Here is a 122,979-nt window from a genome sequence, read left to right on the forward strand (position 1 = left end):
TTATAATTTATGTTGATGTGCTACAAACATATGACTGATTTCTTTTGTTTGTTAATATATTTGCATATTAAAAAAATGGTTATAATTATATTGTATATTTAATGATATAATTTTTTTATTAACGTATCTCAGCCGTATCATATCTTAATTTTTGAAATTTTTTCGTATCATTGTATCGGTGCAGTATCGTGTATTCGTGTCGTATCTTGTATCCGGACTTCATATGGTAATTCTGTGTTCCCAAGTTCTATGATTCCACCACTCCCTCACTAACAATCACATTGTAAAGTGTGGGTTATATATATAACCGTACGTGGGAGGTGGAAATCACGTGTGTAGCTCATCCCTGTCCGTCTGTGTGTCTGTCTTTGAAGTGGGAAGTAAAACAAGGCCGCACAAAGCATAGTTCACTGTAACACAGCATCGAATTCATCGTACATATTTACAGTGATGATGTATTTGTTGACTGCGAAACCCTCACTCAGACCTCAATTCATACTATCTTCTTCTTCTTCTTCTTCAATTTCTACTTCTCGATTCTCTTTCCGAACTCGTTCACCTTCGTCAATTGCTTTTTCCAGAAATTCAAACCATAAAGGAACACTTTCTTTCAGAATTCAAGCATCCAAAAATGATGCGGGTGAATCCAAATCCCCTAACGGCACTCTGGTACTTTTTCTTTTTGAATGTTAGTTATATACTATTAATTATCATTTCTTTAATATATAAAAATCAATATGTTACTTGTGAACGTAATTCCCATGGAATAGGGCAAGTGTAGAATAGGGTATAGTACTCTAAAGAATGAATGAATTGTTTAAGTAAATAATTATATATTTTTGTCTATATATCTAACTGTGTAAGTGTTGCTGATTAGTGATTAATTATACGTTTTGAAATCACCAGTCAAAGAGCAGAAGAGAAATCTTACTGGAGTATGTCAAGACCGTGCAGCCGGAATTTATGGAATTGTTTGTAAAAAGAGCACCTCCACCGGTAACGTGTTGTCTTGTTATGAACCGACACTGTTAGTTGATCGATTGTCATGTACAATAGAAGTAGTTACTGTGTTTTCATGCAATACCATCTTAGTGAATGTGATTTCTTTCTGTTATTAATTAGGTTGTGGATGCTATGAGACAGACGGTGACAAATATGATTGGAACACTGCCCCCTCAATTTTTTTCTATAACAATTGCAACTGTAAGATTATCGGTTTTTTCCCTCTCTCTTCAACTAGTTTTTACCGTTGTTTTATGATTTAATGATAGGCAGTTTCTACATGCTGGTTATGATAGCTAATCTCTTGGTTGCTTTCATGAAATTATATTATTTCAGTTATTTCCCAACTTTCTCTGCGGTTAGTCTCAATTTTCGAGCCTTTTGTATGCTCTACCCCGTACGGTACTTGTTTAATTTTATCAACAAGCATTATTGATATTGTTGAGTGAGAGAAAACGATAAAACTGTACCAAAAAGGATGCGGGCATAGCGTGTCAGTTGCAAAAGTGCTCAGATTGGCCTGGGAACACTGGCGTTCAAACCGCCAAGAACCGACCATCGTGCCAGAAAGACCACCAAGAACTGATATAAGTTCATTCCTATTTACATGATATGATATGATATGCCCATATACAGCAATCCTAAATAATAAATACAAACATCATAATATAATTTTAACAGACTGTAATGACTTTTTTGCTTGTGGACGAGTGATAGTTTTAGCACTAGGTGGTCCAATTGCTAAAGCAACATTATGCCATCTAGCTGGGTTGATTCACAGTTCTTCCTTTTTGCTTTATACTTTCTCTCCATGCTTCTTATTTCAGTGTGAACCATTTTGTTTTTTTATTCAGGTAGCCGAGAACCTTGCACAGCTTATGTACAGTGTCATGATGACTGGATACATGTTTAGAAATGCACAATACCGTTTGGAACTGCAAGAAAGTTTGGAACAAGTTGCCCTTCCGGACGTGCAAGATAAAAAGGTACATCATTTCTCTTCCTTGTCTTTTTGGGATTATGTGGTTCAGACGTTATTGAAGTATTTGGATAACTCCTAGGGTGTGTAGCTAATTTCCTTTGTGTGTCGTGGAATAGCAGAAAATAAATAATATTTTTGTTGGGTATATTAGTTTCAGGCCTAAGAATGAAGAGTTTTATGTCTTGTGAATTTGGTATTAAAAAACCTCATTGCTGCTAAATGGCTGTGACATTTTCTTTTGGAGAATAACTTCATGATTCGTGACACCAAGTGAATGCTTTAGTCTGTACATTCTTTAATATATAATCTTACAATATTGTAGGATATTCCAGACTATGCACCTGGGACACAAAAGAATGTTTCAGGTGAAGTCATTAGGTGGAACAACATTTCTGGACCTGAGAGAATGGATGCTAAAAAGTACATTGAAATACTTGAAGCGGAGATCGAGGAGTTAAATCGTCAAGTTGGAAGACAGTCTAGCAATGCACAAAATGAACTGTTGGAATACCTGAAATCTCTTGAGCCTCGGAATTTGAAGGTTGATTTCTACTTTTCTTTGTTGTTGTAAACTACGTACCTGCCTTCATCCAGCTGATGTGGACTGTCTGCTAAACATAGACCTCTCTATGCTGATCTGTACTGTAGCTTTTTTTGTGATCAATTTTGAAAATACGGGCTAATGCAAAAGTTATTATCTAATGAGTATTTATTTTTTCAATCGTTAAACTTGAACCAAATATCTAGAATTACATCTCTGTTCAGCACCAGGTAGGTTTAATATGGTGTTACTTTACATCATCAAATTTGAATCATTAAACTTAATCAATTCAAATTTTCCTCCCATTCCCTGCGCTTAAAATTTAAGAACATTGTTTGTTGGAATATGTCAATTTTGTGCCATAGTAACCTTCCTTTTTTCATGTAGGATTTAACTAGTAGTGCTGGAGAGGATGTTGTGCTTGCGATGAATACATTTATAAAGCGCCTACTGGCTGTTGCAGATCCTACTCAAATGAAGGTTTGCCTCAATATCTCTAATTGCCTTCTGTTTTTCTCCCATGTCCCGTTCTTAAGGAGACTTCATTACGCCTTGTCCTTGCAGTCTGTCAAATTCGACTTTTTCAAATTTGCTCTGTTCACCATTATTATTTGGGTTAACATTGAATTTAATGTTGGAATTGTATTATTTTTAGGTTGTGTGTGTTTTATGTGTTTATCATGGAGGATAGAACTCTTATGTTACCTGATTGGAAAGTACATGAAAGGCTATTGAAAAACAATAGGTGAATGCTTTATTATGTTATTCCTCAGCCCAAGGCTGGTTTTTATAGTGAGGATACAATTAATTTTCTCCTTAAATTAAGGAGAAAATTGTTACAATGGAAAATAAAAGGAAACAATAGAATTCTCTAGAATTGCCTAGAAAACAATAAGATAGGAAACTAAATATTGGAATATTTTCCAATAGAGGCCCTTACTATCTCAATTGACGAGATGCCCTGTCTCGAATCCTTTCCTCATTTAATAAAAAAGCACTGTAATAGTCTAACTGACTATAGGGCTTACCTGCCACAACTAGATTTCTTCAAATTGATTTATGGGACTATGTGTGATTGTTTGATCGGGGTTCGCAGCCTTCTCTTTGCTTGCCATTACTGTCAGTAGTATCATTTGAGATGTTTGTCTGACTTCTTCCAATTCTGATTTTTTATAGACTAGTGTGACTGAGACTAGTGCATCCGAACTTGGAAAACTGCTTTATTGGTTGATGGTGGTTGGGTACAGCATTCGCAACATTGAAGTTCGTTATGACATGGAAAGAGTACTTGGAACTCCTGCAAAGCTGGCTGAATTGCCGCCAGGTGAAAATGTTTAAGCAGCCGATAAATTTGGTCATGAAGTACTGTTGTCCCCAAGTCGGAGCCAAGTGCCCTAATTAGATTTTGCACCTTTTTATTGATTGGATGAAGGCCTAGGAGTGACATAAAGGAGAAGGCTGCACTTTTAGAGTTCCGGACTAGTGGTCACCAAATAGTTAATGTGAGGGACCATTCCTTTTTCCGCTTGGTAAAATGGAACTTTTCTTTCAAGTTACCCTTTGATTTATATGCAACTTATTTGACAGCCTGAAACTATGGTGAATCATTTAAATACAGAAAAGGTGTTTGTTCATTTTATATTTGATTGTTTACACTTTTGGATTGAATAATCTGAAGGTGTAAAATGTTTACTTCAAAATTTTCAAAATATAACAAAATTATAAGTTGAATAACTAAGAACACATGTAAAGAGAAAAGTCTAATTCTCATTTTCAAGTTAGATCATGCAAATATTTTGTAGAAACTCCGCTTAAGCACGATTGTTGCTTGCAGGAATAGGACTAGCTTACATTTAAGCTCGCGGCCTTGACATAGTTTGATTCTTGGCTTTTCATCATATAATGTGTTTTCGCCAATTGAAGTCCATTGGTCATCACCTGTTATAATATTTTTGACTGAACATAACTAAAAAATTTGATCAATGCAAAACTTTATGAAGTTAAAAACAAAACAGGGACGGATTTTTGTATGTTAAGCATGAACATACAGAATTAATTGTTTCATTGCATGTGAATGAAAATGTATGCAGTACTAGTTTGCTACCCGAGGCTCAAGATAACAATCAACAAACTAGTAATTCATTTGATAACCAGAACCATGTTATGAAACATTTTACACCTTTTGGATTGGTCATTCCGAAGGTGTAAAAAATCTTGAAAACTGCGTTTTACACTCTTGTATTGACCAATCCAGGAGGGTGGAAAACGTAAAAAACTGAGTAAACATTTTATAAATCCGGAGATGTAAAAAAACGGAAAATTGTATTTTACACATTTGGATTGGCCAATCTGGAGGTGTAAAAATTGCTAATTTTTTTCTTTCTAATCTAATGTAAGATGTTAAGGCTTATTATTATAGTCCGGATTAGCCTATCCCAACAAAACCTATCCGGATTGTGTGATACGGAGACGGAGAGGAGTAAATTTGGTAAACTAATGGAGAATTTTTTAGAATGTTGAGGGAGGCGAAATTTTCCTTTTATTTGTTAGAACATTTATTTTATTTTTTTTCATTGTTGGGTTGGATTGGATTTATCTACATAGATTATAAAAATTTTTGATTTTGCAAAAGTTTTCTATCCAATATGCAACTCTAGCACCACTACACAGTGATTCATTTGTGGGATCCTCCTATTACAGTGAGAAGAATTTCGAACATACCCTCTTCCTCTTCTGCGCGGTTCAGTTCTTAAAGTTCCTTTCATAATTTTGTATACAGTGCAAAACATGGAGTGTTGATCAGGTTGAACATCTCATAACAATGTATCGATCAACAAAGGTCAAGCTTGGGAAGCTGTGGTAAGACTAATTGATGCATATTAAGCTCAAGTTGTCGCCGCCACTGAAATGATGAATCAACATAGGCAAGGTATAAACATATGGTTGGTAATAACCAAAACCATGAAAATCAGAATGGAGGATTTAGAGAGTTTAGAAAGAACCAGCCTCCATCCTTTAATAAGGCATCAATTAGAAGCTCTGCTTGAATTTATCCCTTGACAGCACTTACGAGACTATTTAAAAAACAGTTTTTGACGTGTCTAAACATTATTTTTAACTTATTTTCATGCATAGCGGAATATATTCCGATTTACAAGAGTTTCTTACAGCATTGAACTCCATCTCAGACATATAACCCGCACACAAAACTTTTCCTAAGGTGTATTCTAAAAGACCGTGCGTTTATGGCCATGCACGTATATCCCAATTTTAATGAACACTCTAGGCATTCTGCCCTGAATCCCATAGGAACAGCCTCATTTCCACATTCGTATGTGTCCAAAACAAAAACTTATTTTCGTAAGCTCTTTAAGATAACTCATGAAAACTTATATTAAAACACTTTTGACTTTATTTCATCTATTGTTGCAAAAAATAAAAATATGTTTGTACAACAATTTTATAACTTTGAAGACAACTCTCTCATACTTTGGCTATCTTCTTACTCTGATGTTTTGGTTTTCGTGTCAATAGATTCATTTCTTTGCATATATTTAGTTGTCCCGTAAGTTGTATCAAAATTGGTTGTTCAAAAAACATACCTCATTTAAAACATAAATAAGGCATCTATCTATCTTCAAGAAACTAGAATCCAACCCACTATTAATTTCACCTCCTTCCTGCTGCGTCTTTTGCCAACAGCGAGACTCTTGAGTCGTGTGGGCAACACAGCTTGAAACCAAAAAAAAAAAAAATACATATACACCCTGTAACATTTCATAGTTGAAGATTAAAAGTCCAAACCAATCAACAGCTACAATACAATTGAATGTCTGAACATGCATAAAGTAGCCTTAACTGAAATGAAGTTCATTCCACAATGATACTATATATGAATCATAATGTGAACCCCTAGTACACAGTATTCTGTGTGCAAAAACCAAAAAAAAAACACAAAATTTGATATCTGTTAATTTATCTTCTCTGACGTTCAGAAACCAGCAAGGAGTTCTGGCCTTCGTTTTCTTAAGTAAATAATCGGGCCACTAAACTGCATCCTCCATTCAAGGAAGTCAATCTGAACCAAAGCTTCATTCCCAATTGGCTTTCTATTGAATTCCTTGATCAATAATAGAATTCAACTGCCATCCCATCAAAAATCTAATAAAGGAAAATGACGGGTCGGCCACTTCGGGTATGCACGTTTAAATAAATTCAAACATACAGTATCACGCTGTTCAAGAACCCCGTTGAGAAGACACTTAATTGCTCCTGAACAATAAACAGAATACGATCAATAGGTATCCTACATTTATTTGAGAATGCTAATGACTACAAGCAAGCTGAAACATGAACCAAAAAACAATTGCAAAAAAACATACACGGGGAATTTACATTTAGTCAACAAAATAATAAACAACTAACTGATTGTCATTAGTTCAGTAAGATTAATTTTTATATTTATCAACCCGCGCAGCATGCTAAGGAAAATATTTTCCGGCCTTTACTTTTATCACTCGTCTCATCTATCCTTTTCATAAGTACCTTATCACTCGTTTCATCTATCCTTTTCATTAGTACCATTTTTATATTTATCAAACCCCAATGTGTAATAATTCTAATGAACTAGACAGTACTTACAGCAGAACTTTCACAGAAGAATATAATATATCTTCAAAAAGCTATGAAGCTAAGCATAAAAAAAAAAAAAAAAAAAAAAAATCATAAATGGGCACAATTGTGTTTCCAACAGTGAAGATTTCCCATGGCAAACAATCATTTCAATCAATATCGAATAATGGGGCAGATCTAATAATTGTAATTTATCAGATCTACTCGTCTTAACAAGAACATGAGGTAGGAGGTAAATTCAAATCAACGGCATAGCAAAATCCATTTGAAACAAAGATTTTACCAGGATAAGAAAATTACAATATAACATTAAAAAAATGAGTCATGATGAGATTCATGGAATGCAACAACAAACAAGCCCGTCATTAATGAAGCAATAAAATAATCAGTTTCTCCCTAAAATGAGTATCTGCCTGAAAGTTCATAGTAAGAAGATTGGCAATAAGGGTTTGCAACATAACATACCGTGTGTACCAACAGGTTCTTTAATTCGCCCACGAAGACCACGTTTGGTATAGAGCTCTACAGGCTGCAACCACCACCCACATTAAGAAACCATGTTAGGGTGATAATTGAGGATAATTTCCAGAGAACAAGTTCTTTCATTACTCTACAAATCATCAAAATTAAATCTAATGATTTCAGAAACTGGGCAACAATTGTTCCTTACCTTGAACCATTTAACATCCTCTGGATTATAGAACATGTGTCTCACAGAAGCTTTACGTTTTGATACTCTTTGGGGGTAGCTGCACCACAAAATGTTCAAAAACTATTAATTAGCATGACAGTAATTTTGTTGTGGATTGTCATGAATGTCACAAACAACTCTGAAATGAAAATAATTACATTTTGCCCCCAAATTCGATATGCAAAGACATCAACCAAAAAGACCATAGAACCAATAAGTAATACGCAAGCTTTTTGTTGACATTATAGGGTTTCAGAAAAGAATAAATGGGGAAACAGCTCGTGACTATAGTCTACAACTTATAAATATAGAAATTAATGCCAAGAGATAAACTGAGATACTCTTAAGAAAATATTGAGATATAAAGAAATATTATATAAAAGTTTTCAGTTGATGGATCTTGGCCTTGGCAAAAATAAATGAACATACCCTGTCAAAATAACACGCTTAAGGATTATCCTATCTGGATCAACGGTTTTCAGTGAACCAACAGCAGCCACTGCTGGTGTGGCATCCTCTCTAACTCTCTTTAGGACTATTGTAGGAAGAGGAGGAAATGAAATTGGTGCATAAATTGAAGCAACTGAAAAGCGTCCAGCATGGAGAAACCTCTCCATCTTGTTCTTGTCTGTGTTTATGAACTCACTAGAGAAAGTTGGTCTGCCAACAAATTGCCGAAACCCAACATGAAATATTAACTCTTCCTTGGATTTGATGGGTGCATCATATGTTTCATGCTTCTTCACGCTACAAAACACAAGTGATTTTGTTCATTACACATTTTTCAAATATTCAGAAAGAGCCACTTTTGATGAGAGGGCACTAAAAAGCACAAACAGCAAATATGGTAAAATGATATAGCATATATACACACCTGAAATGAAGGACAGATAGTTTTGACTCGTGTTTCAAAAGGCCACATGTTGTAATCGGGGTTGTCTTTGCAATTATACATAATTTTGATGCAACCGCACTGGGCACTTCCTTGATATGCAGCCTAGCATATGAGCCAACTGGAACACAGTCCTCTCTGTTCTCTTTTTCCAATTCTAAAGCTTTAGCAAGAACATGCTTTTGTAGTCTTTTAAAATTATCAAACTCATAAATTTTGGCATAATCTTGAGGTAGAGATTCCTGATATTATTACAAATGTCAGGTTATTATTTCTTGTTTAGTACCAATGTATTGCTGTAAAGAATCTCCAAAAGGCAAACATACTTTAGGATCCCATGAAGAAGTCCTGAAGGACTTGAGTCCCCTGTATTTTGCAAACCGCTTCCTAGCTGGAACATCCAATGGTGTATCCACTTCATCAGGATACTCTACACCAACAACAAACAAATGGCAGGCAACTAATCAATAAGAATATCATCATACCAGCAATACAACTTCAAATCATCCATAAAGGCTCAATTCTTGCTCATCTAAGGCAAAAGGTAGGAACCCGAAGGTGGAAATCCAAAAAAAGGTATCTATGTCAAATTCCCAACAAAGTGCCAAGGGCAGGACATGAAATATAAAGTAGCAACCAAAAAAGCAGACCATACTTTCATGCCTTTTTCGAAAAAGAGGCAAGTGTGGCATATATATAGTGATAAAACTGATAAGACAATAAAAGAAAAAAAATACCCTCATCTGCAGCATGTGCTTCTTTAAGTTCCTTAAGTTCATCTTGTATCTTCTCCCTAGTCATGTTATCTACTTCCTGTAATCCCAAAATAGTGATCATGCAATAAAGGTATGGACCATGATCCACTGACACCAAGGAAATCAAAATTAATCTGGCAAAAAGATAATCCAACATTGTTTACCAAGAGAGCTGACTGTCTTAAAAGTGATGGATAATATACTTTTTAAGTAAACAAAAATAACCACCATGTTTGAAAAATATTGGGCAATATAATAACTTTTTTTCATAATTTCTCTCTGTATGCGGCCAACAAAAGTTTATTAACCTCAAAATACATTAATCTGAAGATGCAATTTAAGTTTTAAACAGTAATTATTTATACAATGAACATTTGGTATTGTCTAAAGCACTTTTTCTATAAGAACTTTTTCAATGGTACAAGTTATAAAGTCTTGCACCAACGCCAATTAAATCCCAAACTCAAACACAAACATGCATTTAAAAGAAGAAATACCTTCCAATAATTTAGGAGAAAAGTAATCAGACACCCCGCAATGGGACGGGATTATTAAAACATGTGTCCTTAAAATATTTGAAATACTGTAAATGCAAAACTCGCAAAAATAATTGAATATCCATAATACCGGATTCGCGAGATTCGATTAAGGCTTTGTTTGCGAGTTTGGAGGGGAAGGGAAGGAAGAGTTTGGAAAAAAAAGGAAGGAGTAGGTGGAAGAAACAGAAGACATATGGGAGGAAGGGCTTAGGGGGGCTTATTTTTCTTCAAAATATAAAACCCTCCTCATTTGGGGGAACTAAAAAATTGTATTGGAGGAGGGTTTTTGGGGGTTTGGGGGGGTTTATATGAATTCTTCAAATTTAATATATGTTGTAATAATATTCTTAAATTCCCCTATATTTTTGTCCCCCCAAAGCCTTTCCTTCCCCTCCCCTCCAACCAAACAAAGCCTAAGTAGAACTTACCAATACTTACAGTGTTCAAATGCCAGGAACAAAATAAAGGACAAGAAACTGTCCAACGAGGACAAAGGTCTAAAGGATAACTATTTTAGAGTTGCAAAAGTATTAACAAGCTCACCATCATCACTGAATCATTGTCAGTTTCATCTTCAGAATCTCCAAGTCTTAGTGAAGCTCCATCGCCATCGTGATCTAAATACTCATTTCCCTCTTGACCTGGAAACCCATCTACTTCATCCAACACCATACCATCATCATCTTCATTGTCACAGTCCGACTCCTCGTCATCAGAGTCATCAACAATCCAAGCAGCCTGAAAATAAATACCAGATACCTATTATTTCCATACTAGATACTTCATGAGCAGAAATGTCAAAACATATATATACAAATAAGAGTATTGAAAACAATAAGGGTGACCAAAAAACAATCAGAAGTGAAACAAGAATACAAGCGCATACCTGATATTCTGAAGTGCCGGCAGGAAGCTTCCTCTTTCTTATCTTTTTTTGCTTTTGATCTTCATCAGCCTTTGCTATTTCAGCTTCCGTTGGCCATGTCTGGCAACAAGTAATAATATCATACCAGAACGTTAAACAAAAGAATCTTGCAAATAAATAAACACATGGTATTCAGATAATGCACCCACTAATTTGTTTAAACACTGGGCCAATTCTAGGCTTAAAATAGTGAAGCGAAGTCAGATAATAGGCAACATCTGATTGAATTACAAGCCAATCATCATAGCTTGTACTGCCATTCTATAATATAAAAAATAAAATTATAAAATACTCTAATGATCAATTAAAATGACGTCCATTAAGAAATTATGAGTACTGAACCTCGTAAATCAAATATAACATTTTACAAATGGCAATAGTAGAAATGAGAATTTATTCTACCTGCTCTCCAGCAAGAGGATCAGGTGTATTCTCGGCAACTAAAGATTCTTGATTGTCAGGATCTGGAACTAGAGTACGAATGACCTACAACATTAAAAGGTAGGAAAAATGAGGCAAAAGTAAATATGTAAGTATAAATAAATGGTTTGAGATTAAATGAGTATAAAAAGATCATAATGTCCAAGTGGTTTGAGATCATAATGTACAGTGTTGCATGAACAGGTCGACACGGTATATGAGTAAGAAAAAAATCATAATGTCCAAGTGTTGCATGAACAGAAGGTTTGGAATTTCAGTATATCAAAATTAAGAGGGACCTGAGTTGGTGTTTTCAGATTGACAAAAAACGGTATTTACCAATTTTTTGAACAAACGGTATTTACCAATTGAAATTGTTATTCAATATTAATTGCCATTATTTTACTTACCTTCTGAATATGTACATATTATACATTTTAACATACAGCTATATATTTACATAATATATGTGCAAAACCAGATTGAACCTCAATCTTAAAAGCCACTTCCTTTAAGAGTTCCTAACCAGTCTAGTTGAAAACTAGATAAAACTCTATACCTCCACATCATGCACTTCATCTGAATCCATCAAGTCCTGATTTTTTCTTGAATTCAAAGGAAATGGATCCTTAAGAACCTCAATTTTGCACAGTTGGAAATCTCCTGCACCTGATACATGAACCTGAACAAACAAAATGTGAGACAACAAACAACTAAATGGAACTAAAATGTATTCCATGATCTTGCGATTACCAGTTGATTCACGGAGAGGTTACGAGCACGAAGGTAACCGCTGAGAACGAGGGTGCATCTTTCAGAATTGCCATCATATACCGTGTCGACCTGTAATTTAGGGTGGTAAAACATGATAAGCATATGCAAAACTATATTTAAATTGATAGAATCAATAAACATCTGGATCAAAATAATGAATTCAAACCTTGTTAGCCATGAGGTAAGATCGTTGAGTTCTCCAATGAGGAGTTTTAAGCCTTTGCTCTTTAAAGAGGGACAGGAACTGTGATTGCAAAGATGAGAAAAGTGTAAGGCTTAGGCAAAAACTGGGCATACAATGGGTGATAAATTCAGCAGGTGGAATCGGAATTTTCCGTCATGAATGAATGAAATAATTACCTTGTGAAGATCGTCCTTTGTATCAGCTGGATAAAATTTACAGTCCTCGGGAAATTCAGAGGCAAGACTAGATGTACAGATCTTCTTTAGTTCATTTCTTTGTTTTAGCTCGGTTGGCAGATCCTGAAAGCATTACATGGAAGTCCGCATAAATGATTAAATGTCAATTCCTTCGTGAAATGATTGTAAGCTCGTGTAAATCCATAAGTTCCAAAAATAAGAATGACCATAACTTACACGAATAAAGACAGCAGTGCTTGGTAAACCAAGAGACCTAAATACAGAAAGGCATTGACTTCCAAATGAATCGGTGAAGTAAGAATCAGTATCTTCATACGAAGACCTTGCAGAGGCCACAAAAACCAGTAGATCAGCAACCTACAACACAAATAGTGTCGAACAGTAAGCACATACCCAAGTTTTCCACACCCTCAAACTAAAATCCTTGAAAAAAGCTAAAAGCAATAGATAATACCTTAGCCATTTCCATGCAGGATAGTAGGTCACCATGAGGTGCTTTTAGTACCTGTGGCGTATAACATTGTTGTAAAATCCCGTACATTAAAACATACATGGGAAATGACTATTCAAAAAACATAATTAAATACAAATTGAACATATGTTTGAAGTACAACCACTGCCTAATTTCTCAATAAACAAGTTCATGTCTATACTATGAATTCTAAATTCATAGCTTGAGATCATTACAATTATTATTAAGTATTATACATAAAATAAAAAAATCGTAGCAATTAACTCAATCGATGTTGTATATACAAACGACTCCACAAATTAACTAATTTTGAGAGAATAAGGCAGCAGTAAGATGTACCGTTACTCTGGTCCTGTATTCAGAAGAGGCAATTGTCCCTGACCGCACCGCAGAAGATTCTTTAGATAACAACGTCAAAAGATCATCTGCAAGTGGTTCTAAATCCACAGTAGCACAAAGGGCAAAAAGAACCTGGAAGGAACAAAAAAATAATAAGGATGTGAGGGTGCAGTAAAAGTGAATTCAAAATGAGTATGTGATGAATAAGGGCCTATTCGGATTGGCTTATATGAGTTTATCTACTAGCATAAACACTTGTGAACCTGTTTGAAAACTTGTAGAAACAGCTTAACACATGCACATAAGCTGTTTTAAGTTTATTTCCAACAGCTCTCTAGGATAGCTTATGAAATCAGCTTATAGCTTAAAAAAAATACTTAGTTCCGTATTATGTTGCAAAAAATTATATAGGAGTGCTTAATTAAGCTGTTTATCCAAACAGTGCATTCATATCGAAATGAGAGGATGAATTTACTCACAATCACGCGAGGAGGACATTTGGATCCAGTCAATTCTCTTTTTTCTTTCAAGACTGCAGCCTTTTTTTGCTCACGTATCTGTAAATTTACAAATCAATGATTCTGAAAGCAAATATAATGAAAAGAAACAACAGCAACATTGAAACAGATTAAAAAATACCATTTTATTTCTCTGAAGTCGAGCGGCACGAGCACCTTTGCCAATATTGCGGTCATTTTTTACGATTGCAAGTCTATCTAAACAATTCAATTCAATTCAATTCAAAAACTAAACATTAATTATAAATGTAAAAATTTATAAAAATTGAAAAAAGCATTTGATATGTTGAAAATACGAAGAACGAACCTTTAACAGAGGTTTTGTGAATGTTGCGAGAAGACTTAGAAGAGAAGCGTGACTTGTGAGCCTTATTGATTTGATGCTTCCCTCCTCCCATGGTGATGATTGATTGCACTCAGCAGCAGCAGCTTTCACTGCTATGTTATGTGAGTTGCAATCTGCAAAACCCTATTTTGGAGACCCAACTAAACTAAACTAAACCCTCCTTTTATTACATGCGAATCCTTTCTGGTTTATAACACTTTAAACCGGAGTCTCGACCTCTTAGGACCCGGTCCGAACCATTTTTCATGTGTGAAATCATGTTCCTCCGTTGGTTTATATCATTTAAACCGGGGTCTCAGCAACTTTATGACCCGGTCCAGGCCAACCTTTCCAATGTGTAACACTTATTTTTTATTTTTTTTTAGAGAATGTAAAAGTAAACCTAATTTACATTTAAAAAACATATTATTTGAAAAAAAATTCATAAGAAATTATGAGAATTATTACAACATTAATTGAATTTTTTTATTTTTTTTTACAAGAGAGGGTCGAAGCCCAAAAGAGAAAACTAAACAATTACACGAACATTTCTAGGCATACGAGCTCCTGAGATGTCATCAAAGAGGAGACTATTAAGCTCACTAGGAGGGGTCTCCAAAATAGTAAAATTCCATGAATCCGTGGTAAGGCTGAAGTTGGCAAGCCAATCAGCACTTCTGTTGCCTTCTCTCAAAGTGTGATGAACTTTGCTGGTATATTTGGAAATGGCGGAACAAGACTTTCTTCGAGGAAAATTTCCAGAGACCGGAGAATCCCACAAGTATCGTCCAAAAGTTTACTAGTGATATTGAAGATTGTACACTTAATCATTTTCAAATGGATCTTCGACACACTAAAACAATTTATATTGGCTGGAAATATCCTCAAGAGGGATGGGTCAAACTCAATTGTGATGGAGCTTGCAAAGAGAATGGAGATCGCTCGGGTTGTGGAGGCTTACTTTGGGATGCTAATGGTAGATGGATCAAAGGTTTTGTCCGCAAGATTGGCGCTTGTGATGCTCTTCATGCAGAGATGTGGGGAATGTACCTTGGTCTAGAGTTGGCTTGGAGGGACGGTATTTCTCAGCTTTGCGTTGAAAGTGATTCAAAGTTGCTTAAATTGCAAGATGAATGGGACAACCCCTGTGCTCATTCGGCGTATTCAAAATATTTTGAATCGTAATTGGCGGATTCAGGTTCATCACACATTAATTGAAAATTTTATTTAAGATCGCGTGTAATATATGTCAAGTACTTACAATGATCTTTTTTTTCTTCTTCTGGGGTTTGAACCTCAAACCTTTCATATATTATATATTGTTCATACTAATTGAGATAAATTCACGAGGACGGTACTTATAATGATCTAATAGCTACGATAAAGTGTTGATGACAAAATTTATTTACACTAACAGTCTATATATTAATTAAATTCTTAAAAAATAAAGATAACATCTGTCTTGGTAATATAAAACTTATATATATGTGTATGTGTGTCTATATATATATATATATATATATATATATATATATATATATATATATATATATATATATATGTATGTATGTATGTATATGTATATTGTATTTTTTCCAAAAATAAATACTGCTGGTTTAATTTATTCTATTTTAAAAGGTTATATTAGGTTAAAAAACTTATCATTTATTTATACGTTTGATAACTCGAGGGCACTCGTTAACATTTCTCTTATTTTAAAAGGTTGTATTAGGTAAAAAAAACTTATCCTTTATTTATACATTTGATAAATTTGTCAATTTTATAATTATTTAACTAAAATTCTATCATTTTAATTAAAAATTAAAGTAAATAATAATAATAATTATTATGAAACAACTTTAGCTCTGTGTTTAAAGTATTTTTAAGGTCCTCGTGAGCTTATCTCAGTTGGTATGGCCATCACATAATATATGCAAGGTCCGGGATTCAAAACCCGACCGCCACCAAAAAATAGTACTTTTTAAGATCAAAATAAACGATGCCAAACATAACCTATATACTTATGATTATCACTGGAGATGTCTCGAGATTTGGAGGATGTAAGGAAGAAGTTGGTTGATGCTCAGAGTCAGTCATAGTGTATGTACAATCTTAATTTCTAACAAAATCCAATTATGGGGATTTTTTTACCAAAAGGCAAGGTTGATGCATTTCATTCATAATCAAAGAGTACATATCATGTGATACACCATAGAAGATGCGGGGTCTAGTATGAGATAGAGATGCTCGAGTTATGTTGTGAGTTATCATATTTGTTTGCTTCCGAATATACGACACTACAAAATCGAAATTACTAAGTTCGTAACGAAGGACTTGAACTAATATATTGTTTTGTTTACTATAACGACTAACGTGTGACTTGTGTCAAGAAACGATTACCGTCTGACTTGCATCAAGAATGCTCGTAGATTGAAAAAAAAAAAACTAGTTAATAATTAATACTCCCTCCGGTCACATTTATAAGCAAAAAAGCACTTTTTAGATTCATTCAATTTTTAATGTATTTGGTCAATATATAGGTCAAATACATTATGTATTCAATGAACCTAAAAAATGCATTTTTGCTTATAAATGTGACTGGAGGGAGTAACATTTTTTGTAACAAAGTTTTTGCAAGACAGGTTCTATTATCAACAGATGTCGTGTTGTCCTCTTTTTATTTCTAAACTATAGAGTCCATTTTATCAATAGTCAAACCAATTTGGTTACTCATACTTTTGTTAAAACCTAGATTTTATCATATTTTAATCATATTGTTGATCTTATTTTGCTTAAAATCATAAATTCACGTTCATATTTTAATATGAAGAATACATCATCTAAGGTGAAAACACACCTCAAGAAAATCATTTAACAAATGTCCTCCATACAAAACATTTGACAATGCAAACCAAGAAAGTCCCACTTTATTTATTTTGTTTCAGTGGGTTTTTTTTTCATTTTTTATATCGAAGATACTTTTTTAGTAAAAGAAATTAACACCTCAATTATTATAATTTTATGCAAAAAAATAGTTATAATATCAATGTATATAAATTTGTACCAAAAAAAAAAATCAATGTATATAAATATATAAAGGAAATCAAATCCCCCCTCTTACCAAGTTTGGTGCGTGTGTGGTGGTGATAGTCTGATAGAGGCTTCATCCACTAGGAGCCAGTGATGGAGTGCTCCTTTTTTCTCCCTCCAGCTACTTGATTTCTTTTTCTTTATGATAACGTTTTTATGACATGATAACGTTAACACATTAACATGTTGGTTTTACCTCCACAACTAACTACTACTTCGTTACCGTTCAATTCAACCCGCGTTAAATATTTCCCTTTACACCGTCACCACCACCATACTATCTCTCAACAACCTCCACCCTCGGCCACCTCATCCTTCTCATCCGCCAGACCAATAATCATCGACGACGGCCCCAACGACATTCTCTCCCTCCAAAGCCGCCGTTACGACTTCACTCCCCTCCTCAACTTCCTATCCACCGATTCAACCACCACCACCACCACCACCTCCTCCACAAACTCCCTCTCTCCAACCGAATTCCAACTCGCCGAATCCTACCGCGCCGTACCAGCTCCACTCTGGCACGCGCTTCTCAAATCACTCTGCTCCTCTTCCTCCTCCATCAACCTAGCATACGCCGTCGTTTCATGGCTTCAGAAACACAACCTCTGTTTCTCCTACGAGCTTCTCTACTCAATTCTCATCCACGCGCTTGGACGTAACGAAAAGCTTTACGAAGCTTTTTTACTCTCTCAACGACAGGTTCTTACGCCGTTAACGTATAACGCTTTAATCGGTGCTTGTGCTCGTAACGGTGATTTAGAAAAAGCACTTAACCTAATGTCTAGAATGCGCCGTGACGGTTTTCAACCTGATTTCATTAATTATAGTTCAATTATCAAATCGTTAACTCGTTCTAATAGAATTGATTCTCCGATTCTTCAGAAGCTCTATGCAGAAATTGAATCCGATAAAATTGAAGCTGATGGTCATCTTTTGAATGATATCATACTCGGTTTTTCGAAAGCCGGTGATGCTACACGTGCAATGCATTTTCTTGCTGTTGCTCAGGGTAAAGGTTTGAGTCCTAAATCGGGGACGCTTGCTGCAGTTATATTGGCTTTGGGAAATTCGGGTAGAACAGTTGAGGCGGAGGCGTTGTTTGAAGAGATTAGGGAAAATGGTTTGGAACCAAGAACCAGGGCTTATAATGCATTGCTTAAAGGTTATGTGAAAACCGGTTCTCTTAAAGATGCTGAGTTTGTTGTTTCTGAAATGGAGAAATGTGGTGTTTTGCCTGATGAACATACTTATAGTTTGTTAGTTGATGCATATGCGCATGCTGGAAGATGGGAGAGTGCGAGGATTGTGTTGAAAGAAATGGAGGCTAGTAATCTGCAGCCGAATTCGTTTATTTATAGTCGAATATTGGCGAGTTATAGGGATAAAGGGGAGTGGCAGAAATCGTTTCAGGTTTTGAAGGAGATGAAGATGAGTGGAGTGCAACCAGATAGACATTTTTATAATGTGATGATTGATACTTTTGGGAAGTATAACTGTCTTGATCATGCGATGGCAACATTTGAACGAATGTTGTCTGAGGGGATTAGGCCGGATACGGTTACTTGGAATACCTTGATAGATTGTCATTGTAAGTCTGGGCGACATTCTAGGGCGGAAGAATTGTTTGAGGAAATGCAGCAGAGTGGCTATTCGCCTTGTGTTATGACTTATAACATTATGATTAATTCTATGGGGGCACAGGAAAGATGGGAACGAGTGAATGATTTGTTGAGTAAAATGCAGAGTCAAGGATTGTTGCCCAATGCAGTTACCTATACAACACTTGTTGATATATATGGAAAATCTGGAAGGTTTAATGATGCTATTGAGTGCCTTGAGGTCTTGAAATCTATGGGATTTAAGCCAACTTCAACCATGTATAATGCCCTAATCAATGCCTATGCACAAAGGGTATGTTATGTTCCATGTTATTATCTGAATTAGCATTAATGTATTATGCTTGAATTGAAAAACACGATTATGCATTAGCTACGGGACTAGGTAGAAAATGCACCATATTTGACGAGTGGATTGGTTAGTTGGTGATTTTGGTAATATTTTGCATTATTTTGGGCAGGGTCTGTCCGATCAAGCCGTAAATGCATTTAGGATGATGGCAGCTGAGGGTCTGACACCCAGTCTTTTAGCTCTCAATTCCTTAATCAATGCTTTTGGTGAAGATAGAAGAGATGCTGAAGCCTTTGCTGTATTGCAGTACATGAAAGAAAATGTACATTTTTTTATTGTTTTTTCCCTCTCTTTTCCCCCCCGCTTTTATGGCCAAAGGTCTTGATTTATATGTTATTTGTTCACGTACTACAGGGTGTCAAACCTGATGTAGTTACTTATACCACGCTCATGAAAGCTTTGATTCGTGTTGACAAGTTCCACAAGGTACTTAATATGCAGTCAATTTGTTGTACATGTTTTCACAATCCTTCAGTCTTGCATACTATCAAAGGAATTTGTCAGGTTTTTAGCTCAAACGTTCTTGGAATACCAACTATGTATGATCTTTTTCTGTAGTTGTTGTCTATTTTGGTTTGCAGTGCCTAAGCCATGGTGACTCGTAGTAAACTAAATAATTTAGGAAAAATAACTATAACTTGTAAATTGATTTAGGTCCATTACTTTTCCATATTTTGTTATGTTAAGCACTGCCCACATTCAACATCTCTAATATAAGATAGATGCTAGTGTGATTATTCACAGAAGAAAAACAATTTAAACTTGGGTAAAAGTTATCCTTTTTATTTGTTTCCTAGTGTCAATCAGCTTCATTGCAGTAACCGTGATTGTTTCAGGTTCCAGCAGTGTATGAAGAAATGGTTATGTCCGGATGCACTCCAGATAGAAAAGCTAGAGCAATGCTGCGTTCGGCTCTTAGATACGTGAAACAGACACTGAGATCATAAATTATCAAGCACATGAATAAAGCTCATACAGAGTTGAATCTGATAAAAAAAGAAGAGTAGAATTTAGTCAACTGGTATAAGTGGTTCTAATTCTAAAGGTTAGTGTGTACTTGCTACCTCCGCTTACAATTGCATGCCAGGCTTTGGCTTTTGAAAGAATAACATGTTCCCAGCAACTACATCCTGGTTTGCTTGTTGTGCCAAACTGTGAAATGGTCTTTTGTCTTCTTAATCTCCAAACATACACACTTGGAAAAGATAAAGATGTATTTGTCTGTCAAATTATAACCCTAGGAATAGATAAAGATATATTTCTATGTCAAAATATAAATTTGAAACTAGTTATCTGGGTGAAAACATGATAATGCCGTTGCTAATGTAATGATAATTGACCGTTTGATGATTTATTGGAACAATTCAAGAGCTTTGTATGTTTGTTTTAACATTTATCGCATTACTTATATGGAATATTTAAATTATGATTAACCTCAGCTAAAATAATGATACTATGATGACAGTTGTGGATTAGTATAGACGGTGCACATATGTATTTGTGGGGTTTGTCATCCTGGAAATGTATGCTCCAGCTGTTACAGAACACAAGTAATGAGGTTGTGGAAATCACATGGAACCCATCCCTCACCTCCCTACACAAAAATCATCCAGACACTCTTGGCTTCCCCTAATGTTGTACTATCTATCAATCTTGGGGATTAATGTATTATATCTATAATTTTCTTTTGACAATGTATTGTATTTTTATTGTAAGTAAAGTTTATACGTTATAATGCTTATGTTTCCTGTTCATAAGTGGAATACATTAGAAAAGGGGTGGCAGTTAATTTGTGCAAGTGTTTGAAAGAGTTTACGAATAGTTAACCGAAGTTGATTTTGGAGGTGTATAATTGATTTTGTACCCTTTAAATGCTCTCTAGTATAATTAATTTTATCTCCAAAACTGATTTTAATATGAAGTTAGGATTTATAGCTTCTGACTCTAAACATGATTTTTACACCTAAATTTATTGTTGAATTTACTTTTACATAAATATATTCAAACATACCTTTTCTCATTCAACTCACCTATAGCTAAAATCAATTTTACAAAATCAATAAGTTCATAACCACAGTTCTTATCCACTTAATATATTCATAATTCATCTCAATAAGTTTCATTTGATAGCTTAGATCAAAGCTATCATAATATACTTAAGCTTATAGAAAAAGTTATGTTATAGTGTATATAAAAACAATATAAAAAAATTGTGTCAAAAGAAATAAAAACAACATAAAATAGTTTATATATAAGCACTTAGTTGCAATTTTGTTTTGGACAAGCACTTGCTTGCAATTTAATTAAGTTGTTTATACAATGAACTTTGTACAATCTACTCAGATGAATATATGTATGATGTATCTATTTTATGAACGAAAAATGTTGTACAACTATTTTGGACAACTCTTTCTCTTTTACTCTCATTGTGTTCTTACCCTTTCTCTTCCTCTTTATCTCTTTGTTGTTTTTTATCACTACGAAGAGACAAGAAGATTGTCCCAAAAGTTGTCACAAACTGGTTTTACATACATCATTACTCTTTATGAACACAACAAAAGAAGACAACTCTTGTCTTCAGGTGAATGCATCATTTGTGCCACTGGCATAGCCACACCACACCCATAACATGAGGATAGGCCGCACAGTTTTTCTTTTAAAACACAACAACCGACCATTCCCCAAGTTGGGCACAATAAAGAATCAGAATATATAGCCTGTGAAGAAATGTGCGTTACAGAGTAATGCAGACAATAATTTAACTTACAACTTTTTCTCAAAATTGGATATACAATTACTGATATGACCTAATTTTAAAGGGACATAGCAGAAACAATTGGCCTACTCTTAGTTTTTGAAATTCTAGAACAGAACATGCACAATAGTAAAACTGAAGATAGTAAAAAGAGCCTATAATATGTTCTTATTTCTTGCATTCCAAGCTCAAGTACTTCCATCTTTTTTCCATATCTATTTCTCCTCTCCATCAAATACCCATCTAGATATTCATCTATTGATACTAACTTATCCAACTTAAAGACAGACGCTTTTGATTGGATCTCACCAAGCTGGTGTGGCGCCAATTTAAAAATTGTAAAGAAAGCTGCAGACCAGTCATTGAGAACCGTCTGAAAAAGATAATGTCAAATGTTAGGATCATCATTGTTCTACTGTCTCTAAATGTCCTCCCCCTCTCTTTAATTGAAAGTTAAAAAAAAAACAAATTTTTTTTATCAATAAATCAATTGAAAGAAATATATAATAGCTCTCAAATAAACTTGAAGTGATAATTGCTGAGAAGTTATCAAGTAACATACATCGTAGCTAGCAAGGTCAGTGGGATTAAACATTTTAAAACAGTCTCTTGATGAAGCTGTTCCATCACCATATATCTGTCGGTCAATACAAGACGTTAGGATACCATATCAAATTTGCTACTACAAAATAGGAAGGGGTCCAGCAGGTATACATACCTCAAAGGTGTAGGCCAAGGGAACCCTCACAACGTCATACATGAAATCAGTTGCTGTCCCGTGCGCAAAATACCTGGATAGGCATGTTCTTATTTGAGGAAGGATTGACATATAAACTACAGACAGCAATATGAAGGCATTTGTCTGCCTCAAGACTAGTAAATATGGAGAATAGAAACAGATCATGTATGCTGTACTTTTAAAATTTGCAATTTTTATTTTAACACTTTTGGCACCTAAAAAATAGTACAAGCAACTTGCAACTTCCAATTTTAAAAAGCAATAGCATATCCGAGCCCTTAAAATGTCAATTCACCAAACGTGTGCTATTCACACGCAGCTTGCAAACAAATAAGCTAAGGTCATCACAGGTTTACTGTGTTTTGAGAATGAGTATGTATCTCCCCTTCTTACATGCACTTTGATTAAGTTCCATACCTTGCGGTGGATTCAAAATAAATAAAATAAAAACGAAAAACTGCAATAGTCAGACCAACTGTTCATTTTTTTAGCACTAAAGATAGAAATAACAACAACAAAAAAAAACAAATATATAAACCCCAAATATTTGGCCTAGTAAGAAATATGTATCAGTCCTCTCATCAAATTCAAATAAAAATCAACTAACCCTACGGAACCACCTCCAGACCCAATTACGCAACGCCTTTGGCAATGAAGCTGCTTTACTTCTTCAAGCAACGACTTCATCCGTTGCAATGGCAATCCCTCAGGTGTTGTATTTTTGTGATCATATGGCATAAAAAGAGCCTGCAGAGGGATTGGAAATGAGACAGTAATATTTGTCATGCAAATTCATATGATGGTTCCAAAGCATCTTTACCAAATTACATGAATTATCAAATTAGATACAGAAGAATGAAAAAAAGAACAGTCAAATATAAAAATATATATAATCAATACACAAAGTGTCTCAACTAAGTACACGTGCACATAAAAGTAACATACTGTCAAATAATGTAAAAGCAGCAAGAATAACAACTAAAACAATAGAAGTAATACTACACAGTAAGAGCCATGAACAGAACAACAAATTTTGGGTAGTGGGGTCGAGAAAATATCAGTTAGTTCACATAAGAAAATAAAGCACGATAAAGGGGTTAACGACAAAACAAGGCTTAAATGACAATCTAACAATTAGGGTTATGTAACTCCGTATTGCCAAATGTCGACTCCATTCCTGGTATGAGTCAAGTACTGTAATGTGAATAATGTATGTGTATCCTAATATTTACACCTGATACTTCCTCTCTTCCCGAAAGAGATTATCAAAAATTTCTATCACATCTTTCTTTCAGCTGCATAACAGTGTGACAATCTTGGAGGAGTCTAAAGCATAACTTTGATTTCAAGAAAAAAGTTTGCTAAAGAAGGACAGTAAAAGAGTAATAGTAGCGTGGTTTGTTTGCTAAAGGGTTAAGTGTGAAGCTTGTGTTATCAGTGAGACATTAAAATTAAAAAATAAAAACACAGAATGTGTCCAAATGGATTCCAGTAGCCAATTTTTGAATGAGAGACTAGTTTTGCATCCCTATAAGCTACTTTACTATGTTGTCTTAAATAGGTTAGTTGTTGAGAAGAATTCATGGTTCAGAAAAATGCAGTTGTAATATGCAATGGGTCGGCAGAATTCATAAAGCCAGTTTTTGTGGTATTTTTCAACATAATATTGGGAAACGTGCTGTTTTTTAAGTTCAACAAAAACAAAGTAGAATTTAGGAGTAGGATAGCATCCTGTAAGGAAATATCATTGAAAAAGTTGAAACAGGTAAATAGATTCTGCGAGATTATCTATTAATTATCTCAGCAATTCAGTTAAAAATTCTAACGCCTGCTTGGGTTATATAATGTGCACATCTGTAATTATAACACAGAAATAGATAAGAAACATAAGGGGACAATCATTTGATTTTTCAAAAAAGGTGAAAAATTAACTAAGCTTACCTCCATTCCAGAGTGCACATTGACCCATATATGTGGTTCAAAAGATACCGCGAGTTTCCTCATTATTTGACTTTCAGGCTCGCTAAATGGGGCAACTCCTGGATTCTCCTCATATGGATCATAATCCTATTGTTTTGAGCAATAATAGTAATGAATAAATAGCTTAAGAAAATATTAAACAATTTGACATTTTGCTGGAAAAGAAAGAGATATCTGCATAGATTGACAGGCAGATAACAAGAAGAATGAGAAATGTAATCTAGCCATCTCAATTCTCAAACTATCTAAAAGGTGCAAGCAGACAACGGACGCAATAAAAGCACCATTAATTAATAAAGTTTACAGTATCAACAGAGAGATTGAAGACATGTAACAAACCTTTTCCTTTTTGCCCCAATCTACACTCCAATTCCGGTTGAGATCAACTCCTCTGCCTGCCACATAATATAAACTTCAGGCATTTCAAAATTAGTAACTATTGAACTAAATATCATACAGGAGAAATACGATACAGTACCATTTCTTCTCTCACAGAGATCTCCAGCCTCAACAAGTTTGCGGCCATTAAGGTTTTCCATTGGAACCACCTATATAAAATTAGACAACAACATTATGAAGATACCAATCTCTCATGTTAATTCTATCAATACACCACAAATGCACATAATTCTCATAAATATTTTTTCTTACATTTATTAAAAGTACTTTCTAAGTCTTAAACTTCAATATACACCCAAAATCAAATGTGGAACGATTGGGACACAGTTGTAATACTTCACATATATGATTATGGAACTTCAATTGCATCTTGATAGTCAAACAGAAAACTTCAATTACCACATACATGATTATCACGTACATAAAGCAGAAATTTCAATTACCTTTATTACAACCTTGTCAAGTATACTGTTTAAGGAAGCTTGATCCATGCCAGGCAGAAGTTTTTCTTCACTAAGAATAGACAAAATCCTTAAAGCAAGTTCTGAGGTAATCAGCTCCCTTCCATGCTGTCCAAAACTCTGGAAGACAAGGAATCATCTGTCAAAAAAACCAGAATAACCAATTTGAGAAAACTATCCACTACATACCAAATTACAGCTTCGTAAAAGATCACCATACTGTAACTACAACTTCTACCCTTCTGGAGATTGACATACAGTTATTGGCAACAATAAACAATTTGTGAAACAAAAGATTGTTAATAATAGCAATAGCAATAAATCTTACAAGAAGGATCCGAAGCTTTGGCTTCTCGGGGCTATCTCTCTTTCCCTTGCAATAAGTAACCACCGCAATCTCAGCACCGTAGCCTTTGTTTCCAGCTTTAACTGTCTCCATCTGTATTGAAACATCGAAAATAAGAACTACATATGTGTACTGAAATAGCAAGACACATAGAAAAGGCGACTCACACTGAGTTTATTCGGGTGACGATGTACCAAGGCCTTGATCTCATGCATCAGACTTCCACTGCAGAATTTCACAACAATAAACAAATAGAAAATGAAAACATTGAAGAAAGCGTGAGAATTAAGAAAATTAAGTAAGTTGCACAGACGCAATTAATTAACTTTGATTCCAACACAAGGCAAGGTTAACTAATAAACTATCGATTCATTGAACAAAATCGTAAGTAGTAACTGAAATTTAATGATAGCTGAAAACGTAATCTGAACTGCGAAGGCAAAGCAGAAAAATATGAGATATCGATTTACAGAATTAAATTACGAAATTGAAGAAAGAATTAAAAAAACCGAGGAATTGAATGAAATGAAGATTATTATAAATTAACTAAGGAGTGAAAAAGGAAGGTAGATGAGAGAGTGAAACCTGGAATGATAGAGATCGTAGTTGATTGGCGTAACAGTGAGATTGTTGTTAGATTCGGCGGCATGAACAAAGAGAAAGAGATCTTGTGAAGAAGAGAGTGAGAAGTAGAAGAAAAGAATCAAAGAAAGAGAAAGAAGATCAGCCATGGCAAGCCAAGATCCACTGTATCATTTCATATTCATTATTTATGCTAAATTTAAAAGTTGATTAATACTATGCTATGCTATTGTTTATTAATCTTCCCCGTCCGCATCGTCACTCAGATTATTTATTTTTTCATTGGCAAATTCGTCAACGCCGATTGCTTTTTTCCTTCCCACGTTCAACGGTGTCGATGGAACGCGGTTAATCAATCGTCCTTACTTTTTGTTTTGTTTTTTTTATCATTGTTTTTTACTCAAAAGCATAATTAATTTTTATAGTTTTTGTTTTTGAGGGGAATCATAATTATTTTTATTGTTGTTTTTTAATGACAAATATATTAATAATCTTTCCTTCAAAAAAAAATATATTAATAATTTTAGCGCCAAATGATTTGTCCGGTGAAGACGGATAAAAACAATGATAATGGTGCAGTGCTACGGTGTAGTGTGACGAAGTTTTCACGGTGGAACGAATGATGCTTGCAGCACGTTAGCACTCTAACGCTCAAGTCAGTGTAGAAAACGAGGTTGAATGTGGAAAAATGAGTCGTACCACCTTGAGGGTGACACGGAGTCACCCTAACATAGAGGAAGGAGGCGCTAACTGCTCCCGTGAAATGTGATGCCTCATTAGGGGCCTTGGAGGCCACGTGTACGGCGTATGATGCATGGTGGCGTGCTTCAGTGAGGTAGAGTGCACCAACACCAGTATGCTCACTCGGATGATGCGCCTTGATATGGAGGATTTCATGTCCACGTGTCATCATAGGATCGACATTCTGACATGTCCAAAAAAAAAAATTCAATGGTAACAAATTTTCTTATTAAAAAAAACCATAACAAATTTTCAAGTCACTCTTTAAAAAAATAAAAATTCAAGTCACAAATATATTTTGTTATGAATTTTTTTTAGGGGTAGTTGTGATTTATTAATAGTGCAAAACACGTTATATTATCATCAAAATCCAATTTTTATTTTATATAAATTTAATTTGTATGCATCGACAATGTAAAATATATATATTTTTTGTGGTGGTCGGAGTTTAAACGTCGGATTTTGCATATCTCATGCATTGTCCCCACCAATTAAATTAATTTAAAAAATATATCCACAAATATCTCTTTGATATAATTTGATTAAAAAAAATCTCATATGATTTGTTGGTACAAATTTATAAAAAAAAAAATGACATGCATAGAAATAATCTCACATTTTTGTCGGAAAAAAAAAAAGAAATAATCGCACATTATATTTGTGCGTGACATAATTTCAAGAGTAATGATATTTTGACATCCATTTGATGACAACTTTGTTGACAACCTTGTTTTTCTCACTTCTTATTAGTCAAAAACAAGAAAAAGGAAGAGAGAGGATAACAACATCATGTGAGTATAAGAGAGAAAGTTGTCCAAAAGTTGTCAAAAAGTGATTGTCAAAATATCATTTCTCTAATTTCAAATGGGCGAATCTACTAGCCGGAACAGATAAGAATGGAGACAAAAGGCCAATATGGTAGGGAAATCCGATTATAATAATGAGAAAAAACCACTTTTTGAAATCCACAACATCAGCCGTTGGATCCAAAATATGACCGTTATAGACGCTCTCTTCTATATTTGCCTTTGACTCAAACCCTCGCTACTCTTTGCCACAATCAAATAAAAACCCGCACCGCATTTTCAGTCACACATTGCAGCAATGTACTATTCATCATCAACCATGAAATCCCACCTCCGACCACCGCGACCGATCCCTAAGTCTCCGATGCGTCTTCGAACTCGAACCGTTCTTGACTCTCCCTCTCTTCAAACTCCACCAGGTTCTTATAATCTTATTTCTAATTAATTCTTCTACTTTAATTTCTCGATTTTATATTTTAATTTCTCCATTGACATTTTTTGTTTGTGGATTTGAAAATTGAAACAGGTTCTTTAACCAAGTCTCGGAAACTGGTTCAATCTCCTGAACTACGACCTGAATACCGCACAATTGCTTCTGAATTTAGGGCTTTATCAAGGATGGTTCGTGACGAATTTGGAAAACCAGATCCGGAAGAAATTAATGGTACCAATTCTTGTAACCCTAAATCTGGTGTTCTGTTTCAGAGAGGAAGATTCTATGATGAGTATTCTGCAAAAAGGAACGAGAGGTTGAAGAGAAAGAAAGGAGTCACGGTGGATGAAGTTAATACTACTAGTATTAAGCAAACTAAGGTGAATAATCATCATAATGTTCTTGGTGTTACTGTTGAATCTGGAAAAAAGAATACTGCAAGAAAACTTGGAAGTTTGAGAAAATCTGTTTCTGCTGCTTATTCTGCTGAGGTTAGTGAAACTCCAAGGTACATGCTTAGAAGCATGACTAAGGAGAATAAGAAACCTCCTCTAGCTGGTTCAAGATTTGATAAATCTGTTACTGTTGGTGAGAAGAAAGTTGGAGCATCGAGAAGAGTAGGAAAAATTTCGTACTATTAGGGTTTGATTTAATAATATTGAGAACTTGATTTAATATGATGTATGGGTTGAATCTTGTTCTCTGTTATGTATTCTGTTACTTTTTACCGAATGGAAATTGATACATTTTTCTTGTGTCCCATTTGATTTATTCATTATATATTGTTTGGGAATTATAGTTTTCAATTTTTTGATTGCGATTTGCTCGGTGTTAAGTTACTCAAAGTCCAATCAAGCATATTTGATCAATCACATGGACCAATTCATGCCTGCACGTTAAATACTAGGATTGAATATTGATGTTGTTATGTCAAATTGTAACCGAACACATATTGTGCTGGTTGCAAGGTAGACTTTGCCTATTTATCAGATGGAAGCTTGTGGGAAATGCAAGGATATGAAACAATTGAATGAATCTGGAGAATTGGCAAAACTCTTGAAAGGTTTTCCAACCTAAGATGCTTGGTTTTTGAGTGACAAACGGAAAACGTGGAGATGCAAGGTTTGTGCCTTGTAGTAATTGCAATGGTAACAGACTAACAGGAAATTGCTTGAGGAAGAACAAGGAAAATTCAAAAGGTGTCTCCATTGTACTAATGAAAATGGATTGATAAAATGCTCCAGTTTGCTATTCATGATTCAGTGATAAAAAATACTGATTTCATGATAAATTGGCTGCTACTATGAATGAATATGCCTATTTCAACCGGCTTCTTTGAATATTAGTCATTTCAGTTGGTATTACTTTTTTTTTTTTTATGTCATGCTTTAATATTATGATTCATCACCAAATTAACTAGTGTAGGTATGTTCAATTTGTTATGCTGCATAATTTTGATCATATCTATTTAGCAGTTTAGAATGAATCATTTAAGTAAATGGACCTGGAACCTGGATGATTTTAATGAAACAAAGACACATTTCATTATGTGAAGAGTTAAAAACTTATTCAAAAAGAGGCTCTTTTATATACATTATATATATCCCAACACTACTTTACAAGTTTTCTGTAAGTCTTGAATCCTAAGTATCAAACTCTGTAGAATGGTGTTGATGTCTCTTGATATCTCCTTGTCATGGTGCTCTCTAATTTATGTCTACGAAATCTTGCAGAGTATAGTCGATGCCTCTTCAATCAGCTCGGGTGTCCATTTCTTATTCTAGCTACCGAGTGTTGTAAGGCTCCTTAAGCAACCAATTGTAAGAGAAAGAGTTCAAGCCTACAACTCAATGCGTCCATTTTAGAATGTCCTAATACTACTTTACAACGTCAAATACATCTAGCACAAAAACACCCCCCCAAACAACAAATACTGCAGCCAACTAATTAACATATAACCATTTACAATGGCAAAATACATCTAGCAAAAAGCTTCCCTGTTGATCCAAAGCACCTTCATAAGAAGCATGACTCCTTGTATATCTCTTACAAATACAACTTGAGTGTTCCTTTAAATAAAGCTCCAAACCACCCAATAAAATATGAACCAAACTGGAGGTTATCCATTCTTTACACTTTGTTTTCTTTTTCACACGATCAACTCACATTCCAACAATACAAACCTGTCACACAGTTTCATATGATCCCACAGTACGATGAGTGTACATGAAATTTAATAGTAAAAGACCAGTTATCAAATAAAATGTGTGGAAAATGCACTCCAGCAAATAAAATCAGCTCCCACTTCAGCCAACTCCTTTGTTTACTTTTACCTGATGTTAAACATGAAAACTATTCTTATGTCATGTAAAAACTTAATTTCCTTTTTGTAAAATAATTAAGGGTATACCCACTTTTAACATCTGTTTCACTGGCAATGTTTTTTTAGGATAAAAAACCTCAGTATGTACACCTTAATCAAGAGTCCTCAATCTATTCATGCAAATTGAATGACTTGATCGAATTTTCAAAGACAGAGTATTTTTCTTTAACTTGAAGATTATCAACTAGTTGCCAATATGAAAAACATTACTCTTATAGTATTATTTAACATGAGAGTAGGAGACCGGTCTCAAATATATATAAAAAAAAAAGATAAAAAAAGTTAATGTACTTTAGCGAAGTTTTATATCAAATACATCAACTTTCTTTAATAAACTCTTACTTATATTTGAGACCATATATAAAAAAGAAACCTATATTGATTGATATCTATTACCCCCTGGAAAAAAAATGTGGATGCATCTACCCATTGGATCATTCGAGTTTTGATTCGTCATGTGAGGTACAAACCTCCCTTCGATGATCATATTAACTTAATATAGAACCCTTGCACTCAGACCTTCAATGTATTGATATCTATTTAACTAGATGACATATTTTAATCTATGTTCTTTATATCCATCAATCTTTGAAGGAATTTATAACAAAATATATAACTGATCCCAATTTCTTTTAAACATTTTATAAGTATAAAATTTTACCGTCAATTAACATTGACTAATTTTCTTTGAAGAGCCTGCTAGACACAAAAGATAGATTCTCTCCTCCCAAAAAAATGTGGGTTCTCCCCCTCCCAATTAAATTTTCTCAATATGCAAGAGTTAGGGATCAAGCCCTTGACCTCTTACTTAAGTGGCATAAATGACGAACCATTTAGACCAGTGCAATTACAATAAAGTGATCCAATTATATGACAATCGTGCGTTTGTTGAGAAGAGAACATATAAGTTTGATAAATTGATTTTTTGTTGATGTAATTCTCTAATAAAAGTAAAATTGTTTTGCAAGGACAACAGTCCGAAATAATTAAATATTTTTACAGCAAATACGATTAATAAAAAGTTTGTGAATATGATTACTTTTTTTTTTGAGGGGTGTGAATATGATTAATAAAAAATTTGGTGGATAGAAAGAGTGGGAAAAAATGTTGCATGCTTGCTGCTAGGGCTCTCACCTATCCTTTACATCCTCATACCGACCTATATTGGAATTGGACTTCAATGCCTGAGTCCAGGTCAGTCGCCGCTCCAGTTTACTACTCCAACAGTAGGGTGGTTTACAAATTCTCAAGACCATAAGGTCTTTTGCAACATGGGTGAATGGTAGTTTTGATTAGTTTGACCTCATTAGTTAATTTTGAATTTTTAAACTATTTGATGTTTTAATTATATTTGTGTATTAAGTCTTTTCTAAAAAATACGTTGTATGCTGAAAAAGAAATAACTATTTTGATTAGCCTTAGAAGAAAATAATTTTCCTCAACCATATTAATGAAAAATTATTCTTACAGTAGTGCTATATATATATCACGACAACCATTCTCGCGAATATATCACGGAGGACCATTTCATATTCTTTTGTTTGACTTTTCTTATTTATATATCGATTGATTTCCTCTAATGTTTATTTTTGTTTTGTACAAAACCCACACATGTATTGTCAACTTGGTCATAATGAGAGTTTTGATCCAAGCTAGAGCTTGATGATCATAAAATATAGTGACCCACTTCAATATTTTTTGGGTTGATGGACATAACGTCCAATTTTAGTTAACGAACCAGAATTGTTAGTTTATCTACACTTGTATGAATACTCCATCTGGGATGTATTGAATTTGAAGTTGCAATTCTTCTCGATAAGTGGTTGCTTGAATTTCAAGGGATGATAAACACCCTTGTCTTGTCCCCAAATACTCGGTATGCGGCTTATCTTATGTTCAAGGTGACTAACGTATTTGGAATTACAAACTTTTCCATGAAGTTATCTGTTGGTGTCAAAGGTGGTCGTAGCAGTACTAAATTTGCCACTTTAGATTCAGATGAACGACAGATTAGTTTGAGGAGCGATGGGTGGTTGGAGATTGAGATGGGGGAGTTCTTCTATTCATACCCACAAGATGAAGAGATCTATATGAGTTTTCGGGGGATAGATTATTCTGATTGTTTAAATTTCTTTCTTGAAGGAATAGAAGTTATGCCTAAGTAAGAGTGTAAGACAATCAAGCAATATTAGTTGAACTATGCAAGTGGTCTTGCATCTTAGATGAGATGAATATTGTCTAAAGATTTGAAGTCCCAAATTTTCAACATACTAGGTTACATTTATTCTTGTTCTACTGTGTTTTCGCAAAGTATTTGCAAAATTTATATTCATTATCGTGGTTTAGTATATACTCAGATAGTTTTATATTCATTAGTGCAACATTTGTTTATGTAACTAATTGATATGTTTAATAATGAATCATAAAGTTGTTAAACGTGTTTTTGATCATGTACTTAAATAATATTGAGAACTTGATATAATATGATGTATGCATTGAATCTTGTTCTCTGTTATGTATTCTGTTATTTTTTACCCGATGGAAATTGATACATTTTCTTGTGTCTGATTTGATTTATTCATCATTGTCTGGGAATTATATTTTTCACTGTTTTGACTGGGAATTGATCAGTGGTAAGTTACTCGAATTTCTACTTGATTTTGAGAATCAAAGTCGGGGTCGTTTATTAAACACCCGCTCTCATTAGAGCAATACATCAAGAAAACAGTTGGAACACTTGAATGTTAATGACACAACCATCTTCATTCTTTAAAAGGAGATGAAGTCTGATAGTTCTGTGGTAAAGCTGAAAATCCCTGAAACCATGCTAAGTGGTGGTAATTCTATTTGCCACACTTGCGAATGAACAAGAAAACCATGAATTGAAGTTGATTCAATTTACAGTGTGGTGTGTTTCGTTTAGAGTTGGTGCACATTTCAAAGCACCTCCAACATCAATCTAAACACACTATTTAGTGTTTGCTGTTATTTTTTTATTAGCGAGGGAATGTAATTTTTTGAGGTGATTTAAATGACTTCGATCAAAAATCTATTGTTTGGATGATAATTAAAAGATTTGTAAAAATTTTGTTATTGAGTAAAGAATTTTTTCCTTCGAAAATTGAGGAGGTTTAAAACAACACCTTGTTAGAAATCCATTGTCTTTGTTTCTTTTGGATTCTTCAGGATCGGCTACATTAGTTTAATTGTAGTGTTGTATACAACACGTGTCCGACATCAGGACACGGTTAATCTGAAGAGTGTTCGTGTTTCATAGTGTATGTGTTTGTTGTTTTGAAGCTTTTGAAATCAATCCCTTTATTTGTTCAATTTGTTATTACAGTGTTTCGTGTGTTTTGATATCAAGGTTTTTTTTTTTTTTTTTGGGGTACAAATATCAAGTTTTTAATTCCTTGTGAAATGCGTTGATTTCACTTTTGCTTACGAACAAAGGATATTATCAGTTTTTTGGAACTGCGATATCTAGTGTTAATAAATTGCAATGCGAACAAGTTCTTAAAGAGGTAGATGTGAGTAAATTTGAATTGACATCGACTTTATGGATTTTTTTGTTATGTATTACTTATCAAAGTAACGTATAAAGATTTGAACAACGAAACATTGAAATTTTGTTGCATTATATGCGCACAAGCAATGCGATCAAAACTACATTATGGAGCGTCAGACCCACGTGCTTTCCTCACTATCTCAGCGACTAAGTAATCTATTGAAACAATGCCAAAAGTGTAAATAAATTTATATTTACGGAGAAGAGGTCATTAATTTAAACAAAAACAAATAATTAGTGATCATTTTCATGGCACGTTGGTAAATTCAAACAAAGTAATAGCCTAAGAGTTTTATAAATCCAGACTCAAGCAGTTTGCAGTTTCAACTATCAACTCACTTCATAAATTATTTTCACCGTTACTCTCTTTTCAACAAACTCAGTTGAAAAGTTCTGATGTATACTTTTAGGGAAATGTTAACTTGTGCCCTTAGGGCACAAGTTTAAAAACTAAACATAGAAATTTTTTATTGGAAATTGTGCATTCAATATATTAAAAGTTTGAAATTTTGTCTTTTCAATACAAAAGTTAGTTTTTAATTCCATTTTTAGTTTCTTAACTTGTGCCCTTAGGGCAAGGGCACAAGTTAACATGACCCATACTTTTATGTTAAGTTGATGGATCTAAAATTCACTTCTCTAAAAATTAGTTGATGAATCTGAATTATTCAATCTTGGTTTGAAATAAAATCGATTGATTTTTTGATTTATAATGTTGTTCATGAAATAATTATCAATGCAATTATGTTTGAATTTAGAAACAAGAAAGAGAAAATGTATGTAAATGATCATTTTTTTTTGTGGTGGCCGAGGTTTGAACCTTGGACCTTGCATATATTATGCATTGTTCCTACCAGCTGAGTTAAGCTCACGAAGACGTAGCTGGTCATGTTTGATATCATAGATACTTTTTGAACATATCATTTTAATGTTAAATGACAACATAAACGCTTTTGGGCCCTTAAAAAAAGCATAAACGTTTTTTGAGGGAGCTAGAAGAACAAAAATACAATAATGTAAATATTTCATGATTTCTTTTATGGCGCCATTTACGGTAGGAGAGGTGAATAGGTCTCCTATTGTAGGGGATTGTATAAAAAGACACTTTTTTCTTTTTGTTGTAAAAATGACCTGTGTTTAAGTTAAATTCTATTTAAGATATTCATTTAACTGCAAGGGCAATGTTGGTATTTCATCTTAAATAAAAAATTATTTTTTTCATCTAGATCTGGTTTACTGCTTCGTTGCTCTCTTCCTTGAACTCCATTACAACCATTTTTGCTCCAATGTTTGGATTGAAGAACACCACACACTCCATTATTTTCTCTTCCTTGTCCAATCATAAAAAGTGAAGCGGCAGTCAAAGCAAGTGGTATTGCAACAGACAATATGGTTACACATATCTGGAAATATTTTTGCTTCAACTACTCTCGTGTTTGTGAGAGGAAATTGTGGCTAGGGGTGTTCAAAACCGAACCAACCCAATAAAAAAACCGCAAACCAAACCAATCTAAACCGAAACCGCAAAAAACTGCACTTGGTTCGGATGAATTCAGATGACTTTTGCACTAAACCGCACGGTTCAGTTTGGTTTGCGGTTTGCATCTAAGCAACCGAACCAAACCAAACCAAACTGCAAGAATAATGAATATTACTTAAAAATGTACTGGTCCAATTACATAGCTCAAGAATAATCTCTTTTGATTCGATTTTTCCATTGTTGCACCATCAGGTTCGATTCTAATTCCTTTCCATCTCTTTCAATTCATTTCCCGTGATGAATTTGTTTCCTTTACTTCTCAATAATTTGTTTCATGCTTATGTTTCTTCTTAACTTTACCTATTTTGATATAAGTTTTACCTAATATTTTATCATATAAACAGCAAAATAAGATGTCTTATGTTTATTTTGTAACAAGTTGGCAATATTAGAGTTAATGGAATATTTTTTTTATCTCGCGATAAACCGCACAAACCGAACCAATCCAAACCGCATTGGTTTGGTTTGGTTTGGATGACTTTTTAAAAATCAACCGAACCAAACCAAACCGCATGCTTTTTTATCTCGCAGTTTGGATGACTTTTATGCTCAAAACCGAACCAAACCGCACCACGAACACCCCTAATTGTGGCAAGTTAGAGAAGTTTTGTTATTCTTATCATATCCATTCTACCCTTGAGTTTTCACTTGGAGGGAATAAACATGGAACGTACGAGCTTTCTGTGAATTTTTCCAACAATGCCATAAACACCCTTTCTTAAATTTGAATCCAAAATCAATTGCATTTTTTAAAATCAATGTATATGTTAAAATAATATAATCTTAATGGGTCACTTATTGCAAATCTCAGCCATTCAAAAGCTTCAAAGTAAATCCAATGGTTGACATCCATTTTATAAAGCAAAAAGAAAACAGGTCTCTTACAGTAGGAGACCTATGAATATGAAGGTCATGTACCGTAGCCTTTGCCCTTTTTTATACTTAAATATTTTATGATTTAAAGAATAGTAATTTGTTTAAAAACAAAATTAAAGGACCAAAGTGTTAGTTAAAAAAAAAAAAAAAAAAAGATAACAGTGAGAATTGATAGCTCAGGGTTGAGTTTTGAAGGTAATATATAAAGTTGGGAAATACTACATAGACAGAGTCTTTTATATCTGCGACTGCGTTACTGCTATTTAGGGTTTTTGAGATCTCTGCCGCCGAGGAAGCCATGGGTCACTCCAACGTTTGGAACTCTCACCCCAAGACCTATGGTCCTGGTTCTCGCACATGGTATGATATCTATCTCTTCATTTTCTGCCTTTTTTTCTTTCATCCCTTGAAGAATGAATCTTCGATCCCTATTTCTGATTACTGTGTTTATGCATATGACCTAGTGTTTAGATGGGATTCGATTTCATTTTTAAAATTTCTGAGGATTTCCATAGATTACTGTGATTCATGATTTGGTTCTGAAAGAAATTTATGAATTAAAACCGTCTCCAATGCTAGGTCAAGATGCCTTAATTTGAAATTAAAATCGGATTCTTAAAGCTTAAACAATGCAATTTTTGTTGTAAATTTCAGTGTTATCTTATAACTATTGTCTTAAGATGAGTATGATCTAGTTATTGTGACATTTCAACAGTTCTTTCTTAGTTACATGTACATTGCTCGATTGTAAATGTTGTCTACTGTTGTTCCGTGTTTTGTAGCCGTGTGTGTGGCAATTCTCATGGATTGATCAGGAAGTACGGACTCATGTGCTGCAGGCAATGCTTCCACAGCAATGCCAAAGAAATTGGTTTCATTAAGGTGAATATTTTGATGTACTTTCCTATTTGTTGGTCTAGATTTCTAAATGTTTGCTTGTTTTTAGCATGAACTCTCATAACTTTGTCCCTTTTTTCTGTGTTGCAGTATCGCTGAATAGTTGAGTCCTTAGGAGCTGCAAAACGATGCCAGGATGATATTTTAGTTATTGAAGAACTTATTATTTTATTCAGTCAGTTAATCAAAACTTGAGTTGTTAGACTAAAAACATATTTACTTCCTATTTGGTTGTGGAGTTGTTGTTTTCTCTTTATCTATCACTAGAATTATAAATTGGATGTTGGCATCTTTTTGCATGGAGTTTTATGATGTGAATGGAAGTAATTTGCCTTTCATAAGCTTTAAACTTACTCGATTTGTAAAGATTAGAAAAATAGGGAGTTCTTCCAGGGATTGGATCGAGTAGAGATGATCTGAAACTATTTTCTTGGTTAATAAATAATCTGAAACATCGAATTTAACAACACAGTATATTGTGTAGCCCATTGTCAGCCAATGTGTGTTTGTGTGCTGCAAATTCTAGATTTTTAGAATTGCATCAGTGTGCTGCAAATTCTAGATATTTAGAATTGCATCAAAACCTGAATTCACAAGCAATTGTGCGGTATTCAGGTGGTCTTAGTTCTGAAGATTTAACTGGTTTTGAGATTGGTTAAAGAACCTGTTACAAATCTTTGGTTTTTAAAACATTTGTTCTGACATCCTTGATCTCAGCCTCCAACCCTTGCCTCTCCAGAAATTTCCTCTGAACTTTAACCAAAATTTCCACTTCTCTAGACAAAAGTGCATCTCTCTCTTCGCTACCTGCGGGTTTAGAGATTGATATTAAAGATCTCCTCTAGGCTCAATATTTTTTTATCTGAAACCGTCTGAGGTGAAAACATCGAGAAAAGTAGAAAGAGTTTCATACTTGCAGGGTTTAATTAATATCAAGAACTTGATATAATATAATGTTTGGGTTGAATTGTGTTCTCTGTTAAGTATTCAGTTACTTCAATTGGAAATTGATTACATTTCAGTTGTCCGATTTGATACACTGCTAATGGAAATTGATACATTTTCCTGTGTCCGATTTGATTTATTCATGATTGTTTGCGAAATATATTTTTCACTTTTCTTACTGGGATTTGCTCAGTATTATGTTACAAGTACTTGATCTTGAGAACTAAAGTTAGTGATGGATTATAAGTACCCGTTTTCCTTAGAACAATACCTCAATAAAACAGCTGCTGGAACACTTAAAATCTGATGCCATGACCATACTATATATGAAGTCTGATATTGTTGTGTGGTAAAGCAGAAATGCCAGAAAGCATCCCAAGTAGTAATAATTCTACGAAAATGTTTTCTGGACATTAATTTTTCACAAATCACATGAAAAGTTGTAGTTAACTCAGTTGAGTATATAGTTTTTTGAACAAGCAGTTGAGTATCTAATTAATGTAGATCACATTGAAAATTATAACATAACCACAATTTTGATTGTGAATTGATTATTTTACTCAATTGAATTAACCATTGTTTAACCAGATGTCTTGGGTGTATAAACATTTGGCTCAAGTAGTTAACGAACTTTACTTTCGGCGAATTCTTGGCCAGGCTATACTATACTTACTTCGGCCAAACTCTGGATTAACAAGGATCTCTTTTTCTTGGGAACTGGAGGGTAAACATCAAAAACAAAAAAATGGATGTCTAATTATCATTACTCATAATTCTATTCACCAAGTTTGTGAATTAATCGGAAAAACTCAAATTATTGAGAAGTTGATTCAATATAAGTGTTTTGTTCACCGCACATTTCAAAGCACCTTCAAACACCAGTCTAAACACACTAGTATATAGTGTTTGCCGTTTAAACTTCTTTTTCCTGCTTTGGTTGAAGTTTTCTATTTTTACTTGGCAATGGATTTATAACTTTAAATTATATGATTTGATGTTGTAATTACTGCAAATTAATTTTACTTTTATACACAAGAAACTATGTCTAATTAGTTGGCGAGAATAAAAAGAAGACAAATCTCATATCGAGGAGCTACTAAAGTATTTCTTTTTTATTGAAATCTTTTTTAGACGAAGTGCATGTTTGGTAACACGATGGTTTGGATAAAATCAGTCACACTCTGATGTTTTTGAAGCTCCCAATTGTAGCTTTTGCAAAACTTACGATGGATCACGTGATCATGCAAAACATGCAATTAATTGTATGGAACTCAAATTATCTTTGGTTTTTATCTTCGGAAAATAAAAAGGAGGAAACATAGTTAAAGATGCACGTTCCCATGATCCCCACTAGTATGGATTCTGAATATACATGAGTGGTAGTAAAATTTATTTTATTCATACATAACTTAGGGGCTGTTAGTGATCTTTATACATACATATAATATACATAATAATAAAATGACGATTTGATTGACCAAAGTTTGGGTTTGAATCCTCTTGAGTAGATAGAGAGGTCCATTTAGATAGAGATTTGACTCTCGTATTCAATGAGTCAATACAAGCCAATCTCTCCAATAGACCTCTCTATTTGTCGGAAAGGAGTCCATTCCCAACAGTTTATCCAAAATTTACTCTAGATTACTTTTTCAATGATATCCAAAAACCTGCTTATCTCATCCATTAGTAGGTTGACAAGTGAAAAGTGCCAAGATTCCCAACGAAAAAAGATTCTCCGTTGTCTGCATCTTCTTTGATTTTGTCTCCAAAAATTTGCTTTCAAAGAATTTCGGTAACAACTGCATCTTCTTTGTTCTCCGTAGAAACATCAGGAATATCTACAGCATCAGTATCTGCTGCAGCAAAGGACTCTTCTACACCCAAATTGGCACTGTTGCTTTCTTCTTGGCTTTCGTCCACTCTATAATATACCTTTGGAAATTTTCAAATTCAATTAGCAATTCACATTTTGCCATGAAGTGAAAATGAAATTTTTTAACTCCATAACTCAAACCCAACTTTGACATGACAAATCATCATATTTTTTCCAACTTTTCAGCAAAACTAATTCACATTGTTAGAAAAAGAAATGGTGAGCTAAACTATTGCCGTGCTCAAAAATAAACTTTTCTCACTTGATATTCTTTTGTTATTTAACCAATGTTCTAAAATTCTATGTTAGCAAAATTGTTTTAGTTTTTATATCTACATTTTAGCTTTTGTTAACGTATACAACTAACATACAAAAATTTAAATGAAAAGGGATCAGATCACATACCACACAGGTACGAGGTGGGGAGAGGACCTTGAAGGAATTGGGTCGATTATTGAAATTTGTTTCAGGAACTCCTGGTATGCCTTCTGGGGATGTGAAGTGGTCTGCATCATGTCCCACCTAGGAGTGGAAAATGGTCAACTTCATATACACGCAAAAATGACAAGGAACACATATAGTCAAGAACCATAGAATAATAGTAACTGAGTTGACGTCTACCACTTATAGGGTAAAATCAGGACAACTTATATGATTTAATTTGCATGTTGGTCCTCCAAAGTTACACATGTTGCCTCATTATTCGATCTCAAAATATTTCGATCGCCAAATTAATTCTTCAAAAATCTAAAGTCTAAACTGTGGTAATCAAATATAACTTTGAAGGACGGACTTGAGGGACTATCCTTATAATCTAATACCAGAAAGATTAGGGCTCCTTACTCTTCCATGTCCTCCAAATTCCTGAGCATCACTATCCAGTGCAACTCTGTATTTCCCAGGCAAGTCACACCCAATTTTATACCTGTATGTTCAATGTTTCATCAAAATCATGTGTGTTTAATAGTTACTATTACAGAAATGTATATAAAAATTTCACATAAAACCAAACACACAACCCGGCACAAATAAATTACCCGCACACAAATGATAGTTTAACACATTGCATACCCTTCGTATGTATTCTCTGGATGAAAATTGAACACAAACACCAGATCACCACGTTCAAAGACTATAACCTATAAAAGAAAAAACATAAGCATTTATAGCACAGAGTTATGCTTGAAATCAACTAGGAGTGGACAATGGCTTGTTCATTCATTTTTAAGAAAAGTCTTCCTCATACACCAGTGTATATATTCTAGGATGTAGTCTATTTTAATCTGTCTTGGTATAAGAAAATCTGAAAATCTCTGAATTGTCTAGTAGTAAAAAAATGTTACATTAGGAATGAGAATAGTACAATCATTTGGGGGCATATTTACCTTGTCTTCATTGTTAGTGCTGCTCACAATCTGTTTTGTTGATGCAAGGAATGAGAATTTATCATCAAGCAAGTTCATTGCTCTGTCAAATGCATTCATGAACTGCACAAGTTCCAAAAGCAGAAATACAACATTTATCTTAAAGACGAGCAATAAATTGCAAGAATGCACGAGAATACAAAGAAATCTGTAGACGGGGAAATAAGGAACTAAACAAAATAAGGCCACGGAGTAGAATTATGCACCACTCAGAAATAAGCAAAATGACAGTTGCCATTTCACACAGTATTCTATTATGAGGATAATGGAGATCATAAATAATTAAACTTGCGGAAAAGTCCCAACCAAGAAACGAAGCCACAAAAGAGATGTCAATATTCTGTAACGAACAAATATACATGCACGCACGCTACCTTGTATCTCAGGTGATCTGTATCCACAAGATTCCACTGACGCCTGCATTTCTCGTAACTCCATCCATTGCCTTCTCTTGGGAAATCAATCCACTCCGGATGGCCAAACTAAATAAAAATGACATTACGAATATGATTCAACAAATGACAACATGGTCAACAACTATAGCAATGAGAGTGAGATGCTTCAAAATATCCAGAGTATGTGCTTTGAAAGCAAATAATGTATAAACATTCTTCTAGCTAGAAGAAGCAACCCATAAACCCAAAGAGGAAACATTCAGTTGTCAGCAACTTGACATAACACAAAATATGTAAAATGAACCTTGACTACAAGGTGGTAGTTGTAAGTCTTCACACTTCAAGGGTATGCAGCCTACCTAGTTCCAACGCCTGTGAAATCATAAGATACTCTCTTTCAACCTCTCCTCCTATTTATCAGCAATATGCTGGAACTATAGCAGCTAACTATCTTATCAACTAAATACCTCCGCCACTAGTAGAGTAACAGTCACTAACAGACACCAAACTAACAAACACACAACACAATGTCGTGCAAGCACCACCTCTAGCAAATCCATTTTTCATCAGCAAGTTGCATTTTATTCATTAAGAAGATAAATATCAGGTGAATCATACAGTAACAGGGAGCAACGGTTTTTCGGGTACAAGAGTAAATCAGTATGCATACCTCATTGCCCATAAAATTAAGGTAGCCCTCTCCACCTAATGCCATGGTTAAGAAGTGTATCATCTGAAAAAGATTAAGATAGCAATGACTACAAGGCAATAAAAACTACATGTCTCATTAGCAGCTTCACAATTCAATTTATGATTTTGTACATGTATGTAGTCCAGAATATTTAATGGTGAGATAAAAACCTTGTGAAGAGCAATCCCTCGGTCAATAGTAGGAGAAGCATCAGTCAAACAAGACATGCTAGAATACATTTCTTCATCCATTAGTAAAAATGCAATAGTCTTGTCCCCAACAATGGACTGCCCAAGAGAAAAAATATAAGACGTTAGTGCAGGCAGTCAAAAACAATTCAAAAATAATTTCTTGATTGCATGTCACCTCTAGTTTCCATCATTTTTCTGTTCACAAATTTAACCAAAACTAAATTCTATATTATTTCCAACACAAAGGTATCACAAATACTCAACACATAATGACAAAGATCATACTTGGTCGTGGCTTTCAGCATAAGCGATACATTTCTCTGTGTATCTCCTATTTGTCAAATTCGACGAAATTTCCTTCATTGACCATTCATAGTCTTTCTTGTTCTTCACGTAGTCAATCCACTTATCAGGGATAGCCATGGCTAGTCGATAGTCAAAACCAATTCCCGCCTCAGAAACTGGTCGGCCGAGTCCAGGCATGCCAGAAACATCTTCAGCAATGATAGTTGCATCTGGCAAAATATTATGGACCAGACAGTTGGCCAGCATCAAATAGACAACAGCATCCACATCAGTTGCTTCACTAAAATATTCATTATAATCCCCTGTAAATGCCATGTTGATTCCATGATGATGATACAACATTGACGTTACTCCATCAAATCGAAATCCATCAAATTTGAACTCATCCAGCCACCACCTTAAATTAGATAAAAGGAAACGAAGAACTTCCCAGTTGGCATAGTTAAAAAGTCTACTATCCCATAATTTGTGGTAGCCTCTATCCCCAGTGTGAAAGTAAGATTCTTGTGAACTTTGGCCCACATCAAAGCCATTGAGTCCATCAGTAATATTATTACTAGCATGACTGTGGACAACATCCATCAAAACATGCAAACCTAGGCTATGGGCCTTATCTATCAGATATTTAAGATCTTCGGGGGTTCCAGATCTACTACTCACAGCAAAGAAGTTTGTTACATGATATCCAAATGATGCATAATAGGAATGCTCCATCACAGCCATCAGCTGGACTGTATTATAGTTATTTTCCCGAATACGTGGCAAAATATCATCTGCGAATTCCCTATAAGAGTTTATGCGAGGTTCAGAGCTACTCATTCCCACATGAGCTTCATATATCCGTGGAGCTTTGGGCTTCGGTGGACGGGGATATTTAAACTCATATCTGCAGAACAAACAAGAGGATGCACAAACATCTGAGATAATTTCATCCAAACTTGATCAAGACTGGAGTGAAAAGAACATTGATACCAAGTAGATTACAAAACGCACAATAATTTCGACATGGTTAACTTATTTGCAACTTCTACATATAACGAAGTTGATATTTTCCTAGAAAATTAAACCCAGAACAACAAGTTTCTTGTTTATGATCAGAGAGAAAAAGAAATAAAATATGACTGCATGTGGTGGATCTCACAATAAAACACATTTGAAATCATTGTTTGTTGATTCAACATTCCTAATTTGAATAAACAATTTTTTAAATAACTATATTTGATTGGATTTTGACATAATTCACTAGCAATCGAATTTAATTCATTTGATAAGAAATCATACTTCACGTCATAATTGCCTTTCATGTGTGACTCAAAGATGAAGGTTCATTTACAATTCAACTGAAATAGTCATGTATATTTTGATCCAAACTTTATAACTAAGTAATTCAATTAAATAATTTCTTTTGAAATGAATTCAATTTATTCCTAAAAACAAATAAATTTTCAAGACTTTCAGAAATTATTTGCGTAATTTAAAAGTCAGCTAATACTAATATGTGGCATACATTAGAGTCCCTTTTAGCATTGATATCTCAAATGCAATGATTTTTTTACTGAAGATGACACTTCATCAGATATTCTACATATGTAAATAATGGGACCTTTCTGAAAGTGGTGGATCCCAGTAGACACCGTCGTAGGGTGCGGCAAATCTGGTAGGATCGACAGTGGCATATTTAATCCAAGCGGGGATGCGATCAACCCAAAATCCATCACTATGTTTGAACCTAAACTTCACTCTTGAATTGTGAGGTATAACTGGGTTTCCATCAGCATCAGGGATCTTAATGCTCCATACGCCAAACTGGTTTTTTTCCATGTGATGGTTGGAACCATCCCATCCATTAAAATCCCCAATAATTTGTGCTTCTCTTCATTGAAAAGATTCAAAATCAGAAAGGAAAAGAAAAGATAGTTAAACTGTGACAAATAAGTTTGACTAACTTGTATTCTTTGAGATAACTTACTGAGCAGCAGGTGCCCACTCACGGTACACAACGCCATCTTCTTCTCTGTTAAATCCAAATTTCAAATAACCTAAGATGTTGGAAAGAAAATGATAAGGAAACATTATATTAAAGATGTAATTAAAATTAATCCAACAAACTAGTAAGGCGTTTTAATAGAAATCAATCCAATTGACAGACAAATGACTTTATTTTCAAGAGGCTGATGTGTCCAAACATAATCGATCAATTGTGCTTGCACAAATTTACATTACCCTAAGTTAACTGCATGCCAGATGATGTAATATGATTATCAAACACAGACACAGCCAAGTACTAGTTGAGGAATATTTCATCATTATCGGTTTATCATGGACATATAATTTGCAGTTATGACCAAAACCTTGGCAGCTGTATAATTTAGTATGCACAATTATATATAAGAAATGAAACAATGTGAATTGTCAACAATTATAATCACCTTTTGCAAATTCCTCAAGACCTCCTTCATAATCTTCAATGAGCTTTTTCTGATCTAAATACTTCTTCAGTCTAAATTTGAAGTGATCTTTGAATGGTTTAAGGGATGAATCAACATCCAAGATTCCTATGTTTTCAAAGTCTTCTTCAACCGATGCCATTGTTGACTTATCATCTGTCATAACGGCTACACCCTTGAAACCAGAACTGACCTAATTGTGGGAAAACAAATTGAAACCGCTTATTCATAGACAGCATGTTGCATATGTGATAATAGATATACAAACTATCATTTTTCTTTTAAACATGCAGCAAATCAGTCAGACTAGAGTGAAAATGTTTCATATTATTTTCATTAATTTCCTTCGATCATTAACCCTGAACATCCTTCTTAATACTCTTTCAGCGTCCCAATCCACACACTACGCTACCCATTTCTTAACAAATATACCTTCTTGTATGTTGATCGAAAATCAAACACCTTGCATCCATTTGGATTATGATAGCCAAGTGCCACATGTACAGGCTTTTGCTTGACAAGATGCTGCTTATTTGTTGAGGTCTGCCATAAAAGGAATCAAAGTAAGTAACTGTAGAGATCCAAATTACAAGCACAAATGTTTGAGTTTTACTTTAATCTCGAAATTTTGATTCTTTATAAGCATGCGATGCGATGGTGTTTGTGGTAAGTAAAATTAAGCTCAGTACCTTTTTTAATCTAAAAGAAATTAAAAATTACAACAAAGTAACAAAAAAGGGAAATATTACGTGGTGAGTGGTGGAGGCAATGTTGAAAGCGAAAGAGGAAATCATCTGAGCTTGGATGAAGGAAGGTTCAGGTTCAGGTTGAAGAACGGAATGGAATGGAGGGTTTAAGAAGCTATATTAATTTGATTTGATCATATTGTCGTATATTAATCATAATCAATGCTAGAGTACAAAGAAGGAACAGGGTAAAGTAAAGTGAACTAGTACTAGTAAAGGATATTCTTCCCCATGTGAAGAAGCAAGCAACGGCGCATGAATCTCCATCTGTTCCAATTGTACACCCCCACTTCTACTTCTCCTCGCAGCCGTTCCATTTTTTATTTTATTTTAAACTTGCAACGGCGCATGAATCTCCATCTGTTCCAATTGTACACCCCCACTTCTACTTCTTCTCACAGCCGTTCCATTTTTTATCTTATTTTAAACTTTTTTGTCTTAACTCTACGATCAGGAGAAGGGACTAGTGTATGACAATGATTAGTTAAAATTTGAAGTCGGTTTGAACTATAAAAATTGCTGTTAACACATATGACAGGGTTAAAAAAACATATGTAAAAGACAAAAATGCCCCTGCGGTAGTTAACTACCGAAGTAAGAAACCGGCTGCAGTTAACTCCCGAAATTCCTTCGGCATTTAACTGCCGACGGAAAAAGGAAAAAAGAAACAAAAGAAAAAACCTCGGCACTTAAGTGCCGAAGAACTCATCAATTGTTTTTAATAAATGAATCTCAGCAATATTAAGTGCCGAAGAAAGGGAAAAATGCAAGTACGTCATATTTACCTTGCCCGCAAATTGGTTCTAGATTTCTAACGAAGAACCAGCATCAGCGCCAAAGAAAGAGATAAACTTTCTAGTAAATCTTAATTACAAGCAGAATGGCATATCTCAAGCAACTAAAATTGTTGAGATTCGTTTTATTAAAAAAATTGACGAGTTCTTCGGCACTTAAGTGTCGAGGTTTTTTTTTTCTTTCTTTTTTGCTCGGGAGTTAACTGCCGAAGGAACTTCGGTAGTTAACTGCAGCCAGTTCCTTACTTCGGTAGTTAACTGCCACAGAGGAATTTTTGTCTTTTACGTGTGTTTTTCAGCCCTAACATATGTGTCAACAACAATTTTCTTGAACTATATATATATATATAGATAGACAAATCTAGTTAAATCCAGCCCCTTCACATCTAGCTATATCTGGATAAATCTAGTAAATCCAGCCCTTGCATTGTCAAGAGTAACTTTTTAAATGAGATTTATCTATAGATATAGTAAATCCAGCCCTTGTCGTTTGTTGACGAACCCAATCAAGTAAATCATTTTGCTCTCGCCATCATTCATTTGTTAAAAAAAAAATGAGGTGGTGTCTACTTCAATATTGCGAACCTTGGCAACACTGGTAGATACCGGTTTAGGTTTTTCTTCGATGTGAGTTTGAAAGGGAATTTTGACTTTCAACTTCACATTTACGATTGGTTTGACATCGCTGAAAACTTTGCCAAAAGCTTCAATTATGGCCGGTTTCAGCTCAATGTCATCATCCGCCACATTTTCAACCATCACTATGTCTATTGAATAATAAAATAGCAAGGAAAAATAATATAAATAACTTGTGCAAGTTAACTCACATTGGCCCCAGCGTGAGTTAACTCACGTTCTGACTACTTCCATAACTGACAAACATACCCCAAAAACCAGCAAAATCAAATGAGTTTAGATGATACATTATCTAATATTTGATGTTTGATGAGTGTAGAAACTTGTTTCCTGACGATTTGCAATGATTTGGAATGAAGATTTTGACAAAAAAAATCGCATTTTTGGGTTTTTGGAGTGGAGAGGGAAAGAAAATGGTGCTTGGAGTTTGGACTGATGAATTTTGTACCAAAATAGTACAAACCCACAACGTAAGTTAAGTCACGCTGGGTTTATAACCTGCGTGAGTTAACCCAGATAGCGTGACTTAACTCAGGCGGGGGTACTTTCGCCCATTCAGTTGGGTGGGAGTGTTTTTTAATGGTAAAAGAGCAATTTTCTTAATCGTAACTGTCCTTTTCAATGCTAGAGTACAAAGAAGGAAGCAAGCAACGGTGCACGAATCTCCATTTGTTCCAATTGTATTCTACTCTCACCTCATTTACTTCCATTGTAGTTCTCTTTCATGGTGAATGCTACAATATACCCGTGAAAGAGTGTTTAAGCTTTCTTTCTTTTGACATTTTTTCTCACGTTTTTCTCATTAAACAAACACAATTGGTTAATTATAACGAGAACTACAACGGAAAATTGAAGACATTAACTCACTTTTTAATGCTTTCTCTCAATTCTTTCTCGTAACCAAACACAATTGGTTAATGTAACGAGGACTACAACAGAAAATTGAAGACATTAACTCACTTTGATAAATAAAAAAAGACATTAGCTTAAAACACAGGAACATCCAACCACATGTTAGAATTAAAGTCAAAACGGAAGCTAAAGTGGCTAAAACCAAACCCATGACAGTCAAAAACTTCAGAAAAACATTTTTACAAGCAATCAAATCAATTGAGTCAAGACCGCCATAACCAATCAGATCCAACTAGATATATACACAAACAAACTGTATGCTAGACGCAAACCATTGTATCAACAGTCCTATTTGTATCAACAGTCCTATGAACGGGAAATATAGAAACAAATCAAGGAAAGAACACAGGAGTCTACGGTCCTGGGTAAAGTGCATTGGCAAAGGCCCATCCTCTAGCCACCATTGCATCTACGGTAGGGGCTCCTGGGCTCCAGATATTTCCTCTGAACTCTAGCCAAAATTTCCCATCCTCTAGCCACCATTGCATCTCTCTTCTCTGGCTGTGGGTTTAGAGATAGGTATTAAGAATCCATATATGCAGAAAGAAACTCAAATTGTGAAACTTGAATTAAAAATATTGCTAAACACCCCATATAAACTTCGTTAAGATTTCCAGGAAACTTGTCGTGTTATAATTGTCACATAGATCAAATAGGTAAAAACGCATGTTGCGCAGAGTATGATACACAGGGAGAACTAGAATGAGTTCCTGTATAAATGCAAGCTGAGGAGGCTTTCTCTTTAATCTTAGCCAGGATAGCGAGTAATGCCTCCCGTCCACCTGGTTTAGAAATCGATAATAAAGAATTAAAAATATGCACAAAGAAACTGAAATGGTGAAACTTGAATCAAAAGCAATGCTAAAGGCTCCATAAGCTTTGTCAACATTTGCAGATATACTTGCCTTGGTTTCTTGATGACGTAGGTTGTTGTTCGGAGTTGAGGATTTGAAACTCCAAAAGTCGGCCCAATAATAAGGAAGAGGCTTCCGGGGGGACCACGGCGAATCATAAGGTCAACTAGATTGAGTTTGAGTACGAATGCAACCAAAGAAGGCTCTTCCTTTGTGCTCTCTACTTTTTGTTTCTTAGAAAGTTCTATTTATTTTTTGTTTGATCAAATAAGAAATAAAAAATGAGCTTAATTTAATATGGCTGAAAGTTAAAAAAGAAAAAAAGACAAGGCACAACAACCAAATGCATACATCACTGAGCCACATACTAAAGACAGACAAAACGTCAAAAAGACTTGTTTGGCCAAGTGAGTTAGCTGTAACAGAAACTAGGAGTAGTCTTAATTGGTAAGCCAAAGTCAAAACTCCTGGACAGCCATTCCCGTTCTAAACAAAATCTGACACCGAAAAATTTTGTAAATATAGAATAACAGTTCAGCTGAATGAAATCACAAATCATGAAAAGTCAACATCGATATACTAAAATAATAATGAATGGAATGGGCTCAATATCCCAATTCTATACACAATCTCAACCAAGACATAACCAACTTATGTGCATCAACACTCAAGAGCTAGCATTTTCATAAAAACAAAGAAAAAAGAATTGTATATTCACATGGTTTGAAAATCTAAATCTAAATCACGATAGATGGATGGGGTGCATCCTAACTCAAATTAATTCAACCAACTGCAGAGAACGTGTTAATAGTTCAACATTACAACATTGAGCAAACTTACTTGGAGTTGAGTTACCTATTTGTGCTTGCGAGATGGCAGCGACTGGGGAGAAACTCGGTTGCTGGCGTTCCATTAAAACCCAACTAACAGAAAAGGACAGAAAATTAGTATCTATCCATCATCACAAACAACACACTCAATCTCTCAAAAGTCAAAATCTCTGACAGCCTTTTTTTTTTTTAGAAAAAAAATCTCTGACAGCTTAAAAACCCCATTTAAAAGTTATGAAACCCTAACCCCTAAAACGGCATAAACTAAAATTGGAGAAGATTCAAATATTTCCAGACATCAGAGAAGAGATTCAAAGGCAAGAGACATTATCAACTAGATTCAAATATTTACTCCCTCTGTTTCAAAATAAGTGTCTCTTTAGCCAATTGCACACAGATTAAGGAATGTAATAATGTAGTCAAATGTCATAGCAATTTTACCAAATTATCGTAATCAACTATTGGTTTGTTTTTCATTAAAGAAAAAATAATACTTTGGAAGTAGTGTAACATAATATTAATTGAAGGGTACAATTGAAAAAAAAGAAGTTATTATTGCATTGGAAACTGAAAGTGACATTCATTTTGAAACAATTTTTTTGGCTAAAACGACGCCCATTTTGAAACGGAGGGAGTATAAGACACCATCAGTTACAAATCTTAGAACAGTTTGCCGGTTGCCTATTAATGTTAGGGAATCAACAAAAATCTGTCAAATACACAGTTAACTAAAAATCCGCAAGTGGATAGTGGGATTGGACCCTTGGATTTGTCGGTCCTTGGCCTAGATACTGAGTTTAAAAAAAAAAAACAAAGAAAACTTAGAGGAAAGCTTGTGGAGTCCTCCAAACTAAAAAGAAATCTGCAAATTATTATCTGCTCAAGAGGAAAGCTTGTTACATATATAATCAATTTGAGGTCTCCGTGGAGGTTTGGTGAGGATATCAGCTAGCTAATCAATCGAACTTACCAGAGAGGTTTTAATGATGTCGAAAAATATCTTCTCTCGAATAAAGTGACAATCAACTTCTGTGTTTTGTCCTCTCATGTAAAACTGATTTTGACAAAAGATATAATGCTACTGATTATCACACTTAAGTTCTATAGGACCTAGTTCGCAAAATTTCAACTCTTCCAACAAGTGCTTCAACCATAAAAGTTCACAAGTGCTTGGCAAAATTTTTTATCGAAGCTTTTTAGAGTTGACAAAATGATTTTACTTATTATGTTTGACGGATGTTTAGGAATTTGTTTTGCATGTCAAATTTGTGATGGTTTCTTTCCTGGATATTGCTTCGATCCTAATCTTATGTGTATATTCTTTAATATTATCTTAAAAAAATTATTTAAAAAAAATTACAAAATTATCAACAAAAAAAATTACAAAGGGTGAAACACATCGACCAGGCAAGTAAGCTTAGAGCTCATGGCCATTCTAATGAACATCTTTTGGGGTTTTTAAATATTTGCAGTGTGTTAGTTAAATTTTGTAGAAATGGCATGATCCAATAGTTTTATTATTGTAATTACACTGTCGTTCTACCTTTCACTAAATCTATTAAGCATTTTTTTTATTCAGTCCTTTGTGTTCACTTGGTTATAGATAACACATAATGATATGGAAGAAAACGTTCATGAGTCAAAGGTATTATAAACTTGTACACTTAAACTGTAGAACTAAATGGATATGGAGCTAACAAAGTAGATGTGTTACTTGTACATTTTTAGTAAAATCAATTGGAAAAAAAATTAGTTGAAGTAGAACAATATCAAATTAATTCTAGGATAACATAATTGTGTAGAGCAAGTTTTTAATTAGTTAGTATATTTTAGTAAAATAATACTAATTTTTCTATTCAGACAATTAGTATCTTACTTTTTAATGTCAAAGCAAGCAAATAAATTTAATAATTTCTCAGTAAACCTATAAATAAGTTTAATAATTTCTTAGTAAACCTATTTTTGAATATGTTAAAGCTAAAATAGAATCTATATCAACTTCGTTGGGTATTTGTATTGGCAGCATTATTGCTAAAACAGATATCCTTGTTGTGTAAGTTGGAACCAATGTTCCAACATGTGGTTAGGCATCTCTGTAAGATGTTGGATACAATGTTCCAACATCCTGGCACGGTTCAGTGCACCTGGGTTCATGCCTATTTGTACGCGCGCTCTTTATTGTTTAAGGAAACAATATTTCCTTATCTTATTAACCAATCAACGCGCATATCTATACAAATCAGCGGTGGAATATTTCTAAAGTAGTATTTATATTTTAGGAAATATTTGTTATTGGTTGGAACGATCCTAAAGATGTTCCGACATTTTAGGACTTTCCATATTTGTTTCTGATTTCTGTTTTGCAGATTAGCTGAACCGATCTGCTTTGTTCTGAAGCCTAACTAAGTATTTGGCCCAAGCTGCTTCAGTATATATACAAGACTTCAAGACCTAATTGTTCATTCAAGCAGTCATACTAAAAAGTTTAGATTTTTAGGGTTTTGAGTCTACATGTGCTTTACTGTTTGTGATGCAAGTTTAGAACCTATATTGTGAGCCTTTCTTGTATCGTTTGTGATACTCGTTTAGGTCTGTTTGTGTGAGTTTGATACTCTTGTGTACTACACCGAAGTTGTGAAACAAGGTGTTAGTTGTTTGTGTTTGAAGGTAACTTCATCTTTGTGTTTGTGTTTAGGTTTGATAGGTCACAGGGGTTGTGACTGACCATTAGGATAGTGAGGTGGGATCTCAGATCTAGGAGTTCCTAGGTTGAAGTCTATACGGGTAGGTCCTAGGTTATAAAGTGTAAACGAGGAGTTTGCTGAGAGCTTTTGAATAAGGACTACACTAGTGGATTTCCTTCCTGGCTTGGTAGCCCCCAGAGTAGGTGTGTTTGTCACTGAACTGGGTCAACAAACTCAGCGTGTTCTTTACTTTCCTGTCATTTATTTTCTTGTTTTATTTCTGTTTATTTCGTGATGTTGGAACATTGAACGGAACATCGCAAACGTTAAAACATCTGACGGAATATATTAAAACAAGTACGCTAGAATTTCAAACTTTTTAGATTAGTCGATCTTTAGCTCGAGTTATAAAAAAAATCTATAGTAAAATATGAACACCCTTAAAGGACCTATTAATTAGAAATTTTTTGACTGCAATGTTTTATCTCTATTAAGTTCCTTCATATGCACGGGTCAAAAGTCGAGTTTTGGTTAGAGAAGAACATGTGTGGAAGAGAAACGGAAAGGGACATGATTGTGTCTAGAAATGTAAAGTTGTTTTCAACAAATCTAAACCATTAATTAAATCTAATGTTATTTTTCCAATTCAAGTGATTTTAGCAGTAAAAATTTAGGGTGCGTCTATTTTAACTTTTAAAAAAAATAGATTTTGTGTTAAAAGAATGTAGAGACTAATTTTTAGAGTTGTCTCCTACCCATAAAAATCCATTTTTTTCAAAAAATGAGTTCTAATTACATGTACATGTGCTACCTTCTTATTGTTGAAAAAAATAGATTTTAAGAAAAGTTAATCCTAATAACTTTTTATTTTAAGGTCAAAATAGATTTTTTTGATAAAATTATTTTTCTAAAATCCCTAGACAAACACTTCAAAATGAAAAAGGTGATTTTTTTTAAGAAAAAAAAAATTATTTTTGAAAAAAATCCAAAACAAACGCACCTTTAATTTCAAGTAGATTTAACTTAGGTTTTAATTTAACTTTTCTTAAATGATTCTTAACTTCGCTCACTGATTCTTAAATTTGATATTTTGACTTTCGAGAATGTATTGGATTATCTGAGCTTCCTCCATGGTTCAACTTCAACTGGAGAATCTCGGTTATTTTTTAAGCTTCATTTATGCTTTGTTTTCTGTTGATTAGTAGAAAGTGGTATGAAATGAGAATTGTGATGTTTAAGTTGAACCGAACTTGACTTCAAGATTTTTGATTTGTTTTGTTTATTTTCCTTTTTCAGTAATAGATGTTTAGGGAAATTGGAGGATTTGTTGTGTAATAAGAAACCAATAAATTGTTACTTTTATTGGAATATAGAATGGAACTGTGATTATAAAAAGTACCTTGAACTCTGTCAAATATTTAGTGATCCAATGAAGTCACAAAATCGTTGAGTAGTTGAAGATACATATTTGCAAGGTTTTAAATAACGGTCGCGGTCAAGGTCGCGGTCGCGTATAGGATTTCGCGATTTCGACCGTTACGGGTGTTGCGATATGGATTGCGGTTGTCGCAGTGTGAATTAATCACAACATTGCACAACTCTTAAAAAATGATAGTAACTTAAATAAATTAAACTAGAGAAAGAATTGGAGTTCTAAACTAGATAAGGAGATAACTTATGTAATTTATAATCAAATATGTATTAAAAATATAATTTTCATCTATCTCAATTGAAAAAAATATCTGGATTCTATGTCTATTGTCATGAACAATAATTTTTTGCAGTTGTAACGGTGTTTCGTTGCGGCTGTAACGGCGTTTCGTCGTGATTTTTGTTCACTCTATAGAAACGGTGAAAAACGGCAACGTCTGCTACCTATACCTTTTTGTCTCGGCCTTTTTCTCGATAACGGACCGTTTTTTAAAACCTTGCATATTTGCACTCTGCGCCATAAGTTGGAAACTTCAGCATTTAATTTAAATTCTTTTATCCTAGTTCATTTCCCATGTTACTGCATTTTTTTTATATTAGTTTGGTTACTCTAAGTAATTAGAAGATAAATAACAGTCTCTAACTAAATTGAGCTAAGTAATTTAGTCCTTTCGGTTGCAATTAACTGAACTGTTTGATGCCTTGGTTGCAATTAGTTTGGTCTCACAACTAAAGCATTGTAGTATTTAACAATCAAGTGTCCTTGCCACAACTAAAGAGTCTCACAACAAAATTTAGTCTTTAATCTATTGTGTATATGATAAGTGATCTGTTTCAGGTTTTCTTGATCCTAATTCTCTTTCTACGACAAGGGTGTGCTCTGTAACTTGTTTATATGTTTGTATTGTGTTTGTGTTGATTCATAGGTTGAATTTTTGTTATGATGAAAGTAAATAAGGGAAAAAAAGTCATAAGAATTGGAGAAAAGAAGAAAAAAAGGAATAAGCGACAACATGCTTATATCGAGACACATGATAAAGTGAACTACGATGGTATATAAATGTTTTAAGTTTCTGCACTCTTCATATTATAAGTTTGTTTGTATACTCAAACCATTTTTTTGTTCTTGATAGAGATGAAGAATTCTAGAGGTGATGTTCGCTATATACATTTGGTGGTGTAGCACCTTTAGTAATTTCCAATGATTCAGATTTTTCCGTTGTACCATTGCTAGTTACTTTTCGTCTGTTTGAAGTATGAACGCATAGTATGGTAGTTTTTCCATGGTTTATCTGTAAGCAATTCCATATATTTCAATAGAATATAACCATGATCATTAATTGTATGGATTCATAACGGTGTAGTCTTTTTCATTGTGTAATTGAACTGGCTTTTGTTCTTTTTCTATGTATCGAAGTAAAATGTTCAAGGCGTTCATATTCATATTCATAATATTAGTAGCAGTATAATACACAGAAATATGTATTTTTAATCTGAAAACTTTTTTTAGCTACTTTGACTGATTTTAATGCAACACTAACACTAACACTAAACTGGTTCTTTCGAAGCTTGTTGTAATTTTTCAATGGTTATCCTGTGTACTTATAATTTCCCTTCTTTGCAGTCACCGTCACCAAGTGGAAAGACTTGGTATAACTTAGGCTCTGTTGAAATTGAACTTCTTGTAAGTTGAAATTAAATTCTTGGTTTGTTCTTTCTTTTGTCATGTGGCTACATTTTCTTTTTGCCACTTTTACAAATAATTTGTTAATTGTTGCAATTGTATGTTTATCTTGAATATGAACTCAAACGTTGATGCTTTATGTCTTGTGCAGACCAATGGACCATTAATGATTATATGGTGCATTAATAGGCTCTGTGTTGGCCTTCAATATTGCTGACTTCTTAGGTAATTCACATTTTTATTAGTTATCACTTAGATATATCCTTCCTCAGTGAAACTGACATGACAATTTTTATTTTTAGGGAGAAGAGAGCTGATCGTAGCTGCATTGATGTATCTTGTTGGAGCCCTCATAACAGTGTTTGCTCCTAATTTTCATGTATTGGTGATTGGGAGATTGGTATTTGGCATTGGAATTAGACTAGTATGCACTATTTCTATGCAAATGGTACAACTAAGCTTGTACATTTTAATTTTTGATTTGTTTATGTAGCAAATAGTGTAACAATTGGATATGTAGGACTAGGATATCATCTTTTTATCACCTAACCATGGACCGAGTGTTTAGAAGAGTTGATTTCTTGACATAATATTAGTACTTCTATAACCAAGGGGTTAGATGTGGAGGGAGGGGGATCTTGGCTTAGTAGTTGATTCTATGTGTCAAGGTAGTCTGCCTCAACTTTTCAATTGTGTGGCATAGAGATGATGATAATTAGATATTCCTTCTTTTTAATTGTTAGATAATTAGATATGACATTGAGATGATGTTAATTAGATATTCCTTCTTTTTAGTAAACTCAATTGATGAACACTATTTTGTGAAAACTGTTCATATTTGACTTTTGATTATGAATTGATAAAAATTGCTTGCTGAAAGATTAATTATAGGCACAAAACACAAGAAATAGATTGAAAATATTGTTAATGAAATGATGCGCCAAAAGGAAACGAAAATTATGTGTTGGGATTGATTTTGACAGTGATTTGAGTTGAAAACGAGAATTTGGCTTTGAATTGGTGTTTAGGTTGAATTGTGGTTTCAAACAAGAAATGGAATGGAGAGTTTAGGGACGCCACACTTTTTAATCCTAGAAAATGATAAGTCTATGAAAATGAATATCACCACAAGAAAGGATTCTTGATATGATCAATACAAGGTCCAATCCAGAACCTAAAGAGCAATTACTCACTTTTTTTAACACGTTCTTTTATGTTGAAATTCTATCTCTCTCTTGTTCGTTTTTTTTTTTCAATTTTTTTGTTACAATTTTTTTTTTTTGCAAACTGAATATAAAATAAATATAAAAAGATAGATAACACCTGATTTGAACCAAAGCCCTGATACCAAATGATGAGTGTCACGAAGCCGTCGGAAGTAAATTATGAATAATATTGGTGGAAATGGTGAAAAGACAAAAATAATGAAGAAATGGAATGGAGACAGGGGCGCCACACTCTTTCTAATCCAAGAAAGATTGATAAGCCGGTGGATGTGAGGATCGCCACAAGAAAAGAATTTCTTGATAAGATCAAGGATGGTTCAATCCAGAACCACAAGAGACAATGCATCCTTGATCTTATCAAGAAATTCTTTTCTTGTGGCGATCCTCACATCCACCGACTTATCAATCTTTCTTGGATTAGAAAGAGTGTGGCGCCCCTGTCTCCATTCCATTTCTTCATTATTTTTGTCTTTTCACCATTTCCACCAATATTATTCATACTTTGCTTCCGACGGCTTCGTGACACTCATCATCAATGGACAAAGAATGGATGAAATTTCCAAGAGAAAGCCCAGAGTACGTGAAGGGCATAATCACCTATCTTGAACAGAGTATGTGAGTACCTTCATATCTACATTCATCAAATTCTATGAAACCTGGTCACTTCAGAGACTGAGATTCAAAAAGAGCAAAGCCATCATCTGGTTTTACTCCTCCTAATGTATCTGAACAACATAATAGTTTTAGCATATAACACAACAACTAAAACCTGGAAATGCAAATATTGATACTATCATCTTTTATTTTAGTTCATTGCATCTTGAATGATTTAGTTTTCTCAGCGTTTATCTTTGAGTGAACTGAAATTATAACTGTGCATGGAAAGGTGTAGTGGGAGCAAAATAATTTATATTCCTAGGAAACTGGCAAAAAGGTAATGTTGTATGTCATTGTCAAGTTGTCAAATCTGAGATTTTACTGCTTAAACTATTAACTAACGGATTGTTTGATAGCCTATACTGATTAGAGGAATTGGAAGTATATATATTTGTGTTTGTTTTGTTTGGTCGGAAGGTTACACTCTCACTAAAGAAATTATTCCATTTAACTGTCAGGCTAAAGGAGACTGAAGCATTCCACCATCCTCCATTTTGGAGTTCTGAGATGAGACCTTAATTTCTTTGTGAAGTTAATTACAGAGTGGAATTTGAAAGATAAGGAGATTAATTCTCTTATCTTTTGAATGTATTAGAGAGCACTGCTCTAGTGGCTTTAGGTGCAAATTGGGACAAAGATGGAACAGGCTTTAGAGAGCACTACTTCACTGTAATTATAGGACAATTTTCTTTTTTCTTAAAAGATTGTAACAAGTTGAAGAGACTGCAAATAGTTATGCTCAAAAGAATTGATTTCTAAAATACTACTTGTAAGAGGAAATTATCACCAGGAATTGTCATATCATCCCTTTATTAGCTCATGTTTTCAGGCTTAATAACCCCCATAAACTGTAGAAAATTGCTTTTTTGACATTAAAAGTTTCCTAATAACACATGGAAATGACGAAATTACCCCCAATGGTAGTTAACTACCGCTGACTCAACTTATGTGTGTTTCTGCGTTTGTGTCAATGTTCCAACCAAGTTTCGTACCAGGTAACAAAGTATCTCTTGGAAAAATCAAAACTTTGCCATAGAAACTCTGTTGGGTCATTTTCATTTGGTTCTGTTGTTACAGCCAAATTTCAACAAAATTTCTAGAATCTAAAAGCTGTAGAATTGGATTTTTGTTTAAGGTGGAATTTTTATTGGTTTGATTTGAAGACCAAATGGTTTTGTTGGATTCATTGATGATAATAAGGTTTCCTGTGTCGGTTAGTTTGAGAAAAGCAGTTGGATTTTGAAGTGGGGTGTTTCTGTTTGCAACCCAAACAACTGTTTTGTCATGGTCTATGTTGTAACGTATTCCCAAGTACCAAGAAAAATTGTTGTAGAAAAAGAAACTGAGTTGGAAAATTCCTTTTGGGGAGAACAAGGTTTCGTTGATGCTAAGGATTGAGTTGTTGTTAAGGTATTAGAATCAGAGGTTGAAGGTGTTGAGAAGAAAATGATTGAAGTGGAGAGACAAAAGAGAAAGAGTGTGGTGAAATTTCTCATGTTTGTTTGGGGGAAAAGGGAAAAATAATAGCAGTGATGATAGAAATTTAGCGGTAGTTAACTACCGCTGGGGCCAGAAAAGCAACTTTCTAAACTGTATTACAGAAAACCACAAGCTTAATCACTTCATGATCACATGTGTAGGCTAGTGGAATAATAGAATAACCTGACCATAAAAACCTCCTGCTCAGCCTTTGGCAATCTACATGGACCAAACTTTAATAGCAGCAACTGAGTGCGCATCAATACTTGTATATGCCAATTATGTTGTGTTGCACAAATTTGGCTTATTTTTGTGTGAGTAAAAGTAAGAAGTATTTTTAGAAACCTCTGTACTGCAGTTTCACAAAAAAGCATCTCAATGATTATTTAATTTTTTGATACTTTTTTTTTGAAGTAATTTTTTAATAGACTTATTGCTCAAATAATTCGATTTAATGTAATTGGTTATAAGCAAATACGACACCAGGGATAATTTTATAATTTCCAGTAAAGTTTAATGGCAAAATTGAGATTTCAAGAAAAATTAAGGGGTATTTTTGTTAATTTGTTCCTCTATTTTCTCTCTCTATCAGAACAGCCACCATCCTCCTACAGTCCTCGCCACCACCAGATTCACGTAACAACCTTCATCCTCGCCACCAACCACCGCCTTCGTTCTTAGCACACACCGTCTTCAGTCATCACCATCGTATTCGTCCTCCCCACCAACTATAGTTCATATATGCAAACTGTTCAAATTCATCTTCGCCGACCACCGTTATGTCCTCTACGACCACCGTCAACTGAAACGCACAGATCCGTCGTCGAAGAACAGATCTATCGCAAGAACACAGTGAGATAAAGAGATCGCCGGCGAGAGCTCAGGAGGTCGAGAGAACACAACAAGAGAAGGTGCGATGAGAGAGGTCAGGGAAAGAGAGAGATGCAGTGGTTGCAAGAGCGATGACTGCAACAGTGGTCGATGGACGTTGGCCGGTGAAAGAGAGCCACCACCGTGAGTGTGTGAGAGAGAGAAGGCTAGACTTGTGTGGTTTTTTTCACGTTTGTTGAAAGAGAAATGATAACTAAACACAAAATATTGACACAAATACGACACCAGGGATAATTTTGTAATTTCCAGTAAAGTTTAATGGCAAAATTGAGATTTCAAGAAAAATTGAGGGGTATTTTTGTTAATTTGCTCCTATCTTTTATCTCTATCCGAACAGCCACCATCCTCCTACAGTCCTCCCGCCATCATCGCCACCATCAGATTCACGTAACATTAGAACCACAAATCATCAAATAAGGGAGGAGCCTTATGTCCCGTAAAAAACACATCACATAATGAGTTTCCTGTCAAAACCTGCAAGCCAAAATAAATATAGTTGAGGGTAGGGGTTGGTGTAGCATAAAAAGTAATATGTATTTAGGGGGATGTATTGGATTATGATTCTAAGGGATTTTAAAAGACTTTTTAATTATGAAAAAGTCTTGTGGTATTCAATCAAGACTTTTTGCATCTTAAAAAAAGTCTTGTAGTATTCAATCAAGACTCTTTGTCATTTTAAAAAAGTCTTGAGGTATTCAATCAAGACTTTTCATCACTTAAAAAAAGTCTCATGGTATTCAAAATCATTCAAATTTCGAAGGATTGTTTAATAAATTGGATTTTGATGGATTTTGTGGGATTTCGTAGTGTAATTTTAACAAGAAAAAGTCTTTCATGAAAAGATGAGATTTCTTGGGATTGTTTTTCATTTAAAAGTTACTATCTCTTTCTTCTCCCTCCCCCCTCTCTCCTTTCTCTCTTCGTCTCTCTATCTCTCCTTTTATCTCTCTCTCTCTCTCTCTCTCTCTCTCTCTCTCTCTCTCTCTCCCTCTCCCTCTCCCTCTCCCTCCTCTCTTCTCTCTCTCTCATCTCTCTTAGAAAAACTCAAACGACTTCTCTAATTTCAAACACAAAATGAGGGCTGACACAAATTTTTTTTTTTGAAAGATTTGTAAGGGTTGTCATAATTTTAAATATGTACAATTGAATATTGTGGGAATAACATTTTTAACAAGTCAATAACACATCTCTAACTCCAACCGTTACAAAAGTTATATCTGTAAAATGACTAAATCCGCGATATGTAGTTGCCTATCTAGCAACGACAGTGATTAACAGCTCAAAAATAATTTATCTGCTTGTGATGGACTGCAATATAGTCCTGCAGTTTGAGAACGTATATCCTGTTTGTACAATTTCACATTTACTCTATTGACCAAGTCCTTATAAGTAACTTGGTCATTTGTCTCTCTAATCACGGCCAACAATGCCATTGTCAAATGTGAACGGGAGTTATCTTTAGTGGTTCCATACTGCGCCATCTAGAGCTGTCAAAACGGGCGGCCCGGCCCTAGTAGCGGAGCCAGAAATTTTAGATTGTGGGGGCAATATTGACATACTTTAATGCTAAAAATAATATTTTACCAAAAAAAAAAAAACTACGTGCATGGTATTTGAGATTTGTTAAGCTGAAAGTAAAATAAACACCTTACCATAATATACAAATGAAAGAGAAATAACAATACTTTTATAAAAATTACTCTTATCAAGTATTGATGTATTAAAATTTTCATAATAAATACAAAGTGGAAGTTATTGACTTGAGAACAATGCAAGTATTAGTGTACTATCACAAAAAGTACTCCTTCGGTCCTAAAATGACCGGCCTTGTTTGATATATATACAATATTCACATAACATATTTTGACTCTATTTTCCTACTAATATATGTAAAGACAAATATTTGCATATAAGAGGTTATATTTGTCTCGATGAGTATTTTTAAAATATTAACTTTTTCTATAATTTTTGCTAATAGATAATTATAATTATTAAAGATCAAAATTGTGTATTGACTGACATATTTGAAACCTTCAACTAGACTAGACATTTTAAGACAGACGAAGTAATTAAGATTGCATTGAAAAGATTATTCAATTTGTAACAAAATTTTTATTACAAATAATCACTCGTTATAAGATGGAAGAAATATATATTATGATTAATTGATCTATTAGATATTAAGTAATTAGAATAGATTACTCAAGAAAAAGAATTTGGACTAGTTTTGATACGATGGGTATTTTTTTTATACTCAAGTAATGGCGGCAGTTAGTTGGCATAACACAATACCATATATACTAGAACTAGAATGAAAATTTTAGTGCAGGCATGTGCCCACAGAATGCTTGCTGTAGCTCCGCCCCTGCCCGGCCCGGTCGGGCAACGGGCTTTTTAGGGCCGGGCTAAAAAGCCCGGTTCGAATATGGGCTGGAAAATTGGGGCCCGAGCCAGGCCCTGCACGGGCTCCCGGGCTAACGGGCCGGCCCTGGCCCATATCTTTTTTTTTTCCTTTCAAAAATCAAAAAATAATTTTATTAAAATAAATAGCATCACAAAGCATAAGAAACAATAAACAAAATAGTATGCATAAGTAAGAATGCAACCTGACCTGTGAGAAGTAAGTTTTTTCCTCTCATTCTCTCCCTGTGAGAAGCTTTCCCTTGCCCGTCACCTCACCTGTTATCCACAATTTTCCATGGCCTCAATGAATCAACTCTCATTGAGTGATGAGGAGGAAGAGCTCGAAATCCAACCTGATATACCACCAACACAACTGGCTGATCCAAACCTACGAATTATAGGTCGATTTCTCACTAATCGTCCCATCCGTTCCTATATGATGATGCAGAAAATTGAAACATTTTGGAACCCGGTCCGCGGTGTCAAAATTGAGGAAATCGAACCAGGCTTATACTCATTCCAATTCTTCCATCATCTAGACCTGCAAAGAGTCCTCAAAAAAGGTCCATGGTATTTTGATAATCACCTCTTGATCCTAGATGTCATTCCAAATAACTCTGCTCCAAATCAAGTCGCACTCCAATCCGCTCCCTTTTGGATTCAGGTCCATGACCTCCCTGCAGGCTATATGTCCGAGAAAGTCGGGAAAGACATTGCAAATTTCATAGGTGAGTTCATTGAGTATGATGCAAAAAATAACTCCAACTATCTCCGCTCCTACATGAGAATCCGGGTTCTGTTAGATGTTACAAAGCCTCTAAAGCGCATGAAAAAGATAAAGAGGCCAGGAGGTGAATTAAGCGTCATCAAATTCAAATACGAACGTCTAGGCAACTTTTGTTACTTCTGTGGCATGCTTGGACACATAGAAGATTACTGTGAAAAGCTATACTCAATTGACTCAGACGACGGCATCAGATTATGGGGGCAAGAATTGCGTGTTGAGAAAAACCGTTCCAATGGCGGAGGGTACAGTAAGCAAAGAGACGGCGGCAATTCTGTGGCAGCAGCAGTTTCAGTTTCGGTTACGGTTCAGAATTGTAACAGCAGCACAGTAACAACCCAATCAAAAGTTGCAACGTCTGCGACTCTTGCGAATCTGTTACGCAACCCGCATTTAATGCGCTCATCAACAAGCATCAATTCAGCAGTTGCAAAACAGAATAATGAGGAGCAATTATTGGAAGAAAATAATGTGGCCATCATTGCAACAAAAGCAAAACGGTCAAGAGAGGTTAATGACAGTGAAAAGCCAATTACTGTCACGAGTCAGCAGCAATCACCAAGTGCAGACGTGGGCAACAACAGTGCCATGTCACCTGCAAGAATCCAGCACAACAACAGCATCAGTAACAGCACTCCCATGGAAATCACCCAAACTTCCAAGCATTTTTTATCGGCAGAGCCTGGCTCCCAGGCCTGCCGGGAGCAATGAGCATCATATCTTGGAACTGCCGAGGCTTAGGAAACGTTAAGGCAGTTCCTGCGATAAAAGACCTAATCCGTGTCTATAAACCGGATATTGTAATCTTAATTGAAACACTGGTTGATAGTAATAAAATTTCAGACTTATGCTACACGATTGGTTTTGATAATCACTTCTCTGTTGATCGAATTGGTCGAAGCGGCGGACTTGCTATCTTATGGCGCAACTCAATAAATTGTTCTCTGTTAAACTATTCGCAAAACTTTATCAATATGAACATCCAGGATCCTATCAATGGCAATTGGAGGCTCACTGCCTTCTACGGATACTCGGACTCAGGAAGACGTCGGGAATCCTGGGATCTTCTTCGGCATCTGAGCAGTCTATCAAATGATCCGTGGTGCGTCATAGGTGACTTTAACGACCATTTATCTTCAGCTGATAAACGTGGGGGTCCTGATCGTCCTCTGTGGCTTATAAGGGGCTTTCAAAATGCGGTAAATGATTGTAATCTCTTAGATTTACCGCTCCTAGGCTACCAATTTACGTGGTTCAAAAGCATTGGAACTGATCAATCAAAAGAGGCACGAATTGATCGGGCCTTGGTCTCCTCTTCTTGGCAAAATATATTTACAAATGCTGTCCTGCAGACTCTAGTCGCACCAATCTCTGACCATACCCCTCTCCTCTTGCAACTTGACCCTATACCATGGAGGCAACCGCACTATAGTTTCAAATTTAATAATTCATGGCTCCTCGAACCAGACCTCGTCGAATTGGTGAAGACAAACTGGGCACAATACCCTTCAACAAATCTCATCACAAAGCTGCAATATTGCGTTGATGACATGACAACTTGGAGTCGGAATTTCTCCCCAAATTTTAGGAGCCGAATAAATAAACAACGCTCCCAGATTGAAGAATTCAGAACTGAAGCAGATGATGCAACAGATCCACAAATACAACATATGCAACAAAACCTTGCAAATCTGCTGCTTCAAGAGGACAGTTACTGGAAACAACGATCAAAGGTCTTTTGGCTCTCTGATGGAGATACAAACAGTAAGTTTTTTCACGCCTCAGCTTCTGCCCGCCGTCGTAAAAATTCCATAAAAAAATTGCGTGATGAAACAGGGAATTGGTTAACATCCCACGACGATCTTTGTCAATTAGTGCGCAACTATTTCACTACTATGTTTGCAGCAAAGCAAGGTGACTATCAGGATATCATCTCTTGCATTCAGAACAAGGTTTCCTCCGATGATAATAACACTCTCACGCAACCTTTCACTGAGCAAGAATTTCATGACGCAATATTCAGTATGCATCCCGATAAATCCCCGGGACCAGACGGCTTGAATCCCGCCTTCTACCATCGATTTTGGAAGGAAATAGGAGGAGAATTATTTACTGTTGCTACCTCATGGCTCACCTCTGGCACCTTTCCCCCCGAGTTGAATGCAACACATATTGTTCTTGCGCCAAAGGGAGATAACCCAGAATCTATGAAGGACCTTCGCCCTATTTCTCTATGCAATGTCTTGTACAAAATAATATCAAAGGTTCTGGCCAATCGTCTTCGACCGCTGATAAGCAAATGGATTTCCTTGGAGCAAGCTGCTTTTGTCCCCTCCCGTTCCATCATGGACAACGCTCTCACTGCTTTTGAAATTCTCCACTACATGAAATGTAAGCATAAAGGAAAGATAGGTGAAGTGGCTCTAAAACTCGATATTTCAAAAGCTTTCGACAGCGTCAGCTGGTCTTACTTACAAGCCATCTTATGCAAGTTAGGTTTCTCCCCTCAATGGATATCATGGATGATGATGTGTGTCTCAAACGTTGAATACCATGTCATCCTCAATGGCGACCGCATCGGTCCCATAACTCCAGCAAGAGGTCTTAGACAGGGTTGTCCTCTCTCCCCATACTTATACATTATTTGCGCTGAAGGATTGTCCGCCATTATAAAGAATCATGAGCTGCGAGGTAAACTCCATGGTGCCCGAATTTGTCGTACAGCTCCGCCCATAAGTCATCTCCTTTTTGCTGATGATAGTTTTCTATTCTGTAAAGCAACTATTGAGGAAGCTCAGCAACTTAAAGATGTCCTTTCTAGTTATGAAAATGCTTCAGGTCAAGCGATTAATTTGAGCAAATCTGCCATAGCATTCAGTGCTAATACATCGCAAGACATCATTTCCAACATTACCGCCACTCTTGGTGTCCATAATAATATTGGCAGCGGTAAATACTTGGGATTACCATCCATGGTAGGTCGTAGTAAGAAGGCCATCTTCTCTTATTTAAAGGATCGAATATGGAAAAAATGTCAATCTTGGAGTGCCCGATCCTTATCTCGTGCCGGCAAAGAAATCTTGATCAAATCTGTTGCTCAAGCTATACCTTCTTACTGTATGGGAGCATTTCTCATTCCTACCTCCCTTTGTGATGAAATTGAGCGGATTATGAATTCTTTTTATTGGGGGTCAAAAAAGAATGGTCGTCGCGGTATCAATTGGATGCGGTGGGATAGACTCACACTTCACAAAAGCCTAGGCGGACTCGGCTTCCGAAACTTAGAAGCTTTCAATCTATCTATGCTCGGCAAGCAAGGTTGGAAACTCTTATCCGACTCCACCTCCTTACTCACTCGGGTTCTCAAAGCTAAATATTTCCCACGAAGGGATTTCTTGGATGCCAATCTTGGCCATAATCCAAGCTATACTTGGAGGAGTCTATGGAGTACTCAATCCTTACTTTCATTGGGCTATAGATGGAAGATTGGAGATGGATCTAATATTAATGTGTGGAGCATGCCGTGGATCCGCAACCTCCCTTCACTCAAACCATCTACACCACCACCCCCTCACTATGAAGACCTTTCGGTTAATGCTTTGTTGAATCCCGGTCTAAATTCTTGGAATAATACTCTTGTGCACTCGCTTTTTAACGCCACAGATGCTGCTACCATTTTATCAATTCCGTTGTTTGCTCGCACAAGAACTGATGTCCGGGTCTGGAAGGCAACGGTGGACGGAGCTTATTCTGTCAAATCTGCATACCGTACATGTTCAAATTTATTACTTGCTGCTGCCCCTGTTCGGAACAATGTATGCTGGAATTCTATTTGGAACATCAAAATTCCACCCCGGATTCGCTCTTTTATGTGGCGATTGGCTCACCAATGCTTGCCTACTAGAGTAAACCTTCTCACCCGAGGCATCCTTTGCGAAGAATCTTGTGTATGTTGTGACCTATTGGCGGAAACACATATGCATGTCTTCTTTGTGTGCTCAAAGGCAGTAAATTGCTGGGAACAAATTGGCATCCACAACATTATCCAGGAACTGCTCCCTACTGCTGATAATTTTACCACTATGCTTTTTGATTTGTTGAACAGGTTGTCTTCGCATCAACAATCCTTGACAGCGATGGTTTTATGGAGCTTGTGGAAAAACCGCAACTCTAAACTTTGGGAAGCCATAGATCACACCTCGTCCTTCATCGTCACCCGAGCAAAGGACACCCTCAACGAATGGAGTTGCATGCAAAGAGCAAAGTCACCTGCACACAATGCGGAACACCCTCCCAAATGGAGCAAACCACCGGTGGGCATTATAAAATGTAATGTGGACGCGGCTTCTTTCAACAATGATTCTATTAAGGGGTACGGTATGTGCTTTAGAGACTCTTCCGGACTATTTATGCTTGGCAAATCAGATTATTATTACTCCTCCACCACTATTCTAGAAGCCGAAACCATAGGCTTATTGGAAGCTATCAAAGTGGCCATATCAAACGGAATGCAAGCTGTTTGTTTCGAAACTGACTGCAAAGCTATATCTGATGCTCTTGCCACCACCAACATTCCTCAAAATGAATTTGGTGATCTCATATCTCAATGTAAAAGTCTCTTAATTAATAGAACCGACTTTGTAGTGTCGTATATAAGGAGGCAAGCAAATAAGGTTGCTCATAGTATCGCTAGAGCTTCCTTATCTAACTCTAGCCCCCATATTTTTAATGTTGTGCCAACTACTTTGTACCCATTAATTTTGAATGAAATGACTTAACTTTACCTTTGCTCAAAAAAAAAAAAAAAAAGTAAGAATGCAGTTTTTATTCAAAAAAAAAAGTACTGAAATACATGACCGGTGTTCTGAAACCTTTTTGAATGCAATAGTACTATTTTCATTCACAGATTGTTTTTGTTTGTACTTGCTGAATTTGTATATAACTTACATTGATGCAGCAGTGCATTGGTTAAAACTTTTATTTGCTGATTTGGGTATCTTAAGTTGATGTAGGGAGGTTCATACTAATGTGATCACATCATTACAATTTTTGTTAAAATGTGTATGGATAAAAATTGTATTTTCATATACACACACAAAGACAAAAAGAAAATTGTATTTTTTGACGGGCTTGCGAGCCGCCCGGAGCCCTAACGGGCCAGCCCTAATGGGCTGCTGGGTTTTTTGGGCCGGGCTAAAAAGCCCTGAAAAAATTCGGGTTGCAATTATTCGGCCCATGCCCTACATTTTATTCGGGCTTTCGGGCCGGCCCGTACGGCTCGGCCCATTTTGACAGCTCTAGCGCCATCTCATCACTTTGACATGAAGACACTAAAATGCCTAAATCTCTGGAAGATGGGATTTCTTCTATAGAGACAGGCTGCTCCGTTCTGACTATCAGTCTTTTGCTGTGTCTGATTTGTTCAGCCGCGCCTTCAATTAATCCTGCACTACGAAAGGAGTCGGCCACAAAAACGAACTCACACCCCTCGGGGACAAGTTCAGTCATCTGTCTCATCATAATATCTGCAACATAGGGACACATTCTGTCAACTCTAAAATAACCTTTACAGGTAAACAAAATAAATAGAGAAGAAATAAGAGGAATTCATCCCAAAAAGATGAAGGTAGTCTCTTTGATAGGTCAATACCTAATCTACTAACAATATATAAAAGCTGAAGTGCAACAAAATTTCACAATCGTCCTCTTTAAAACTCGTGATCTCTTTGATTTTATGTGCATTCATTTTGCAAAATTTAATTTAATTGTTTTTCAAAAAACAAATTAATTATGGATAATGGTCATCACAATTGTAACAAATTTCCACAGATAAATATGAAATTAATTAAATTGTTAAAAAAATTACGGATAATGATCATCACAAGTCTAACAAATTTTCCCGGATAACTATCAAATCAATAAATTTGTTTTTTAAAAAATTACATAAAAACAAATATTATGAAACACGCATATAACAATTTTCCACGCATATTTATTTTTTGAATGCAAAATTATTAAGTCTTCGAAATATTCTTAATTTTAAAATCTTATTTGTTTTTTTAATCTAATAACAATCCATAAAGAAAATTCTTTAAAAAAGATTAATATATAAAAATTGAAATCCAAGAAAATTTCATAATTATCCTTTTTAAAAGCCAATATATTATCATGATAATTACGGACGACTATCTTTTCAATTCCACACAACAAATTTAAATATCTACTTTTACTACTAATCTACTACTACTACTACTATAATAAGAAAATAAGAAAATCTTACTCCAGTAAATTTCATAATTATCCTCGATAAAACTCATAACCTTCTTAATTATATGGGTTCAATCGTCATTTCACAAAATAAAAATTTAATTTATTCATCTTTAAAAAATTATTATATATATTTTTCTTTATCTTCCTAGCCGAACTTATTTTCTATGTATCGTCATTTTTCGGATTTATTACTTCCAAGCCTAACTAATTTTCTATATTGTCGTTCTGTATATTTATCACTTCAGAGCCTCTATATCGTCATTTTGTAGATTTAGCACTTCCAAGCATAACTAATTTATTCATGACTATTTTCAAAATCAAAATTAACATAGTTTTTCTATTAAATAACTTTTTATTTTATATGCAAAACACTGTTCAATGTTTGTACCGCGCCCGTTGCAGATTTTAGGTACTTATATGTGCATAAACAAATTTTTATACATATATATGAGAAAGTCGATATGATAAAATTTTGAAAACTTATTTCTCAAAAAAAATGAAAACTCATGACTATTTTTAAAATATAAACATGAATGTAGTGTTTCTATTAATTAACTTTTTATTTTATATGCAAAACATCATTCAATGTTTGCACCACACCCGTTATAGATATAGTTGTGTTATCACATAAGTTATAGATATAGTTGTGTTATCACATAATCATGCAAAACAATAGTCATGCACCACTCATGACTATTTTGAAAATCCAATAATCATGAAAAACAAATGACCCTAAAACAATACAATGTATTTCGCGTATTTTCACACGCAGATGGTAGCTAGTTACACTTTGTTTTTTACAAATGTATAAGTTACATTTGTTGGACATTAATTAGGGTCATTAGAAAATTGATCCATGAGCCATTGGCAAATTTGTTGAACATTAGTTTTAATATAGTTGTAAATATAGGATATTAATTTTAGGCTTGGAAGTGATAAACCCAACAAATTAATTAATTGGCCTTGTAGAGCTTATCGGGAAAAAAACTGGCTTTTTAGAATGTGACAATTTTTTATTTATTTTTTCTCACAAATATCTCACGTGCTCATGTTTATAAAGTCAAAAATTTCATATATAATCTTTTAACAAAAAAATCATATATACTCATGTTAATAATTCAAACTTCTTTTGCACTCATAGGAATTAGTTAGGCTTCTAAATGATAAAGCAAAAAAAAAAATTAATTGGCTTTTTAGAGCTTATCGGAAAATAAAAACAGGTTTTAGAATGTAATAAATTTTCAACATACTCATAGGAAATTAGTTAGGCTTAAAAAATAATAGAGTAAAAAAAAGTTAATACATCAAATTAGTTAGCTTTGAAGTGATAAACTTGCAATATTTAGGGATTTAGTTATGCTCGGAAGATAAACCTAATTGAAAACTCAATAATCATGCAAAACAAATGACCATAAAACATAAAATATATTTCGTGTGTTATCACACACGGAGGGTAGCTAGTTACACTTTGTTTTTTACAAATGTATTAGTTACATTTGTTGGACATTGATTAGGATCATTAGAAAATTGATCAATGAGCCATTAGAAAATTTGTTGAACTTGTAAATATAGGATATTAGTTTTAGGCTTGGAAGTGATAAATTCAACAAATTTATTAATTGACCTTGTAGAGCTTATCGAGAAATAATTGAATTAGAGTTTATCCCAAAAAAACTGACTTTTTAGAATGTAACAAATTTTTATTGGTTAGTTGTATGAAATTTATGCCCTGATTATCTTAAACTAGTGTAATGACCCGTGCCAAGCACGGGAAAATAAAAAACTTTTTTTTTATCAAATGTATAGATTTTATATTATTTTAACTTAAATTTATGAGTGGTTATAATTTAAATGTGATATGGAAAAAAATATCATCTTAATTTTGTTTATTTTGTATACATTTCGAAATATCTAAACATTGCACATAACGATTAAAGTATTTGGAGTTATACTTATACTAATTATTTGTAGTTTAAGATGTTGATCATTCTTAATCTTAGCAAACATTAGATTTTTTTATATAACAGTCAGTGTCACATGCATACACGTAGTCGGTAAATGCAAACGTTAACTTTTTTACGGGTGTGTATAAATATAGTTTGGGCTACAGAAACGCCGATTGTTATTTGTATTTAATTTTTACAAAACCAATTGTCTAATGTAAATATTGTATTTTAGGGTAACAACGATGTAAAAAAAAGGTTTCGCGGGTTGTTAAACCTGAAAAGTGCATCAATTAAAAGTTAATGGCAGGAGGATCTGCTTATATAGAAATTGCATGTCCTGTAATGAGTAGTACGCCTTACAAAGAAATTAAAAAATAAAATGACTTCCAAACAATACACAACTTTAGTTTTCTAAATTATAGCAACAACAATTCTAAAACATAACCAATGATCATACTTTTTGAAAAACTTCACGATACACAACATTTGTGGTCTCCTTGCAAACATTATTATCTTCATCCAGGATGAGCAGCTTCAAACCTTTTCTAGAATTAACTCGAGAGACAGCGACATAAAGTTGTCCATGCGTGAACACGGGCTTAGGAAGATAACCCCCGACTCGAGATAAAGATTGACCCTGACTTTTATTTATTGTCATTGCAAAACAAAGCGTCAATGGAAATTGCCTGCGCCTGAATTTGAAGGGTAGTCCTGGATCACTCAGAATAAGATTCATCCTGGGAATGAATACCCTGGTACCTGCCCTTTTTCATGTAATTACGGTAGCAACTATCGCGCTCTTCCCTAGATGTGTAACTGTCAGCCTCGTACCATTACACAGTCCATTGGCCTGATCGATGTTTCTCATCAGCATAACTGGACATCCCACCTTTAGTATCAACCGGTGATTTGGAATTCCAGAGCTCTTAATACCATTAAGAAATTCCGTTGTGAACCACTCGCTTTGGACATCAGAATTTTCACCCGATCGACAAACAGAATTAGAGCTTAAATACTCTTTCTCTTCACCTGGAATCAGCGACATCATATATTCGTTAACATGCTCAACTGAATCAAGAGTTGGTGCGAGTATTCCCCTTTATTGGAAAAATAGTTGGTCATCAACGGACTTGTTGTGTCCGATATCAACAAATCTTCAGGAATTTCTACCTTCATTTCACCATTCTCATCTGAAGCGTCGTTGCCGTCTCCAATTGAGAGTATCCACTTGCCAAAATTAACAATTTCTTCCTGCTCAGTAGGTACCAAAGATGCACCCAATCTCATATTAACAGTAAGCCTCAACACATTGCAATAAGCCCATAACTTTGACGAATTGACTGAGGCATCAACAATATCTGGCCTCGTTCCTCCTCGAACAACAGGCAATATCTGCCTGAAATCACCACCTAAAACTACTGTCATTCCACCAAAAGGTTTAAGTGCGTTTAGGGGATCATTCTTGGACATGATATCAAGCAATGATCGGTCAACTGCTTCAAAACACCATCGGTGCATCATTGGAGCCTCATCCCAAATTATCAACTTTGCAACACGCACCAGTTCTGCCCTAGGACTATCCTTTTCCATCGTAAGTGATGATGCCTCATTAATCTCAATAGGGATTGTCAGCGTCGAGTGTGCGGTTCTTCCACCTGGTAATAGAAGAGCCGTTATACCGCTGGATGCATCATTCAATACAACTAACCCCTTCAATCTAACAGCAGCCGACAATGCTTTTCATATAAAGGTTTTTCCAGTACCACCGTAACCATATAAGAAAAAGAAACCATCGGCGTCAGAACCAACGAACTCCATGATCTTGTCATGCATACATCTTTGTTCATCAATCAGCATCAGTAACATATCAGCGTGTGTCTTTTCCAGTTCATCTTTGTTGTAATTTAGCTCATCAACGATAAGCTTGTTTGTGAAAGTTGGCATGTCTGCTGCGTTTGGCCCAGGCATAGATTTGAAGTCAGTAAGAGACTGTCCGTTTTCCTGAAGCAGCATTTCAATTTCAATCAAACAAAGGTTCTTCAAGTCATCATCACGGATACGCAGATCTACATATTAAATGTAAAGTCACTAAATTAATATTAACACCTTTGCATGCATATGTGTGCATGTTGAAGAGAAAGAAAAAATATTAGCTTTATATAAGAATCCTTTATATTTAAACATATCAGCCTAAAAAATGTAGAAAATGTTGAATGGTATCGTAGAGTTAGTAACTCTTAGTTTTTTCTTTACTATAGCCTAAAAAAAGTATCTCTTAACTACTTAAACTACTCTAATCAGCCTTTACTATATCCTAAAAAACACACCCCTCGAGATCAACCTTGGCATCAAGGTTGGAATGTGCAAAATTTCTTAATGTGTAATATTCTTCAAATGTATCACCCTTATCCCTATTTTTTATTAGTGAAGTACTGTTTTGATTCTCACTTTAATTTGAACTCTTTGGTTCCACCAAGATTCTTTACTCCTAGCTAGGTCCAAAACCTATTAATTCTTCTAGTGTCTCTTTTGCTACTTTTTTAATTTCATATGTCATCTTGTTCCATGTATCATTTTCGCTTCTATGTAGCTTCACACAACCTACCTTCAAAATCTTTTGTAGGAAAGCACTTTGGTTTTGATCTTTTAAATGTCACCACTTGATCCTTGTATCCCAATCATGGCCTCTCATCTCCGCTCTTAACTTAACCCTTACATTCATAACCAATACTATATGTTGGATAGTCACACTCTCTCCATGTAAAACTTTAAATTCAAACAAATATTTCTGCCATAATTCCTAATAAGAAATAAATTTATTTGAGAAAATGAAATCTCACTCTTGTATGTAATAAATTTCCTTTTTATTTTCCTAGAGTAAGAATAAAAGACAACAAAAAATCTAGGATAGATTTACCCTATGCATTTATGACCCCGAGGCTATACCATCATTCACGCCTTTAAAACTTATCAAACACTCCTTACATGCCCATTTAGATCCCCTCCTAGAAAATCATTTTCTCCTTGTGGTATATCTAGGGGTGTTCAAATCCAAACCAATCTAAAATAAAACCGCAAACAGATCCAAAAAAACTGAAAATCACAAAAAACCGAATATTTTTGGATGTATTTGGATGTTGTTTTGAAAAAATCGCTATGATCTAATCGGATTTCGAATCACCTTTTCAAAACCGAACCAAACCGCAAAAGTAGATTTTAATACATATTTATTAGTTTATTAGTATTATATACTGCATTAATTTAATTTATATTACTACTACTTCATCTATTTTAAATATAATCAATCATTTTCATTGTATAATGTTAACTTTTTAAATACATTTGTGTTATATTTTGTATCAAACCTATTATTTTAATGTGTATGTGTAATATTAATATTAATAAAAAAAATACATGTTGCACTTTGGATGTCCAAAAACCGATCCAAATTAAACCGCATATATTTGGATCGGATCGGATCGGATGCACATGTTTTTTATTTTGGATCGGTTGACTTTTTCCCTCAAAACCTATCCAAACTGGACCGCGAACACCCCTAAACCCATTAATTTCTACACAATCATATGCACTGAGGCTCAAAAACCTTTCAAATCCTTCCAAAATTTAACTTTAGAATATTCTTCCAAACCTATCTAAGGTGAGTAAATACTCATAACATTAAAGATGTCTTATTTCCTTTAAAAAAAATAAAGATGTCTTATTAAACTAAAAATTTGTGGGATACAATCAAATCTCACATCCTCTTTACATCCACAATATCCTTTTGCAATTCCTTATCCACAATAATGTTCACACCATTTCTCGATCTAACTTTTACAGTTTATCAATGCTTAAATCTTGAACTATCTAATTCTTTCGCATTTTCACCTACCCACATAGTTTTTTGTTGGCACATCAAATTAATCTTCATTTTAGTCATAGCGTCAACTATTTCCATATATGTTCAAGTAAAGGTACCTTTATTCCATGTTCTAAAATGGATCATACTCTTATTAACTAACTTCTTTACCCACACTCGTTCACAAAGATGTGGAGACCTTTGCTTATTTTTTACTGCATTCACGCAGCGATGTATCCATCCTTGCTCATTTAACATTGTATTTGAGCTATACAACGCGTTTTTTCTACGCATTGACCCAGTGTTCACACTATTATATACTCGGTCCATGTCATAGAGATTCAAAGTGTTTTAATTAAATTCAAGTGTTCAAATTTTAATTAGTAGAATCTAGTCCAAGTCTTCAAATTTTTATAATAAAGAATGTCCTTTAATTATATATATATTTTTAAGATTTTTTTTTTTAAAGTTACGTGTAATTATTTATTGATCAAACCTAATGAAACTTGATTGCATCGGGTAATAGATTACAATGAAAACCGACTCATCCCGTGAACACCTGTAGGCGTGGATGCTGAATCATGTTTTCTTAATTTCTTTTTAAATAGGTATCATCATCCATAATTAACTTTTTTTTATACCCATGATGATCATAAACTTATGTTTGCTTAATTTTTTTTTATTGAATGATTTTTCTTACAAACGACGAAGGAATTAAATGATTGTATTTTCTATGTTAGTGGTCATTTACTATTGATTGATTTTATTTCCCTCATCGATGAAACTCTCTTCAGTTCATTAAAAAACAATGAGATGTTGAAAGTGATCATCCCACTTTTACTTAAAAAAGATTATTTTTTAGGACAAAAAATAGGTATATTGTTATTTTATTTTTCAGGAGAAGGAGATGGTTTGCATGGTATAATATGAGTTAGACTACTTGTTGTACTCTCTTTTATTATGTATTATTTTCCTTATTAAAACTCAAACATTTAAATATCCAATTGTCATTCTTTATCTTTTGATAAAATATCTTTTTTAATTATGATTTAATGCACATTAGGATTATAGAAATCAATATTTTTTTAATGATTTCTATAATAAAAAAATCTATAATAAAAACAATAAAAATCGAAATTCCTGTAAATAAAAAACTATAATAATCATTTATAAGTATAGTAGAAATTTCCACAACTAATTAGTTATCTTATTTTTAACTTTCATTTAAAATTGAAGGTTGACCATAATTTTTTTCCGTTGAATTTTAAATTAGCAACCACATAATATCAAATAAGTTATTTGTCCCAAAATTTGTATTTCATACTTTGATTGATTCCGAGAACTTGCTTGGTTTGATTTTTTTTAATGATTGTTCAATGATCTATTGTTTACCAAGAATAGTAGAAACATGAATTGAAGAACAGGATGAGGGTCAAGATTAAATAGAAATAAGAAAATGAGACATACATATTCATTTTTTTTTTTTGGAAAATGCTTGATATCGCGACACATATTCCACGAAATGTTCACGACTGGCAATAGAGGCAAGTTTTTTCTTTAAATGCAGCGTTTTGGTTTAGTGTGTCAAAGCGGTTTATTACTCCACGACTTTTACAATATATGTACCCATCATGTAATTTTTTTAGGAGCTCCAATTATAAGATATGGGTATATCCAATTATTCAATGTAATGTTATGATATTTTATAAGAATCCTAAAGAATATCTTTTATTATTTTTTTACAAATAAATATATTTTAAGATATTTTAGGAGCTTATTTAAAAATGTGACATCATATAATGATTTGATAGCATGCATGTGTAAAACTTTTTTGAGGTAAATATGTTTTTAGTCTCTACAAAATTTTAGCGGTAATTTTAGACCTTTATAATATTGTAGTTTGTAAAAATAATCCTTATTTTGAAAACTTTTTACAAAAAATGGACACTTGTAGTCCTCCAAAATTGTCCCTATAAAATTCAAACAGAGACTAAAAATGAATAAATTTTTTGTAAATATTAAACTTGAAAGTTTGTAATTTTATAGGGACTAAAAAACATATTTAACCCAAAAAATTATATCGTAGATGTATACAAATTAAATCCAAAATAAAAAAATAACTTAAACAGCTGAATGTTAGTTTGCACAAAAAAATTGAAAGCCATCACATGATTTTTTTAGGGGTAGGCTAGTACATGTTAAAAGTAATACGCTCGTGATATCTTTGCGAAATTATTTTTGCTGGATATAGCACGGCTGTTTTTTTTAAGAAGACATACATATTCATTATTGAGTGATTTAAAATATTCCTTGAATTTGTTTTTTGTGATTGTCTTGATTGAAGCATTTCAAATTTTCTACAATTTGATTACCTTTAATGCAATTAATTTTTAATTCATGAGTTTTATTTTTTAAAATAAAATAGGATTTATGATGGTTTAAAAGTTATTCATTGGTGATTGACTATGGAAAACAGAAAACTTGCTATATATTCTTAAATGACTTAAAGAATACCTTGAATTTTTAAGATATCCTTGATTGCAGCATGTCAAAGTTTCAAGAATTCATTAATACTTCAACCGTTTCAAAATACATTTCACAATTTTACAATATACATTATTCACATAACTTACTTTGACCACATTTTTTAACTAATATATAAATACAAATGTTAGCATGTAAGATGTTGTTTGATTTGTCTCAATGAATATTTTCAAATAGGATTATCAAAGTATGTGTTTATTTTTGAAAAAAGAAATAGGATTTTTTTATGCTTATTTAAAGATTATTGACCGTAAAAAAGGATAAATATTAGAATTAATGCATATATATCTTGCACATTAATACATATACAATTCTACAAATGTACTTGTTGGATCCAATTAAGCACCCAAATTTGAGAGCTCCGTTGTTGACCGTCCTAGTCTATATTTTGACATCACAATGTTAGGTTTGTTTGAAGTCTAATTCGAAATATTTTTGAGGCAAAATATCATAAGATCCAAATATAAAATCAAACACGGTTAACTTTGACTTGGATGAATCTTTTGAAGAAAAAAAATCCAATCAAATTTAATGCAATATAATTTGGATCAATATTTACATATCCAAAATAAATTTTAGAAAACTCTTTTAATGTTAATAATATAAAGGAACAATAGATTAATAGGTTTGATACAAAAATAGATTAAACTAATAAGTAGTATTAAAAAAAATTGGAAACCCTTTTCATTTCATTTTATCAGAAGTTGATAAAATTTGACACACACACACTCATAAGAGTAAGATGAAGTATCATAAAAAAATTAAAATTAAAATTAGCAAATAATAGATTAATGTAATAAATTTGTAAAAGTTTAGTCTAGTGGTAGAAAGACACATCAAAGACATATCACCAAATTAAATCAACTTGTGATAAAATGAAATTTACCGATTTTCCAAAAAAGGTTAATAGAATTATTTTAAAAATGTCTTTAGGTTTAAATTTTTTTAAAAAAGATCAAAGTATTTTTATTCATAAATATTTCATTTTTTTACAAAAAAAGTTAGTTAACAAATTAATCAATTTATTCATAAAAAATCAAATACATTATACATAACAATTATTATTAAAATTTGTCATTAAGGATAATCTTCTCATTAAAGCTAATTATTATTTGAAATCTTATAATAAAATGACTTATTTGAAGACATCATTATTCATTAAGGATAATATTCTCATAAAAATTAATGTTTGTTCAAAATATTACAATTCAATGACTTGTTTAGGAATTTTGTATCGCATTAATATTTTTTTTGGTTACAGAGGAAAATATCGCATTAATATATTTTATTAAATAATTTTATTTTTATTACTTTATTACTTGTATTTATTTGATTGGTTGTATATAACTTTTTTTTAAAGAAATATTGGTTGTTTATAACTATTAATTATTATGTGAGAGTTCACCTCAGAATTTCTTACGTGAAAAGTGTTACCGAGGGTGAGAAGTTGTTAAAATAGTTTTTAAGAAAAAAGGCATGTTAATGGTGTTGATAAAAACTCGTGAAAAAAAATCTAAATTCATACACATGGATTAATATATTTGTTTTTTTTGTTACAGGATTAATATATTTGTATTATTCATGTACGTGTGATATACAATAAATTAATAATTACAAATCATGAAGAAAAAGGGGCACTCACGACACGCATCACTAAATTTTCCAATATAATAAATACAATCTTCAGTTTCTCTGTCATTCTTGTATTTGAAAAAAAAAAAAATTAAAGAAATAGTGCACTATTTCTTATACACTATATTCAAACGCCTCATTATCAATGTCTTTTGCAATGCTCCATCATATGACTCTTCTTCCTCATAAACGACTTCTTGTGCGTCACAATTTCTAATCACTTTGTCTCCCTGTCTAAACTAAAAAACAATAAAAGATATAAAAATAAAAGCTTTATATAATCAAAATTTATAATAGCTACAAAACAGGAGTTGTGGTGTGAAGAATGTGTTGGCCAAAGGGTCTAATTTATGTAAAACAACAACATGTAACTTAACCAATCAAATTTGAACTCATATCTTACCTATTAAGCAAAATATAATTTTTTTTAATGATTGCATTTGAAAAAAACTAAATAGGAAATTTCACGGCATTAAATAAAATCATGTTTTAGCTATTAAGATATGAGTATTAGTTTAGTGAAATTTCTCTGTTATGATATGAGTATTAGTTTAATGAAATTTCACGGCATTAAATAATATGCATTCACATTTAGATCAAATAAAATCATGTTTCCTTCACACAGAAAAAATATTATTCACATTTTTATTTCACAAAAATATAATCTTAACTTATTAAAAAGATTATCAAATTTATAATTTATCACAAAGAATATAATCTTAAAAACTAATAGTTATAAAACAAATATTATTCACATTTTTATTTCATTAAACTATTTTTTTTTTGTTGAAGAAATTTCATTAAACTGTTCAATTTTTATTTTAGTACAGAAAAAGAAAAACGGAAGTACATTGAATATGCATTAATAAAATTATAACTTTTAATCAAATTGAATCAAAGAAAATAACACGGAAATCTCACTTTTAAGTACAATGAATATGCATGTTTAATGGTCTTTGTGATTTTAGAGGGAAGGTTCCGATTTTTTTTTTTTGGTTTAAGGCTTATTTTATTTTTTTTAGGGAAGGTTCAACGTTTATTTTAGCAAAACCATTAAATAGAATCAACTGAAATCATATTTTTAATATTCCTTAATGATACGTTTTTAATTCAAATTAAATACCTCCAATTCCAATTTTTTTTATGTCCTAAAATAAAGTATCCCTTATTAGTTAAAAAAAGTGTTAGGAACCGAAATAAGTTAGATAAGTGAATGTTGTAGTGTTTGCAGAAATACATGAAATGCTTCGCAGCATCCAACCACACTGAATACATGACAGGCCTATCACAATTGACATGGAATTTGATCTTGAAAAATGAAAAAGTGATAATCATACGCAACATTCCAATACCACATTTTACGACATTTCCATGACATTTCTATTTTCCAGTGTATGAGGCGCTCAAAACTCAGCGTGGGTGTGATTTCAACAAAATCAGTTCAACGAAATAAAAGTTTGATAAATTACAAAGAGTTCTCACTCGCTGTACAATTTTTTTTGTTAGCATAACTGAATCCATATTTGTTTAAACGTATACGCCTTAACATCACAACGTCATTTAGCGAATACAAAAAACCATAACCTCGTTCAATTACCTCTTCTTTAATAGAAGAGCAGCACTGAAAGTTGGATTGAACAACACCTTTGTTGCATTGATGGTATTTCGTATCGTCGCCTGACCTCGATAATTGAGAAAAAAATAGCTCGTTAGATGTTTACAAAGCCAACAACAAAGAAATGGTGACATGCACACAAAGTAATTATACCCTGAAAGATCTTGATCTTGGTTAAGAGGACAGCAACAACAACATTATCGGTTTCACCAGATGCAAGAAAAGCTTTCAACTCATCAACATAAGGACCAAAGAGGGTGAACTTGAAACGAAACCTAATACAACAATTTTTTAAAAAATAAAATAAAATATAACGTGAGTTACACAAATATACGTGAAAAACTTTTTAAACACATTTTAAATAGTAGGGTTTTGCTAACCAATGCCCTTAGGGCAATGGTTAAGGAATCAAAAAAGGAAATAATTGTGAAATTTCATGTAGAAAAAGTTGCTTTTTACTATTTCAATAAGTTGAATGCACAATTTCCAAGATAAAGTTACTACTTTAAGTTTCTTATCAAGTGCCCTTAGGGCACTTGTTAGCATTTCCCTAAATAGTAAAATATAAAAGGATGGTGTACCCATCGTAATCCAACTCAATAGGAATCATCTTCGATTGAGATCCATATTGCGAGTATATGACTTCTCAACACCGACAGCTTTCAGCATACCCATAACATCTGAAAAGAATATCAACCAAGATTAAAAAAAATGATTCCTTTACATAAAAGACCAGATTTGCTTTAATTGATAATACTATTTTTGGTCAGCTTACCTATCAAGTAATCAGTATCATATTCAGATTGAAAGATTTCGCGAGGATCACCGATCACGTAGATGTCAGACAAACTTATCATCACATTGTTTTATTTTTGTACCCACATTAGAAGCAACACTAAAATTTCCAATAGAGAATACACGGTCCTCCTTCAGCTCCTTCTCATACTTGTATATGAGAGTACGTCTAACAGACGCATTGATTCGGTCACCCAATAAAATAAAAAACTTTAAATTAGATAACAAAACATTTTATAATATAAATAAGTTATATGATTAATTTAGAGAACAATACAATTACGAATATTGACCTAATACAATTAGGGATAAAATAAAAGAAGAACGAAAAATAAAAACAGCCGGACAAAAAAATATAAACAATCAATTGTATATAAACAAATAAAATTTCAAGGACCCAAACAAAAATTTATTGATACAATTTCTAAAATTATTGATATAGTCGATCTTTGATATATATAAAAAAAAAAAAACTGAACCGATCGTATTTTTGTTTGGATTAGTATAGGACGGTGAAAAATTTCAGTATAGGACGGTGAACGTATATAGTACAGGACGAAAAAATAGATATTTATGTTGCTTCTAACGTGGGATCAAAAAAAATATAAATTTTCATCCTGTGAATAAGTTTTCAATTGCTCCTAAATTATAGTATAGGATCGTATTTTTTCATCCTGTGAATAAAAAAAAAGAATCAATTTAACAAAAAATTATTGTTTTGACAATAATCGCATACTCTAAAAAAAATCACAATAATCGCTCTTTGCTTTATAAAAAACTGAAGTCCTTGATACAGTTACACACGACCTTAACAAAAAAATTATTGTTTTGACAAAAAAAACAACAAAAAATTATTGATAAAAAAAAGAAAGATAAAAACTAAAAACAAATGGAATCAAACTACCTTATTGTCCATTAGAACCATTTCCAAGGAGTAAGGAAGTTTATCCTTTTTCATATCCCTCACAAACCAAAGGCTAACGACTCGAACCATGATATTTCAGTTTTCTTTGGAAGGGGATATATCAGAAATCAAGTCGATCTTTGGTGCCATTTCAGCTGAACAGAGAGATACGAAGATTACGTAATGAAAAAGAAAGGAATATGAAAGACAACTGCAAAGCAGGAGTTGTGGTGTGAAGAATGTGTTGGCCAAAGGGTCTAATTTATAATAGCTTTTAGAGGATAATTACGTAAAACAACAACATGTAACTTAACCAATCAAATTTGAGCTCATATATTAGCTATTAAGCAAAATATAATATTTTTTTTTATTAAATGATTGCATTTGAAAAAAACTAATAATATATTTTTTTTATTAAATGATTGCATTTGAAAAAAACTAAATAGACTAAAATAAAGTATCCAATTTTTTATTACTGTTTCATAAACATAAAATATGATATATTAACGTTCAAATAAATCAAATTAAATAATATTTTGTTTTTATTAAGTATTTCCCTTGCATATTGATTTTTTTTTCAAAGAATCCTTGCATATTAGTTGCGAAGGGTGATCAAACGGTTCAGAAAAATAAATTGGTAGTGATCGAACATTACTTTTGTAATCGACATTTTGCGTTGAAATAGTAACCAAGATTTGACATTAAAGTTGCTTCATGGCAAATAATTCTGTAACCGAAAATTCTTCCAAACTAATAATGTAGATAGTAAACATATGGTATAAACAAATAGTAACCAAAATTTTCCTTTCAAAAAAATAGTAACCAAAATTTACCATTAAAGTTTTTGTGTTGAAATAGTAACAAAGATCTGACATTAAAGTTGCTTCATGGCAAATAATTCTGTAACCGAAATTTCTTCCAAACTAATAATGTAGATAGTAAACATATATGGTATAAACAAATAGTAACCGAAATTTAGCATTAAAGTTTAAATTAGTCAAACAAATTGTAACCAAAAAAATATCTTCAAAAATAATAGTAGAAGCATTTGACATAAATGGTATAAAAAGTAACATAGCAAATTTTTTTTTGTAACGTAAAATTTCTTCTAAACTTTAATGTTAAAAAAAAAATTAATGGTTTTTTTTTACCAATTCATCCTGTGAAATATATCTATAAATTAATCGTTTTTTTAACCATTAATAAAATCGTATTTTTTTGAAAAACAATTATATTTTTTTAACCATTAATAAAATCTATATAATATGCGATGCGATGTCATTTTTCTAGACCAATTATATTATATCATATTATATCAAATGGGACCGTTAGAATACCATTAATATTATGGAACAACATTAATATGGAATTTCATTAATAACATCCATATATCATATTATACCATTAATAAAATCTTGCTCTGTCCTAAAATAAAGTATCCGATTTTTTTTCTTTCATAAAAGTATCCGATTTTTAGCTATTAAACAATTCCGATTTTTTTTTTGGTTTAAGGCTCACTTTATTTTTTTTAGGGAAGGTTCAACGTTTATTTTAGCAAGACCATTAAATAGAATCAACTGAAATTATATTTTCGATATTTTTTAATGATACATTTTTAATTCCAATTACATACCTCCAATCCAATTATTTTCAGGTCTTAAAATAAAGTATATATATTTTTTTCCTTCCTATAGTAAATATTGAATAATTCAACGGAATTCATAAAAAAAAAATGGTGGATCACGGTCACTATACTTGGCACGGGGATTATTATGATTTAACAATTATATTATGAGAAAAACAATTAAATTAGAATTCATTAATAAAATCGTATTTTTTTTAAAAACAATTATATTTTTTTAACCATTAATAAAATCTATATAATATGCGATGCGATGTCATTTTTTTAGACCAATTATATTATATCAAATGGGACCGTGAGACTACCATTAATATTATGGAACAACATTAATATGGAATTTCATTAATAACATCCATATATCATATTATACCATTAATAAAACCTTGCTAGCAAATGCTTGAGAATAGAATAAGAATAGAGCGCCACATGTCGCTATTTGAAAGAATTTAAAACCTTGAAATTAAGTGACACTTGTCATGAAAAGAAGAGAAAAGCCTTGAAACAGGTCGTAAATTTATATTATATAGATTTTTTTATGCAATTTGAATTTACAGTCAAACAGGTCAATTAATGAAAACAATTTTTAACTAAACTTTAATTATTTTTCAGGTGAACTTCAGATTATTGGAGTTTCTTTTCTTTAAAAATTGAAAGTTGACACAAAAAAGTATGATTATTTTTTATATTGATTGAAAATGAAACTCTTACGAAAACTATTTGGTTGACTTTTTTATATTGGCAAGGGCCTTTTTTTTTAGGGATATTGGTAGGCCTGTTTGGTTGACTTTTGCTTTTTTGTTTTTAAAAATTATTTTATAAACCAAATATTTAAAAACTGTTTCTAAGAAAAAAACTAAAACAAAATCCGCTTGATGATGGAAACTGCCAACAATTTTGCAGTGATTATTCAGTTGGGCTATTTACGAAATTGCCATTAAAAAATGATTCCCGTGTTTTGTTAGAGAGAAAACGTTTTGTTAGAGAGAAAACCGGAATAAAAGTCAAGAAAACATCTAAAAGCTGTTTCCCTTTTTCTGTTTTTAAAAACTGAAAACGTGGAACTGTTTTGAAAACTGAAAAAGCAGAACTGTTACAAAAAGATTTATCAAACAAGTTTTACTCTTTTTTAATTTTTAAAAACTTAAAAACTGTTTTTGAAAAGGATATCAAACACGCCTGTATCGCTTATTTGATTAGCCCTAGAAAATAGCATAAACGACACATGGTGTGAACAAAAAAGTTCGACTAGATTAGGATTCTCTCAATTGAAAATTCTCTTAAGTTTTCTCGTGGAATCTCAACCATCAAATGAGAATTAAATTATAATGAAAAGTGGTTGTTGTATTTTAACGGTGGAAATTAAAAATGGAGAAAACTTTCTCAAGTTTTCAATGGAGAGGATCCAAATCCCGCTGTTTGTGCCTAGCTCGCGCGTGTGGCTGTAACCAACCTCCTGTATATATTTCTGTTCTGTTATTTGGAGTCATCACAGATTTTTCGATAAAACTACATGACGACAAGATGGATTAATGGAGTGAGTGAGATAGCAATGTACTACTTGGTTCAATCATATCCACTTACACTGTCTTTGGAATCTCTCTCTCGTTATAGTGTTCCCATGGAAAAGGTCAAAAAACGGCTTGGACAATACCAGTTACATGCTGTTCAATACAGTAACAATTATCCCATGATTAAAATTTGTTTTGAGAAACAACAAACAAGATGAAAAGAGGTTTTTTTTTTCCTTTTCTTTTTTTAAAAAAAGTATTAATCTATCGTTAATAAAAAATGAATTTTGCTAAGTTTGTTGATTTTTATTTGTTTTTGTATTTACAAGTGATTTAATTTTGATTTCAAACAAAATACTTTAAAGTTATTTCGATTATTTTCAAACTCTTTTCATAATCTGCAACAAATAAGCTGAGGTTGCCAAAAACGTTTTCTAAAAAATTGTAGCGAACATGATCTTTCTTATACCCCTAATGAATTTGATCAGACTCTTTGTTTTATAGAAGAACTTGATTATACTATTTGATAAAAACTAATGGACTGGATAAACTTTAGTTGTGTGGTTAAACTTGTTGGAGGAGAAGAATTCAGGAGTGAGAAATCCTCGCAGAGTTAATTTCAACTTTCATTTTTTTAAAAGGTTAAATAAAAAATAAGAATAAAAAGGAAATGAAAAAGTCTTACAAGGAGAGTTTGTGTTGCAAGGATATCTTTAAGTTTTGAAGAAGCGTGAATCATAAGCTCGTGGACAAAATTAACATTGGTTTTGGCCATGAAAACAACACTTTGATCGTCTTCACAAAGAGTGTGTGTGGACAATGCAGAAGAGACAATTTAATTGGATTTAATTTATATATCTCAGTAGGTAAAAAACTTTTACATAAAATATATCTAAATTTTATGATCTTCAATGTGACATTTTTTTTGAGTGAATGAAAATAAAGTTACATATGACAAACATGAGAATGGGGTTCCTAAAAAAAACATGAGAATGGGGAGAATATAAAAATATTTGAAGACTATGAAACATATCTTGCTTGTTGTAATTTTACTTGCGTATTGTTGTAATACTTAAGGTTTAGATTATATTTAAGCTCGTGATTTTTGGCTTGTAATTTCTCTTTTTTTAAGTGGAAGTATATGTGCTACATTGCGTCATGAATCAAAATGTATTTTACTATTGGGTTGGTGGCCGAACCCAGCCGAAGTTTTTTTTGGTAGAATCACAAATGAAAAAGAAAAGAAAAAAACTCTAAGAACAAAGCTCAGCCTAGGGCATTAAGTCTCAATACTGACTTCAACTTCGATGAAAGAGTATGGTAAAAAGTCACACATAATCTTGAAGAGTGCCCGAGCTTGGAACCCAGCCGAAGTTGGAAGAGCATGAGTCCTTTCCATCTTATTTTAAGTACTAAAACTTCGTTTCTTTCAAAAAAAAAATACACAAACCATTTAGACACAAGACTCAAGATAAACACTAATGTTGCAAAGTCAAATCATGTCTATGCCATGTCATTGGTGCAATTTCTCGGGTTGACCACCGAGAAATTAACTTAAAGTGTAAATTTTTTATTTTTTTATTTTTATTTCTATTTTTATTTTTGATCATTATTATATTTATATAATATTATATATATTTTATGTAATTCATAAGAAGTTTGAAACAATCAAAAAGATGACTTAGAGTTTTGCACTCTTGATTTTTTTTTTTTGGATGAGTCATTTTAGCCTCGAACTTGCCTGATTTATACTCTAACTAATTTGTTGTTCTTTTATGATAGTTTATAAACAATATTGATGTATTTTCATAGTTGAAGAACAAATAAGAGATATCTCAACAAGAAATTTATTCGATGGACTAAATAGTAGATGATAAAATAATGGCTTAATAACAGTTTTCGCCCCCTAACTTTCACGAAGTTGCGATTTTGGCCCCCTAAGAAAAAAACTACAAAACCGTCCCCTATGTTTTGCAACTGTAGCAGTTTTGGCCCCCCAAGACAAAAAAAAAAAACATGTGACACCTCACTTAGGGTGCCACGTCAGCGTAGACCGAGTCAAAATTGGCCTTAGGGCCAAAACTGCCACAAGTGCAAAACTTAGGAGGCGAATTTGTAGTTTTTTTTCTTAGAGGGCCAAAATCGCAATTTTGAGAAAGTTAAGGAGTTAAAACTGATATTAAGCCTAAAATAATCTATAGATTCTTTTAGTCGATTTTAATTGTTTAGCAACTAAATTCATGAAGAAGTGACAATTTATGGACATAATTGTCTCTTTATTCATTTTAATATTATGGTCTTCAAAAATGGTTAGATTCTTCAATCTTTTCCTTTCACACATTCCCTTCTAGACATCACTAGGTAGTTCGTCTTTGTATTTTTTTGTTTGAAAGAGAATTCCCAAAAAAAAAAAATTATTTGGAATTTGGATGCAAGTGTCCCAAGTGAGGACCGCTATATGGGTCTGCGTTTGAATTATGAAGCAGCTTTGAAATAATCGAAATAAAAATTTTCATCCACAAAAAAAAGGAATATTAATACTCTTTTTTTTTTATATATAAAATACTAACGTAAAATTATAAAGGCTAGAAAAATTAAAACGTTTAGATTTTTCTTACATTGTAATTGGTGCGTTCCTTTTCTTTTCAAACAGCTGAAATGGTTGCAAACCATATAATTTTAGTAGGGCACACGTTTCAAGGACTTTAGCTTGCGTGTCACGTTAGCAACGGTTCACCACGCCCTCTAACTCTAACAAATCACTCTGTCTCTGACCATATTTTTTTGGGAAGAAAACGCCGAAATCCGGATAAGGAAACATGATGAGTGCGTGACGTTCTCAGATAAATTTATTATTTTTTCAACTTAATCCAAACTCTTTTTTATTTTTTTAAAGGGTCTTGTTAACGAGTGTCTCCGGAGCACTTTTTAAGCATTCTAAAAGGAGAAACTATTTCATAAAAAAAGTTAAATGTTTCAATTTCCAATGCATTAATTACAAAAAATTTCAAAAAAAAATTACCTTTTAAAGGTCTTAAAGACTGCTCTGGAGACACTTGTTAACATTTCATTTTTTTAAATTAATCATACAAACTCGTATCTACTACGGTAGTTTTTGTTTAGTTTTGGTCAACATAAACTTAGTTTTTGTTTAGGGAATTCGATGTTCAAACATCGACCCTCGCACATTATGTCTTGATACCAATTGAACTTCATTCATGTGTCATTATAATATCTCTTTTTATTGTCATTGAATATCTATTTATGAAATATTTTTTCTTTTGAGGGGAGGATGAAATATTATTTATCGAGTTTATTGATGGTGGGTTAACGATTCAAAACAATTTTGCACACACAACAAATTAAAATATTTAGAATTGTCATATCAATTAATGATTTTAATTTACGTGGTACTTCGAAATATTTTGATCGGTTTTGTATGCAAGGTTAATTCGAACTATCAACCCACCCATTAAACTTTATATTGTCTTCCTGATGGGTATGTATATGGACAATGTTTTGTATTTTAGTTTGTCATTAGCAAATTTTTGAGTTGTTTTTAATCTTACAATAAATTTTCAAAATAAACTGGATAAATTAGGAGTGTATAAAACCCGGTCCTATCTTACAATCCATCTCTGTCTTACAATCCAACCTGGTCTAAACGCACTGGGCGAGGACTGATTCAGTCAAAAGAAAAACAGGGACAAAAAATATTTGACAAAACAGAGACATAACTGAAATGATCGGATCAGGTTAACTAGCGGATTACCCATCTCAGTTTAATTTGAGGACAATGTTTCTTTTTTATATATTATTTTACATACTCTCTTAGACTTGGTCTCTAACGCACGACTCTTTCGCTTGTACGATACTCACTTTCCATTTCGAACCTCAACCTAGGGTTCATTACACACATCGCCGCTCCCCGTCTCCTTTGACTCGGACTCATGTTGTCAATTCTCCAACTCAACCTCACACCGTCGAAAATTGGTGTTTTTTTTTGGAATGAGAGGGCTTTGATGGTTAGTTTATTATTCATAAATCATAATACAAAATCCCTCTCATTTAGGGACTAAAAAATTATACTGGGGAAGAGTTTTGAGGGGTTTTAGATGGCTTATATGAATTTTCAAATTAAATCTATTGTGTTATAATATTTTTAAAATTAAAAATATATCAATTATAAATATTAGTTTATCATTCTTTCAAAAAATGTGAATGACTTGTGCATTTTTCTATATATTTATCATCCCATAAAGCCCACCATTCCTCTTCTATCCAGACTCTCAAACAAAGCCTAAATGAAGGACGATCAATGCTCAATATTGGGGGGGGGGGGGGTCTCAAAGAATAATGGCGTATTGGGTGTGAATGCTTTATTAGAGGAAGTCTTAAGAGTGGCTCGCTCGTTTTGTGAAGCATTTGAAAAGTTGTATCGCTTTGGTGGCAGAGTGTTTTGAAGTGTGTTTGAAGCTTTAGATTGTGCTTAGAAATTGGGGGTTTCAAGCAGTGGAACTTAAGGTTGATTTGTAAGTGGTGTGATACCATGTCAAGTAAAAAAATAAAGATTAAAATTGGTGATGAAATTTTTTTGGGATTAAATGTCAACAAAAGTTCTAGAGTGAACAAAAGAAAAAATTGATATATTTACACGACTAAAAAAGTATTTAACAAAGAAAAAAGAGGATAATTCATCCAACTCATGACGTCGTCATCCTTAGTATCATAAAGAGATTTTATGTTTTTTTGAATCGCCGAGTTCAGTCATGTATTCGATAAATAGAAAAAAGGTATAAAAAAATAGAAATTAATAAAAGACATTTAAAAATTACAAAATTTAATAAATAGAAAAAAGATATAGAAAATAGAAATTAAAAATTTAATAAATAGAAAAAAGATATAAAAAATAGAAATTAATAAGAGAGATTTAAAAAAATTACAAAAAAAGAAAAACGAAAAACAAGGAAAAAGAAGAAGAGAGAAACGATAATTTAAAAAAAGAAAAAAGAAAAAAGAAAATAGGAGAGTGAAAAAAGGGGAGTGTGTGTGTGTTATTTATATATGAGGCGATAAGACTTGCGATTATCGCACGAAATTGTTTTGTCAATTTCTTAATCTCTATCCATTTCTTCTTCTTCTCCACCGTCCTCCATCCTTTCTCTCTACTATTACCAACCATGGATCCATACAAGGTATACAACAATACTTCAATCTTTTTTCATTGCTTTCTGTCTCTGATTTTATGATTCATTCATTCAATCTATTTATTCTTTTCATTCCGTAGTTTTGTTTATTTATTGAAGCAAAAAATCTATCAATTTGTTTTTTTGGCTCGTTCAAGTGTTGATTATGTTAATTTCGTTACAGCACCGTCCATCCAGCGCTTACAATTCTCCTTTCTGGACTACAAATTCCGGTGCACCTGTTTGGAACAACAACTCATCCCTAACCGTTGGATCTAGAGGTATATCTAATTAATCATCTTTCATTTAATCACTTTTTTTATCTTATTTGATGAAATTGTTTAACCATATCTTTAAATTATTCTTTTAACATAATTTGATTTCTTGGCAGCAAAGTTTAATCACTGTTAAATTATATGATTTCACGGCTCTTTCATTTTCCAGTTTAATGTTATGACATCCATGCATGTGATTAAGGCTCTTCAAGCACTTATCAAATATGCGCTTATAGTATAAGGCCATATTTGGATAAACAACTTATCAAGTACTTATTATATAAGTTATTGTGTGTAAGTTATTTTTATAATAATAAAAGATGAAATTAAATTAAATCGCTTTCATATAAGTTATAAATTATTAACAACGATTTAGAGATCAATGAGTTGGTATATGATAGAATACTATGGTGCTGTTTGATCCATGTAGCCGACTCCACATAGTGGGATAAGGCTTGGTTGGTTGTTTTTGTAGTTATAAGTTGTTTTCATAAACTATAATAAGGGAGAGTTTATGAAAATAAGCTGAAAACAGCTCATGGACATGTTATCTGTTTTCATAGGTTCTCCTAAAAAGTATCACATGTACGATACTCTCAACTAAGCCTACACAAACAGGCCTAACTGTTTTTGATATAACTGAAGCTATAATGGGACAAAACTCTTTTTATAAACTTTGTATAAGCTATTTTTATGTTATTATGAGCAGCTTATGGAAATAAGTTAAAAACCAGTTGTGACATATCATAACTTTTTTGTATGCTCTTACAAAAACTTAAGTCCAAGTAAACCCTCTCAATTGCTGCATGTGTGCTAACAGTGCTGTATGATCCAATTTTTATATAAACCACGCCACATTTAGTTGAGTATTGGGGACTTTGATTATCGTAATTAGTTATCACCATTGGTAATTACAACTTGGCGAATATTCTCCATCTGTCTGTTGTAAAGTTCAGGGTTAATTTGGATAAATAATAAAGTATTATGTAAGCAGAAACTTTATATTATTTTACCCCTTTTGGCAGGTCCAATTCTCTTGGAAGATTATCATCTTGTGGAAAAGCTTGCCCAATTTGATAGGGAACGGATCCCAGAACGTGTTGTCCATGCCAGGGGAGCAAGTGCAAAGGGTTTCTTTGAAGTCACACATGATATTTCGCACCTGACTTGTGCAGATTTCCTACGAGCTCCTGGAGTTCAGACACCTGTCATTGTGCGTTTCTCTACTGTCATTCATGAACGTGGCAGCCCTGAAACCTTGAGAGACCCTCGAGGTTTTGCTGTGAAATTCTACACCAGAGAGGTAGAAATTAATGAATATATAGCATCATTTTATATCTCCATATCTTCCAGCGACTAAATACAGCTACTGTAGCTGTTCAAATTTTGTTCACATGTTCTTTTTAACCAACTCCAGTTTAGTTGGTAAAATGCCGATAATAGTTTCAACACAATCATACAAGCAAAAGATGCATAATGTGATTTAACCCCAAATGTAGCATTTAATTAAACAATTTGGTCTAGGGATTTGGTTATTTGATTGCCTGAAAAAATTGAAGACAACACATGCATTGTTGGTTTGAGTCCAGCATTGTCTAAACCCTTTGTACTTTGAAATTTCAAACTAGAGATAAAGATTATGTAGCATAATTAAAAATTATCTTCCAGTGACTAAATATAATTACAGTATTAGTTTATAATTGTCGTCATTTTTATGAAAGTAGTTGCAGTTGTAACCAGGATGCTTGTGTATTTGCTTAATGCTGACAATAATTGTTTTAAAAGAGGTGATATGGAACAGTTGGAGTTTGTATCATAAATTATTCTTATCTTTACCTTCTAATCACAGGGTAACTTTGACCTTGTTGGAAACAACTTTCCTGTCTTCTTCGTTCATGACGGGATGAATTTTCCAGATATGGTCCATGCTCTTAAACCCAACCCCAAGTCCCACATCCAGGAGAATTGGAGAATCCTTGACTTCTTTTCTCACTTTCCAGAAAGTCTTCACATGTTCTCCTTCCTGTTTGATGATGTGGGTGTCCCACAAGATTATAGGCACATGGATGGTTTTGGAGTTAACACATATTCCCTGATCAACAAGGCTGGGAAAGCAGTGTACGTGAAATTTCACTGGAAGCCCACATGTGGTGTGAAGTGTCTGTTGGAGGAAGAGGCCATTAAGGTGGGAGGATCCAACCACAGCCATGCTACTCAAGACCTGTATGATTCAATTGCTGCTGGTAACTATCCTGAGTGGAAACTGTTTGTTCAAACAATAGATCCTGCTCACGAAGACAAATTTGATTTTGACCCACTTGATGTAACTAAGACTTGGCCTGAGGACATTATACCCCTTCAGCCCGTAGGTCGCCTGGTCTTGAACAAGAACATAGACAATTTCTTTGCTGAGAATGAACAACTTGCATTTTGTCCTGCCATTATTGTGCCTGGTGTATATTACTCGGATGATAAGATGCTTCAAACCAGGATTTTCTCTTATGCTGATTCACAGAGGCACAGACTTGGGCCAAACTATCTGCAACTTCCCGCTAATGCTCCCAAGTGTGCTCACCACAACAATCACCATGAGGGTTTCATGAATTTCATTCACAGGGATGAAGAGGTAATTTAATGTTTCATTTGTCTATTAATATTCTGCTTTTTCATCTTTAGTGCAAGAAGCTGATTGCCATGATAACTCTAAATGTGATATTACATCTTATTCTTTAGCTATATACAGTCTTTTCTCATGACTTGAGCTCTGCCATTTTATAGGTCAATTACTTCCCTTCAAGGCATGATCCTGTTCGTCATGCAGAAAAGGTTCCCATTCCTACTGCTAATTTCTCTGCATGCCGTGAAAAGGTTAGTTTCGATTAATTGCTTAATATGAAAATATGAGACGTGTTGTGAACTTGTGAGTGAATCCATCAGCCGTGATTTTTACGATTGATTGCATTACCTTATTTAAAAAAAATGTTGTCTAAGAAACCACACATTTTAGAAACAACCAAAATTTGTGAAATATTCTTACATGAGAACATTAAAAAATCTATGATCTTTCGTTGGATACAGTATGAAAATTGTTCTGACAAAGAAGCAGAGAAATAGGTCCACTACCTTGGTTAAATATTAAGTTGGTGCAAATTAATTTGAAGTTTAGGTAGCACTTATTTTTAGCAGTACTTTTGCATAAATTGATTATTATTCTTTTATAAAATAAATGACGAGTGAGGATCAATTAAATAGTGCCAGTAAAGCTGTTTAAACAATACCTGTATTGGGGAAGAATGTATGAACAATTTTACTTCTTAATGCAGTGCAATATTCCAAAGCAGAACAACTTCAAGCAGCCTGGAGAGCGATACCGATCTTGGGCACCCGACAGGTTCCTGTTACAAAATACTGATATGATCAACATGAATTGTGTTTGGTGATGTCTAATATTTGGTTTTCTTTGCCTTAATCTTTTCAGGCAAGATAGATTTCTCCGCAGATGGGTGGATGCTTTATCCGACCCACGCGTCACCCATGAAATCCGCAGCATCTGGATCTCATACTGGTCTCAGGTGAGATTTAGACATGCTAATTTATCAAACTAGAAGCTTTAGAGCAGTCAAGTGTAAATGCATCCCTACTTATTTGCTCATATGCTCTTTGTTGGTTTTACTATGCAGGCTGATCGTTCTCTTGGACAAAAGATTGCATCTCATCTGAACATGAGGCCTAGCATTTAAGGTTGTTGCGAAACATTGAATTATCGCCAGAGTTGCAGATGTTGAAATTGTATGATAAAGGATGTTTGTTTGGATAATTTAAAGGACTTTTATTTTTCTTGCAATATTATATCGTGAATGTATACAATAAACTCCATGTACGTGACTCGTTGAGCTGTTGCAATAAATGTCGTTTGTATGTGTTAGTATTTATTTAGCTTCTTGAGCTCTTTTCTTGTTGCTGCTGTCGTATGCTTCTGTTGAAGTTTGAACTGTTGTTTAATCGCTATAAACCAAATTGATTGCATTGATAAGTTTTATTTGGTTAGGAGGAAATTAATGACTACATCTGACGTTATATTAGGGAGGAAAGTAAGGACTACATCCTGACATTTTTGGCGTCTCCTACAGGTTGCTAGCATTACTTGTTCAAAGCAACGATCAATATGTTGTTGGGTAATCCTGGTATTGTTAAAGGATTTTATTTGTTCTCTGTATTGTAGATCATACATGGTACACAAATAGAAGATTGATATTAGAAGTCTGTTTGTTTCTGCATCCGAAACACTTCCATTGCACATCCAAAATAAAGCTACAAGCAATCGTACATCTGCATTATTTCCACCGTGCTTTCAAACATCATCTAAACTATTTTGTCGTTGAACGTAGTACCCTTTAAAAATAGCTAGAAGAAAAGTTAAACTAAAAACCCTATGCTAAAAGATAAAGTGTTTGCATTGAAAGTATAAATACGATAATAAAGTGTTTGCATTGAAAGTATACATACTATGGTGCAATTCAACATTGGGGATGAAGTGTTTGCATGGAAGTACTTAGATTTGGCTTTTGACTGACGCTATCCAATTTCTACTTCCAACAAATATTGCTACTCCCACTAAACCATGAGCAAAAGCATTTTGTTCTCTCCTAATACATTTGACAGCAGTGTTTTGATCAATAAACTTGATGGCTCCATAAAGACACTTCACAACAACTTCAACATCAGTACATCACACTCAATAACCAAATCTTTCAGCTGCTAATCTAGAGCCATTGCAAATGCTGGTGTGATAGCCGGTTGATCAAGTTTATTTGCTCATTCTTGTTAGCAGTTTGTCCACTATCAAAAGCATCCACATTAATTTTATTATTTCTGCCGTTGGAGGTTCCCATCTAAGTTGATATGTAGCAGAGTTTTAGTTTTCTATATTGGTCATCTTTGCTTGCATAGTTGTATTATACTATTTATTATTCAATGAACACAGAAGCTGATCCCGCCACCTGAATTGGGTTTAATTTTGTATTGTTGAGGACAACTTTGATACCAAGCACCATTCTGGAATCTGCAATCTTTAAATAATGTTGATAGATAATATTGGAATCAATAAGGATATGATGATTAAACAAGAGAATCCCCAGATTTATTAGTTAAACTTCAAATGCCTAAACCTAAACCTATTTTTCAAACTTCATGTTGAAATCGATCCATGTAATATGTAAAACAGTTGATTTTAAATATGACTGCAGAAGGAGGACTAATACTATTATGCCATTTTATGCCTTAGTTTGGTTGATGAAAGGCCAGGATAGGTGGCCATGGGTGGGTAGATGGTAGTGAAGACGGACGCACGCCAAGGGCGGCCTAACATACGTAGGCAGCGCAGATAGTAAGTCCCTGTTTGTTATTTGCGGTGGGATAGACGTGTGTGTGGTGAGGTAAAAACAACCTTGGGACACAAGATTTAGAGAATGAACACGGAACCTTGGGACACAAGATTTAGAGAATGAACACGGAACCAAACTATGCCACGGCGATTTTCTCCAATCCATTGTGATACTTGTTAAATAAGCTTGGATCTCATCCCAAAAGCTAGCTCTAAGGAGGAGGGAACTCAAGTATATTTATACACTCGACAGCCCGGGAACCTGAGCGATGTGGGACATACAACAAACTTCAACACCCACCCTCACGCGTAGCGTGGGACCTAGCGTGGCTAGCGTGGAACCTAGCGTGGGCCTGGGTGTGGAACCTAGCGTGGGCCTGGGTCAAATTCCCACATCGCAATCCTTAACCCGGCTCTGATACCATGTTAAATAAGCTTGGATCTCATCCCAAAAGCTAGCTCTAAGGAGGAGGGAACTCAAGTATATTTATACACTCGACAGCCCGGGAACCTGAGCGATGTGGGACACACAACAAACTTCAACAATACTAAGGATGTACTAAGATTTAGCCGAGCCGATAAATGCTACCAACTCTATATTACTCATGCAGGCCTTTTTATGTGTCCTTTATCTTTTCTATTTTATTGCAAAATTTAAAAAATTATATATTTCCGTATATGGTTTGAAGGTGAACATGATTTCTTTTTTAAATAACCAATGTTAGTAAGTAGGTGTTGAATTAATATTTTTCTCCTTAATTCAAATTTGAATCTAAGATATCAAACTCATTTAATCTTTCAAACCAATTGATCTACTCAATCCCGTTGAAAGCAATATGTTGTCAACAATCTAAATATCTAAGCAATTTTTTTATTTTATTTTATTGTGTTAAAGAAAAGCTCTAAAATTTGCTTAAATTTTATCGTTTTCCTTTTCCCTTTCTTACCCCCTCCCTTATCCACACCAAGTTGCTTCGTGTGGTATAGACATGTTCTTGTTGATGCCATGGTCATGGTGGATGCTCATGCTAATTAAGGATGCTATCTCTCAGGAGAGAACAAATAAAAAAATAAAGAGAAGATTACATTCATCCTCCTATTTTAGATATGTTTAGATAACACGCAAACCTCTTCTGTTTTGTGTAAGTTACCAACCTCTCGTAAATTACACCGACCTCCCTCTCATCTATTTTCTAAAAAAGAGGGGAGCGTTTAAAATTTAAACATGTCTGTCTTATTAGAGGTTTAGGGTATAATTTCTTCAACAAACAAAGTGTCGAGAGTTTGCTTTAAACATGAAAAGGAGAATAGCCGCGGTTTAAGGTATAACTTCTCTAATTATAAAAATAAAATATAAAATTCTGGGAAGTGGGTTACGGATTTTTAATTTTTAAATCGTGCTCAATCAAACAACTTTTTTTATATACCTCCATAATCTATCGCAAGTGGTAGTTTCCTACTATAGTGATTTACTTTTTATTTTTTCATTGTATTCAAACTAATCTCAATAGATCGAGAAGAATGGTCAGATTAGAGAGCAATGTTCCATTTGTGTTGAAAGTTGATGTGATATGTGTAGACACTTTGACGCTCAAATTAATGAAGAGTAAGTGAAAGGTAAGGGATATAAAGTGTGTGCATTTTGTGTTGTTTTGGATGTATATTTATATACGGTGGAGGGAGCCGAGGAGAAATTTGCGTGCAACTGTTACAGACGACGCCCCTCAATGACTCCTTAGAATGAAGAGTTCATTGAGTTGATCTCGGCCTCGGGTCTTATATCGGAGTGGGCTTTTAGATCCAATTTGGGTCACAAAAACTATATTGATTTAATTGGTTTAAGTCTTATTTATAGGGATTTAACCGTTTTATGCTATTAACTTGAATGTAGTAAATCAGTTCGTAATTTATCTTCTTCGTTAACGAAGTTGAATTTGTGTTTGATTCTGATTTACTCTATCAATTTGAACGAGTGAATATTGTTTATTTTTGTCAAAAAAATTGTATAAAAAAAAAACACAACTAATTGTAACATTTGGTTAGTCCTCCGGTGTTACCTAGCCATGCAGCAAAACTATACAAGTTACCCGGAAACATAGTAACTTGCCCTGAATGCCGTATACAACCAAAACCGAACACACGTATATGTACTTAATTAATTATTATTATTATTATTAATTGATTATAAATGTTAGTATTCATTATCAATTGATTCATTTCAACGTCATCTTTCCAGCATAAGGATAGAGACATAGTAGCTTTTAAAAATTTCATATTGAGGATTCGTGGGTTGCCGTATGAGACCGAATATTGTCCTTATCAGATTTGTGGTGGAAAATGAATCTCCTTCGTTAATGGCTTCATCACTCTGCATCTCTTTGGCGTCAAATGGATTAATCTATTAGTATTTGGTTGAGATTGATTCTTATTCTAACATTTTAAACAAATGGATTGGGAATCTCGGGGTGAGTTTGCTTGCAACTTTTTATTCATAAATAAACAAACAAACAATGGATACACGACTCATTGAAAATAACCGCTACTATTATTTCAATTTTTTCGTTGTTTTAATTTATTTTTACTTATTTGCCTTTCAATTCCTTAATTTAATTTTGAGATTCAAGTTAGTTCATTTCTCTATATACTAACTAGTTACAAACCCGTGCTTCGCACGGGTTGAATAACGTATCATGTAAAAAAAAAATCCAAAGGAAAAATGAGCAAATTAATAAATATTGCACAAACTCGGATATTCTAAATAAATCACTTTTACTATATTTTTAAAAAACTTTGTTATAAATGAGAAATGAGAAAATTAAGGGAAATAGCTGTATCTTTCTAAGAAATTGTTGTCGTTCATAAATGTGAAAATCAAGCAAGCATATTGCACAAATCTCATTTTGTTCAAGAGATTAGGAAAACAACATTATAATTAACATGATACTAATTGGAACCAATGAAGAAACCAACAATATGCATATTAACGTTACATAATAGTTAGGTTTATAAAAGAGACTGCAAGTGTCATAGACTAACCAAAAAGGGATTTTTGCCAATATTTACATCAGACAAAATGAAAAGAACAAATGACATCCCAAAGTCAAGATAGTTTACGATTACAGTCCAAAGCGATACGCCAAAATAGTAGAAGTTCAAATAGTTCAGCAGCAAAGATCTACTTTGGAACAACTCGAACATGCAAGTTCTTCGGTGATTTTTCGAGATCAAAGATGAGCTTACCACCTTCTTCCATCACACGTTCTCTGCAGAAATTGAACCACTGCCGACCCAAGTATTTTTCATAGCTTGCTTTTTGGTGGTAATGAGGCGACACTTATACTTTCTCTGTGTCAGGTCATCAATGAGAGTGATTGTTTTGCGCTTTTCTTTTAAAATTGTTCTTGACACCTCGTTTGGGAAATGCTAAACAGGGAAATAACTGCAATATTAGTCTAATGCATATTAACATGGATAAAATGTATGCGAATATAGTTACATATAATTTATAAAATGAAGGTAGCATAACTGATTTTAAGCTAAAGAAAATGTACCATGACTTCTAATTTATCTTCCTATTATCTTCTTATAAAGTCTAGATAAATGCATGCATGTGGTATATATGTACTCCGTTGGCCAATTAACATTGTTGAAACAAACGGAAGTTAAGCATCGCTCCAGCATGTGAATTTATAGCTAGCACCATTTGACATTGATGTCTTCGAACATTTGGTGCAACTCTCATAATACCATCCAAACTGGTTAGAATTGAATTTAGTTGTTTTCCAAATAGTGATGCAATATGTTTCCTAACAAAAATTATGCACATGAAATAAAGAATAATGCAATATGTATTTTTAATTTGTCCGTAAAAAAATTCAAATCATTTTTGTGCATAAAAAAAGCAGACCTTGACTAAGTTTATAAATTCAACAATTGGCCTAACTTGAGACAGATTGGAAAAATCGTTGTACGAAGTACGTTGAGAAGAAACCGAACTCTGACTTAAGTTCTGACTGAAGAGCTTGAGAAGTGTTAAGGTCACGACAACAATTCAAGAAACATGGTCAAAAAACAATCAAATCAGATTGTGAAATAATAAGTTACTCTAACACTGTATTGTGAAATCATAATGCAAACTTACTAAGTCTTAAACTTCTCAACAACCGGATGATGTAGGTTGATGAGTAGCATCGAACCTGACCAATTGTTACATATATGTGGGTTGCCATTGACTACAAAATGGAAGCAAAGAACTCAAGGTAAGTAGATGGTAAATGATAAAGCGACGAAGTATTTTTCCCATAGTGTTACATCAACCATATTCCCACTGCATAAGGAAATACATCTTTCAGGTCATTATCAAACTTATACAAAATCCTATCATCTGATGCTGACAAATTAGAAAATAATACCTTTTATCTTTCAACACAATGTTCGTACACGGTTTCTTTCTAGTCTCAATCCCGATGATTTCTTAAAAAAAATTACATCTATAAGAACATTATAATCGGAAAAAACATAGAAATAAATTAAAGCACATAACTATACCATATAAAGCGTCAGTTTTGAATTTTCCATCTTGAATTTCCTTAAATGACTTAAAGCGAAATTCACGAGTAAGAACGATAGTTAACTTGTCATACTTCGGCACCTTTGTACCAGAACCAAAAACAACCTTAAAGGGATTAAATGCAATGTCATTATCAAACACATGACAATTATACAAAGTATAAGTCTTGTTTTCCTCAATCAAAGCCTTCCAATGCTCCAATTCTCTATATCGAGTTATTACATGATCTCGATCACCCTAAATCCGAGAAAGAAACCAAAAAATATAAATAAATCAAAATGTACACTAATAAGTAACATTGATAAATCATAAAGGAAATTACAACAAATCTTAACTAACTCATCTAACATTTGCATCATAAATAATGAGCTTCATATGTTCCAAGAATCCAGCACTCCAAATCCAATTTTCCAAATGTCCAAATCATTTTTGAGATCCTTAATGTAGTCATAATTCCTTGATATTGAAAGTCCTATATAGAAATACAATAATACATCATTTAATTTTATTCTCTTTGTTCATTCTGATATCGAAAGAAGTTAACATATTTCTATGTGATCAATTTTTGTATCATCAAATCAACCTGATCTTAAATGCACAAATTTCTGTATCATCAACTTTTTGGACCTCAATGATATAACCAAAACAAATTTACACCAATCAACTTTCGTACGGCTCAATGATATAGGAAAGAATAAACCAAATAAGAAAACAGCTTTAGGATTACTCGCAAAAATTAAAATAACCCACATGCATCAATTTTTTTCAACTACAGTACCAGAAGCTAAAATAACAATTGTGTCAAAACCTTACCATGAGCTAAAATTCAATCATCATGACCTCTACTATACTCCACATAACAAAGGAAGATTTTTCTACAGCCAAGCAACATAACAATTTCTGGTACATAATCCACTAACAATTGAAAAAAAAAACAAAAAACAAAACCCTTAAAATGCAGAATCGTGAAAAAAATGAAAAAAAAACCCACCTATGATGAAGCAAAAACTAAACCAATGTCAAAAAATGAACCCCTCAAGCCATAAAAATCAATCAACTCAAGTCATGCATGGTCTCAGAACTATGAAAAAAAGGAAGAAAATGACCTCTTATGAAGAAGAAAGTGAAAGAGTGTTCCCCGCTGAACTTAGATACCGTTTGGCGAAAGTTTTTTACGGTCTAAAAGTTACTTCAAAACAAATTTAAAATAAAGGCCTTTAAGAAAGAAGCTAAAATTGTTTGGTTTCTTTAGTTTTAAAGCCATTTTTAAGTTAAATGTTGTTTGGCAAAATATTCTACAAACTTTGAATTTATTATTTTTTTATGGTGTCCGGGGTTCGAACCCCGGACTTGGCATATATTTATGCATTGTTCCTATCAACTGAGCTAAGCTCACGAGGACAAAACTTTGAATTTATTATGAATTAACATAATAAATAAAAAAATGTTTAAAATATTTTCTGAAGGCTAAAAATGTTAAAAAATAAAAGTTTTTTTTTTTACAAATACTATATTTACTCAATAACGTTTATTTTGTGTAACATGAATACAAATTTGTATCATCATATAAATGACTTGTTAAATATTTGAATAGGAGAAACAATTTAAGGAGCCTGGAATAATAACATAAATAATATCAAAATAGTTGATTTTTTCTATTTCAATTATACTCAATAACAAATTTCGTTATAAGAATACCATAGTTTTGGTGTCTTTCAAAAATATAAGAATTTATATTATATGATATTATATTTGTTACATTGTTGGTGTCATGGAAACAAATATGTTAATTTTTTTAATAAGAAAAAGATATGCATAGTTTGTTACAATATAAAGGTGCAATATATATATATATATATATATATATATATATATATATATATATATTAGTATAATTTTTTTAGGCATCTATACCTTTTTTGAAGAAAAGACATCTACAATTTTACTTTTAATTAAAATCAAAATTTTGTAAAAATAATCATACACATTATTTAACGTCAAAAAAAATTATATGCATTAGCGTAACAAAAAAACAGACACACATAAAACATTGCTCTAAACGCTAAGGTGTGTGTGTGTGTGTGTGTATATATTAGCGAGGTTGAAGAAAGAAAATAAAAATATTTGGTATCATTAAATGACAGCGTGAATAAAAATATTTGTGAGGTTGTGATGATTAAACGATATTGAAATTAAATATATAAGTGATAAAAAGATAATAAAATTCCTTTGAAAAAAAGGTAATAAAATTAAATGGAACATCCTTAAAAAAAATTAAATGAAACGGTTCAAAAAAAAATTAAAAGGAAGAAAAAAATAAATTGAAATATAATATTAAAAAATAAAAGAAAAGGTTCCCAACGTGAATTGAAAAGAGATGCTTGTGAAATAAATTGTCGAGAAGTAGTTTTTTGAAGTAGCATTCAACAACTTTTGGCCAAATCTCATTCCATTCTGTTTTATGCATTAAAAAAAAGTGTCTTCTTTAGTAAGTACTTAATTGATATTGTATTTGGCCTAACTTCTCCTTAAAAAAGTAGAGAAGTTGATAAAAAAACCCGGGTCAATCCATATCTTAATCTCCCACAACGGCAGTGTAGAAGCAACTGAATTTGGGAGAAAAAATTGGAAAATAGTTAAAAATAAAAAAATTGGAAAATAGTTAAAAAAAATCGGTGAGGTAGCACTCAACCAAGCAACACTAAAAAACTTATATGCATTAGCGTAACAAAAAAACAGACAGACGGACATAAAATATTACTCTAAATGTTAATGTGTATTTGTATATATTCGTGAGGTTGAAGAAAGGAAATAAAAATATTTGGTATCATTAAATGACAGCGTGAATAAAAATATTTGTGAGGTTGTGATGATTAAACGATATTGAAATTAAATATATAAGTGATAAAAAGATAATAAAATTCCTTTGAAAAAAAAGATAATAAAATTAAATGGACTGGTTCAAAAAAAAAAAAAAGTTAAATGGAAGAAAAAAAACATATTGAAATATAATATTAAAAAATAAAAGAAAAGGTTCCTAGCGTGAGTTGAAAAAAGGTGCTTGTGAAATAAATTGTCGAGAAGTAGTTTTATAAAGTACCATTCAACAACTTTTGGCCAAAGCTCATTCCATTCAATTTTATGCATTCAAAAAAAGTATTTTTTTTAGTAAGTACTTAATTGATATTGTGTTTGACCTAACTTCTCCTTAAAAATGTAGAGAAGTTGAAAAAAAGCCGGGTCAAACGATACCTTAATCTCCCACAACGGCAATGTAGAAGCAACTGAATTTAGGATTATTTTAATTCTTATAAAATAAATATAAAATAAAAAATGAAATTATAAAAAATAAAATATTTGGATAATGAGGTGGCACTCTCCAAGGGTATGGAATTATGGAATTACCAAATTGCCCCTCATAGGGGCAAAATTGGAATTTCACATGGCATCAATTTTAATAAATAGTATATAGATAGTGTCACTTTTCTTCTTGAATTTTACACAATAACTTTTAGTGTCACTTTTCTCCTTGAATTTTACACAATAACTTTTAGTTGACTCATTTGTAAGTTTATTGATATAACTTTTATCGCTACTATGAAATCTTTTTTATAGATGATTTGTAAGTACCTCAATAAATATTTTGAGTCTTATGACATGACTTGATCTCATATGTCTTCGGAGTTCAGCTGAAAAAAAAACTTAGGTGTAATCTCATTTCTTTGGACACTATATTATATATATAAAAAAAGTTTATTCATATCCAGAGATATGTTTTTGTCCCTATAAATATTTAAAATTTTTGTTTTAATTCTTCTAATTTTTTTATCAACTTTTAGTCCTACAAATTTTTTTCATCATTATTATTTATAAAAAATTGGTTTTAAATAAAAAAACTTATGTATTCTTAATATTGTGTGTTTCAACACTGGCAAGGTATCCTTTGATCGTAGAAATCATGAGTATGGTCAAAATAGTTCTTTTCCATATCAACGTTATAGTTTTAGTATCCCAGTTAGACTCTTCAACCATTAAAATTGTAGATGTAATGAATTAATTCCACATATAATATTTAAGTGAAAAAAAAAAAGTTGTTACCCCTAAAAAAATAGGACGTTGTGCGGTCGTCGCCTCAACCTTGCTAAGGACCATCTGAGCAAGCCAACTAAAAGAACATATGGTTTTGAACAATTTGAGTTAACCTACTTTTATATATAAAAAAGGTATCAACAATTTGAGTTAATCTTTTTTTTAAAGAACAATTTGAGTTAACCCACTTTATATGAAAAAGAGTAGTTAATTAACTTTTTTGATAGATAAACTAGTTACAAACCCGTGCTTCGCACGGGGGTTCAGTAACGTATTTGACAAAATATTATATTGAAAGGATAGATTGCGAAATGACAGATAATTATAAATCATAATATAATATTTAGAGTACTCTTGTATTACGGATTACAAAATTAAATCTTCAAAATTGTTTGACCACGAGTAACAAATGAAACATATTTAGTTAGCGGTAGAAACACTTTTCTAGTAATAATTGATATCTATCTATAAACCAATGAAAACCCTATTACCAAAGCTACATGATTTATATCATTTTGACTTTCAGCTTCAATGTATATAAATCATTTCACATGATCTACAGCAAAGGCAGATATTAACTGCAATTTAGTATCCAATTCTTTCAGGTGAACAAACTTCTGCATCAGACAGATAGCTAAAAGCCTCTCTACCTGATTTATATCATTTTGTGTTTTAGCTTCAACGTATATAAATCTTTTCACATGATCTACAGGAAAGGCTAGGGATGTCAATGGATACCCATAGGTACGGATAATATGATACCCGTCCCCGCCCGGTTGGATAAATATGATACCCGTGCCCACCCCATATCCTCGTGGGTGCCCACTATACGGGTACCCGTGGGCATAGAGGTATCCATGGGTATCCATGAATACCCATGGAGTTTTGAATTTATTTATTTTTTGGTACAAATTATAACTTTTTTTAATTACCAAAAAACTTCAACTTTTAAACATCCATACATAATCCATTCAAAATTTCATAAATCATACATAATCCATAGAAAATTCATGATTCTTATATAATCTATATGTTTTATGATGTGATGAAGTGGAAACGGTGAACTTAATAAAATGAATTAAAAAAATTTAAAATAAAAATAGGTTATTATTGAGGATTTTTAGGTGGGCGGTAAAATTTTCTTCAATAAGGTAACAACTTTAAGTAATAAGATATGATATATAAAGATATTTTAGTAATTTACTTAATTTATTGGGTATGGGTACCCGTGGGTATGGATACAATCAAATCTGTGTCTGTGTCCATATAATAACAGGTAGTCAAATACCCGTTTATTATACCTGTGGATACCCGTTTAGCTACCTGCTCCATGCCCGTGACGGATTTTACCCACGGGTACCCGTGGGTATGGGTATTTTTGCCACCCAGAGCAAAGGCAGATATTAACTGCAATTTAGTACCACGTATATAAATCCTTTCACATGATCTAACCTTATTATCCATATGGTCAATCCTAACTTGTTTGACGGATTATTCTTACTTCGAATTTTCAGGCTGGTGATACTCTGATACAGTTATATAACAATTTCATCAGACTTTGAGACCAACATCAACCTTCCCAAGCTTGCACACTTTGTTGTGATGGTTTCTCGGCTGTATTATGCGAAAGAAGCTGCCATTAGAGATCAGTGCATAGAAGAGCCTATCCTATACATTAAGATGCAAATTGTCTTATTCAAGCTTAAGCAAGATGTTCAAATTACGGAACATTGCTATTCTTTGTAAATTTGAGAACAAAAGTCACATAATCCGAATATTTGTGATGCATGGTTTAAGGCATAACATAAAAGATAACATAACAACCATTGCCATTACATACATAGTGTACTGCAGCAGAAATATAGATGTTGCCATGTAGTGTACAACCAATTTAAGGTTGATTACAAAAAAAGGGTTGTATTACTAAATCCAAACCTTATTTAAAACATATTGTCATTGAAATATTATACATAATATACTTGCCAGCATACAACTTCCAAATCGAATAGCAGTTTGTCGTCCTCTTGTAAGTGATTGTCCCTAACAAACTGGAACCAACCTCCTCCCAAGGATTTTTCGGCCTTGTTACGCTCAGCGGTAATGAGGCGGCAATCGTATTCTTGACCGGTAAGCACATCAAGCAACCACATTGTCTTTCTTGTAGTTGTATTTTTCAAAGAAGTAGCTGCATTTTTCACATTCTATCAAATTAATGGAAAGAGCAGAACATGAGTGAAAATGCAAACTTCATATTCTTAAAAAAAAAAAGGTCAAAAAAAATCGAAGGGAAATTTTTTTTTAAACGCATGGTTATTTGATTTTTTTTTCTTTCAAAAATGATATAATGATATAAAAGATGGAAAAAACCAAGAATAAAAGAAAATTGTCAAAGAATGGATGATAATTACTATAGCCACTTTTGAACATATAAATTTATTTGAATCTTGAAATAAAGGGGAATGGAGAGAAGTTTCTTTGTAACACTATGATTCTCATGCAATTTTTTTTTTTTTATGGTTCAAGCGAACATTATAGTTCTAGTATCCTCTAATAAATACTGTTACAAACTAAGATATATGATGACCAAGGTTTTTCTATATGTCCCTGCAGTCAACATTTTTTTTTTACCTTAAATAACGGTCCAAATTGTGTACTTCGCATTTTTAAAACTTCAATAGTCTTGAATTTGTACATAGTATTGTTGCTAAAAAGGTACAAATTCAATGGAACCTAATCTCGTGCTTCCAATAAGGTATTAGTCATAGTATTGTTGCTAAATGTGTCCTTCTCACTCTATACTCATGAAACTCTCTCTTCTGAAAAGAAACCAGGCTTCTTTGGTTGTGCAAGTGCAATACTTTCATCGTAATTAGTTTAATCTTCATTGGTTCCAATTGAGGATCATTTGTCGATCCCAATTTAAGAAGCTGCAGCCATAAATCCTGTGTGACAAGAAAAACATAATATTAAAAGAGAGGAACAAATAAAATGGAAAAAAAAAAAGATACATTTTTGCAATTGAGCTCGCAAACACAAACACACACAGAGGGAACATATTTAATTTAAAACATCAAAGAAGCTACCTGCAGCTTAACCTTAGTGTCCAGCACCATAAGCTCTCTTTCAGCCTAAAATCACAAAGTTAATAATGTTAGGAGCCATTTGCATCAATTGATGCACAAGTAGCACTATCCCGGGGATGTTAACTTACAGCTCTCTCGAGTGGGCTAAGATTGTCTGCTAAAGGACCCTTGCTGGTCAACACAGGTAAGATAGAGATAGAAAGTACAAATAAATTCCAATGTGATAGGACAGAAAAGATGGGGATATCAGTCAAGCCTTGCAGCAGAACCCTTATGCGTATTAACTTCCTCTTCAAGTCGCGAAAAGACAACCTTCTTCTCATCGTCGTCAACATTCACAAACTCCTTCACCAAGCCATCTAGAGACCTAAAGCATGAATAATTAGTTCACTCAGCTATCAAGTATATTATTCTAGTCTCTTTTGATGCTAAACATATATTTTAAACTAACTTTAGAAGTAAGCTGACCATGTTCATCACAGTTGGTGCCACATCTCGCATTAATTAAAACTACAAAATCGTCCAAATCGCAACCACCAACATAATCTTCACCGGTTTTATTGTTCTTTGGGGAAAACTTAAATGTGGGATAGGAATGAACATCATATCTGTATTAGCAAATAAACCAGATTAGGCACATGCATTTGTTAAATATGATTTCAACCTAGTTTAATAAAACAAATGAAAATATGTTACGGCACTCACTTCTCAGCCAAATCCTTGTACTCGTCAGCATCAACATTAGATATAACTACTTCTTCCTCTAGCCTAAAGGCTGCAGCAACCTTTTCATAAGTCTGAAGAAATTTGTAAAAACAGTATCATGATCAACCTTGATATATTCATAATCAGGGGAAACTCATCAAACTATGATAAAAGTAGTCTTAGACATGAGAACATCCTTACATAAGCAAGGTCCTTGCAATGACCACACCTAAAGATAATAGCAGTGAATTTGTTAAGACAAAAGTGTAAAGAAATCATCCCTTTTTACTCCAAACACAGAGCTATTATTAGAAATTGTTTTAGAGAAAACCAAAGCAAATTTTTTATTAAAAATAAACACCGAACTAAAATTAAAATCAAAGTTACGCAAACAGAACAAAGTATATGCTGACCTTTTTCTGAGGTCTTTTCGATGGTTCATCCTCACACTCCTTCTCACTCTCATCAGAGTCGGAACTATCCTTGTCAACATTCATCTTATCCTGTCAATTACGGAAAGTTTTATATATAAATAGTTTTACACATATAAATATATAAACTGAATATATATATATATATATATATATATATATATATATATATATAATTGAAACCGGAATATAAATAGTTCCCAACATATCAACATATCATTCATCTTGCACCAACACTCACAAATTTTACAGTCTTTGTGATAATATAATTCCCAACATATAAATATATCCACAAGAATCTTCCATCACATTCTCCTGTCTGTTCAGTGCTGAATTTGACCCCAAATGATCTCTAAGAATCATCCACGTAACAAAACACTCAGAAATCTTCAAAAATAAAATCCTACATTAAGAAATAAAGCTAGACTACTTGCATACAAAACAATGATCCAAATTGACATAAAACAATGAAGAAACTCACATTTTCATTTTTGCGGAAAGTAACCTCCTTCGCAAAGGTACTCTAATTATAATCTCACATAATTCCAATTTTAATGCATGTTTGAATTGACATCGAGTTTAGTAAAATCACTGTGACACTATCATTTCACTGAAGCTCCAAATTGTGTCAAAATCAGTGTCACGTATGATTTTATCAAACTCAGCACTAAATCAGATCTGTGCATGATTTTACAATCTTAACAAAAACTCGTGTTTTAGATACTTATGTTTTAAATAAACTGGTTTGGAAATCTCTTGCCAACTTAGCATCTTCAATTTTCTTATTTGCCTGCTTAAAGAAAGCACAACAAATTCAAGTTTAGCTAGCAATCTTAATTTTCAATATGAAAAGGAAACAATCCAAATATAATGTAAAGATTGCCACCATAAAAAATAAACGATTGGTTTGCAACAATGGCAAGATCTTAAGCCAAAATGTGTCTATGTTCTTCACCTGGCAGTATAGTGGCTGAACCTGACCAACAACTGTTGATGTCATAAGTCCCATTTGGTTCAAGAGCATTGTTGAGATGAATCCAATTAAGGAGATCATAGGATACAGAATGAACCCATACAATTATATCACCAAATGTTTCTGCAAGTGGATTATGTTGGTAGAAAAGGTGGTATACACCTTTGTAGTACATAGGGGCTGCAAGAGTTCAATTATAAATCAACACCAGTAATTTGAATATGAATAACATAATATATATACAAACAAAGAATGCTTTATTTCTTGAATAAGCCATTTGGTTCCTGTATTTCTACTAACCCCGAAGGATATTGATTCTAACATTGTACTTTTGAGAAAAGAGTATGCTTGGCATATAGGAAGAGCACTTTCCCAGCATGATTTGGAAGATTGGAATCTTTTGTATCATAGTTCTGTTAATGGTCTTAGTTTCAATACATTCTTGGACAACATTTCAAATCATGAAGGCCCAACTGTGCTAGTTATTAAGGATACAAATGGTTATATATGGAGGATATGCTTCTCAACAATGGGAGCGGCATGTTGAATTTTATGGAGACATGAAATGTTACATTTTTCAATTAAAATCAAATGCATCTATATTTAGGCCAACTGGAGCAAACACTAATCTACAATGGTGTGCAGTAGGGAGATTGAAATTAAAGAGGACAGTAATAAAAGCAAATGCAACCTAGCTGAAAAAACATAGTCCAACACATGGGTGAACAAATGAGGAGTAGAAAAACTAAACCTTGAAGGAGGAACTCTCAAATATGTGATTGGTGAAATCTTACACACCAAGATTAAGAAGAGGTAAGCCAACCTGCACACACAACAAATGTTCAAATATAATTAAATGTCAATAAATTTTCAAAATAGGTGAAAATGCTGAGAAATTTCATGGCACAAAAGGCAAAATCCAAAGTTTATTCAAAAATGCACATGTAGCAAACAAAATATGATTGAAGCGTTGGTTCATGACACAAAACACAATCACAAAATTCACAATCATTTACTTGAAAGACCAAAATCGAACCGTCACAGTTACGTTCTCTTTAGTTTTATGAGAATCCAATGGCACAACCTCTAGATAGAACTGTTATGGCTTCCTACGCATTGACGAAGATGTGTTTTGTTCCAAAGGACTGCACTTCCCTTAGTTTGTTTCCACCCTTCTTCAATAGTTTTGTACCTCTTATCTTGAAGAACCTTCTTTATAGCCACAGTTTCTCCAGTCTCCAAACACTTTGCCTGTCACAGCAAAAGCAGAAAAACAAATCAAAATCAAAGCAGATCAAACCTACTCAAAATCAAAGATGCCAAACATATAAGTTTATAGATTATATAGCTGTCCAATAATTATCAGAAATGATAAATCAAACACACACACCTGCTTTGGCTGGCCATTTTTTACCACCAATGGTTGTGACAATTATATGTCCGATTTCGGTACCATTTCCATCTACAATGCTAGCGGCTTTCATTTCCTACATATAGATTTAGATCAGCAATTTTGACATAAATAGACTGCAAATTTATTCAACCAAAATGCTTATTCAAGATCAAGAACAAAAATTGCAGAAAAAGTATACACAAAGTTACAGGGAGTGAGTTCTTACCGTTTTAGTGGAGCCCTATCCCATATACGGGTTTCACCAAACTTCTTCCAAAACAGCTTATTCCTAGCTTGTATCCCAATCAGCAGCCTAATTACAATTTATCCACTTCTGCCCTTGCCCTAATCCTCCATAATCACTTTCTGTCAGCTTCTAAAACAGCTCAATTATGATTTAAGCAATTCTGTCAAGTCCCAAAATAGTTTATCAGTTCACCAACTACTCATGTGGTAACTTAAATATAGCACACAACCATACCTGCAACAACTTGTATTCCAACTTAAGCTTCAGCAAAACAACTTAATTGACAGCTTATTGCTTCTAAAGACTTCAATTTTAACCCAAACACTAAAACATCAATTCAAACATACCCCACAACAACTTAATTACCAATTGAATGAATAACAAAAAAAAAAAAAACTTCACTATTCTTATTACTCAATTTCATAAAACCCTAGAATTCCCTTTCCCCCAAATGAAAACCTAACTCTAAATTCATCAAATTTCTACATGCATGAGGGAAAGGAAAAGGGAGACCCACCTTAAAATTGGAAATTGAAGTTGAAGATGATGATAATGATGTGAGGTGAGATTTGTGGTAGTGGATGAATGAACTCTCTCAAGCTTGCCTTCTTCCCCAATTGCCTTCTTCTCCAATTTTCCTTCTTCCTCTTGGTTACCCGTTTCCTCTTCTTCTCCTCTCCCTCGACCTCCCTTCTTTTCCTTCTTCTCCTCTCCCTCTCTGTCCCGTCCGTTCTGTTTTGCTTTTTTTTTTCTTTCTTTTCTTCATCAACAAAAACAACACATATATATAGCTAGGGCAGCTTCAATTAATTAATTTACCATAATACCCTCAATAAGGGTAAAATGGTAAATTCACCGGACATGTATTTTCTTATTTAGTTTAGTAGATGTCGGTTTCACTCCGACGCAACTTTCTGTCAATTATGCATGCACTATTAAAATAAGCAATACGTAATCCTGCATATACTAGTACTTTTTGATAAATACTTATTAGTTTAAAAGAACATAAATTGTATATTGAATATATATGATTTTTTTAAAAATAAAATATTGTAAAAAAGCTGAGATCATTGTACATCTGGTCATTTGAATTGTTTCTCTCAAGTTTGTTTCGACTTCTAGTGCAAGAATGAGTCAATGCGTAAAGGCTAATCCCCCCCCCCCCCCCCTCATGTCATATACGTTGACATTATTATGAAAATGTTAGTTATGATTTGAAAAATGAGAAAGAGAGGAACGTATGTGAATAAATTTATTTTTTTTATGATGAATTATTAATCAAATGAATATCTTATACAAATGTCAAATATAAAGTTAGATATTTTGTCATTAAAACTATATTAAAGTTTTTTTAGATATTGGCTTAATTTGGATTTACACCGCTCTTGAATCTCAGCTACATTCTCTCCAGCATTGTAAGGTATATCTATTTTTTTTTTCTTGGACAGAAATTGTAAGGTATATCTATAAGTTATAGGCAAATTCTATGGTACATCCAAAAATTTGAGTGTACCGGTACACCAAATCGTTAAATTGATAATTAAATGAATTGTTTTCTGAAGAAAAAGAATTATTTTCTATCATTGACAATTATAATAATTAAATCTTATTTACCAAAAGCTTCAACGGAATAAAATTTACTTTTTTGAATTTTTATTACTCATAATAAAGAATATTAATTATTTTTTATGAGAAAATGTTAAAAATATAATATGATTCTTATAAACAATGAAATGATGTTTTCTAAAATATAAATATTGACAAATAACTTTTTATTTCATAAAATGATTGTTAATTTATAAATTTATTGAGCAAAGAGTACCGATGTACCGTAGAAGTTCCCTAAGTTATAACCTTTTATTTTATTTTATCTTAATTATCTTATCTCCAAGTTAGCACCACCTCATTTTTAGTCATAATCGATAACCCACCACATACACACAAATACTATATAATACTGATAATTAAGTAGTTTGGTTCCTCTAAAAAATAATAAATAGCTTGGTTAGTATTATAATCTAAATGCTACGTAATCATTTCAAGCACCATTATATATAGTTATATACACATTTACAAGTTGATCGATTTGTATATTTTAGAAATATTTTTAAGTCGTACTGTTATTAGTGAAATAACATAGAATAACTGAAAGTTTTCAACTTACTCTATATTATAGCATAAAAAAGTATGAAATTGAACGTTACAAAATGAATAATAATTAGTTAAAATTAACAGTGGATATCTTAAAAAATATATTATATATGCATCTATATAAATATTTCTACACTTGCTCAAAAAAAAAAAAAATCTACACACAATCATTTGCATAAGTTATACTATAAATATATAATTAGGGAACATTGTAAATTCTAATTCATAATATATTTTAGGTTGAATTTTATTTAAACCTACTTATCTTAAAAATAAAGTTACCTTTAGTGACTTATGGTCTAATGTGCGGAATTGGTTAGGCATTTCTTCGGTACCTGCTGGTGAGCCTCGACATTATTTTATTCAGTTCTTCAAGATGGCGGGCATGCCAAGAGCTTCTCATTTATTCTTAACGATAATTTGGTTTGTAACTGTTTGGGTGATTTGGAAGGAGATGAACAATCGTGTATTCCAAAATACGGTATCCAATCATTCTAGTCTCTTTGAAAAAGTCAAGCTAAATTCATTCTTATGGTTGAAATCTAAACAAACGGCCTTAGCTTATAGTTACTATGACTGGTGGAAACACCCGTTGCTCTGCATGGGTGTTCATTTGTAAAAAAAAAATATTGGTTGGTGCGTTTATGGGCACCGTGATCTTGTAATTATGTAAACTATTTTGTGGTGTTTCTTCTTTTTGTGTGTCTTGTGCGAGTGGAAACACCTTTGGGTGATATATATATATATATATATATATATATATATATATATATATATATATATATATATATATATCATTTTGATTTGTTTTAAAAAAAAAATTAACCTCGTGGAAAAATCCTAAAAAATAAATCTCTTAAAAGTGAAAAACACATCTAAATTAAAAACAAATTTAAGTTAAGAGTGCAATAATATGTAACTTAAAAAATATAGTTAATTTTATATGGAAAAGAAAGGCAAATATGAGTTATTTACAAAAATATCCTTTTATTTTGTTAAGTCAAGAGCACAAAATAAAAAGAGAATAGAAGGTATCCCAACTAGACTCTAATCATTTGTGCTCATATATATTATTAAAAAAAGGAAAAAATACATAGAAAAATTAGGGGGGACATAAACCTAACCCAGTACATCCACACAAAAGTGCAAGTCAACCCCAAACGGGTGATTAAAAAAAATGAAAACAACACTAGTGGATGAGCCTTTAATTAATCCTAAAATTAATCAAAGGTGTTCATTGCGGTGATTGGACCGTCCGTCAACACGGAAGCGGATCCATGTACCATCAACTCCCTGCAACAAAATAGCAGCAAGCAAAGCAACCCTTTCGAGCTCCACCGTCCAAGCCAATATAGAGAATGGCAAATCTAAAATGGCGTATGGATTGTCTGCCAACACATAAGCGATCCAAGATTCTTCAACTCCCTACAAAACAACAGCAAGCTATAAACGCCCTTTCGAGCCAAACCATCAGAAAATTGTCTGAGTTCAATCACAAAGGATTGAGACGGATTCAAAACCATTTCCCAATTACAATTATTCATGCGCAATGGATGCTACCCCGTAAACTTTGTAACCTGCAGAACTCAACAGATCTGAAATGGAATCAGGAAACAAAGGCGAGATGAGCACAAAATCAATCGGATCCAACTACAACATAAGACCTGTAGTGGCAGCAAGGGTCAATCAAAACCAAGCCACCACCATCTGATGAAACCAACGGCACCCACACAATCACCAGAAAGCATCACACAAATCCACGACCAAATCAAACGCCAACACCACGCATCTGAAAAGAAACAGGGACGCCGACCGGAGATCTGGAAGGGATGGCACCGTGTACTGTAACACCCAGTTATCCCAACATAAAAATTTCACATATAAATCAGAGTCATTCAACATAAACGGAATGCTACACTTCTTAAAAACAAATCAGAAATGGAATAAATAACAATTCATCCTTCATAAATTGGTCAACATAAATATTCAAAAACTTTGCAACGGATTTTAATTCAACAACATAATTAGTCTTGGCACGAAGGCCTCATCAAAACATCTCGTAATAATCCAAAAACTAAATCATAGTCGTGTAAAATCATAAGCAGTACGTAAGGAATAGAAAATAGCCACAAAAGTTCTCATCTCGTTACGTATCAGAGCACCTAAAGACACAGTGAGAGATAGCCACTCACGACAATCAACAGCTACTTATTCTCGATCACCTGCAAGTTACTCATACGAAGAGCAACATTTCCAAGCAGAAGGGGTGGGATTTCACATTAAATAATAATAAGCATATAATTCTTCAACAGAATTTAACAACATAAATTCAACAAATTTAACAATGTTAAACAACAATTATACAACATAAATGCTTCGCATAATTACTCATTAATCAACTCATTAAATATAATGGCAACTTGACAACACGGCAACAACATCGACAACTCAACTTAACTCGACTATGCAACTCTATCATTTTACTCATGCATTGGTACCATTCTAGGGCATAAGCCCTCGTCGCTTTTGAGCATAAATATACTCCTAGGGCATGAGCCCTCGTCGCTATTGAGCAAAAGCTCCTAGGGCATGAGCCCTCGTCTTTAATTCACATCAAAATTTCATATTCATCAATCGTAAACAACGTCATATAACATCGTGTTGAAACATCAACAATTGATCATATAACATCGTATTCAAACATCAACAATTCATCATATAACATCGTATTTAAACATCAACAATTCATTATATAACATAGTATTTGAACATAATAAATTATACATAACATATTTCCATGTCAAACTAAGGACACTAGAAAGATATCACAATTATCAACAACTTTCATGTTTATACCAAAGACCAATTTAAAACAGAGACGTGTGAAAAAGACGCAAAAACATGAAACAGAGAATGTTGTCACCGTACAATTTTGCTAAGACCTCCTCGGAGTATTTTCATCATAACTCAAAAACTAAAAGTCATCTTCACGTCAAACCAAAGCCACTGGAAAGCTAACAAAATTATCTAAAACTTTTATGTTTACACCCGAGGCCAATTCTGTACCGATCAATACCAGTTTTTGTTTCAAATTCAAAAAAGTTGTGCAGAAAGTCCATAAAAATTCACTGTGACCTACGTGCAGTAATTTGACCATAACTCAAGTTCTATAAATCATTTTGACGTCAGACCAATGAAATTAGAAAGCTAACATCCATACCTACAACTTTCGTGTTTACACCTAAGACCAATTCTGTACCGATCAATACCAGTTTTCGTTTCAAATTCGGAAAAGTTGTGCCGAAAGTCCATAAAAATTCACTGTGACCTACGTGCAATAATTTGACCATAACTCAAGTTCTATAAATCATTTTGACGTCAAACCAACGACATTAGAAAACTAACATCCATACCTACAACTTTCGTGTTTACACCTAAGACCAATTCTGTACCGATCAATACCAGTTTCTATTTCAAAATTCAGGACACAGATAAGAAAAAATCAGGAAAAGCAACTTATATTATTATTCAAGCTTCACATTCATTCAAAGTCATCACAATCAACAACAACAACTCAACATAATTCATACCTAATTCATAATATGACATTAACAACAACAATCATCGACAACCACAAATCAACAACAACATAACATAAATCATCAATTATCACTCTTAACCCTAATTCTCCAATTCTCAAAAACTAAACCTACAACATGTTAAATGAAATTTCCAGAATCATAGACTCAAGATTATTGAATGATAGTCCCACCCTTACCTTAGATTGATTGGTTGCAAGGATTCTACAGACTTCTCTTATCTGATTCTTCTCTTCTCTATGTTTCTCCTCTTTCTCCCAAAAACAGTTTGCGCGTAATCCTTATTTTCTAACTCTGACTCTCCTCTTTATATATAAATCCTTAACCTACTTATTTTCCCTTATTTCCAATTCTGCCCCAAAGCCTCATTATTCTAAATAATTATATTTTTCCACTAAATATATTCTCCCACTAAATATATTCTTCCACTAAATATATTCTCCCACTAAATATACTCTAATAAATAATAAAATAAAGTCACTCAATAAAATATCAACATATCACATAATTAAATAAATCATATAATTCGACTCTATCTCAAGAAAAATAATTGAATAACAAGGAGGGCGTTACATGTACAGACTCGATTGAAACAACCTAGAAGGGCGGAAACAAAACCAGAAACCCCCGAGCTGGAACATCTGGTTTTGCGGTGGTGTAGACATGGCAACGGGGCGGGGCGGGGACAGGTTTTAATACACCCGGCCCCGCCCACGTTTGATAGTACCCAGCCCCGCCCCCGCCCCCAGACCCGGCGGGGGGGACGGGTTTCCCCGGCCCCGCCCCCACCCCCGGTTTCCTTCAACACCTGCAACTTTTGATGACAGCAAAATTTATTAAAACTACATCACATCACAAGAAGTACATGAGATGATATACCACACCAATAGTACAAACACCCAAACAGCCATGCGGCAATCAAACCAAAGCTAAACAGTCCAAAAGCCAACAAGCTACTGGAAAACAAAAGAACATAAAGCAAACATAATACATAAAAACCACACCAGTGGGAAAAACTACACAAAAACAGAACTGAAACATCACATCACATAAGAATCTAATTATTAGTATTAGATTGATTTAGTACCGAGTAGCGGAAAACCAACTGGATTACTTGAGATTAATTAATACATATACGGGTGCGGGGCGGGGGTGGGTGCGTGGCGGGGGTGAGTATCCCCCGGCCCCGGCCCCGCATTAAACCTACGGGTTTTCCCCGGACCCGCACCGGACCCAGTTAATTCGGCTTTTCCCCGTTAAAATCGGGACGGGGGCGGGTGGGACCCGGCGGGGGTGGGTTGTGTTGCCATGTCTACGGTGGTGCGGGTGGCTATCGCCGACCGTCGCACCGCCTGCTACTATGGTTACATTTGATTGAAAAAGGGGGGAAGGGCGGCGACGCGATTAAGGTTGTAGAGAGAGGTCAGAGCAAAGCGATTTAGGTTGTAGAGAGGATATGATCAAGTATTTGAAAATGAAAATAGTCAAGATGATTCAAACATTAGAGAGAGGTCAAAATGAAAATTATCCTTCATTAAAGAGAAACTAAAGAAATTGGAAGAGATAAAATAATATACTGTAAATGATAAGATTGGAAAATAAACATTAATGTTTTATTATTGATATTGTACATAACTTATAGTTTAAAACACCCTAAAAAAACTTATAATTTAAGACAATTTTTATTTTGGCTTAAACACAATTTTACCCTTTCTATTTTGACAAATTTGATATTTTAACCCCCTTATTTTAGAATTTGGAATTTTAGCCCCCTTTATTTCTCTATATTTTTCAGGATTTTACCCCAACCACATTTGGACTCATTTTTGTTTATGTGGAAAGATAATATTATTTTACTACTAGACTCTTGACCCGTGCTACCGCATGGGTCCTACCGCTTAGAAGTTAATCGAATAAGTCGCAACAATGTAACCATATATAGTTAATAGAAGTTTTATAAATATTTAAAAGATCCGTGCTCAAATAGACCCGTACATTATAATTGGCAACACAACATCACTTTTTGAAATTCAGGTGAATATCGAGAAAAAAAAGGATAACACCTTGTTATTGCGGTTGCATTCTCACTATATTAAGGAAACCATTCTTAGAATTTTTTTTAAATAAAATTTGTAGGCATAAACTTTGTGTTAAAAAAAAGGTAGAATAATAAGTTGCATCAATAAGGTAGCAATATTATGACTTTTCTTATTGCGGATGTATTGTCACTATATTAAGGACACCATTCTATGAAGCTTAAAAAAAACATTCTGTAGGCATGTTGTTTGTGTTAAAAAAAAAGGAAGAATAATGGCTTGCATTAATAAGATAGAAGTTTAGTCACAATAGCCTAAACTATAATAGTTGACTTAAGATCTAACATGATTGATTTACATGATCTTCTGGCTGTTTAGTATTTTGATTTGAAAATCTGCAACTAAATTATAAGGAGACGACACCAATATATAGAAAGTAATACATGTGAATGACCATTCACTTCTTACAGTAATAATTCCGATTCATTGCAGCCATAAAAGCAATTACTGTCAAATGCTTTGTAATGCATTATGACGTTTCCAATTCTAAAAGTTGTTAGTGTCAATCATAAATACCAATAGTTGACATTTGGCGTGGCCATTGAATAACATTAAGGAACTATCTATTGATTGAGATAATTTGACCTCTACAATAATAAGTATTAATTTATCTTTTATTCACAGTTGCATATCATTAAGTTCCATTAAGTTCCATATGAATTACGTGATTGAAGAAGGTTTAGTACTTGCAAATGATATTTGAAAATATGCAACTAAATTACAAGGAGACGACACCAATATATAGAAAGTATTACATGTGAAGGACCATTCACTTATTGCAGTAATAACTCCTATTCATTGTAGCCATAAAAGCAATTACTGTCAAATGCTTTGTAATGCATTATGACGTTTCCCATTCCAAAAGCTGTTAGTGTCAATCATAAATACCAATAGTTAACATTTGGCGTGGCCATTGGATAACATTAATGAACTATCTATTGATTGAAATAATTTGACCTCTGCAATAATAAGTATTAATTTATCTTTTATTCACAATTGCATATCATTAAGTTTCATAAATATTTGAAATTCGAATTGTAGGTCTTTAAATGTGTTTTCAAATTCGACTGGTGTCGCCTATAAGCTATAACTAATATCATTAAGTTCCCTTAAGTTCTTTATGAATGACGTGATTGAAGAAGGTTTAGTACTTGCAGATGATATTTGAAAAATGTTAGACTTGATGAACAACATATGTATGGAAATAAACTAATTATCCTTTCCTAACCATACTTAATTGTTATATGCTATTTCAAACTGTTTTATGTTGACATAAACTTTTTGACATGCTAATACGTTGACAGTATATTTAAATTAAAAATGTTAGACTTCAGGCACATCTAAGAAGTGAAAGTATATACAAAGCCTTGGTTGTCGAGTCAAAATAACCACTGAAATAAGTTTTGAATAATATTGTTTTTCAGAGTTTTAGCCTAATTGTAAATACACGTGTGATTAGCCATCGTTGACTTCAGAACAGATCGCACATATTTCTCGAAAAAAATTATGAAATAGAACTTGAAACAGAAGTGCAAAATTATAAATTTTATCCATAGATGTTGTTTGGATTACAAAACCATCAACACAGAAGATAAATACTCAAACTAAATAGAAAAACGCAGAAAAGAAAGCAATTAAAAATGAGTCGTTGATGAATATCACATCTGCATCATACATGCCAATAACCCTTTGATCACGTTTACGACAAATTCATTGAATGCAAAAAACCAAACAAAGAACAAAATGAATAACAATGAATTATTCAATATTAGAAATGAGGAATACAAAAGCTGAAATTAACAATTAACCTTGCAAAGTAAAAGAAGCTTCCGAGAGCGACCCCGACACAATGAAGAGCGAATTCCGACGTGGTGTACAACGGCGGTGGTTCAACTCCGGCGTGGTGGAAAGCCAGTGGGTTTTGTAGATGATGAAGAGATGAAGACATTGATGCTTTTACTTTAGTGGGAGAAGGACGAAAAATGATCAAAATGAAGGTAGAAGATGAAGGGTTGGTGTGTGTTTTTGAAGAAGGAGAGGAGAAG

The 122,979-nt window shown here is 33.3% G+C and overlaps 9 protein-coding genes and 5 long non-coding RNA genes across 33 annotated transcripts; 6 read left to right on the forward strand and 8 right to left on the reverse strand.

The window, feature by feature from the left end:
• The first annotated feature begins 329 nt into the window (after positions 1-329).
• Positions 330-4,164, forward strand: LOC146943075 (uncharacterized). The gene is made up of 7 exons (XM_085757164.1): positions 330-669; positions 907-996; positions 1,123-1,203; positions 1,857-1,988; positions 2,307-2,525; positions 2,913-3,005; positions 3,702-4,164. The coding sequence occupies exons 1-7, from the start codon at positions 451-453 to the stop codon at positions 3,861-3,863; spliced, it is 996 nt and encodes a 331-aa protein (XP_085613290.1). The 5' UTR covers positions 330-450; the 3' UTR covers positions 3,864-4,164.
• Positions 4,165-6,286: 2,122 nt separating this feature from the next.
• On the reverse strand, positions 6,287-14,347 carry LOC146943076 (pre-rRNA-processing TSR1-like protein). Its single transcript, XM_085757163.1, has 20 exons — positions 14,171-14,347; positions 13,985-14,061; positions 13,825-13,902; positions 13,346-13,477; positions 12,989-13,039; positions 12,751-12,891; positions 12,514-12,636; positions 12,320-12,397; positions 12,133-12,222; positions 11,939-12,061; positions 11,362-11,445; positions 10,921-11,019; positions 10,578-10,772; positions 9,478-9,553; positions 9,067-9,170; positions 8,723-8,982; positions 8,278-8,595; positions 7,828-7,906; positions 7,623-7,686; positions 6,287-6,797 (listed from the first exon to the last, which is right to left on the reverse strand). Exons 1-20 carry the CDS (start codon positions 14,259-14,261, stop codon positions 6,679-6,681), a joined length of 2,382 nt encoding a protein of 793 aa, XP_085613289.1. The 5' UTR covers positions 14,262-14,347; the 3' UTR covers positions 6,287-6,678.
• Positions 14,348-17,310: 2,963 nt separating this feature from the next.
• LOC146943077 (Pentatricopeptide repeat (PPR-like) superfamily protein) lies at positions 17,311-21,101 on the forward strand. Its single transcript, XM_085757165.1, has 5 exons — positions 17,311-19,192; positions 19,359-19,511; positions 19,604-19,675; positions 20,086-20,294; positions 20,715-21,101. The coding sequence occupies exons 1-4, from the start codon at positions 17,462-17,464 to the stop codon at positions 20,194-20,196; spliced, it is 2,067 nt and encodes a 688-aa protein (XP_085613291.1). The 5' UTR covers positions 17,311-17,461; the 3' UTR covers positions 20,197-20,294; positions 20,715-21,101.
• An 834-nt stretch (positions 21,102-21,935) lies between these two features.
• Positions 21,936-26,719, reverse strand: LOC146943078 (Zn-dependent exopeptidases superfamily protein). Its single transcript, XM_085757166.1, has 11 exons — positions 26,515-26,719; positions 26,097-26,154; positions 25,912-26,022; positions 25,566-25,703; positions 25,202-25,271; positions 25,063-25,118; positions 24,685-24,810; positions 23,351-23,490; positions 22,723-22,795; positions 22,567-22,641; positions 21,936-22,377 (listed from the first exon to the last, which is right to left on the reverse strand). Exons 1-11 carry the CDS (start codon positions 26,658-26,660, stop codon positions 22,063-22,065), a joined length of 1,308 nt encoding a protein of 435 aa, XP_085613292.1. The 5' UTR covers positions 26,661-26,719; the 3' UTR covers positions 21,936-22,062.
• A 1,500-nt stretch (positions 26,720-28,219) lies between these two features.
• LOC146943079 (uncharacterized) lies at positions 28,220-29,253 on the forward strand. The gene is made up of 2 exons (XM_085757167.1): positions 28,220-28,477; positions 28,585-29,253. The coding sequence occupies exons 1-2, from the start codon at positions 28,357-28,359 to the stop codon at positions 29,130-29,132; spliced, it is 669 nt and encodes a 222-aa protein (XP_085613293.1). The 5' UTR covers positions 28,220-28,356; the 3' UTR covers positions 29,133-29,253.
• Positions 29,254-37,098: 7,845 nt separating this feature from the next.
• On the forward strand, positions 37,099-38,108 carry LOC146943080 (small ribosomal subunit protein uS14z/uS14y/uS14x). The gene is made up of 3 exons (XM_085757170.1): positions 37,099-37,218; positions 37,641-37,740; positions 37,846-38,108. The coding sequence occupies exons 1-3, from the start codon at positions 37,157-37,159 to the stop codon at positions 37,852-37,854; spliced, it is 171 nt and encodes a 56-aa protein (XP_085613296.1). The 5' UTR covers positions 37,099-37,156; the 3' UTR covers positions 37,855-38,108.
• Positions 38,109-40,041: 1,933 nt separating this feature from the next.
• Positions 40,042-46,856, reverse strand: LOC146943081 (1,4-alpha-glucan-branching enzyme 1, chloroplastic/amyloplastic). Its single transcript, XM_085757169.1, has 14 exons — positions 46,777-46,856; positions 46,460-46,570; positions 46,010-46,220; positions 45,550-45,619; positions 45,184-45,453; positions 43,560-44,466; positions 43,254-43,370; positions 43,063-43,125; positions 42,372-42,479; positions 41,959-42,060; positions 41,645-41,712; positions 41,417-41,498; positions 40,979-41,095; positions 40,042-40,632 (listed from the first exon to the last, which is right to left on the reverse strand). Exons 1-14 carry the CDS (start codon positions 46,819-46,821, stop codon positions 40,480-40,482), a joined length of 2,424 nt encoding a protein of 807 aa, XP_085613295.1. The 5' UTR covers positions 46,822-46,856; the 3' UTR covers positions 40,042-40,479.
• Positions 46,857-49,172: 2,316 nt separating this feature from the next.
• LOC146943082 (uncharacterized) lies at positions 49,173-50,213 on the reverse strand. Its single transcript, XR_015033575.1, has 2 exons — positions 50,021-50,213; positions 49,173-49,897 (listed from the first exon to the last, which is right to left on the reverse strand). It is a non-coding gene; the product is annotated as an uncharacterized LOC146943082 (long non-coding RNA).
• Positions 50,214-56,484: 6,271 nt separating this feature from the next.
• LOC146943083 (uncharacterized) lies at positions 56,485-57,020 on the forward strand. The gene is made up of 3 exons (XR_015033576.1): positions 56,485-56,598; positions 56,750-56,823; positions 56,901-57,020. It is a non-coding gene; the product is annotated as an uncharacterized LOC146943083 (long non-coding RNA).
• A 24,809-nt stretch (positions 57,021-81,829) lies between these two features.
• LOC146943084 (uncharacterized) lies at positions 81,830-82,553 on the reverse strand. The gene is made up of 3 exons (XR_015033577.1): positions 82,486-82,553; positions 82,058-82,179; positions 81,830-81,966 (listed from the first exon to the last, which is right to left on the reverse strand). It is a non-coding gene; the product is annotated as an uncharacterized LOC146943084 (long non-coding RNA).
• A 9,287-nt stretch (positions 82,554-91,840) lies between these two features.
• LOC146943085 (catalase-4) lies at positions 91,841-96,146 on the forward strand. The gene is made up of 8 exons (XM_085757171.1): positions 91,841-91,948; positions 92,124-92,220; positions 93,240-93,517; positions 94,064-94,840; positions 94,993-95,082; positions 95,538-95,605; positions 95,693-95,786; positions 95,895-96,146. The coding sequence occupies exons 1-8, from the start codon at positions 91,934-91,936 to the stop codon at positions 95,952-95,954; spliced, it is 1,479 nt and encodes a 492-aa protein (XP_085613297.1). The 5' UTR covers positions 91,841-91,933; the 3' UTR covers positions 95,955-96,146.
• Positions 96,147-97,798: 1,652 nt separating this feature from the next.
• On the reverse strand, positions 97,799-98,099 carry LOC146943086 (uncharacterized). Its single transcript, XR_015032955.1, has 2 exons — positions 97,964-98,099; positions 97,799-97,927 (listed from the first exon to the last, which is right to left on the reverse strand). It is a non-coding gene; the product is annotated as an uncharacterized LOC146943086 (long non-coding RNA).
• Positions 98,100-102,273: 4,174 nt separating this feature from the next.
• LOC146943087 (uncharacterized) lies at positions 102,274-102,641 on the reverse strand. The gene is made up of 2 exons (XR_015033578.1): positions 102,516-102,641; positions 102,274-102,404 (listed from the first exon to the last, which is right to left on the reverse strand). It is a non-coding gene; the product is annotated as an uncharacterized LOC146943087 (long non-coding RNA).
• Positions 102,642-108,890: 6,249 nt separating this feature from the next.
• LOC146943088 (putative protein disulfide-isomerase A6) lies at positions 108,891-113,848 on the reverse strand. 20 transcript variants are annotated; one of them, XM_085757177.1, is made up of 13 exons: positions 113,606-113,848; positions 113,068-113,186; positions 112,839-112,935; positions 112,533-112,699; positions 112,200-112,271; positions 111,431-111,628; positions 110,717-110,827; positions 110,458-110,547; positions 110,045-110,136; positions 109,808-109,947; positions 109,468-109,698; positions 109,340-109,384; positions 108,891-109,198 (listed from the first exon to the last, which is right to left on the reverse strand). In XM_085757177.1, exons 6-11 carry the CDS (start codon positions 111,527-111,529, stop codon positions 109,586-109,588), a joined length of 645 nt encoding a protein of 214 aa, XP_085613303.1. In that variant the 5' UTR covers positions 111,530-111,628; positions 112,200-112,271; positions 112,533-112,699; positions 112,839-112,935; positions 113,068-113,186; positions 113,606-113,848; the 3' UTR covers positions 108,891-109,198; positions 109,340-109,384; positions 109,468-109,585. The 20 variants fall into 20 exon arrangements, with proteins under 20 accessions (XP_085613303.1, XP_085613315.1, XP_085613301.1 ...); XM_085757189.1 differs by having other exon boundaries at positions 109,468-109,706; XM_085757175.1 differs by having other exon boundaries at positions 112,641-112,699; positions 113,068-113,248.
• Between the last annotated feature and the right edge of the window lie 9,131 nt (positions 113,849-122,979).

The sequence above is a fragment of the Medicago sativa genome, chromosome 3 (genome assembly GCF_051527215.1).
Source record: "Medicago sativa cultivar Bolivia chromosome 3, Bolivia_mono, whole genome shotgun sequence".
NCBI lineage: Eukaryota > Viridiplantae > Streptophyta > Magnoliopsida > Fabales > Fabaceae > Medicago > Medicago sativa.

Coding starts and splice junctions, on each gene's coding strand:
- LOC146943075 (XM_085757164.1), top strand. CDS start 451: ATGATGTATTTGTTGACTGCGAAACCCTCACTCAGACCTCAATTCATA. Junction 1,989..2,306: donor CGGACGTGCAAGATAAAAAG/GTACATCATTTC, acceptor ACAATATTGTAG/GATATTCCAGACTATGCACC. Junction 3,006..3,701: donor CAGATCCTACTCAAATGAAG/GTTTGCCTCAAT, acceptor GATTTTTTATAG/ACTAGTGTGACTGAGACTAG.
- LOC146943076 (XM_085757163.1), bottom strand. CDS start 14,261: ATGGGAGGAGGGAAGCATCAAATCAATAAGGCTCACAAGTCACGCTTC. Junction 13,040..13,345: donor AATACAGGACCAGAGTAACG/GTACATCTTACT, acceptor TATACGCCACAG/GTACTAAAAGCACCTCATGG. Junction 10,773..10,920: donor CCGGCACTTCAGAATATCAG/GTATGCGCTTGT, acceptor ATTTATTTTCAG/GCTGCTTGGATTGTTGATGA.
- LOC146943077 (XM_085757165.1), top strand. CDS start 17,462: ATGTTGGTTTTACCTCCACAACTAACTACTACTTCGTTACCGTTCAAT. Junction 19,193..19,358: donor TCAATGCCTATGCACAAAGG/GTATGTTATGTT, acceptor TATTTTGGGCAG/GGTCTGTCCGATCAAGCCGT. Junction 19,676..20,085: donor GTGTTGACAAGTTCCACAAG/GTACTTAATATG, acceptor TGATTGTTTCAG/GTTCCAGCAGTGTATGAAGA.
- LOC146943078 (XM_085757166.1), bottom strand. CDS start 26,660: ATGGCTGATCTTCTTTCTCTTTCTTTGATTCTTTTCTTCTACTTCTCA. Junction 25,119..25,201: donor TCTCTGTGAGAGAAGAAATG/GTACTGTATCGT, acceptor ATTATGTGGCAG/GCAGAGGAGTTGATCTCAAC. Junction 22,378..22,566: donor CTGACCTTGCTAGCTACGAT/GTATGTTACTTG, acceptor TATCTTTTTCAG/ACGGTTCTCAATGACTGGTC.
- LOC146943079 (XM_085757167.1), top strand. CDS start 28,357: ATGTACTATTCATCATCAACCATGAAATCCCACCTCCGACCACCGCGA. Junction 28,478..28,584: donor CTCTCTTCAAACTCCACCAG/GTTCTTATAATC, acceptor AAATTGAAACAG/GTTCTTTAACCAAGTCTCGG.
- LOC146943080 (XM_085757170.1), top strand. CDS start 37,157: ATGGGTCACTCCAACGTTTGGAACTCTCACCCCAAGACCTATGGTCCT. Junction 37,219..37,640: donor GGTCCTGGTTCTCGCACATG/GTATGATATCTA, acceptor CGTGTTTTGTAG/CCGTGTGTGTGGCAATTCTC.
- LOC146943081 (XM_085757169.1), bottom strand. CDS start 46,821: ATGATTTCCTCTTTCGCTTTCAACATTGCCTCCACCACTCACCAC. Junction 45,454..45,549: donor GAGTGGGCACCTGCTGCTCA/GTAAGTTATCTC, acceptor TTTTCAATGAAG/AGAAGCACAAATTATTGGGG. Junction 41,499..41,644: donor CCAGAGAATACATACGAAGG/GTATGCAATGTG, acceptor TTGAACATACAG/GTATAAAATTGGGTGTGACT.
- LOC146943085 (XM_085757171.1), top strand. Junction 93,518..94,063: donor TGAAATTCTACACCAGAGAG/GTAGAAATTAAT, acceptor TTCTAATCACAG/GGTAACTTTGACCTTGTTGG. Junction 95,606..95,692: donor CGATCTTGGGCACCCGACAG/GTTCCTGTTACA, acceptor TAATCTTTTCAG/GCAAGATAGATTTCTCCGCA.
- LOC146943088 (XM_085757177.1), bottom strand. CDS start 111,529: ATGATCTCCTTAATTGGATTCATCTCAACAATGCTCTTGAACCAAATG. Junction 110,828..111,430: donor TTCAGCCACTATACTGCCAG/GTGAAGAACATA, acceptor GATGATTCTTAG/AGATCATTTGGGGTCAAATT. Junction 110,548..110,716: donor TCACAAAGACTGTAAAATTT/GTGAGTGTTGGT, acceptor CGTAATTGACAG/GATAAGATGAATGTTGACAA.